At 41.8% G+C, this 125,695-nt stretch overlaps 6 protein-coding genes and 3 long non-coding RNA genes across 14 annotated transcripts in view; 5 read left to right on the plus strand and 4 right to left on the minus strand.

Moving 5' to 3' along the window:
• On the plus strand, positions 1-4,718 carry LOC117466040 (uncharacterized). Its single transcript, XR_004554234.2, has 3 exons — positions 1-77; positions 188-248; positions 3,609-4,718. It is a non-coding gene; the product is annotated as an uncharacterized lncRNA (long non-coding RNA).
• Positions 4,719-9,686: 4,968 nt separating this feature from the next.
• Positions 9,687-14,100, minus strand: LOC117465941 (prolactin-releasing peptide-like). Its single transcript, XM_034109053.1, has 3 exons — positions 13,951-14,100; positions 11,861-12,022; positions 9,687-9,993 (listed from the first exon to the last, which is right to left on the minus strand). Exons 2-3 carry the CDS (start codon positions 11,994-11,996, stop codon positions 9,803-9,805), a joined length of 327 nt encoding a protein of 108 aa, XP_033964944.1. The 5' UTR covers positions 11,997-12,022; positions 13,951-14,100; the 3' UTR covers positions 9,687-9,802.
• A 6,765-nt stretch (positions 14,101-20,865) lies between these two features.
• LOC139435889 (uncharacterized) lies at positions 20,866-22,262 on the minus strand. The gene is made up of 2 exons (XR_011645096.1): positions 21,697-22,262; positions 20,866-21,183 (listed from the first exon to the last, which is right to left on the minus strand). It is a non-coding gene; the product is annotated as an uncharacterized lncRNA (long non-coding RNA).
• A 504-nt stretch (positions 22,263-22,766) lies between these two features.
• shrprbck1r (sharpin and rbck1 related) lies at positions 22,767-54,218 on the plus strand. Its single transcript, XM_034108716.2, has 14 exons — positions 22,767-23,636; positions 31,381-31,555; positions 35,096-35,173; positions 35,404-35,545; positions 36,007-36,097; positions 37,206-37,545; positions 40,012-40,112; positions 41,718-41,888; positions 44,215-44,375; positions 48,034-48,145; positions 48,960-49,139; positions 49,642-49,740; positions 52,284-52,427; positions 52,773-54,218. The coding sequence occupies exons 1-14, from the start codon at positions 23,346-23,348 to the stop codon at positions 52,851-52,853; spliced, it is 2,166 nt and encodes a 721-aa protein (XP_033964607.1). The 5' UTR covers positions 22,767-23,345; the 3' UTR covers positions 52,854-54,218.
• Positions 25,724-27,391, minus strand: LOC139435870 (uncharacterized). Its single transcript, XR_011645076.1, has 4 exons — positions 27,127-27,391; positions 26,687-26,850; positions 26,407-26,514; positions 25,724-25,849 (listed from the first exon to the last, which is right to left on the minus strand). It is a non-coding gene; the product is annotated as an uncharacterized lncRNA (long non-coding RNA).
• A 953-nt stretch (positions 54,219-55,171) lies between the features above and the next one.
• On the plus strand, positions 55,172-85,759 carry oplah (5-oxoprolinase, ATP-hydrolysing). 3 transcript variants are annotated; one of them, XM_034108927.1, is made up of 27 exons: positions 55,172-55,348; positions 59,755-59,961; positions 60,949-61,140; positions 62,146-62,260; positions 62,970-63,093; positions 63,856-64,051; positions 65,692-65,857; positions 66,148-66,286; positions 67,531-67,598; positions 67,987-68,162; positions 68,256-68,372; positions 68,718-68,830; positions 69,376-69,546; positions 70,610-70,747; positions 70,892-71,030; positions 71,169-71,281; positions 72,360-72,511; positions 72,965-73,227; positions 74,042-74,216; positions 74,847-75,031; positions 76,491-76,637; positions 78,776-78,910; positions 80,820-80,969; positions 82,453-82,610; positions 82,784-82,944; positions 83,603-83,700; positions 85,071-85,759. In XM_034108927.1, the coding sequence occupies exons 2-27, from the start codon at positions 59,791-59,793 to the stop codon at positions 85,221-85,223; spliced, it is 3,915 nt and encodes a 1,304-aa protein (XP_033964818.1). In that variant the 5' UTR covers positions 55,172-55,348; positions 59,755-59,790; the 3' UTR covers positions 85,224-85,759. The 3 variants fall into 3 exon arrangements, with proteins under 3 accessions (XP_033964818.1, XP_033964817.1, XP_033964819.1); XM_034108926.1 differs by having other exon boundaries at positions 55,172-55,335; XM_034108928.1 differs by having other exon boundaries at positions 55,172-55,335; positions 59,772-59,961.
• Positions 85,760-88,171: 2,412 nt separating this feature from the next.
• foxh1 (forkhead box H1) lies at positions 88,172-94,068 on the minus strand. 2 transcript variants are annotated; one of them, XM_034108918.1, is made up of 4 exons: positions 93,932-94,068; positions 91,479-92,060; positions 90,728-90,832; positions 88,172-89,978 (listed from the first exon to the last, which is right to left on the minus strand). In XM_034108918.1, the coding sequence occupies exons 2-4, from the start codon at positions 91,947-91,949 to the stop codon at positions 89,019-89,021; spliced, it is 1,536 nt and encodes a 511-aa protein (XP_033964809.1). In that variant the 5' UTR covers positions 91,950-92,060; positions 93,932-94,068; the 3' UTR covers positions 88,172-89,018. The 2 variants fall into 2 exon arrangements, with proteins under 2 accessions (XP_033964809.1, XP_033964808.1); XM_034108917.1 differs by having other exon boundaries at positions 91,479-92,064.
• A 2,768-nt stretch (positions 94,069-96,836) lies between these two features.
• On the plus strand, positions 96,837-116,700 carry ppp1r16a (protein phosphatase 1, regulatory subunit 16A). Of its 3 annotated transcripts, none has more exons than XM_034108276.1 (11): positions 96,837-96,936; positions 106,638-107,611; positions 107,763-107,833; positions 109,832-109,977; positions 110,408-110,511; positions 110,746-110,870; positions 113,590-113,715; positions 113,800-113,875; positions 114,088-114,217; positions 114,316-114,478; positions 115,002-116,700. In XM_034108276.1, exons 2-11 carry the CDS (start codon positions 107,365-107,367, stop codon positions 115,515-115,517), a joined length of 1,704 nt encoding a protein of 567 aa, XP_033964167.1. In that variant the 5' UTR covers positions 96,837-96,936; positions 106,638-107,364; the 3' UTR covers positions 115,518-116,700. The 3 variants fall into 3 exon arrangements, with proteins under 3 accessions (XP_033964167.1, XP_033964169.1, XP_033964168.1); XM_034108278.1 differs by having other exon boundaries at positions 107,205-107,611; XM_034108277.1 differs by lacking the exon at positions 96,837-96,936 and adding an exon at positions 97,000-97,075.
• A 2,718-nt stretch (positions 116,701-119,418) lies between these two features.
• LOC117465937 (alanine aminotransferase 2-like) overlaps positions 119,419-125,695 on the plus strand; it is a 20,627-nt gene continuing 14,350 nt past the window's right edge. Inside the window, exons 1-2 of the mRNA XM_034109044.2 lie at positions 119,419-119,529; positions 119,870-120,029. Of these exons, the coding sequence (XP_033964935.1) occupies positions 119,889-120,029 (141 nt within the window). The 5' untranslated portion in view covers positions 119,419-119,529; positions 119,870-119,888. The remainder of the gene's footprint in view (positions 119,530-119,869; positions 120,030-125,695) is intronic.

The following is a 125,695-nucleotide window of genomic DNA, read 5'->3' on the forward strand; positions in this document are numbered from 1 at the left end:
GGATATCCGCTCTGAAAACAGCTGGGTTGAATGTGAATGTCTGCAATCATTTCTCCAAGTTCAAGCCAAAGGCCAAGGTAACTCGAGTGACTCTCCAACACAGAAACATGTTCTATATCTCCATGGTCTTAACATGTTATCATAAAGTATTTGGATGAGGTGTATAATACCAGTACTCTGATTACAGCCTCAAACCCTGGACTCATCACGCCATCAGAGGAGGAAGCTCCCTGCCCCCCCACTGAAAGGTACCTAACAAGGTTTACTTTGCACAGTACATACATATAAAAACTATTTGCATGCATACATTCATGACCGAAAGAACGAGATCGCGGATACAAGCGGCCGAGATGGGTTTCCTCCGCCGGGTGGCTGGTGTCTCCCTTAGAGATAAGGTGAGAAGTTCGGTCATCCGGGAGGGACTCGGAGTTGAGCCGCTCCTCCTTCGCGTCGAAAGAAGCCAGTTGAGGTGGTTCGGGCACCTAGTTAGGATGCCTCCTGGGCGCCTCCCTAGGGAGGTGTTCCAGGCACGTCCAGCTGGGAAGAGACCAAGGGGTAGACCTAGGACCAGGTGGAGGGATTATATCTCTTCGCTGGCCTGGGAGCGCCTTGGGACCCCCCAGTCAGAGCTGGTTGATGTCGCCAGGGAAAAGAAAGTTTGGGGCTCTCTGCTGGAACTGCTACCCCCGCGACCCGACCACGGATAAGCGGGAGAAGATGGATGGATGGGACATTCATTCGGTAACATGTGAACAATAAGATAACATATATAACTGTGACAAATCTAAACCTATATTGAAATATAATTATGTGTTGAGCTGTGTTGTAACTGAAGGTGATTAAATGCCTGATTCCTCAGTTGCAAACCAAAAAGCTTAATTGCTCTCCTCTGGCCCGCAGGCTGCACAGTAACAAGAGATCTTCTATTCACTGCATCAAAGCCATCTAAAAGATCCCCTTTAATCAGCCAATACCTCAGGATTGCTTCGTCTTGCCCCCTGTGGTGTTGCACTGCACATCACCAACTCATCCTCATTTGAGCTCACCCTCGAAACTGAAGCCATAGGAGAGACGGTTGTCTCCACCTGGTGAGCTTTGGAAGACTCACTTTGGTCTTCCCTGGTGCAGTCCTTCTTCAGCATGTTGATATGACACACTCTGGGAGGACGTCTGCGGTCAGGTGTTTGAATGACGTAGTTTGTTTCACCGTGTTTCTTATCTACAACATAAGGACCTGCACATGTTGTAGACAGAGCAGAACCAGGTACAGGCAATAGAACCAACACCTTGTCACCTGGCTGAAACAAGCGCGCTACCGCCGTCTGGTCGTAGCGTTTCTTCATGTTCCCCTGGGTAGAGGTCAGAGCTTCCCTAGCCAAGGAGCAAGCACGATGTAGACGATCCTTAAGTTTGGCGACATACTCCGGGATCTCTCGCAGAATCTCATTCTACCCTCCTCCGTCACTGCTGCATTTCTTACGTCCGGTTCTTTGTTCTGAACCTAGTTACCTAACAGCCGATTAAAGACCAGCAGCGTATGTGTTTATGTGTCGCTGCACAACGGTAGCAAAAATCACCTACCTGTCAACTGTGAGATTAACTGGCAGCTTTCTCACCCATCGATTGCTTGGTGAGAGTAACGTCTTCAGAGAACACTCAACAAATGATTCCTGCTTTTTAAATGTGAATGTTCTTGTTTTTGTACTCCTCTATTTGCATGCATACATTTGGAAACATCTAGTACTATATTGAAATAAGCATACCTTTTCTGGAGTACTTTTCAGAGCTGTGTTGACTAAATGGTTGAATACGTTTACTGCGTTGATGTTCTGTCTTCTGTCCTGTGAACCCTCCACCAGTCATGGATAGATAATGCAAAATGTTTCTTCGACGATGCTAACTCACACATCATCATTGCAAAGTCTCCTAAACACAAACACGCTCAGTGTGTGTGAAACAGCTGCAGATGGGGAGTGAAACGAAAGGCACTTTATTCATCTTTACATTTTACGCTTTGTCATCGGCGGCTGAAAGGATGTGAATACGTCTGCTCGAATGGGACTAAGGAACTGAAAAGCTCCATTAGATGTAAGGCTGTTGTATCAACCTACAAGAAGTCGGTTCCCTTTTTCATATCAGTGAATGGCCTTTTTCTGTTCGTCTGTCTCGATTTTCCCTTTAGCAGAATCCGCACAATAGCTCTGATTCAGGGTGGCTTTTTCAGCACATCTCCAAAGCCAGAAAGCACGCTGGACAATGGGGCGAAATCAGTGACCGAGACATGTAATCATATCGCTGGTTCCAGCTTAACGTGTGCTTTTAGTCTGGCCATCAAACACTAAATGTATCATTGATAAAGACTGTCGTGACTTTTAGACACAAGTCTGATGTGTTCATCTGAATCATAGTTATTAATAGTATAACACAATTGGACCCCGTTATATATTTGGTCGAGTCGTTTACTTCTTTCAGTAAACCTAGAGAAATCTGTAGTTGTATTTACGTTTCATTTGGTCTTTGGTAACGGCCCGTCCACACAGCGGCGTGCGCTGACGCTTGCCGGCGGGCGTGTCTGACACTCGACCAACAACCAATCACATGAATCTCCCGCCCCTGACACACAAGCAGCGGTTTGATTGGCTAGAGCTTGTACTGGCATATGATTCGATTGGCTGACGCTTCTGCCGAGGCGTCAAAAGTTGAACATTGCTCAACTTTTGCAACGCTCCCCGCCAGCTACGCTCCACGTCGCTTCCCACAATGCAGTTTGGCTAAAAGTGACGTCACCCCATTCAAAGTGAATGGGCGGAAGCGTTGGAAGCTTCAACGCACGCCGCCGTGTGGACGGGCCGTAAAAGCAGTGTATCCTTTTGAAGATTTGACAGCGTTACAGTTGTCTGCGAGATTATGAATTTGAACCCACATTTGTTTACAATAAAACGTATAGATTTTAGTCCTTTTTAAATATACATTTTAACCCAATAAAGCTTTTTTATTCGATGTCTGGATCTTAAGCGATAAATAAGATGAGAAACGTTATTGTTATCTCGCAGCCTACATCTTCTGTCTGCCAAACTGCCTTGGAGAAACACACATTTTAAACATTAAACTGCTTTATTCAGTATGCAAACAGTTTAAATCGCCGGCTGTGTGTGTTTTGGGAAAGGAGGAGGCCTTTACGGGTAATTCGGCTTTAGATCAAAATGTCCTGGACTATGAACATTAAAGAAAACCCTATCCGAGTGAAGCTGACGGCAATGACTGCAATGGATGCCACCAAACTCACAAGCAGGAAGTACCAAGGATTCAAGGCTTGTATTGTCATGTGTGCAGAGCTGCAGCGTAGTTATGACAACGAAAATCTTAGGTCCCAGGCTCCTCCAACAGTGCGACACAACAACACAGATAATAGTGCAAGTATACCAAATGAAATAGAATATAGTAGAAATACTGCAGAATATTCTTTGGAATATTGATATATGTGTATATAAGTTGCAAACAGATGAATATTATGGATGTTCTCTCAAAGGTTCAGGTGTTTAACAGTCTTATCGTCATTGGGAGTACCATATTGTATATTAAATGCAGTTTTTTATTTTTTATTTCAGAGAAGTTGGAGCCAGAGCAACAGGTGAAAGTGTTTCGGCCGTAGTGACAGTCAGCAGCACAAGGAGTCCCTCAGGGCGGTTTCAGAGCCCCAGGGACGGGCCCCTCTCATCCAGTGCCTTGACCCAGTGCCCGCCTCCAGGCCAATCAGGGGCCAACACCTGCCCTGTGACCCTAAAAGCACTCTGTCGGTACCCTGTCAGTCAACAACCGGCAAAAGAGACAACTGTCGTCTTTTCCATGAATCGTCCATTTCTTCACTTCGTAACATAAAGCAAGGATAACTCGACAGTCTGCCTTAAATATCTGCAAACAATCCTCATGGCCCTACAGAAAAATAACATCTGTACAGACAAGAATAACTCTCATTCCCCTTTTCTATCTGTTTGCAAGAGTATTGTGATTTACTGTTCAATGAAGACGTGGAAAAATCAAGTGAAACTTTCTGTGATCCAGTGTTTTATACTGCATCCTCTTTCTCAACAGGTGACATGTCAAACTCTAAGCCCCCCCTCAGAGCTTTATGGATGATTTCCACACACAGCTATCAGATGGTAATCCTCATCGGGGAATGATTGTAACACCTTTGATATGTTAACCATTTTAATAATTCATGCACTTGCCAGAAACTAAGGGTTAAGACACACAAGGTATCAAGGCCACGACTGTTTTCGTCCTTCCTTCCTAACTAGAGGGCTAAAAAGGAAAAACAAAGCACATTTGAGAAATCATTTATCCCTTCTTTACGGCCTCAAATAAAGTAGCTACATGATTGGTTTTGGGAAATAACGTTTTGACTAGATTTACAGACAAAGATCAAAACTACAGTGTGTACAGTTCATATGAAGCCTGTTAGCTTAGCTTAGCATAAAGACTCTAGCTTGCTAGCTTGACTTCACAAAGGTTATGATATTACAACCCAGTCTCACGGCATTTCGTGTTCACCATCACGATTATATATACGATATATATATATACGATCAATCTATTGATTCGTATTCACCAACACGATTTCCCCCTTTTTTTCGTGTTGCACAGCACGATTTTAAAAGCAATGTATTTCTACTGCCTGCAGCACGTCTTTTTCTCTGGTCGGGTCGTGGAAGACCGGAAGCTGTGTGGTTCATAAAAACGTGTTCTTACTCAATATCAAGCCACAATTATTGCTTTTATTTTAAATCGTATAATTTCGGACTTTTGTTTCCGTCTGTGAGGAAAATAAATGGGGCTCAGAGCCTCAGGATACTGAAATCTGTATCTTTAAATATTTATTTCCTTCTAATTTGTTATTCTTTTCAAAATAACACACTGTTATTTACTCACCAATAACACTCAATTATCCTTGCTTTTATTTATTGGTTTAATTCCATAATCTTGGGCTTTTTTGGCGTCCGTCAGGAACTGAATTTCAAAATAAAAATAGCCGGAAACAGACGTAGGCCTATAAGGGACATTTCGAGCATCATTGCGATTGTCAACATTTCTGAGTTTAGGATGGCCGAAGACACTACACTACCCATAATCCCCAGCTATCGTTTAGGACTACAGTTCCCGTAAGGTTACGCCGAGCGTCAAACAGCTGTGTGAAATGGAACGAAACCACGCCAGACTATCCAAAACTGGAATCGAACGCCCCCCCAGAACTACACACTACACTATTGTGTTTCGCAAAATGTTCTATGGGACGTCTCTACTGAACGTTTTCGTTTTTCCCACAATTAGAAGTTGCCAGTATTAAACACATTGGTGTTATCAAATGTAAAACATATAATTAATAAATGGATAAAAATCGCTGTCCATAATGCGCAGCATCAATATATAGCATTAATATACCCACATGACAGCTCATTGGTACTTTGTAATTCTACTCCACTACAATTCAGAGGTTAACCTGGTATTTTTACTCCACTGCATTTATTTGAGTTACTTTGCAGATTCTGATTAATTATGTGAAATATAAACAACCCTTAAATCAGACTTTAGTTACACCCGAGTAAAATGCAGGGAAGGTGATTGTCAAGTGCCAACAATCAGGAGAGATATTTGATAGTTGGTGCTTGAGAAGACTAAACATGTATCTGCAATTGACATTAATGGAAACGAGTAATAAAGTATATTCATTACTCGTTATTCTCTACTAATAGTTAATTAAAGACTGTATATTATGGCTATTTTGCACATCCCTTTCAAGATTTTAAAGGTTTATTGACATATCATACACAACTACGGTGTAGTTATGCAATGAATGAAAAACTTGGGTCACAGGTCCCTCAACAGTGCAGTACAAGACATCTATCAACATGTGTGTACCTCTACCATTAAACTGTCATATTCTGCACATTTCTTATTCTATCTACATACATAAGAGTATAATCCATATGTATAATATCAGTTAAAATAAGTGCTTCAACATAGTTAACATTGCAGGAAAGCAATATATTAGACGTTAAGTACTTTGTCAGGCTTAATATTTATCTGTAGATAGATACCCCCAACGATTTTTTCTTATTTAAAAGAAGACTTTAATCTGTTATTTAATGTTTAAATAAAGGTTAATTCGTTTTTCTGTTTTGCACCTCCTCCTATTAATATCTGTGTACATCCTGCACTGTTTTATTGTAGAGATCACTTATAGTATCTTCTTGATTTTTTATATTCTATATTTCTATATGTATACTTTCCCCCTATGAAAGTATGTACTCTTCATATTTTTTAAAGCAAATATAACACATAAAAACAATAATTCAATAACGTGCTTTAACCACTAGGCGGTGCACACAAGGTACACACAGCCATAATAACTTTGTATTATTAGTGTAGGACACTTATGTATGTACAACATCTGAAGATGTGTAGTTTTATTCATGCTTTCACATAATTTTACAGCATATTGCTATACTATTTCAGACTCAGTATTTACATTCAAAGAAAATCAGTAATATCTTTAAAAACTACAGTCCTTTTCTATGAGCTGTGCACCGTTAGCACCGTTAGCATTTTTCGATGCCTGTAGTGTAGACGGGGCGGTAAATATAACCTTTTTATGAATTAGATCAAATGTAAAAGTCAGCCGAATTAGTGTTGATACTGCAAGGAGACGTATTGTGTGAAGAGAAAGAAAGATGTTGTTTAATTGTTGATATATTTATGATCCACGTCAAGTATTCAGTTTCGGCGGCATTTCTTCCAGTTTTTCCAAAGGTCTTCTCATCAGGGCTCTCTAAATAAAGAACTACGGCAGATCTGTAATATGTAATGCAGCCGAACCGTGTATTACAATGCCGTTATGTGATGACTTTCAAAGAGAAAAGCAAGAGCACTCGAAATTAAGTATTCTTTTATACTTTTAAAATGTTTTCCGGATTTCATATCATATAAACACCAAATCCCAGCATGCATTGTGGCTAAAACATCCAATCAGCGAGCTTAAACCATAGCTGAGGATCTTGGGTAATCGCTCGAAATGCCTACGTCTGTTTCCGGTTATTTTTATTTTGAAATATAGTTCTTGACGGACGCCAAAAGAGCCAGAGATTATGGAATTAAACCAATAAATAAAAGCAAGGATAATTGTGTGTTATTGGTGAGTAAATAACAGTGTGTTATTTTGAAAGAATAACAAATTAGAAGGAAAAAAAGATAGAGATAGAGAATACAGATTTCAGTATCCTGAGGCTCTGAGCCCCATTTATTTTCCTCACAGACGGCAACAAAAGTTCGAAATTATACGATTTAAAATAAAAGCAATAATTGTGGCTTGATATTGAGTAAGAACATGTTTTTATGAACCACACAGCTTCCGGTCTTCCTCGACCTGACCGGAGAAAAAGACGTGCTGCAGCCTGCAGGCACGAAACACGTTACCAGTAGAAATACATTGCTTTTAAAATCATGTGACATGAAAAAAAGGGGCAAATCGTGATGGTGAACACGAATCAATAGATTAAAAATCGTGTTGGTGAACACGAAATTCCGTGAGACTGGGTTGGATATTAGCAGCACTAAAGTTCACCTTTACATACATATACATATAGAGATTTATATTTTTGTTTTAACTGTACAAAAGATAGACATATATTGTTCCGTCAGACAGAGCCAGTCTAAATGTTTCTCCTGAATTTCAGTCTTTAAGCTAAGCTAAGCTAACCAGCTAATTAGCTTCATAACAAGGCTACAGACACGCGATTCTCATCAAATGAAAAAGTGTATTTCCCATATTGTCCAACTATTCTTCAAATACATGTCGAGGAAGTGCTTTCCCAAGTATTATTAACGCCAAGTAGAAACAGACACAGCCTTAATGTGAGAGCGATGGGCTTTTACATTGAAACGAGTGAAACTAATGTCTGAATGTCAGACCAACTCAGCTCAGGTCTGACATTCAGGTTTGCCAGCTTTCCCCCTGTTCAGTATTCTTCAACCCAAAGTCATTTTCTTTGTTTACTTTCAAACGTTGTGGCCTTTTTTTTTTTTTTAAACAAAAAGGTATTTTCATGTTTTCACCTTTCGCTGTGTCATGTCCAGACTTTTGTGTTGCATTCATTCAATCTTGCAAAGATTTTCTACATAATGAAGTCACATGGGCTATAACACAAATGCCATGAAACCATGAATTTGTTACAAGCAATTTATTTTTGTACTTACTGAACGTTTTTATGCAACATCACTGATATAAGTACTATTGCACATCGAAGGCTTTATTCTCTCCTCAAAGGAGCCCTCCTCAGTCGGTTCACTCTCATGACTCAAAGTGCTTTCAGCGTACGCCTGCATTTACCATTTGATATTCTGCCAGTAGTGACGATGGTAAATGGTGCAACAACACAGGTGTCAACAGGCATCTTTGGAGCGGCTAGTACACACTGATTCACACTGTATTTGTACTCCTCAAACACTAGATTTGAGAATACTGCCTTTCAGTTTTTTTCTTTCCTCTGTGACCACTTGCGTTAGTCGGGTTCTCAGTTCGCCATGCATACGGTTGTCAACGTTTGAGTTGTTTTTGCTGATGGACTGCTTGAACTGAAAAAGGTGTGATGCTCCTCTGAATGAATGCTCTGCCCCTCGTCATCCCAGCCTTTCACTTCTCGGGTTTTGCACATCGATCCTGTACTTTTGTCAATCTTGTTCTCCGGAGGTGTCGATGTATAAAAGCATGTTTCTGGTTTTATCGAAATTTGATGTGAAAATGTCCCATGAGAAGCACAGCCACAAGGGTCCAATCATCAGTGTCCTGTATTTTTCTAATGTAAAAAATCATATTATCTCATCACAGAATTTATTAATATATGTATATGTGTGAAAAGATGGATATGATATAGAATAATATGTGTATTGCCCAATCATAGTTGACCAATCTTTCAGTGTTGTGTGCAAGAGACTGTGTATATTGTCCTGAGGGCGGGTTCACGCAGGAAGTCGAATTTACTGTCACGGTGTCTCGGGATAAATGATGATTCCCTCAGAGCTGCAGACAGATCTCACGTTAACCCCAGTGAGATGTAGGACTCTCACTTTATGTGCAATCGTTCGATGCGCTCCATATGACATGTTGGAGGAAATGTTATCAAGCAAAAAATACAGATTCTCTATGTGCAGACAAACATGTATTATGAAATGAATAAAATTTGCAAACTTAAAAAGATGTCGAAATCGTTGTTGTGCAAATACAGGACGGTGGTAACACTTTATAATAACCAATACTATTAATGGTGTCCACAGTTGTTTTACTTAATGAAATAATATTGTTTTCTTATAAGTGATTTTATATATTATATTAAGTATTTTAAATGAAAACCAAATGATTTGCAAACCTTAAGGGAAATTGTTTGTAAAACTTCTATTAAACATTATATAGATAGATGAACCAAAAACATATTTGTAACCGTTGATAAAGTATTCAATATATATCACATATATAACTGTTGTGTTAATAAAACCAAACATATAGCAATCCTATTCATTAGTAAACAGGATTATTATCCAACAGTTATAAGTGAAATTCCTTATTTTTAACGCCTGTTTTTATATATGTTATCGTGAAGGCAAAGTGACGCACAGATATAATCACAACATCCTCGTTTATTAATCAATATAGATGCATTTTTATGTACAGATACGAAGGATCATCCAGAGAGAGACACGGGTACGAGTGAGAGCAGTGTTTGAGCTCGGATACAAAATGAAGCGTTCTGTGTCAGGGTAACCAGTCCCTGTCTTCCTCCTCCAGACTCTCTCTGTTCCTGAGGCTGTGCAGCAGCAGCAGAGATAACGTCCTGAGGCCCGGCGTCGCCCCCCCGCTGCCCTGCAGGCCGCTGTGCCGCTTCCCAAAGCGCCCGATGGGTCTCACCCCGCGGCCCACGTACCAGAAGGGGTCGATCTCTGGACCTGGAGGACACACAGGAACAGAGGGGTCAGCAGAGTAAGGTGCAATACTAAGAGAGTACACTAGGGGGGGAAGTATAGAGACTAAGGGCTCTACTTTCTGTGCAATTACACACACTCTTTACCTTCGCACACATTCACACACAACCCTCCCTTTGTGTCCTTTCTTCTTATGTTATATCTGGTCAGCTTTACTTCTTATGTTTTATCTTGTTCTGTATTTATTTTAATATTGTTGTTGTGTTTTCTGTAGAATACTTTGGGCTGCTTTGCGCTATACAAATAAAGTGTATTATTATTATATATCCTTTCTTCACAATACGTACTTCAGTTCTACTTCTATACAATCAATATTTCCGGCTGAAGCATTATCATTTTCATCCTCTTATTAAATGATCTATGAATCAAATAGAGAAGATTGCTGAAATACAAGTTTAAAAACATTACCGCCGGTCAACAGTATGATTATAATACACTTTAAAGTCAACGAATCAATGTTGTAACCTAAAAGACTAATCCATACAATCTATCTTTAATCTTTAATTGTCTATATAGGGTCTTTCTTCTCTAAATGCACAGTATATAAAATAAATAATATAATAACAATGACACATACACCCTTTAACCGCTATGTAATCTAAAGTAGATCATTCAACATATAGTAAAACAATATAACAGGAATTATCGTGCAGTATTTTGTAAATTGTGACAAAATAATACACCAAGTAGATCACATGAAAAACAAGTGTTCCACAAATTAATGGAGTTTCTAATTTTGAGCTGAATAAAATCTGTGCGCATATCTCCTTAAACTATATGTTGAATTAATTCATTAGAAGGCATTGTGTTGTCCAAACTACTCATACAAATAGATTAGGGCACATGTGTCAAACTCAAGGCCCGGGGGCCAAATCCGGGCCCTTGGTGGTTTTAATTTCGGCCCGCAGGATAATTTCTAATTCCTATTAGATCTGGCCCGCCGGTATATTGCACCTTCACTCCATCCCGAGGGTCTCCTCCGCTCAGAGCCTGAGCCCAAACATTGATGACCTTATATATATATATATATATATAAAAATTGTATTCATTGGGATAAACCCCTTGAGATGCACCATCTCGTTTTCAAGGGGGTCGCGAACTTGCACCCGAGATGAGATGCCAAGTATCTGAGCTAGCATCACAGAGCAGCACACCGAGTTCAATGGATGCTTCCTTCTGCACTTTCTCTCTCTCGACAGCAGGGCATGTTGGGTTTCTCTCTGAGGGAAATAGTTTTGTTGAAGCTGTTGTTGGCCTGTGGGGAAATGTACTCATAAGAAATGACTCTGGAGAAGCTGCAGATAGAGCCATAAGAAATTAATGCAACTTAATGTTTAATGTTGTTTTTATAGGCAATCATTGAAGCTTTGTTAGTTCCAGGTTTAATATGAGCAATAAGTTCATTTCAATACGTTCTGCAATAAACATTGAACCAGTCCGGCCCTCCACTAGCACCCGTTTTTTTATTTTGGCCCACTGTGTATTTGAGTTTGACACCCCTTCGTGTATTACAGCAGCATCATAAAGTCTAAACATAAATAGAATAGTTATAGTTAGTTAATTTAAATCTTTTAAAAGTCAATTGAGACAAAAATAATACACTTAGTTAATAAAAAGAAATGACTAGTGTACCACAAATAGTGGATTTAGATATTGCTCACAGTGTTGAACAATGTACATTTCAAAAGTACAGAAAAACTAATTTGATAGGAAGAAAGATATATTTTCAGTCGTCTTCAAAAGGTCACTGAAGACAACCAAAAGCAGACCATAAACACACACCTCCACCTTTCGAGTCTCTGCAGGTAATAGAAAACAAACAAAGTCTTACTTCTGTTGTCGACATTGTGCACGAGGGGGAAGTCGTGCTCCAGCGTGGAGCTGTGAGCGCGGCTGAAGCTGCAGGAGAGGAGCAGCAGAGAGAGAGCTGCAGGCAGCCAGTCGTCAGCTGATCTCCCAGGATGCATCAGGAGGAGGAGGAGTGATGAAGGCACTGCAGAGAGACGCTGGTTAGTGAAGCAAACACCTTTAAATACACACTGAAAACAAGAAGGACTAGTATGTATTCCACTGGATGAGCTCATGTCGCTTAATCTACTTATTACTGCTTTTTGTAATTTGCACTATTTTCTTGAACGCCTCTCTTCATGTTTTAAGCATTTTGTATGTCCTATTTATTTCCAACAACTTTGGTGTCGCTATCTTGCGCATGACAGCAAAGCTTTTGAATATTACATCCTACAAAGCGTTAGAGAAGCTGTGCCTCTTTGTCTGACAGATAGAAGCAGCACTAAAGCGCGCGGTAAGAGACGCTGGTCAGTGAAGCACACTCGCCTTTTATCAGACACTGAAAACAAGAAGGACTAGTATTTCTTTCACTGTAAGAATTCATTCAGTTTAGTCTACTTGTTACTGCTTTGTAATGATTGTACCTTGTCCCCTCACTGTCACCATTTGATGTGTTTTGTATATTGAATGGTGCACAGCTGGGACTTAAGATGTTGCTATTTTGCATGTGACAATAAAGCTTTCCAGTCTTACATCTATGTTCAAAAGAGCCCTACGTATCCCGTTAGAGTTCAAACATAGATTTATATCAGGTAAAGTCGTTTAAAACGCGCTTTTCATTTGAATAGAGAAGCTGTACCTCTCGGTGTAATTGATAAGAACAGCATTAAAGAGCGCGGAGAGACGCTGGTCAGGGAAGCACACTCGCCTTTTATCAGACACTGAAAACAAGAAGCACTAGTATTTATTTCACTGTAAGAATTCACTTATCTTAGTCTACTTATTTCTGCTTTTAACTCGCTCGTTTTGTAATGTCCTTGTTCTATTTCGTGTCTTCCCTTCATGTTTTAAGCGTATTGTATGTCCTTTTTACGCTGTTGCTGTCTTGCACATGACAGTAAAGCTTTTGAACATTACATCCTGATGAAAGCTCGAACAAAGACTACAGTTAGATATCAAAAACAATCATTTAAAATGCACTTTCAAATGTAATAGAGAAGCTGTGCCTCTTTGTGTGACAGATAGAAGCAGCACTGAAGAGCGCGGAGAGACGCTGGTCAGTGAAGCACACTCGCCTTTTATTAGACACTGAAAACAAGAAGGACTAGTATTTATTTCACTGGATGAATTCATTTATCGTAGTTTACTTATTTCTGCTTTTAACTCGCTCGTTTTGTAATGTCCTCGTTCTATTTCCTGTCTTTTCTTCATGTTTGAAGCATTTCCTTTTTATTGGCAAAAACACACCTTTTATTAGACACAAAAAAGACTAGTATTTATTCCACTGTACAGGATTTAATTTCTACTCTATTTGATATGTGCATAGTCTACTTATTCCTGCAATCATTGTTTCACAAGCACTATTTTCTTGCACTATTTCACGTCTTAAGTAAATACTGTGTTCCACCGTTTGAAGAGTCTACGCTGGAGCTTTTGTGCATGCGAGAAAAAAAGCCTTTGAACCTTTGTAAGAGAGAGTCCAAAGAAACATAAGCTCTTACAATCTGACATCAAAAGTAACTGTGCGGTTAGATTATTAAAAGGTCTACATTTCAATCTAATATAAAAGCTGTACCTCTTTATGTAATAGATACACTAAGCACACAACATTCATACAGTAAGATTTTAATGAATTTAAAAAACATTATAGTGAACATTATAAACTCTATCAATATTATATGATAAGTAAAGATGCATAATCACCTCGAGGAGTATCTCTACTTTTTCTACTATCATTGTATTTCTTACTGAGCGATGAGTGAGGGTTTGAATTCCCTATGTTCAGTAAATCATTTTAATTTCTTCCAAAAATGGTTAAAAATGAACATTAAGACCATCAAATAATAGATAATAACGTATGTCGTCCTCATTCTCTTGCATGTTAAATAAATAAATAAATATATTGTCTCTTACCCTGGACTGTGGAGGCAGGCGGAGGTCAGCTGGCGGAGGTCTGCAGTCGTTGTTGTTGAGCAGGTGTTCTCCACCTTTTATACCCACGCTGCTCCTGTTGTTGTTGGATGATGAATCAAGAACATCCGTCACACACCACGACCCCCCTCCCTCCCCTCCTCCCACTCTGTACACTCCCCCTCCTCTCTCGGAGACAGCAGGTCTGTTTCCTGGTGCTTTCCTGACGTTCCTCACGCAGCAGAGCGGTCCATCAGGGAGTCCGTGACATGTGGACAACTTTAAATTAGTCCCCCTCGTGAAGGAGGTCTGTCAGACAGAGACTGGGACTGGTGGGAGGTTTTCATCGACCACCTTCATCACAGCTATTGCAACCCCCCCCCCCCCCCCCGCCCCCCTCGATTCCTGTCACCGGAAGTTTCTCCTTTGAAATAAACTGTAAAGATTATGAAAGCAAAAACTGAACCTGTAAAACAATGTCTTTTATCAAAAACAAGGTAAAAGCGTTTGTGTTTCACTGAGGACAGTGACAGAGAAAGATTTAAATGGCGTTTGTGTTGCAGCTGGAAATCAGTGACAGTTAAAGCCACTTTCAAACTGATTCAGGAAGCAATTCATTACATACATGTCGCTTTTATCAAAAGCAACTAACATGCATTCAACACTGTGGACAATCCCCACACGAGCAATTAGGGTGAAGTGTCTTTCTCAGGGACACAACGACATGCTGACTGCAGTGGGGTTTGAACCTGTGACCCCCTGATCCCAACACCAACGCACAACCCACTGCACCACACGCAATAAGAGGTGGAACTACTGTAGTCTCAATTCATATGTCAAGCATACTGATAGATCCTAGGTGAGAACTCAAGGCGTGGATACCTCCTCTCACTCGTGTGTCCAGGTGTAAAGTCCCCTCGGGTCGACAGAGGTCTCGATGCTTTGTGACGGAGCTGCTCAAAGAAGAAACCTGAAGATAAAATACGTTTTCTTTCTGCGCTTTTGGGGGATTTATTTGCTTATTTGCAAAATGAAGTTTACGGATCCTGAAGCACATGTTCAACCTTTTTGGTTTGGTAAACAAGTGAATATTTGTTTGCATTGGAGCGCTCGCCAGACAAAGCAAAATGTCAAAGATGTTTTATTATTTTTGGTTATTTTTTTAAACCAATTGATTAATCAAGGAAACAATCCAGTGATTGATGTGAATATGAATGAATAGTCGCAGCTCGACTGGAGATACCTGTGACTTTTTAACATGACAGTGACAACCTGCATCGTGCTTCAACGAACATTTGTTCTCCAAATGGAACATTCCGTGTTAAAATAAACTTTTGCCATGTACGATAATCAAACTCTAATAACGCATAGTGCAATTATATGATTGTCCTGCGTAGCATGTGACGGTGGTGTGTGTGTGTGTGTGTGTGTGTGTGTGTGTGTGTGTGTGTGTGTGTGTGTGTGTGTGTGTGTGTGTGTGTGTGTGTGTGTGTGTGTGTGTGTGTGTGTGTGTGTGTGTGTGTGTGTGTGTGTGTGTGTGTGTGTGTGTGTGTGTGTGTGTGTGTGTGTGTGTGTGTGTGTGTGTGAGAGCACCCTCCAGCAGCGCTCTGGTCTCCTCCACATTAGGGAGAACATAATGTAGTCATGGTCTGAGATCAGATGTTCGGAGACACAGCCTGCCTGTGGGAGAGCAATAATGAGCAGAGGAATACCTGCGGAAGTGTAATCACACCCAACACGGACGCATCCTCCTCTAACGGAGCGAACGAGGCTGAGGTATGACAGCGAGCCTTGATTTGAAAACCAGAGGAAGAGATACATATAGTTAACATGTTTTAACCCTCCTATTGTCCTTTGTCCCCCCCCCCTTACTTTGGTGTTCGCGGTAACATTTCTCCGGTCCTGTTTTAACTGCTATCACATGAACACAAAAGCCATTAATCATCACCACATTTCATTTAACACCCTTTCAAACTGTACATATTGTATCAGAGTACTGGTATACACGAACAACTGCAGTAAATACACAAAGAATAGACACTGAACATGTGTTGTGTGTGCCAGGTGTGATCCATGTGGGGGGATGGGCACATAAGAGCGGGACGTGTGTGTGTGTGTGTGTGTGTGTGTGTGTGTGTGTGTGTGTGTGTGTGTGTGTGTGTGTGTGTGTGTGTGTGTGTGTGTGTGTGTGTGTGTGTGTGTGTGTGTGTGTGTGTGTGTGTGTGTGTGTGTGTGTGTTGACTAAATCATCCAGCATGCAATGGAAGTGGTGATCAGAAATGTATATGTTCAAATGTCTGCTGTGAAGGATATCATGAAGCCTAAATGCAATCGAATGTAAAACAAAAAAGTAATGACTGATGAAAGTAATAAATCGGTCAGATTTGCCCCGAGGACAACAGGAGGGCTAAGAGGATGAAGGCCACATGTAAAAACAATACTTTGAGCTCTTTGTCTGGCGGTACAGAGTCAATGTGCAGTCGCCCTAAATCTCCTCCTAAAATGAAATCATTTCATTTGACATATGGCCTTGAATAAGCAATGATTATTCAAGGCCATATGTCAAATAAAAAGATTAAACTCAAGAAATCACCATATTTGATGTATTGTCTGCTCCATCATTCCCCAGTAGTCTTCCTTCCACCTGTCTCACCTGCTAACCACACCCACGTGTTTGCTCACTCTCTTTCTCTTCTGCTCCCATTAGCTTCACTGCCAGTATTTAAACCCTCAGACACACACCCGTTGCCAGATCCTGCTTTGCCTTCATGTCTTTCACGCGTTTGTTATCAGATTGCTTACCCGGTTCTGACCCTGCCTGTCCCCGACCTGCCTGCTCCCTGACCCTGCCTGTACCTACGCTGACCGCCTCGCCTGCTCCCTGACCCTGCCTGTACCTACGCTGACCGCCTCGCCTGCTCCCTGACCCTGCCTGTACCTACGCTGACCGCCTCGCCTGCTCCCTGACCCTGCCTGTACCTACGCTGACCGCCTCGCCTGCTCCCTGACCCTCGGCCCGGCCCTGACTCCCCTTCTGCCCGCTGTCCTCTGGTTCGTTTGCCTGCACATCATCCGGTATCCCTCCGCTCTGGTATTATTACCAACAAAGTACATTACCAATACTCCGTGGTTTCTCAAGTGCTGCATTTGGGTCCTTCATCAGATTGTGACATTTATTAAGAATACACTTTGGTCCACATTATCCAACATGTTGCCTTCAAGATTGTCTTTTGCATAATGATACCTCAGAAATGTTTTTGAGTTTAGTTGAACTCTGACAGAACAAATGTGTTTTTCTCCATGGTCTTCCCTAAAAACAATAGGAATAAGAATATGGTTATATTCATCCTAAACCTGTGTTTATGGTTCTTGAATAATCTGTTATAAATTCACCATATTTGATAAAGAAAAACACATGCTTTCCCATATGTTGGTTTTTAATATTATATCGCCACCTCAGAAATGTGTTAAGGTAAAGCCACTTAATGTCTCAGAATTCTAATTCAAAGAAATACCTTTTACAATTTCCACATGTGGCGCTGATCCTCTTCCGTGAAAACAAACTCAATTGTGATATTGTTTGTATCCTGTGCATATGGCTGCTTAAACCCCCTGCTCTAATGCCACTGAATCATTGTTTTTCATTTTAAAATAAACCTCAACGTTGTCCACATTTCAAGATTTGCCCTTTTTGTAATAACGCCGCCTCCGACGTGTCCCCATGTCGTCACGCTCTCATCAGAACAGCTTGAAAGGCTTCGTGCTCTCAGAGGATCATCGTCGCCTCACAGCAGGGGGCAGCGACACTCTCCTGCTTCATTACACTTTGTGAACAAAAAGGAATTGTGACTGATACATCTATAAAAAGCAACTGAGTGAAGGTGTTTCATTTGTAACAAGAAAAACCTCCAAAGATGCTTCCTTATCTTGGAGGACAGGGCCGTGATGAATGAGGCATTGATTGAGAAAAGCCCTGCTGGCAGAATGATTAACATCTTATTCCGGCCGAGCTGTGAGGTCTAAATCATTCCCCGTACGTGCTACAGTATATTTTGTTATCTATCTCGTAAAAACCCACAGAGTGTGTGGGATGAGACGTTCACTGACCATGTTTGGGTGACCCTCTTTCTTCAAAAAAGGCTTGGGAAGTCAGCCAGCAGGGACGTCTCTTTTAGGGTCTTTCCTGTTGGCAAAGGATTTCATTTAGAACAAAAATAAAAAGCATTTAGATTGCATGTTTACTAGTTTTTAGTAATTGTGTTTTTAATCGTAGTATTGTAGCTGCTTTGACACCTGCATTTCCCTACAGGTACATATACAGGTTTGTTTTGTGTTTTTTAGGGTTGATAAGTATTCATTAAATCTCCTGTGTGTATAAATAATTGAATGATGGACCAAAATCCACTAAGAAAGTGATTGATGGCCTAGTGTTTCTCAAACTTTTTCATACCAAGGACCACTTAACCAATTAAAAAACACTCGCGGACCACCTAACTCCACACATATCCAAAAACACATCGTTTTTCTAGAACAGTTTACAAATAGCCTGAAATATGTGGCAAAATGTGTGATGAAGGTGTTGCGCTGGGCTATATCATGCAATTGAAAGTGAAACTTAACCTTGCTCCATTGCGGAGATATTCCCGCGAGAGTGCGGAAAACTTAAATAGATTAATTAATTTAAAATGTGAAATGTTACCAATATACTCACGGACCACTAGGGGGCGCTCACGGGCCACCAGTGGTCCGCGGACCACACTTTGAGAAGCACTGGCCTAATGGACACCAGCCTCCGAAGCTGTGGATTGTGGGTTCGAGTCTCACCCAAGCGGCAAACTCTGGGGTAGAGCCGGGAAGCCAATACGGAAGTGCCACACACTGCAGTTCATATATTGGCCGATAGGCGATGGCAATTTCCATAGACCCCCATGTTAAAATGCCCAACTTTACAGCAGAGAAAAACATGTTTCTACCCCTGGCTCCATACATTTTATTATCGATATAGTTAGATTCCACCTGCATGATTATGGATCTGTGAGTGAATTGTTTTCTAACGCGACCCTTTTATTTATATTAGGTCTTAAAGTTTTTGCATTAATTAGGGCGTGGTCACATTGAGTGACGGCTCTGTCAAGTGCCTGCCGCTGTTAGCTTCTTGTCTCTCTGCTAGCTGCTCCGTGAAGCTACAGGGACTCTGCCTGCTCAGCTCATCCAGGAAACACAACTTGTAGCCGGCCGTGGCTGTTTGTTCTTCATGCTTATATATCGGACTATTGTGACTCGCTCTGCGGTTAAAACAGACGGTGCATGAATGCGGTAAGTGAAATTCGAGTCCTTTATTTATGTGTTAATGATTTTAATCAGCTACGTAATGAATGGTAAGGCTTGGGTTAGCATGTAAGCTAGTGGTAGCTACATCGGTGCTAACGATGCTAATCGTAGCCTCCAAGTTAAAATCATAGACTGTATATATAAAGGTTAAAACGAAATAGACAAGTGTTAAGCGTTGAGTGGGATAATACTGTTGAACAAACGGCTTCTGTTTGAGGTTGATAAAATAAGGTTACATCCTTGTAACTTAAGAGATATTTTATTATGTAGGAGGAACTGTATGCATCTAAGGTTAATTTAAATTGGCTATGCTCAAGTATGTAGACAAGCTAATGTCATGTATGTGAAATCAACCTCACAATAAGATGTGTGTATATTACAATTATTAATGTCATATTTCAAGATGATTACTTAGATATTACAATATGGTTGATTGAGCTGGAGTTCATTATCGAGCTTACACGTTAGTCACAGTCATCTGAAGAACGAACCCAAACCTTGTTGTTTTTATTAATTGCATTACCAAATTGGTATCAAATAAACAGTAAGCATTGGTAACACAACTTCCAAAGTTACAGTAAAATAAAAAGGACCCTGACTCGGACAATACACAATCCAACATGATTCAGAAGAGAATCAGTTATATTGTTTGTACACATGGTACTTTACATATATATCTGTTTGTTTAAAGTGTCCAGGTGATGCAGACAGGCTGGACCAGAGTGAGAGACAGAACTGGACTCCTCACAGCAGTGAACTTCAGCTCAGGTACAAAGACTCTTTTTTCATACTGTACAAAGAATCAAGAAAGATATTGGTTTAAATGAATGAAGTATTGACTTTAATACACTGATATACATTCCATTAAACAATACTAAATACTAGATCACCTACACATCAGTTAAGTTGAGGGTTTTTTCCATGCAAAAAGTTACATTTTAGATATTTAGCAATATGACTTTGTCAGCTTTCTAATTTAATGTATTGAAGGCAAAGATATTTAACACATAGTGAGAACTGCTACTATTTATCTCTCAATATTGTCTGTAAAAACGTGGTAAAAGTTATTCTTTCAGTGAGACAACAGAGCAAGCTTCTACAGTTGCACTACGTTTTGTAACAGTTAAATATTATTTTGATAATAACATATATTTTAATGTTGATGAACTTCATAGTGTTCATTCATAATCTGATTGCTCACTGTTAAAAAAAAACAAAAAACCATTACAAAATAATGATATCTACAGCCCCTAAACACACAAACACAACGCTTTCATAAATAACACACTTGTTCTGCAATAATATGTTTTATGTTTCCTGTCATTTTTGTTAGGAAAGGACATGCCTGAAAGACACGACATTTTCTCCTTCTCTGAGGGTCAAGAAGAGCATCCAAGAGGAACATTAAAAGCTGATGTTATGAGACACTCCATCAGCTGATTATTTCTATTTGCCTCACTTTATGAGCTTCACATCACTTGTGCCTTGTACCGCAGAGTTTGCAACATCACAAATAAATGGGGCCAATCTTCAGTCAGATGTGAATGTGTAATCTAACATTTTCAGTAAGAATAATGGACGAAAGGATGCAAATACAAATACAATTTATTGAAATGTGAACCAAAAGTTAATCAAATGTTTTAAATAAAAAGCACATATGGACAGAAGGTGTAAACCTATTACATTTATAAGTAAACACATTTAGTCAAATAAAGTGACAGACTAGGCCTGTGCAGGTGGTATCAGCTTTGCCCAGCATGGGCTCCTCCATCAGCCCTGGTCCTCCTCGCTGAGGAAAGACCCTTAGTCCTCTCCACACCAACAGACTGGACGTCCATCACACGGAGGTTTCTCCCTGAAGTCTCTGCAGCTCTCTGGACACCATGCTGTCTCAATCCGTCCACACTGAATATGAGAGGGAGAAAATGAAAATAATAAATGCTTTAGACAATAAGAAACATAAAGTTGACTGTTGAGTTGCTCAGTTTTTTTAGATTGTCAATACTATTACTGTATAACTAATATATCAGGTTAAGGGGCACATTCAAATAAAGATTGGTCTTTAAATACATGTTGTCTTTTGAATTGTTTGTCTAAAGTCAAGGATCTAGAACTGGTACTTAGTTTTAATGATACAGTCTGGTTATTATGCTGTTTGGAGGAGGCCTCACAGGTAAGAGCACTAACTAGCTACCATCACATGTACCTTAGCTTGACTTAAACGTATAATTAAGTGATATCAAAATACAAATAACTAATGTCATGCAAACATATTAATATTTGCTTGATTCCAGAGTTGAATTTAGCACAATTGCATACAAACGTTAAGGGGTTTTAAGATTCTGAAGTATTATGCTAAAAACTCAATAACTTAGATTATTATTTATAGTTTTGCTGAATAGTTTCATGGCCGCTTACCTTAGAAACGTAAAATGCGACGGCAGTGTGCAGATGGGGAGCATGTTAGCTTAGCTTGGTAGCTTCAGCTAGCTCTGGAACTTCCAGCTGGGTGGCAGCAGGTCCCGCCTCGGCTCCGCCTCTTTGCCCTTATTTGGAGAAGGCGGGAGTTGAACACTGACGTCACTGTTGAGCCGTTAGTGGCCGACTCCGCCTACTAAGGGCTTCACGGCAACTCTGCAGAATCATATGGGTGACGTCACGGACCCTACGTCCATTTATATATACAGACTATGGTCTCACCTCATAACTGTTACGAAAATAAAAACACAACTTAATAAATGACTCAATGACTTTCCAATCACACCTGAATATAATGCAGCCATCATTAATGTTGTCCGGAACGACAACCGGCCACAGGTCAAAAGGTCGCTTGTGAATACGGCCATGTTAACGACAGAATGAAACGACACCATGGCTTTCTGTCACTTGTTCAAAGATAGTGAAACCGAGTGAAAGAGGATCTCTCACTGCACACAGGTCTGCTACTTTAACTAGTACTGTGCATTAACGTGCAGGTGAGAAGACCCTGCTCCGACCTGGATCAACGTACTAGTAAATTACAGTTATTTAAATAACTGTTAATTGCAAATCACTTAATAATAAAGTATAGCTTTTTTAAATGTATTGAATATGTAGGACACATTAGAGTATAGGAATACTCATGTATACAACACACGTCATTCAAAACATAATATAAATATCAAATTTCAGCTAAATCTTTATGTAGGGAAGTGAGAAGACTTTGGCTTTGCTGCCCTCTTGTGGTAAAATATGTACACAACAACATACCTGCCTAAAATTAACGTTTTAATGCAAATTAATGCTAATTTAAACCACTTTATCACTACAATGTGGAAGTCAATATTGTACCTTTTTACTATATATGTGTTAGTGTTATTCAGCCTACTAGTTTGTTGCAGGTAAATATTAATAAATGCAAAATATTAATCAACTAATAAGCTATGATGTAATATTATGGTTTAAAACACCTTGGAAGTATAAAAAGTAATTAGCTCCACCTTTAACTGCTGCAAAATTAAAATGATATACACGCTTATGCATCACTTACTATAAATAAGTGGGGGGAATGGCCATTCTGCATAATGAATAGTAAGTATTTTAATTATATTTTGATGCTAATTATTTTGCACTAACTTGTGTTTTTCTTGCAGAGTATTTCTACAATGTGGTAGAAGTAGGTATTACTCCTTGTATTTAAATATCTGAGCACTTCTTCCACCTGTGATCAGGGTCACGCCCTCGTGAATATTACAAGAGTTGACGTCAGCCCACGACGCATGCGCAATGGGAAGTGAAAGCCTTTACGCACAAACACCAGCGGTGTGAGTGAAACTACTGTTGATAATCTCCATGTTTACAGGTGTAGAATACCCCGAGAAATACTGTTAAAGCGAAACGAAACACTAAATAAAGGCGAAAGGAAGGAAGAGAAACCTTTGAGCTTCGGAAGGAACAGCTGACAGAGAGACGTCACGGACACTTTGCTTCCTGTTGTGAGTGTGGATATGAAATGTTGACAAAAATGTCGTTAAAAGGGCAACCATCGACAGGCTGAACCACCCGGACCCTGTGTGTCAACAGCCAGGATGTCTCTGACTTCAGGCGGTTGGGCACCAGGTTTTACGCAGGACCAACAGACCCAGGGCCAGACCCCCGCCCTCCAGGGTCTCCATGCCGGGGCCCAGCACCCTCAGCCCGGTTGCCACACCGTCCTCGCGTCGGTCCGGGTGTCGGTGTGTCACTCCGGGATCCGGCCCCTATGTCTCCCCGGGGCGGGAGACATGTCTCTCCGCCTGCAGCTCAGCATGGACCCGGGGAAGTCCGGGGAATTCCGGCTGTCGCTCCAGCAGGAGAGCGGGGGGGTCGGCCGCAGCGTGGTGAGTTCAGGGACAGAATGTAACACTATACACTCAAGTAAGGTACAGTTTTGAAGTCCTTGTACTTTACTTCAGCATTGAAATGTAATCCTACCTTTTTACTTCTACTCCACTACTTCTCTCAGAGGTCAATATTGTGTTTTTTATACTACATGTTAAGTTTATTTAGATTAGATGATATGTACTTTATTGATATGTGGAAATTGGAGATTCTGCATAATAAGTACTTTTATTTGTGTTACTCTGAACCAGTGGCGGCCGGCCCATAGGGGCGCCGCCCCACCTCTTGCCAGATACAAAATAAAAAAATATTAAATAAAAAAAAATAACTTTAAAAAAATATATATATTTTATATTTTAATTTGTAATGAACAAGGTAAATATCATACAATTAGTATCACAAAAATGTATAATCTACAATACAATCTCGTTTAAAATTGTGTTACGATGTCTAAAGTTACTGATAAGTCACCTGTTTCCTGCCTGGCCTTGCCCATGGCATTAGTTTATCATTACGGGGCAGAGCCCCCGAGCGAAACAGCAGCAACCATAGACATATAAAGAGTAGACGCCGCATCGACCGCTGCTGCCTATTGGCGCTGACGAGCCGTGGGGCCGCCATCTTGGACCGGTCACCCGCTCCACTCAGTGTAATCTGTCTGGCAGGCGCAATGAAGCGCATTTTATCAATCATAACTCGCTGAATACAAAACTCATTTTCACGGGGGGGGGGGGGGGGGGGGTTTCTGCAAACGTCATATATGTAGGCATGATACCGGACACATGATTCGGCGTATTTTAATATTCATAGTAGGTTTAACAGCAATAGAATATTCTGGTATTTGATAGCCTATGTTATGTATGATAGGTATTTTGCAAAAGACACACGATATATAATATATACACACACACACATAAAAAAACACTAATGGTCTATATATGATAGAGAAGCATATTGTGTAGGCCTATACTCAGCTATTTTAATAAGTTGAAAAATGAAGAAACAATAATACATTATACATAGACAGAAGTTATACATCAGTAAAAATGAATATCTATGTCATAAAAAATGAAAATGTACTTCTACATCTATATAAAAAATGTAAATGTTCAAGTTAAACACAAGAACATGACACCACCCCGTCCAAACCATATTTACACAAAGTTGCTCATGACACCCGAATGCCCCGTGCATGCGGCTCCTCCAAAGCATGACTGAGAACCTCTTTCTCATATCTTTGTCTTTGGGAAACCATCAAAATAAAAACGGGAGATTTGAGAGTCAACACAAAAACATTTTAAGAAGGAGGTCAAGCTTATTTTCTTCCTTCTCCTTCCTAGATAGATTAGATTTTAGATTTAGATTAGGACCCTTTGTGTTTCAGGTGACAAAGACTTCGTCAGGTAATATGCAATGGGAGCCTTCCAATGTCCGTGTAGGCCAACCACCATGAACACAAGAGCCTCAGTAGCAGCATCGGTCTCATTGTTTCATCACCCATGTCTACAAAAGCAGACATTGACTGGTTATGTGGATTATATTGCACATGTTTTCTGATGGCCATGTCATCCAACATGAGTGAAACACATCCATATTTAGCCTGGTCGTCCTGGCATCTTCTCTCCAGCATATCCAGCATCATCTTGTTCAGGCCAGGCTTGCCATCCACCGAACACAGCCACCTGTAAAAAAATTGAGAAGTAGCTATTTAACGTACTTGCAACCGTAATTTCCAAAAATGAAATTGAACAACATTAAGACTACCTTTTTGTTGTAGTCTCTCTGAGGTATTTGTATGCCTTTGGATCATGTAGATGGAGTGTGAGGGCACATTCTCTGTGGTCCTTGGAGTACTCATGGCCCTGCTTTGCCTTCAAGTCTATTTGAAGATCTGAAATTGTATGAGAAAAAATTAATAAGTCCCCTTCATATAATAACAAAGGAGTTTAATAAAGAGTGTAAGAGTAAGATGTACATGAATTTCAAAGTGCTAATTTAATTTTACCTGAGTAGAAATCAAGCCTCTTTGAGTTCTTCATTAATGAGGTTCTTTTCCCTCAAATCCCCCAAAAGAGTCCTCACTGTGGTCTCTGCCCTCTTTTCTCTAGCCATGGCATTCTTCCTCTCTCGCTCGAGACTCCACTCTTGCTAAAGCTTCATTGAGTCTGGCCTTAAGAGCAGTAGGAGAAGCAGGCGAGACATCGCTATGATCCTATAAGAGGGATGAACATGGTTTGAGTGATGTTTCACTTCACACACATCACTTTGACACAACTAGAGTATGGCCCACATTCTTTCTTATAGTCATCACCTGTCAAAGCCACTGCCAGCATCGTGTGTGTGTGTGTGTGTGTGTGTGTGTGTGTGTGTGTGTGTGTGTGTGTGTGTGTGTGTGTGTGTGTGTGTGTGTGTGTGTGTGTGTGTGTGTGTGTGTGTGTGTGTGTGTGTGTGTGTGTGTGTGTGTGTGTGTGTGTGTGTGTGTGTGTGTGTGTGTGTGTGTGTGTGTGTGTGTGTGTGTGTGTGTGTGTGTGTGTGTGTGTGTGTGTGTGTGTGTGTGTGTGTGTGTGTGTGTGTGTGTGTGTGTGTGTGTGTGTGTGTGTGTGTGTGTGTGTGTGTGTGTGTGTGTGCCAGGAATGCATGTTCAACATGTCTTCAATTGTGTGTGTATGTGTTTATTTGTGAGTGTGTTTAATATGAGTGGCAGCAAACAAGAGAGATTTTACTTTGTCTAGGACCATTATGAATGATGTTGAAAATAGAAATACTCACATCATTAGGCTGAGGTTGTGAGGTTGAAGCTTCTGGGTCGTCCTGAGGGGCCACAGACAGGCTCTCTTCAGCTTTTCTGGAAGGAGACGTAGTCCTGCCCTTTTCTGGCTAAAATGAAAAAGCAGAATACTTGAAACACACACACACACACACACACACACACACACACACACACACACACACACACACACACACACACACACACACACACCCTGCCCTGTTATTGATAATAGAATATTTACATTTATGAATGCTAATAACCGTATGATGATACACCTACTCTTTGGAGGTGAACCGGGAAGCTGAAGATGGAGGGAATAACACCATCTCTGAGTCGGACAATCTGTCCAATCTGTCCAAATCACGGATGACTCGCTTGCAGTGAACCCTTCCCTCCTCAAAGCAACTTCCCACTTCTTTCTCATATCTTTGTCTTTGGGAAACCTTCAAAATAAAAACGGGAGATTTGAGAGTCAACACAAAAACATTTTAAGAAGGAGGTCAAGCTTATTTTCTTCCTTCTTCTTCCTAGATAGATTAGATTAGATTTTACTTTATTCATCCCACAACGGGGAAATTCACTTGTTACAGCAGCGATTTATAAAGTCTCAGTTGGCCATGAACATAATGTTTGCTGGCTACGATTTCGCTGGCGGACATCAATACAGTACAATAATATTATATTTACAAAATACAACCAATTATAATGTTGAATCTTACTTGTGAAAAGTAATCCCCCGACCCCTGTTCGCAATCGTCCGCCGATTTGCACAGCAATATGCTGCTCTGGCATCTTGAAACCTCTGCTGTCTATGGGTAGAATGTCTGTACAATATGGGTAGGATGACCGGTCCAAGATGGCGGCCGTATTTCTTGCGCCCCAGCAGCCAATGCGGCGTCTACTCTTTATATGTCTATGGCAGCAACCAGCAGGTTGCAAAAGTCTCAATAGTAAACTGTGCCGCCGAAACATAATTTCAGCCAATCAGCGCCGTCAAATATTTTGGTCACGTGGGCGCTCACGTTAGCGCCCATGTTGCTTACGTGCGTTGACGTGAGGAGTTATTTTTTAGACTCGTGAGTAACCAAGGTGACGCAGTATTTGGATGAGAATGGTGTGCAGGTGGAGTCGCCGTCACCTCGGTCCGCCAAAGAGCTACTCTCCAATCCTTTTGAAAGGAGAAGTTTGGGAGATAAATTGATACTTAAAGACCTTGGACCGGACCAACCCGATTTGTATATATCACAGCAAGCTCGTGAAAAAGACAACGTATCAACAAGGCTTCTCACATGGCTAGCTGGATGCAAACAGGTAAATGCTATCTTTTGTTTCACATGCTTGCTCTTCAAACAGCCGGGGACAGATACGATCTGTTCAGAAACTAGACAAAAGTTAAACAAGTACAAACCACAGACTGCCTGTGTCATGGAGAATACAGTCGCTGGTTTATTTACGTCTGTAGGCCGTTGTTATGACTGGACGATCGGAGCATATATAGCGTTAGCTTAGCCAAGCTCCATTCAGGGAACAAGCATTCTAAAAGGTTTTTCGCCTGCCGTCTGTCTGCAGACTTGTCAAAGCATTAATTCATGGTTTTTACTAACCGGTATTAGTGTGTTGTTACGTCGGCATCATTTTGAAACGTGTATTATAATTAAATCACGGTCAAATATGTTACTCTTGTTGTAGCTGTAGCTCCCGAGCGGGTCTTGTTTGAATGATGCGAGTAAACACAGCTGACAGCTGCGGTGAAACTCGAGCGACTAGAGCGATGCGATAGGAGCGTTTAGAGCGAAGCGAATATTCGCATCGCGTCCGGTCTGAACGCAGCATTAAAGCGAGCTCCGCGCTGCACTGGAAACGCGCCATTACATCACCAGAGGTCCTAATTTAAGGGGTCATTTCTCCCAAAAAAATGTTTTTACTCACTCTATCAACAGCCCCACCAAAAATATTTTCCACCAGCCGCCACTGCTCTGAACTACATAGCCAACTACAAAAGTGTAAACATCTAACACATTGAATTCAGGACTTACCTAAGAGTATTTCTACATTTACAGTGTGAGAAAAAGTTTTTAGAGAGTACTTGTCCATGGACAAGTGAGTTTGGCAATTTACTTGTCCGAATACATTTTTCACTTGTCCGGAATGGACAAAATTTGGGGCCACTGGAATCTTCTTCATCGCCATCGTATTTTACATTTTCCCACGTTTTTTACGACACCGCTAATGTAAGTGAGCGGTAAGCTTTTACTGCATCACACATAGGGTTGGGTATCGTTTGAATTTTAACGATTCTGGTTCTGCTTTTCGATTCCGGTTATTTTCGGCTCTCGATTCCGGTTCTTTGAGAGGGTAAAAATAAGTCCCATGACAAACTGGGAGAAAAATATATTTATGAAAACATTAAGTCAAATCTGTATTCCTATTTACAAATCACTTCATACTGTTTAATTTCTTTAATCTCTGCATTGTTTAGTTATTTCCAGTGGCGACTGGTCATTAGGGGCTGACCTAGTGTCAGCAGAAAGTATTAAAATAATGATTACAACAAAATGCAAAAAATAAATTAAAATATATATAAAATATATTTTAAGATCATGTTTAATCATCTGATTCGTCTGTACATTGCTGTTTTAGTATGTGTTCTTCTAATTAGTGTTTACAGTGTGTGCCTATTGAGCTGTTTAGAGCCATGTGGGACAAAACCCGATCCTGCCCCTCCCTCTCACTGTCTAAGTGAACGGTGACTGCAAAAACTACACTGCGCATGCTCAGAGTATTTTCCTATTTAATGTGTGTGGCAAAAAATAATGACCATAGGGGCATAGAGCTGCCATCCCCACCTTACGTCAACTCACATAATTCAGAGCTGATTGGCTGTAAGTACGTGTGCCGCGAAAAGTGTGGTGTGTGAAGAGCAGGTGAAGAGGAGGAGAGAGACGCATCCTAAAACCAGGAAGTAAGCTGCGCATGGCTTCCCTCCACAAAAAAGCAATGAGATGTCTCCATAGGATTTTAGAAAATAGCTCAAAATAAGATCTGTGGGAAACGTACCTGTTCGATACATGCAAGTTTTGTTCAGCCGGATAATATCCACATGTCTACCCTACTTTTATAATTTTATAATCATAAATCCATCATTTAGATTTATGATAGACTTTTGAAACTACAAGAAGATAAGGAGGACTTTTACAAAAAAGTAATAGAGATTTTTGTCCAGAAGGATAGGCAAATGGACTTCATCTTCAAGTCAAGGTAAGACCACAATTGTATTGAAAATGGGATCTTACTAAGAGAGAACAATTCAATATTTAAATGATAAAATTACATTTTTTGGGTATCCTTCTGTTGAACTGTCTGTTTAAAATTAATTGAAGCATCAGACTAAAAAGGCTTTTGAAAAGAATATTATATTTTGATTTAGGTCAAAATATAATGTTTGTAAACCTGAAGAGTCAGTGCCAATGCCTCACCAGCCATGAACCTCACTGCAGAAGCTTATATATAGACATCTACGTTTTTTGTGCCCCACCACTTTTGTACATATAGAAACGCCACTGGTTATTTCTAAGTGGTGCAGTTTGAGAATGTACAATTGGCCCAGTCTCCTCTGATGTTACACTGCAACCTGCCTGTGAGACAGAGTCCAACCACACATCTCCAACACATCGGTCTAATAATAATAATAATACATTATATTTATAGCCTACAGTATAGGCCTAGCGCTTTTCTACAACTCAAAGACGCTTGCACGCTTACACATGTCCTGCAATACACATGCTGCAGCTGCCCAGCTGCTCACTGTTTGTAAAAGTAAATAAATAGTATTTTCATTTCAATAATGTACTTTCTATACCCTGCTTCATAAACAATACTGACATCCCTGTGCTCCTCCGAGTCTGGGGGTCCAAGGATGTGAGGACAGCACGAGGACACAGACAGGGAGGCTGCTTTACTTCATAAAGGAAATGGTGGTCAATATTAACAACACAGGAGCTAAAACGCTTAATAACCTTCATTACGTGTTAGAGAAAGAACATAAGAAAGTTTGACAAAGATGAGGCTGTTAAACGGGCAGCGGATCCGCTGTGTGTAGAAAGAGAGAGAGAGAGACGCTGAGCTGCACCGTGCAGCGATCAGCTGATACGGAGCATAGAGAGAGAGAAAGAGAGCTGCGGTCCGCGGGGCTCGGCCTCGCCTCCTGTCCTCACAACTCTTATTAATCCCGGTACGGACAATGGTTATTTGTTCCTACTCGGAGTCGGAACCAAGTTTTGCTCCCCAACCCTGCCACTGTGCTACACTTCCCGCCCGCCCCCGTCTAACTGTACAGAAAGCGGCGAGATGCATTTCCTTAGGAATCGACAAGCAGAACCGAAACTAACACTTCTAAACGAACAATGGCGGACACGTACAATTTGCGAATGAGTTCTGCCTTTTGTAAACTGAATTTATCTATAATTTGTCAATAAATCAGGGCGAAAACCGTCACTTGTCCGCCGGACAAGTCAATTGAAAGATCTACTTGTCCGATATTGTAAATAACACGTCCCGGACGGTGGGACGTGTACTTTTTCGCACACTGATTTAGGCTTTAGTACTTTTGGTAAAACATCCCACAAATATGGTGAAATAAAACCAAATGTTGATGGGAACTGTCTAAGGCTGTAGTTTCCAACATGATTTGGCTTGTTTACAAAACCTAAATATTGTGGTAGATTTGATTCAGCACATTTATTTATAAGATATTTGCAACATACACATGACTTAAACAACAATGGTGTTATGTTTCCCTCTATTAGAAAGGCCCTCAGCATGGCATAACATCCTATTTCAGTTACATATATTCAGAGTAACATGCATAGCCTCAACATAATTGCCACTCTTTGAACCTTGGGGATTCATTAACCTTCCCAAATGGTTCCTACCTCATCTCGTCTCAGTCTTGCTTTCCTTTCTTCACTTCCCAGACCATCACAGAGTTTGATCTGAGGAGCGTGAACTATGAGGTGAAGTCACCAAAGTGCCACGAGCTGAGTCTGGCGGCGCCTCCTCACGACCGCATCAGCTTCAACTTCCGCTGCGAGGTGGAGGCGCAGGAGTGGGCCACGGTGGTGCTGTCATCACTGAGGGAGACGCAGAGAGGTCAGTGTCCTTCCTGCCAAATTCTGCTCCTTAGATCACAACCCAGAGATGGCAAAAGTACACACATCCTTTACTCAAGCAGAAGTACAGATACTCGTATATTTAAAAATACTCTGGTACAAGTAGAAGTACTCACTAAACTTCTTGACTCAAGTCAAAGTAAAGAGGCTTTGAAAGGTACTTAAGTAAAAAGTACCCATAGCTAGCAGCTGTTTTAAAGAGTACCTGACCTCCCTTTATATCAATAGAACATAGAACAAAGGCAACATGACAACGTTTCCATTGGTGGAAGTAGAAAGTACAGGTATTTGAGTTCAACATGTAAGAAGTAGAAAGTACAGGTATTTGAGTTCAACATGTAAGAAGTAGAAAGTACAGGTATTTGAGTTCAACATGTGAGAAGTAGAAAGTACAGGTATTTGAGTTCAACATGTAAGAAGCAGAAAGTACAGGTATTTGAGTTCAACATGTAAGAAGTAGAAAGTACAGGTATTTGAGTTCAACATGTAAGAAGTAGAAAGTACAGGTATTTGAGTTCAACATGTAAGAAGTAGAAAGTACAGGTATTTGAGTTCAACATGTGAGAAGTAGAAAGTACAGGTATTTGAGTTCAACATGTAAGAAGTAGAAAGTACAGGTATTTGTGTTCAACATGTAAGAAGTAGAAAGTACAGGTATTTGAGTTCAACATGTAAGAAGTAGAAAGTACAGGTATTCGTGTTCAACATGTAAGAAGTAGAAAGTACAGGTATTTGTGTTCAACATGTAAGAAGTAGAAAGTACAGGTATTTGAGTTCAACATGTAAGAAGTAGAAAGTACAGGTATTTGAGTTCAACATGTAAGAAGTAGAAAGTACAGGTATTTGAGTTCAACATGTAAGAAGTAGAAAGTACAGGTATTTGTGTTCAACATGTAAGAAGTAGAAAGTACAGGTATTTGAGTTCAACATGTAAGAAGTAGAAAGTACAGGTATTTGAGTTCAACATGTGAGAAGTAGAAAGTACAGGTATTTGTGTTCAACATGTAAGAAGTAGAAAGTACAGGTATTTGTGTTCAACATGTAAGAAGTAGAAAGTACAGGTATTTGTGTTCAACATGTAAGAAGTAGAAAGTACAGGTATTTGGGTTCAACATGTGAGAAGTAGAAAGTACAGGTATTTGAGTTCAACATGTGAGAAGTAGAAAGTACAGGTATTTGGGTTCAACATGTGAGAAGTAGAAAGTACAGGTATTTGAGTTCAACATGTAAGAAGTAGAAAGTACAGGTATTTGGGTTCAACATGTAAGAAGTAGAAAGTACAGGTATTTGAGTTCAACATGTAAGAAGTAGAAAGTACAGGTATTTGAGTTCAACATGTGAGAAGTAGAAAGTACAGGTATTTGTGTTCAACATGTGAGAAGTAGAAAGTACAGGTATTTGAGTTCAACATGTGAGAAGTAGAAAGTACCGGTATTTGGGTTCAACATGTGAGAAGTAGAAAGTACAGGTATTTGGGTTCAACATGTAAGAAGTAGAAAGTACAGGTATTTGAGTTCAACATGTAAGAAGTAGAAAGTACAGGTATTTGAGTTCAACATGTGAGAAGTAGAAAGTACAGGTATTTGAGTTCAACATGTAAGAAGTAGAAAGTACAGGTATTTGAGTTCAACATGTAAGAAGTAGAAAGTACAGGTATTTGTGTTCAACATGTGAGAAGTAGAAAGTACAGGTATTTGTGTTCAACATGTAAGAAGTAGAAAGTACAGGTATTTGGGTTCAACATGTAAGAAGTAGAAAGTACAGGTATTTGTGTTCAACATATAAGAAGTAGAAAGTACAGGTATTTGTGTTCAACATGTAAGAAGTAAAAAGTACAGGTATTTGGGTTCAACATGTGAGAAGTAGAAAGTACAGGTATTTGTGTTCAACATGTAAGAAGTAGAAAGTACAGGTATTTGGGTTTAACATGTAAGAAGTCAAAGTAAAAAGTCGTCAGAAAAATAAGTAGTGGAGTAAAGTACTGATTCCAGAGAAATGTACTTAAAGGTCCCATGTCATGCTTTTCTGGTTATTACCCGTCCCCTTGTGTCAGGAAGGTGTTTCTGCATGTGACCGGTCTGCAGTCACAAACCCTCAAAGTGCACCCTGTAGCGAGTAAAACTCTAACACAGAAAAGACCTGTCTGTGCTGCCCCAGAACGCCTCGTTGGACATTTCTCTTTTTCTTCCTGGGTACAGTGACGTGCCCATACCCAAATGGACCAATCCGTGGAGCCGTTACATTTGGACCAATTCGCGGACATCCTCACACACACACACACACACACACACACACACACACACACACACACACACACACACACACACACACACACACACACACACACACACACACACACACACACACACTCAATCTTTTCTCAGCTGCAGCTGTTGTCTGTGATTCGGAGTAATGCTGTTGCCCTTTAGCTAAATACTTCATGCTAATTCGGCGTGATGAATCCAGCTGGTTATATCATTATTTATTTGAACAAAAGAGCTTTTCTCTACAGTCCATCTCAACCACTGTAAACAAGCTCCATATTGTGGTTTCACGGGGAATATCAATTAGTTGCTCTGTGCTGAATCACAAACACGCCCCTTGTTTACTCAATTACATTCATGGCAAAGTAAAAAAAGAAAGGTGTAAGAAAGTTAATGGAATGATAAACCTGAGCCACGGATAAATATTAAATTCATTATCCGTGGCTGCATCACAAACTCATGCCCATACATTACATTAACTTGGCATTTAAATAACCTTAATAAATAACATCAGACATAAATATTTACCGTGTTATTGACTATGTTGCTGACTGTTCTAATAAAATATGTTAAAAACCTTTACTGTGTAGATCAGGGGTGTCAAACTCAAGGCCCGGGGGCCAAATCCGGCCCGCGACTTCATTTCATGCGGCCCCACAAGAGCTTGCAAAGAATATAATATGTTTATGATACAGTTAGATGACGATTTACAGAAGCACGTTGCCCGTAAACTACATGTCCCAGAATGCACCACAAATTAGACTTTTTTTCTAAGAATTTGACTTTTTTTTTTTAAATGTCACTTCTGTTTTTTGATTATTATTTTTTTCAGCTTTTCTTTTTAAATCATTTGGTGACATTCTCACTGAAGAGAATTGCAATTATTTGCCCTAGGCTTCTGATTTCAGACGTAGTTAATCATGAAGTTACGACCCTATCAGATAATAATCCAATGCAGAGGCAATAATGTAAAATAAATAATACATTATTTTATATTTATATATAAGTTACAACCGGCCCTTTGAGTGCAGCCATAATGCTGATGTGGCCCGCGATTAAATTGAGTTTGACACCCCTGATGAAGAGTCTGGTTAATAAGTGCCTTTTTCATATTTATGTAAGAAAACGATGTAATCTTTGTTACAAATTGACAGCAGAAGAGATGTTTCTGTAGAATCTGAATCAGTTGATTAGTGCGTCTTTTTGATGTGTCTTTTATCCATTTGTTTATCTAAATCTCTTCTTCTCATTGGCAGTCGCCCCTCAACACTACAGTCCACCGCGCCCCCCCGATGCGCTCCAACTTGAAAAAACAACAGCCTTGCAACGAACAGGTGTGAACTCTTAATTAATATAAAGTATTATCTGATTGATTTCTTTTAGATGTAACTAATTCCCTGATTCCCTCACTCCTTTCATTCATTCATTGAATCAGCCCTCTAGTGGCTGTTTGGAGGTATGGGAACATCCTCTGCACACTGTGTTCACCTGTGGGGTTGTGTGTGCTTCGTTCTGCATGCGTGTGTGTGCGTGCGTGTGTGTGTGTGTGTGTATCCATCTGTAGAGGACACCTGCCTAGAGCTGACTCGAGCCATAGAGGCAGGCGACATGCAGTCTGCGTCGCTCTGCGCTGCGACGCTCGCCCGACAACACGCCGCACTGAAGATCCAGCCGACCCCCCGAGACGCTGAGGACAATGAAGTCAAGTAGGTTAATGGATAATAATGTTATTATCACATGACACCAACACAACCGAACATTCCCCAACATTAGACTTATGGCAGATTGCAAGATAATGCTGAAAATAAATCATAACAAATCAAAAGTGTGCCGTTAGCAGAACGTTAGATTTGACAAAATACAATAAAAGCACATCCACGAACAGCTTACTCCACATAGATGAACCTTATTCAACACGTCCTCACCTCAGTTGAGTCGTTTCACTTTAACCTTCCATAGCTCAATGTCATATTTAAAGATGTTATATCCTGAGATGTGTATATCTCAGTTTTGTTTATCTTCTACTCTTTTTCATTTTCAAATCTCGTGCACTGCCTTGTTTTAACCGGCTGCTGTGACGAAAAACATTGCCCGAATTGGGATCGATAAATTATCTTTATCTTTAGGAAGAGTTTGTCTAACTGTGTGCGTCTCTTTTATCCGACAGCTTGGTCGTTGCCGTTGAGGATTCTTCTTCGTCGTGTTGCGTCACCGTGAAGGTTTTCCCACACATGACGACGGCTGCACTGAAACAGCAGGTTAGTCTGAGAGATGCTTCTGTTCTTTATTAGTCCATCCATCCATCCATCCATCCATCTTCTGGGGCGGTGGTGGCGAAGTCGATAGGGACTCGGGACTCGGCTTGGCAACTGGTCACCAGTTCAAGTCCCGGCGAGACCAAGTGCTACCGAGGTGTCCCTGAGCAAGGCACCGTTCCCCACACTGCTCCCCGGGCGCCGTTCAAAATGGCAGCACACTGCTCCTAACACTAGGATGGGTCAAATGCAGAGAAATAATTTCCCCACGAGGGATTAATAAAAGTCCATCCATCCATCCCTCTTCTCCCGCTTATCCGTGGTCGGGTCTCGGGTAGCAGTTCCAGCAGAGAGCCCCAAACGTTCCTCTCCCCTCATCAACCAGCTCTGACTGGGGGGTCCCAAGGCGCTCCCAGGCCAGCGAAGAGATATAATCCCTCCACCTGGTCCTAGGTCTACCCCTCGGTCTCTTCCCAGCTGGACGAGCCTGGAACACCTTATTAGTGTCCTGAAATAATCATGTCCAGTTGATTTGATTTATTTAGTAATGGCGTCTTATTCCCTTTGAGCATGTGACGGCGTGGTCTGTCAGAAGCCGTCACAATTAGACTTTTTATCCACTTTAAGACACATTTTTCACCGTTTCGATCTTGGTCGTTTTTAGCTCGATATTGTGACCTAGGAAGGATGTTAGTCATTGGATGATGGGATCTTAAGCTATCTTGCCTGCAGCCAAACAGCTCGACATAACACTGCTTCATTCCCTGTTTGTGTTAAATCACAAGACTGTTGGTTTTGGAGAGGAAGTTATCCGTGGATAATTCTGCTCGGGTTAAAAACTTCCTGAACAAATCCTAGCTAGAGGATGCCAACTGCAATCCACACAATGAAGCAGTCATCACATACAGAGCATCAGCTAGTTCCTGAGCAATGTCCTTCACATGCTGATATCCAAGAGAGGGAGTCACACAGTCACAAGATGGAGGAACAGAAAGCAGTATTAAATGTTTAATGAGAAACCACGGCATAACATGACATATTGAGCTTTCACAGAATCACAAATTAATTAAAAACAGGCTCAAATGTCTTCCCCGCTGTTCTTCCTCCCCAGATGTTCCTGGAGTACGGCTTCCACCCTCGGGTGCAGCGCTGGGTGATCGGTCAGTGTCTGTGCAGCGACCAGCGCTCCCTGGCCTCGTACGGGGTCCGTCAGAACGACGACTCGGCCTTCCTGTTCCTCCTGTCCGCCCGACACGCTCGCCTCTCCCTCCAGGCCCTGCAGCAGGACCAGGAGAGTGCTCTGCTCCTCACCCCTCCCTCTCTGCCTCTCCTCAGCCCCCCCTCTCTGCCTCCCCCCACCCACCCGCTGAACGCTACCTCTGCTAACGGCCCCTCCTCTCTGGACCGGAGGCCGTACACCACCCTGCCTGCGAAGCTCCACAGCAGCACGGGTGAGGGAGGGCGTTTGTGAGGGTTATCAGATTAGATTTTGTAATAAGAGATAAGAGATAAGATAGTGCTTTATTGATCCTAACCAGAGGTGATTTGTTATATAGAGTTATTGCAGTAGGCAGGAATGTTTTCCTGTATCTGCATTTCCTGTATATTACTTCTAAATGTCAAGAGCCGCGTTCACACTGCGGTACTTTTCCCACAAAGGTTCATGCGAACTTAGTTCATGATCGCGTTCACACCAAAAAGAGCCGGTACTAAAAGTAGTTCATGCGAACCTTTTTACCCCCTCGAAAGTCCCTGCTAGAGAGCAGGGACTTTCGAGCGGCTCTTTTGTGGAGATGGGTCTGTCTGCAGACCGCAACAAGGAGGCGTTTCCTATAGGGGCGTTTCCTATAGGGGCGTTTCCTATAGGGGCGTTTCCTAACTTTTTTTATCCAGCTGCTTTTATAAATCCTCGCAGAAGAAGTCATTGTTCTAGTGATGGGAATTCCGGCTCTTCTTGCTGAGCCGGATCATTTGGCTCACCAAGAAGAGCCGGCTCTTTCGGCTCCCAAAGGGCTCTTCAGTTTACCACATATTATACCTTCTAATTAAATCAAATGTAGCGCTGTTTTGACTAATTATTTATATGTGTACACATATATCACTTAAATTATTCAAGACATCCTTTGTACTAAAGTATTCAAAAGTAAAAATTACATGTTTAATATAAATTATTTGCTGTGGCCAATTGTTTTCATTGCATTTACAGACCTGTGTAACTCTCTGATACCACCCAATGAATGCATTGACTTGCTTGTAGAACCACGCTACACAAAACAGATGGCAACACCTATAAAAACTATTTAAAAAAGGGGCTACTGTATCAACCTATATAAAGTATATACATATAGTTTTTCTCCCTGCAGGAGAGGGGAGCGTGCTTTGAGATCAACTGCTAGGCTGCAGCGGGGAGAAGAGGGGGACAAAAAGTAGGAAGAGAAGTAATGGGTCAGAAACCCTCCTTTTTACGCAGCGGTCCAGACATAGACATCATAGCTACGGCGACATATATTCAGTTGCCAGTTACTTTTGGCATTAGGGCAGGGATATCTTTCAAGGTTTGACATAATGAATTGTGCTACTTTTAAAGCAAGCAACGATGTTTTCAAATCTGTAATCAAAAAGCTCCTCAAAAACACTATAGAAGCAGTTCCTGCCGTTGTTACGTTAGTTCAAACAGTAACAACGGACTACTTTTCTTAGCGGATGCATGTCAATTTAAATCAATACAAAAAACTATTTTTTAAATCAATAAAATCTTTTTCTAAATCCATAAAAGCATTTCAATTATTATTGGGAGTCATGTCGTTACTTTGTTGAGAATGTGTAATAAGCGGGATAATGTCCACATTGCACATCGCATAATGTGCCTTCATGCCGATCTAGATCCCTCCGCCAAAACAAAACAAAAAACGTCTCGTTCGCGGGCGAGAGCCGGCTCCCGTCGTTCACTATAGGAAACGCCTCCTTGCTGCGGTCTGCAGACAGACTCTATTGCTTTTGTGAGAAAAGAGCTATATTCCTGATTGGCTGGGCGGATTGCAAACCACGCCCCGTAAAACTCCCAAAAAGTTTTGTGAAGCCGCCATTTTATTATCCTCGCATTAGCATTATTAGCATTAGCATTAGCCCAGCGCAGAAACGCAGAGAGACTAACTTATGGCAACACAAAATAAAACATGGGAGCGGTGGAGATGAGGAGGTGTCGGCGTTCTGGCGATTTACTCGGAAGGCTTCAGTAGAAGCTGCTGGGAGTCCCAGCAGCTTCTACTGAAGCCTTCCCCAACTCCGGGGACTTCCGGCCGGGGACTTTGGGCGGCAGTATACGCCGTGAAGTGGTTTGCGGTCTGCCAGTAAACCCAAAGCAGAAGAAGAAGAAGTGACGTCAGCGGCTTCATTTGCCTAATCCTCCCTCAGGGACTTTCTCCGGTGTGAACGCGAACTGTACTTAGTTCATGCGAACTAAAGAGTTCGCATGAACTAAGTTCGCATGAACCTTTGTGGGAAAAGTACCGCAGTGTGAACGCGGCTAAGGGCCCACATGATACAGCTCTTAGTTCAGTGTTTAGTTTACTATAATACGCTTTGAATCATTAACTATTTTAGCAGTAGGTAGAAAAAGGGACCTGAAGCGCTTCATAATATACTGTAAGAAAAATCTGAAACACAGTTGAATAAAGAACTTTACATTGAAAACGACAGGGTTTAAATGTAATGCAACGACCCATATGCTTCTCTAGCATGGCCTTATAGCACGGCCTAATCTGTGGTATAAAAAGAAAAGTGCAATTCTGCTAAAACTGAATGTAAAGAGATCACTGCTCTGCTAGGTGTCGGCTCAAGCCCTACACCACTAAAGTATAACCATGCACACATATGAACATTCCTGGTTGCTGATTGGATGCTTTGCTCTGTCTCAGGTGGGTCCGAGAGAGGGAACATCCGTGAGATCAGAGATCTAGCCAACATGGAGATGCCTCAACTCAACAGAGCTCTGACGCCCAACACGGCCTCCACACAGGTACGAGAGCCGTCATGCTTTAATAACAACAGCACCTTATTATTTACACACTTTTAGACATGCTCAATGTTTGATCAAATATGTCATTTAAAGTAGGTAGCTACGTTTCTCACATGTTCTTTCTCTTAAGAGCAGGGAGAGCATATCTACGCCCTGATGGCAACAGATGAAATTACCGTACTTTTCGGACTATAAACCGCGACTTTTTCCCCCATTTTTTGTGTACAGCTAACGGCCACTAGGGAGCCTCCTAAATCTATGGATTGTAAAGGTAAAATTAACCACCTTTAACCAGGGGCGGACTGGCCATCGGGAATACCGGGAGTTGCCTAAATCCTACCGGCCCACATTTGTAAGTGTTCCGGCCCAGCCCAGTGGGGTGTGGCCAGGGTTGGGTTGTAACGGAATACATGTAACGGCGTTACGTAATCAGAATACAAAAATCTGTATTCAGCTCGTGTTACATTTGAAAAAACGAGTAATCTGATTACAGTTACTTTCGTAAACCTGAAGTGAATACATTTTGGATTACTTATTGGAATTATTGGTGGAAAGATTTCCTCACAACATGTAATATTCATTACTAAAGGTACAGCCTTGTCTGGTTTCTTGCTCAAGGGCACCACGGCAGGGCAGGAGGTGAACTGGGACCTCTCCAAGTAGAAGTCCACACTCCAAATAGGTTTGGTCGGGGACTTGAACCGGCGACCCTACGGCTCACAGTCCAAGCCCCTACTGACTGCCATAGATTTAGTCCCTAATTTTGCTCTCAAAATGGACCAGATTGATGCATTTAACTTCGACATTTAAAAAAGAGGGTCCATCACCTGCCCACACCCCCTGTTAAATTGTCTCACCCACATTGAGGATGCTTCGTACGTCGCCCATGTTTTATTCCATTTGTCAAGTCAGGCAAATTGGGTCCAAATGTTATTGCATCAATGATCTGTTAACATTAAAATCACTAAATATATGCCGTAACTATTTTTGCTCTAGGCAACTCAAGGGCTCAGGTAATGTGATGACTATATGAATAATTGTCCAAAATAACATTAAAGGCATAGGGTTTTTTGTTAAGTAACATACTTTCGTCGCTGGCCGGCCGATACATGCCGCGCATTAAGTGGGCCTGTCTGTCAATTAATCCCCGGGCCACTTTTTCCCCCCAGTCCGCCCCTGCCTTTAACTCTATGGGCTCTATGACCGGTCCGCGGTCCAGCTGGAGGCCGGAAAGACAGGTAGCGCGCCAAAGTGAAAGTGGAACGGAGAGACAGAACGAGAGCAAGACAGACGGACAATTTAGCTGCTGCGGCTTCTATGCAGGTGCGCTTTATAGTCCGAAAAGTACGGTAATCTCCAGGTCATGTTCTTGCACATGAATTTCATCTGTTGCCAAATTCTTGATTATTTATTTGCTTCTTTATTGTGATGCTATGAACTATCTATCTTGTAAATTGGAATGCTCCACATCCAGGCTCCTGGGTGTATCTGTGTGCTTTCTTTCCGCGTCTTCCTGCCTGTCAGTGTACATGACACAAGCTGCTCATAACCAATTGCCCCCTGCAGGATTAATAGAGTTGTTGGTTGGTTGGTCCCACCCCTCAGGGTTGGGCGTGTCCGTCCTGCACCTACATCAACAAACCCACGCGTCCGGGCTGCGAGATCTGCAGCACCAACCGCCCTGAGAGATACGTGGTTCCGGGGGGGTACCGGCCCGACGACCTGGAGCTCAGACGCATCCAGCAGGAGAAGGAGGCGGTCAGACAGTACCAGCAGGTAGAAGCTCACTAACACCTGAACACTCAGTCGGACACACACAGTACACAGCTTCATCCACCCATATGAGCTGAGAGTAAAACCTTGGTTTGATGGCGGCATTCAGTCTGAACCCGGTATTTGTGCAGTGTCAGATAAAAAAACGACACTTATAGAAAATAGATGTTATTTCCAAAATGCACAACATCTATTAAAATATCTGTATTTACTGTATGATAACATATACCTCCACCTATTTCATTTATTGATCAATTGGTGGGGATGTCAAAGTGTTGTAAATCTCAAATGGCCCACATTCAACTTAAGAGTGGAAATAAAAGAGCCATGTGCTTTTAATTCAAGCACATAGATATAGAAATAGACGTTGGCATGAGGATTTCTTATGTGGTCGAATAGTAAATGTCTGATTAGTCAAAAGAGACGATGGTTCAGTCTATGAATGAGACGAATTTAAACATATAATATATTTAGACGTATTGTATCTGAAATGCAGCAATCTAACGGCACCAAAAAGTACATTTATAAAAATGTATTTACATAAATTGTAGTTTAGCTCTTACACTGAATTATCTTAGTTGCAATTTTAGAATGAAGGAATAACACGGGTACAGCCCTTAAAGCAACTCAGGGCTCCACGTTGGACCAAATGCTAAGCAGGGGGAAAGTCTGAAATTGATTCAAGTTCAAATTTGCCGGCCCCTCAGTTTTACTCTCTTCTGTCTCTGTTTTTTTAAAGGAGAAAGGGAGAAGAGAGGTGCTGAGGAGTGCTGAGGCTCAAAACAACTCACTCCTGGACCAGGACTACTGACCACACACACACACACACACACACACACACACACACACACACACACACACACACACACACACACACACACACACACACACACACGTTTAGATATGTCTCATTGACAGCCTGAACCATCGTCTCAGCAGAATATACTATTAGAAAGCACATGACCCTTTATTGCCACTCTGAAGTTGAATGTGGGTCATTTGAGATTTACAAGACTTTTATATATCCCTATCGACCTAATACCGGTCGAATAGGAGGTGGTATATGTTATCCTACATACAACAAATCAAATATTGCAATTTTAGAGTTTTAAAAAGCCTGGGAAAGATGGATTTATTTGTATCATAATGAAATAAATCACTTAGTCTGACTCTCTTGTGAAACCCTGGGTGAAGCCCTCGTATATCTGGTCATTGGTACCGCCTGCTGGACATATAAAGGGGCGATAAAGGTTGTGAAAGACTTGTACTTATATTAAGCTGGATAACCATGATCAGCATCAGGTGTTTTTTTAATGCATTTTAATAAGAGTCTGCCACTAAATTGAATGTATCCGCCTGATTGCTATTTTTGCACTGTATATTGTGAATCACATTGAAATAAAATGTTTATACACAATGTTTGCGTCTTACTATCAGGGTTCTTACGGTCATTAGAAACCTGGAAAAGTCATGGAAATTCAAAATGCTAATTCCAGGCGCTGGAAAAGTTATGGAAATGTAACTAATGTTGCATCAAATATAATTAATATTTTATCTAATCGCCGAAATAGTAATAATGATAATAAATGCTGTATAGTAATGAAACGTAAAATGGCATTTAACTGATGAGGTATTTTGCTGGTGAGAGATTTTAGTTGCTTTAGTAGAAGCTAGTAAGCCTACTATTGGATTTGTTTTAGATAGGCACGACATGTATCAGACCTTATTTTCCTGTTCCATGTTAAAATAAACCATTTTCAGTGGTACCGCTGAGAAAGACTAATTGTTTTGGTCATGGAAAATTAGGTAACGGTCATGGAGAAGTCATTGAAAATCATTGGTGAAAAAGTGTATGAACCCTGTACTATACTTCTTACACATTAGAACAATCTCCCTCGTCCCCGGCTCGAGCTTCAGCCTCAGGATCCGTGTGTCTGTGATCCTCTCCAGAAGGGAAGGAGTCATCACATACAGAGCATCAGCTAGTTCCTGAGCAGTGTCCTTCACATGCTGATATCCAAGAGAGGGAGTCACACAGTCACAAGATGGAGGAGTAGAAAGCAGTATTCAATGTTTACTTCAGATTAGCTCCACGTCAGAAATGAGCATGCTTGATGTCTCTCTCCATAGAGGCTGAGTCATCATGTTCATCACATAGCTATCATCTGCCTCAAGCAGTCCTGATGCTCTTCCAGGTCATCACACATCCTGTCATGTTCACAGCTACAGTTGGGATACCTTTGTTATCACGCTACTCTCATGTTGGAAGAGTACGTTCAATATTTTCCCAGCATACATTCAGTGCATTGCCATGTTTATTTAACCCCAGGCCCGGGAAGCGGAGCGCAGAGAGAACTTCGCCCGGCTGGTGCTGCTGGACGGACAGGAGCTGCTGCCGAACCCCGAGCCCGTGGACTGCAGGATCTGCTATGTGGACCTGGAGAGAGGGGAGGGGGTCCTGCTGAGGGAGTGTCTGCACTGCTTCTGCAGGTACTCAGAGAACATGTGTTATAACAGGTGGAAAGGCAGAGGTGGGAAGTAGTGGAGTACAAATACTTTGTTACTGTACTTAAGTAAATTTTTCTGGTATCAGTACTTTATTCCACTACTTATTTTTCTGACGACTTTTTACTTTGACTTCTTAGATGTTGAACACAAATACCTGTACTTTCTACTTCTTACATGTGGACACCAAAATTCATGTACTTTTACTTCTCAATGTGAAAACTGTACTTTCACTTCTTACATTTTGAACATCAAATACCTGTACTGTTCTACTTCTCACATGTGAACTCACAACTACCTGTAACTTTCTACTTCTCACATGTTGAACCTTCAAAAGACCTGTACTTTTCTACTTCTCATCATGTTGAACACAAATACCTGTACTTTCTACTTCTCACATGTTGAACACTCAACTACCTGTTACTTTCTACTTCTCACCTTTTGAACTCAAAATACCTGTACTATTCTACTTCTTACATGTTGAACTCAAATACCTGTACCTTCTACTTCTCACATGTTGAACATCAAATACCTGTACTTTCTACTTCTTACATGTTGAACTCACAATACCTGTACTCTCTACTGCGTCACATGTTGAACATCAACTACCTGTACTTTCTACTTCCTACATGTTGAACACAAATACCTGTACTTTCTACTTCTTACATGTTGAACTCAAATACCTGTACTTTCTACTTCTTACATGTTGAACACAAATACCTGTACTTTCTACTTCTTACATGTTGAACCTCAAATACCTGTACTTTCTACTTCTTACATGTTGAACACAAATACCTGTACTTTCTACTTCTTACATGTTGAACTCAAATACCTGTACTTTCTACTTCTCACATGTTGAACACAAATACCTGTACTTTCTACTTCTTACATGTTGAACTCAAATACCTGTACTTTCTACTTCTTACATGTTGAACACAAATACCTGTACTTTCTACTTCTTACATGTTGAACACAAATACCTGTACTTTCTACTTCTTACATGTTGAACTCAAATACCTGTACTTTCTACTTCTCACATGTTGAACCCAAATACCTGTACTTTCTACTTCTTACATGTTGAACTCAAATACCTGTACTTTCTACTTCTTACATGTTGAACACAAATACCTGTACTTTCTACTTCTCACATGTTGAACTCAAATACCTGTACTTTCTACTTCTCTCATGTTGAACACAAATACCTGTACTTTCTACTTCTCACATGTTGAACACAAATACCTGTACTTTCTACTTCTTACATTTTGAACTCAAATACCTGTACTTTCTACTTCTTACATGTTGAACTCAAATACCTGTACTTTCTACTTCTCACATGTTGAACACAAATACCTGTACTTTCTACTTCTTACATGTTGAACTCAAATACCTGTACTTTCTACTTCTTACATGTTGAACACAATACCTGTACTTTCTACTTCTTACATGTTGAACACAAATACCTGTACTTTCTACTTCTTACATGTTGAACTCAAATACCTGTACTTTCTACTTCTTACATGTTGAACACAAATACCTGTACTTTCTACTTCTTACATGTTGAACTCAAATACCTGTACTTTCTACTTCTTACATGTTGAACACAAATACCTGTACTTTCTACTTCTTACATGTTGAACTCAAATACCTGTACTTTCTACTTCTCACATGTTGAACACAAATACCTGTACTTTCTACTTCTTACATTTTGAACTCAAATACCTGTACTTTCTACTTCTTACATGTTGAACACAAATACCTGTACTTTCTACTTCTTACATGTTGAACTCAAATACCTGTACTTTCTACTTCTTACATGTTGAACACAAATACCTGTACTTTCTACTTCTTACATGTTGAACACAAATACCTGTACTTTCTACTTCTTACATGTTGAACTCAAATACCTGTACTTTCTACTTCTCACATGTTGAACCCAAATACCTGTACTTTCTACTTCTTACATGTTGAACACAAATACCTGTACTTTCTACTTCTTACATGTTGAACTCAAATACCTGTACTTTCTACTTCTTACATGTTGAACACAAATACCTGTACTTTCTACTTCTTACATGTTGAACTCAAATACCTGTACTTTCTACTTCTTACATGTTGAACTCAAATACCTGTACTTTCTACTTCTTACATGTTGAACTCAAATACCTGTACTTTCTACTTCTTACATGTTGAACACAATATCTGTACTTTCTACTTCTTACATGTTGAACACAAATACCTGTACTTTCTACTTCTTACATGTTGAACTCAAATACCTGTACTTTCTACTTCTTACATGTTGAACACAAATACCTGTACTTTCTACTTCTTACATGTTGAACACAAATACCTGTACTTTCTACTTCTTACATGTTGAACTCAAATACCTGTACTTTCTACTTCTCACATGTTGAACCCAAATACCTGTACTTTCTACTTCTTACATGTTGAACACAAATACCTGTACTTTCTACTTCTTACATGTTGAACTCAAATACCTGTACTTTCTACTTCTTACATGTTGAACACAAATACCTGTACTTTCTACTTCTTACATGTTGAACTCAAATACCTGTACTTTCTACTTCTCACATGTTGAACCCAAATACCTGTACTTTCTACTTCTTACATGTTGAACACAATACCTGTACTTTCTACTTCTTACATGTTGAACTCAAATACCTGTACTTTCTACTTCTTACATGTTGAACACAAATACCTGTACTTTCTACTTCTTACATGTTGAACTCAAATACCTGTACTTTCTACTTCTTACATGTTGAACTCAAATACCTGTACTTTCTACTTCTTACATGTTGAACACAAATATCTGTACTTTCTACTTCTTACATGTTGAACACAAATACCTGTACTTTCTACTTCTTACATGTTGAACTCAAATACCTGTACTTTCTACTTCTTACATGTTGAACTCAAATACCTGTACTTTCTACTTCTTACATGTTGAACTCAAATACCTGTACTTTCTACTTCTCACATGTTGAACTCAAATACCTGTACTTTCTACTTCTTACATGTTGAACTCAAATACCTGTACTTTCTACTTCTTACATGTTGAACACAAATACCTGTACTTTCTACTTCTTACATGTTGAACTCAAATACCTGTACTTTCTACTTCTCACATGCTGAACCCAAATACCTGTACTTTCTACTTCTTACATGTTGAACACAAATACCTGTACTTTCTACTTCTTACATGTTGAACTCAAATACCTGTACTTTCTACTTCTTACATGTTGAACCCAAATACCTGTACTTTCTACTTCTTACATGTTGAACTCAAATACCTGTACTTTCTACTTCTTACATGTTGAACACAAATACCTGTACTTTCTACTTCTTACATGTTGAACTCAAATACCTGTACTTTCTACTTCTCACATGTTGAACTCAAATACCTGTACTTTCTACTTCTCACATGTTGAACTCAAATACCTGTACTTTCTACTTCTTACATGTTGAACTCAAATACCTGTACTTTCTACTTCTTACATGTTGAACACAAATACCTGTACTTTCTACTTCTTACATGTTGAACTCAAATACCTGTACTTTCTACTTCTTACATGTGTTTGGTGGCGTGATCATTATTTATTTATTATTATCCGATGTGTGTCTCCAGAGAGTGCCTGCGTTCAGTCATCATGCTGAGTGAGGAGCCGGAGGTGGCGTGTCCCTACAGAGACGACACGTACTCCTGTACCTGCTCCCTGCAGGAGAGGGAGATCAGAGCCGTGAGTCACACCAACACACGGTTTCATCGCCCACATATTTACAACTGGCCTTTTTCCCTGAAGTAGCTTCCTTCTGCGCAAAGAGAACAGAGCGGTGTTGAGTTAGTCCATCAGGGAAAGTAGCAGTAACATCAAGAATCTGGGTGTCCATTAGTCACTACAAGAAGAATGCACACCTCTTGATGCTGCTGCAGTTTTTATTGAGACACTATATTTGAGCATGCTGCAAACATGGCTACAGATTTTCCATCTTGTTTTCCATCAACTATCGGAGTTACGCCTGTTTTGTGTTGATTTCCAGTCAAGTTTTGAATATTTAAAGTGCTTTGTGCTGGAGCTACTGCTCTGTGTTCTGCCCAGACTTTGACCTCTCCTCGTGAGGAAAGACTTCAGCGGCTTCAGCTTATATGAAGCTACAGTTTCTCAACCTCCCCAGCTTCTAGATGTAAAAACATTAACTATAATCCAAACAGAAAAGCTGAAGGAATGTAACAGTTTAAATGCCTTTGTGCGCAGAACAAGATGTGTGGAAGAACAATGGGTCAATGGAGACCACAGAATCCTGAAATCCAGAATCCTGTTAGCAGTATTATTAGTATCAAATCAAAATGTATTATAGCCCCAAATCATAAGAAATGCCTCAAAGGGCTGTACGAAGCAAACAAAAGCAAAACAATTATAAAAGAATTATACATCAACATAAGTATTGCCATGTGATAAAAGCATGTGACTGAAGTGATGGTGAACGGAAACTAGGTGGTGGAAATTAGTATGAACTCGTCCTTCATAAGTTACATCCCTTCCTCGTCCTCAGTTGGTGCCGGCAGAGGAGTACGAGCGCTGGCTGCAGAGAGGACTGTCGGTGGCAGAGTCTCGGTGCGAGGGCAGCTACCACTGCGCCACCCCCGACTGCGCAGGCTGGTGTGTGTACGAGGACACGGTCAACGTCTTCCACTGCCCCGTCTGCACCAAGCACAACTGCCTCATCTGCAAGGTAGGACATATCAACAGTGTATACACACACATGACACAGCATTGGATCATTGGGGCAATGTTTAAGATGACTGCTTCAAAGTAGAACAACAGCTACACTTTGTTACATATATATATTGTTGAGTTTGATACTCACATTATTTCCAACCATTTTCAAACCCAGAGCAATCCGTAAATGTAATCAAGGTAAGATTGCGTTTTATTTTGTTAGTTGTGATGGTGTCATGTTTTGATTAGGAGACCCCTAGTGGTAGCCAATGGTATATTCTGTGTTGTGATGATAGAAATAGTAGAAAGATTGCACTGTGCTCTAACAAATTAGTCGGAGCTAATTGATAACAACAAGCGCTTTGAAGGAACTTATTGAGACTCGCATGTTTCTAATTGGACTGATCCCCTCAGGCGTACTGCTGTTTAGAGACAGAAATGTTTCTATTTGTATGCATTAAACTTCCACTGAGGTTATATTTAGCTCCGTGTTTCTATGTCCCGTCTCTCCTCAGTCTATCCACGAGGGAATGAACTGTAAGCAATACCAGGACGACCTCGCAGCGCGCGCTATAAATGACTCTGCAGCCAGGAGGACGACACACCTGCTGAAGGCAAGCTGCGTTCACTTGTGTTTATCTGTGAAGCGCTTTGAGTCATTGAAAAAGCGCTATAATAAATGTAAGGAATTATTATTATTAACTGTGAAGTGAAAGAAAACCCTCCTCTCAGCCGTCTATTTCACTGGTTTTAATGAATGCACTGGTGCAAAAACCAATCTGGGATAAAATCACGTTTCATGCGGATCAGCAGAGGTGGGAAGTAGAGGAGTACAAATACTTTGTTGCTGTACTTAAGTAAATGTTTCTGGTATCAGTACTTTACTCCACTACTTACTTTTCTGACGACTTTTACTTTCACTTCTCACATTTTGAACACAAATACCTGTACTTTCTACTTCTTTCATTTTGAACACAAATACCTGTACTTTCTACTTCTTACATGTTGAACACAAATACCTGTACTTTCTACTTCTCACATGTTGAACCCAAATACCTGTACTTTCTACTTCTCACATGTTGAACTCAAATACCTGTACTTTCTACTTCTTTCATTTTGAACACAAATACCTGTACTTTCTACTTCTTACATGTTGAACCCAAATACCTGTACTTTCTACTTCTTACATGTTGAACTCAAATACCTGTACTTTCTACTTCTTACATGTTGAACTCAAATACCTGTACTTTCTACTTCTCACATGTTGAACTCAAATACCTGTACTTTCTACTTCTCTCATGTTGAACTCAAATACCTGTACTTTCTACTTCTTACATGTTGAACTCAAATACCTGTACTTTCTACTTCTCACATGTTGAACTCAAATACCTGTACTTTCTACTTCTCACATGTTGAACTCAAATACCTGTACTTTCTACTTCTTACATGTTGAACTCAAATACCTGTACTTTCTACTTCTCTCATGTTGAACTCAAATACCTGTACTTTCTACTTCTTACATGTTGAACACAAATACCTGTACTTTCTACTTCTCACATGTTGAACCCAAATACCTGTACTTTCTACTTCTCACATGTTGAACTCAAATACCTGTACTTTCTACTTCTCACATGTTGAACTCAAATACCTGTACTTTCTACTTCTCACATGTTGAACTCAAATACCTGTACTTTCTACTTCTTTCATTTTGAACACAAATACCTGTACTTTCTACTTCTTACATGTTGAACACAAATACCTGTACTTTCTACTTCTCACATGTTGAACCCAAATACCTGTACTTTCTACTTCTCACATGTTGAACTCAAATACCTGTACTTTCTACTTCTTTCATTTTGAACACAAATACCTGTACTTTCTACTTCTTACATGTTGAACCCAAATACCTGTACTTTCTACTTCTTACATGTTGAACTCAAATACCTGTACTTTCTACTTCTTACATGTTGAACTCAAATACCTGTACTTTCTACTTCTCACATGTTGAACTCAAATACCTGTACTTTCTACTTCTCTCATGTTGAACTCAAATACCTGTACTTTCTACTTCTTACATGTTGAACTCAAATACCTGTACTTTCTACTTCTCACATGTTGAACTCAAATACCTGTACTTTCTACTTCTCACATGTTGAACTCAAATACCTGTACTTTCTACTTCTTACATGTTGAACTCAAATACCTGTACTTTCTACTTCTTACATGTTGAACTCAAATACCTGTACTTTCTACTTCTCACATGTTGAACTCAAATACCTGTACTTTCTACTTCTTACATGTTGAACACAAATACCTGTACTTTCTACTTCTTACATGTTGAACTCAAATACCTGTACTTTCTACTTCTTACATGTTGAACTCAAATACCTGTACTTTCTACTTCTCACATGTTGAACTCAAATACCTGTACTTTCTACTTCTCACATGTTGAACTCAAATACCTGTACTTTCTACTTCTCACATGTTGAACTCAAATACCTGTACTTTCTACTTCTCACATGTTGAACTCAAATACCTGTACTTTCTACTTCTCTCATGTTGAACTCAAATACCTGTACTTTCTACTTCTTACATGTTGAACTCAAATACCTGTACTTTCTACTTCTTACATGTTGAACTCAAATACCTGTACTTTCTACTTCTTACATGTTGAACTCAAATACCTGTACTTTCTACTTCTCTCATTTCCCAAACAGCTGGTTCCTTTAGTCTGAATGTGTGTTGGTGCGTGATCATTATTCTTTAGAGTCATTGCGTGCCTATTGGTTGGAACACGATCCGTGTATCCATCACTTCCTGGTCTTCTCTAAAGAAGAGGGACCAATGGAAACGTTGCCATGTTGCCGTTGTTCAGCATGGAAACATTCATTAGCTAACAATGACATTATTGTTCTATTGATATAAAGGGAGGTCAGGTACTCTTTAAAGCAGCTGCTAGTTATGGGTACTTTTTACTGAAGTACACTTCAAAGCCTCTTTACTTTCACTTGAGTAAAGAAGATTAGTCAGTACTTCTACTTGTACCAGAGTATTTTTAAACACGAGTATCTGTACTTCTACTTGAGTAAAGGATGTGTGTACTTTAGCCATCTCTGCATATCAGAAACTGTCACTCACACCTCTCTGTCTCAAACAGACCCTGGTGCAGTCAGGCGAGGCCATGCACTGTCCGCAGTGTGGCATCATCGTGCAGAAGAGGGATGGATGTGATTGGCTGCGCTGCACCGTCTGTCACTCTGAGATCTGCTGGGTGACCAGAGGGCCTCGCTGGGGGCCGGGGGTAAGAAACCCTTCCTTTCCTCATTGCATCTCTCTTTTGTAATAAGATACGATACGATACGATAATACTTTATTGTTCAGATCAAGTCTTAAATTTGACTTGCATCACAGCAGCTCCATGCGTAACATCAACAGACAAATATCAAGGCACAATACATGAAAAACAAACAACAGACATTTAACATAATGGCAGGATCACTGAGAGAAAACATGTTCAACTACCCTTTATGTAGAAACCCAAACACCCTGGAACAATGATCCAAATACAAATCTGCCAAAACTTGGTGGTTAAAAAGGGTTTTATTTGAAAGCTAAGTCACCTCTGATTCTGATCCTTTTCTTAAAGGGTCCTGGAGACACCAGCGGGGGATGCCGCTGCAACGTCGACAATCAGAAATGTCATCCCAAATGTCAGAACTGCCACTGAGAAACCTGAGAGGTCAGATTATAAAATGTACTGAGATATACACCTTTAAATAAAGCATTCTCGAAAATAGAGAAAAGAGGATTAAGCTTAAACGAAAAGTGTATTCAAGCAGGTTCCTCGTATTATAACTGGACACCATTTCTAACCACTTTTCAGTGCCACTAGAATAACTTATTTTTTTAATTAAGCCTTTTAAGTTATACGTTGATATATATATTTTAAAAAGATCACTTCTGACTTTGAAATGTTTGCACTGCAAGTGAAGCAATGTGTCCTTTTCTGTTTTGGAAGCAGTTGCCATGCATTACATTAAAGGGACGGTTTGGATTTAAGTGGCGTTGTCTGTTGGTGCTTCTCCATATTAACTTTAGTCGAGAAAAAGACTGATGTTGATTTTTCTTTTTTTGCAAGTTTATTTATATAGCACTTTTCAACACTAGGCAATTCAAAGTGCTTACAACAAATGAAAGACATTAAGCATTAAAAAGAAAAGCTAATAAAATAAACATTAAAATAAAAAATACATGGATAAAAGTTACAGTGCAGTTGGTTCATAATTTAGCAGGAGGTCAGAAATGTATTTTGGGCCTAAGCCATTCAGTAAAATATGTTTTTTTTCCAGCAGTTCATGACTTAGCTTCCTGTTTGTACTCCTGTCTGTTACCCAAACTGCATGCTGTCAGAAATACACTGACTGTGGATAAGTACTTCATAAGACCCACATAAAAACATCCAAACTAAACTGAAACTAAACTGTGGCCTTATTCTTGTGCACAAAAGCTGTTGCAGGTTAATTCTGAGGACGTTTTCTGACTAAATCTGTCTTGTGTCCTTGACGTGCAATTTTCTCCATAGAGGTATTCAAACAAAGTTAATAGAGTTATATATTGTTACATTGTTTGAGTCTGACTGCATGTGTCCTTTGTCACCAAAGAAGTTTGAAATGTGTTTGATTGTGAATGTTTGAGTGGAAGCAGGCTGTTTTGGTGCTGAGGTACTGAGTGTTATATGCTGATATTATTACTAAATAGAAGTTAATAGTCCGATTTATTGCAATACTTGAACACATTTCTGAGAAGGCACATTTATTCGTTTTGTCCGGACGCTTAATAGGTCGGCTGCATGTTAGCCAGCACACTTACAGCTTTATTAAACGTTTACAAGCTTTGTACCCATGGTAGTATTTTGAATACTTTCTGTTTCATCTTTGCATGTTGTTCTGATTGAATCCTCACCTCCACTACATTACTGCCCCTCACTGACGAGCCACGAGAAGTCTCCACTGTTACCTGTGTTCAAACATCAGCTCTGTGTCGCTGGTGTTCACTTGTGCCTTAATTATCAATAAATACACTTCAAAACTCACATGTCTTTGTTCTTTATTCACTCCAATAATAATACCTTTAATGAAACAAATTAGTTAAAGGATTGTTTTATCTATAAGTCCTAACCAAATCTGTGTACTACCTGTTTAAATAAATGTTGAAAATATTAAAGTTAAAAATAGAAAGGTATTTATTAACAATTGGACATACAGTAGTATGTCAAAATGCAAATGCTAACTTAATGATTGCATACTAATGTAAACTTTATTCAACTAAAACATACATCATTTTGAAAATTGTACTATTGTGTAATAATAATTTCCCATATGGGCTTCCAAATAATTTGACAGTTGGAAGTTTAGATATTTCTATTTTCTTCAAGCTATGATTTACTATCAACAGAACATTTTTGTTTGCTGTTTCTCCGTTTCTGAGAGCTTGCTTTAGTTTTATTTTAAATAATATATTCCTGTTTTTATATATTTTTTCTACAGACCCCGTAAATCTAGTTCTGGTGTTATTCTGGAAGACAATTTATTAGTAATAATTTAAGCATATGACATATTTTAACCCGTTCCCTTTTCCTAATTGTTTACCTCTAATTTGCTTCAACTTTTAGATTTATAATTTCTTGTAAATTTACTTTTTGAATTGTATTGATGTTCAGGTGACTAAAGTGGTGCAGTCAGTCTTGAATGATGGCATTATTTTGTGTTTTATCACGTTTTATATACTGGATTTTGTAATGTATTGTTTAATTGGAGAGGACCACTTTATACATTATCACTCACTATCACATCTGTACTTCCAGTAAACCACCAGCAGGTGTCAGTGTCGCTGTGTGGACACTTGGACAAGGTGCATGCGTGGTGTCAGATGTGATGGATTCAGAATAACATGGAGTATGATGAAACATTTTAATTTAGAGTTTAGCTTCATATTTTAGGACAGCATAAAAACAGGTCAATGGGTCCTCGTCACTGTCACCGGGGCCTCTCAGGGGGGCGGGGTTTAACCCTCAAGCAGCAGCAGCAGCAGCAGCAGCAGCAGCCTTGTGTTTCCTGTCCTTCAAACAACGTCAGTGCAGAGGGGAGGAACATTTGATAATTACCGGATTATCACAGATTACCACCGGACAGAGCAGCAGCGGCGGACCGGTGAGTGAACACGGTAAACAAACACCGACACTTTGTGCACACATTTAGCGTCGATTCTGAGTCCTGCAAGCAATCCTACTGCACAAAGACTGAAGGGTCTGCAGGCACAGCTGCAGACAGTCAAAAACTCATTTATATTGCATTATCCTCTATTAATAATAATAATAATAAATGATATTTATATAGCGCCTTTCAAGGGACGCAAGGTCTGTCTCTAATGTCTCTCTAACGATAACAGTCCAAACCAAACAGCTGCAGAATCAGTAGCGAGTTTATGGCTGTTTTATCTCACTTTATATGGGGGCAGTCTCATTGATATTCCTGCAGGGATCCTCTCTGTTTGGCTGTGACTGAATACTCCTTTAAAATTACATAATCTGCATTTGTAAAAGAAAATGCACTATATATATGTAATAGCATGGTTCAACTCACAAGTCAGACATGGTTTGTTAAAGGTCATGCAGAAAACTTGTAATTGTCACAAACGAGCTAAAATTACCAGACATACTAGTACATTTACTCAAGTAGCCTACTGCATGTGTACTTTACTTCAGTAGTTGGGTCATTCTACAGAAAAGGTGGAAGTGCTGTCACTTACTTTTGCAGACACCAAAATACATGACGTTGACCTAATACTCACATTCATTATATATGTTGAATAAATAGAGATTGTCTTTGCAATGGTACTAAATAAAAAATGGTTTTATACGTAAATTGCAATTTATTTAAAATGTCAAGTTCAAGGAACTGCCTTGTCACTTTGATCATACATGGAAGTGGAGCCTATAGTTTTAATTTAAAAGATTTTTCTTTCAATAAATAAATCTAATTTATATTTACATAACATTACAAGCATTAAATATAACACTGAAATGGTAAAAAAAAAAACACAAATTATTATTAATAATATCAAACAAATGTCAGTCACCCAAAATGACGTCATTGGTGTTGCTGCCATGGTTACTGCTACACAAAACGCTTTTATTTATACCGTCTCTGAAGTGCCTCCTGTAACAAGAGATCATTTGAGGCCGTGCACAAAGACATAAGTCAGATACGTCTTACTTTGTTTGTTAAAGGTGTCATTTTATCTTCACATTTTACATGCGTCTTTCAAGTCTGTCATAGTGTTACTCATTGCATACCCTAGGGGTGAACATTTGAATGGGAACATGTATTGAAGAGTTAAACGATTTTGATATTGACTGAAGCCACATTTGGTCTGACACATTGCAGCCATTTTGTTAAAATGGCTGCAATGTGTTTCTCCAAATTGCCACTGGTGTTACTCTTCTTCCTGGTAACATGTAACACGGCACCAGTGACATTCCTATACAAATAAGCTTTGTATAAAAATATAAAAATACTGTAAGCTCTACTTGTTGTGGATTCATCAAGTTAAGAGTTAGTTATTGCTATTTAACAGGTTTTAGATGTTTCTAGAAGGAATATATTTCAGCACATTTGTATCACCCAGATTCCACCTTTTCTGTAGAATGACCCAGTTCTGTTTTCTGCTACTTTAAAGGCTACTTCTACCTCCTTCATATTAATACAAAATGCTATCAACCAATTTAATGTAGTTTATAATGTAATTACCCAGTAGTATACATTAATAAATGTAGCTCTACTTAGACCAGCTGCAAGATTTTATTGATGAACATCATGCATTAATATTTATGGACAAATTCTGCATATAAAGTACTTTTCTTAAAGTATATTTTGATGCTTTTGGGGCAGTGGTGGACGAAGTCGATAAGGGCTTGGCTTGGCAACTGGAAGGTCACCAGTTCAAGTCCCGGCAAGACCAAGTGCTACCTAGGTGTCCCTGAGCAAGGCACCGTTCCCCACACTGCTCCCGGGCGCCGTTCAAAATGGCAGCCCACTGCTCCTAACACTAGGATGAGTCAAATGCAGAGAAACAATTTCCCCACGAGGGATTAATAAAAGTCCATCTTAAACTTTTGCACTTTTACATTTTTGTGAATGCAATACTTATACTTGTAGTTTTTTCCGCTGTGGTTTTACTGCTTTTAGTCAAATATCACATCTGTTGAGAGTAAGATAAGCATGAAGTGTGAAGTTAAGATGCACAGGAGTGCGTGAAACGTTTTGATGAGTGAGGAATGTCTGTAGTCAGCAAAATGTTAAACCAAACCTGGAGATCAGAGAGAGAGGGGGGGGTCTGACTTACATAAGCGTGGTGGGGGTTGATAAGAAATGTGAGTGTGTATTTAGTTTGGATGGACCCCATTCCCTCCAGCTTTGTTAAGGCCTGCCTTCCTACTCTCTCTTCACTCATCACTACAGCAATCAACTCCTCCCTGTCTTCTGGCACCATCCCACCATCCCTCAAAATAGCTGCTATCACCCCTATTCTGAAAAAACCCGGACTAAACCCTGACAACCCTAATAACGTCAGACCAATCTCGAACCTACCCTTTCTGTCAAAAGTTCTGGAACGCGCTGTAGCGTCACAACTTAAGCATCATCTTCCTGGCTCACCTGTGGAGTAACTACAAGGCTAGAAGCATACACAAACTAAAAGTTGCATACAACGATGCTTTACGGTTGCTGCTGAGGGTACCGAGATGGCACAGTGCCAGCCAGCTGTTTGTTAACTTGGGGGTACCTACTTGTCAAGCCCTTTTAAGAAAGTTAATGTACAGATTCACGTGTCGCCTGGAAGACTCGGACAATCATGTTATCTCGATTTTAATTAACCCTCTGAAGAGTTCTACCCGGTTCTCTTCCATGATTTGGAGACACTGGCGCAACAGCCTCTACAGACGGTGAGCATGTGTGGCTTGCTGTGATTGGACTGATTTTATGTTTTTATCTGTTTGTTTTTATCTGTTTTGTATTTAGCTTTTTATCTTATTTATTGATGTGTGTTTTGTCTTTTTGTGATATGGACCTTGAGTCTGAATAAAGATTGGATTTTGCTAATAACCTCTATGAAACTTTTCAATCCGGATTCCGCTCAAACCACAGTACCGAAACCGCACTCCTCAAAATTACAAATGACCTTCTCCTCTCCTCCGATGCTGGTAACCTCAACATCCTCATCCTCCTTGACCTCAGCGCTGCCTTCGACACCATCAATCACTCCATCCTCCTCACCCGTCTTGAAACCACCTTCAACATCACCGGCACTGCCCTCTCTTGGTTCACTTCATACCTCTCTGACAGAAACCAGTTCATCTACATCAATAACTGCAAATCCCCCACCGCTCCTCTGCCCCAAGGTGTCCCTCAAGGTTCAGTTCTCGGCCCCCTCCTCTTCATCCTTTACCTGCTTCCCCTTGGTCACATAATCCGCCGTCATGGACTTCAATCCCACTGCTTTGCCGACGACATCCAGCTTCTCATCTCCACCAAGTCCATCTCCACTGCTACCCACTCCATCCTGACAAACTGCATCACTGAAATAAAATCCTGGCTCCAACTTAACTACCTGAAACTCAACTGCGATAAATCTGAAATAATAATCATTGGACAAAACAAGCTCACCACACCTATCCATAACTTCGCCCTCAACATAGACGGCTTCCCAGTTCAAACCTCCCCTCACATCCGGAACCTAGGCATCATATTTGACCAAACCCTCTCCTACAACAAATACATCAAACAGATCACAAAGACAGCCTTCTTCCACCTCAAAAACATCGCCCGTCTACGTCCATCCCTCTCTCCCACTGCTGCCGAAACCCTCATCCACGCCTTCATCACCTCCCGTCTGGACTATTGCAACAGCCTCCTCTACGGTTCACCTGCAAAAATCCTCAAAAAACTTCAATATATCCAGAACTCCGCCGCCCGTCTACTCACCCACACCCGAATCGGTGAACACATTACACCCATCCTCATCAAGCTCCACTGGCTCCCCATCCCCCAGAGGATTGAGTATAAGATCCTCCTGATGACGTACAAAGCCCTCCATCACCTGGCCCCATCCCACCTGACTGACCTCCTCCACAGACACACTCCCACTCGCTCCCTCCGCTCTGCTACCGCCAACCTCCTGTCCCTCCCCACCCGGACCAACCTCAAGTCCTGGGGCGGCAGAGCCTTCTCCGTTGCTGCACCCCCCCTCTGGAACTCACTACCCCAATCCATCAGAGATTCTTCCTCCCTCACAGCATTCACAACATCACTCAAAACCCACCTGTTCAACACTGCATTCAACCACTGACCCCCCCCCCTATTTTCTGTTTTGTTTATCTCTTTTTGTATTTCTTTGTCATCTATTTTTTTTCTTAATTCTCTGTCAAAGCGTCTTTGAGTTTCATGAAAAGCGCTATAAAAGTCCCATGTATTATTATTATTATTATTATTATTAGTGAACGAGCATGTGTGTGTTATCGGCGCGGTGATACAGAGGATATAACTCACCTCACTCTCCTCCTGTGACTGCAGATTATCTCTCTCGGCAGCTCTTCTTCTCTCTTCACCATGGCTGAGACTCAGGGGAAATTCGACTTCGCCATCGACCGGGGGGGCACCTTCACCGATGTGTTTGCCCGTCTGCCCGATGGGAGCGAGAGAGTCCTGAAGCTGCTGTCCCGGGACCCCCAGAACTACAAAGACGCCCCAACAGAGGGGATCCGCAGGGTCCTGGAGGAGGTAACAGGACATTATTCGTACCATAAGCAAGCATTTTCTAGTTAATATTCCACTTGAGTTTTGGAGAATTACCGAACACTCAAAGACCAATGTAGCTGTCTTAACTTGGAGCTCCTTAAACGTTCCTTTTGATTCTCTGGAATCCTCATTAAATGTGATCTAAGATTTGCATTGTCAGAACTACACTATGCACAAATGCCAATAAAAGCCTTGACTCTAAATGTAATGAGTCTGGTTCAAGTTCCATAGCTCACCTCTTCGGAAGCCATTTTTACCAATACGTGTACCTGTTTTAATTGCAAAGACAAAGAGAATTTATTTTTTAGCTAGCAATTGTTTTAATAATAAAAGATAATTCAGTATAACACGTCAGAAACTAGTGAAAGACGCCCATGTCAAGTACAAGGTGACGTCTCTAAATGTTTCATTTCGTCAGGGCAAAACCCAGATACATCTACTTTTACATGATAGTAATAAATAATAATAATAATAATACATACAATACAAAAAAACTATGTAGATATGTAGACCTGGGTATCGTCGGCGTAACAGTGGAAATGAACATTATGATGACGGAGGATAGTGCCAAGGGGGAGTAGGTAGATAATAAACAGGAGTGGACCCAATACTGACCCCTGAGGAACACCATGTAGTACATTTGTGTGCAGATTTTCCCTGTTTGCTGACATTGCATGAAAATTACTTTTACAAATAATCAGAATAATTGGCGATTAGGGCGCCAAACTAATCAATTAGTTGCAATTAGTTCAAGCACAGGAAAATGTTAGTAACTTTGCGAGTGTAAAGCAGGAGCTGAAAAAAGAGCAAGCATAACAAAATATAAAAGCACCCATGCACAATATGTGTTTCCAAAGGCAATGTGGTGGATGAATGAATGCTGCACAGATCCATGTAGCTTTTATAGTATTGCTCATTAAATCAACACAAAATCAAAAACGACGTGAACCATGATATATTTTTGTACAGGAAACGGGGCGGATGTTCCCCCGCGAGCAGCCGGTGGACACCTCTCTGATTGGCTGGATCCGGATGGGCACCACGGTGGCGACCAACGCTCTGCTGGAGAGAGAGGGGGAGCGCACGGCTCTGATGGTCACACAGGGCTTCAAAGACCTGCTGCACATCGGCACTCAGGCCAGACCCAAGCTGTTCGATCTGGTGTGTAATGCTTGATGTTCTTAACACGTGAATATTTATACGAAAAGGTTTCAAACTAAATTGTAAAGTCATGAGTCCCTGAGCAAAGACACTTAAAAGGCCTTAGCACTGTTGTTTTGTCCCTTTTCGTTGTTTTAAGCTTGTCTTGTTGTCGTTTTTCACTTTCTGGTCATTGTGTCTCATATTTTTTGGTTTTGTGTTTCATTATTAGTGTCTTTGCTCTCATTACTTCCCTCCTTGTGGTTTTTATGCGTCATATTTGTTGTTTTGTGCCTCTTTTCATAATAATTGTGATCATTATGCACATTTTTTGTGGTTTTATGACTCTTTTAGTCATTTTAAGACTTTGTGGACATTTTGCATCTCCATGATAAGTGTCTTGACATTTTGCAGGTGATTTCAAGGTTTGGGCCTCTGGGTCTGTGCCTAGTCGGCCCATGTATCTTCCATATGTAAAGCGAGTCCAGACATGCTTATACAACATGCTAACTGAAAAGGCCACAGCTGAATTACTTGTATTCTAAATAGACAGCGTATCCGACCACAGTTCCTAAATCATCATCATGATGTTTTTTACCGTTCTGAAAGTGTTGTTCATGAATACCCCGGGTCCAGGTCGCTGTAACATACAAGGTTTAGACATTATTTTACGTAACGGAACACGGGGCAGTTTTTGGAGTTTGTCCCCTGACCCGTTGTACCATGAATGGTTTAAATGGTCACTTATCTATGGAGCTAATGCAGAACAGTTATGCATGTTGAAATATGGCCTCATCCTTATCTATAGGGCTCTGACATGAGCTGTTGGTCAAACTTTCCTCAAGACCGGCTTTTAAATGACTTCCTGTGTGTGTGTGTGTGTGTGTGTGTGTGTGTGTGTGTGTGTGTGTGTGTGTGTGTGTGTGTGTGTGTGTGTGTGTGCGTGCGTGCGTGCGTGCGTGCGTGGTGTGTGTGTGCATGTGTGCGTGTGTGTGTGTGTGTGTGTGTGTGTGTGTGTGTGTGTAGGAGGTGGCAGTTCCTGATGTGCTGTATGAAGAAGTCATAGAAGTGGCCGAGCGGGTTGTTCTCGTGCAAGATGGCTGCCAGCTGCCCAGGAAAGGCCCCAGGCGTCTTGTCACAGGTGTGAAACTCAAACCATTGTACCACCAATACACTTCACATTATGTCCGTCGTGACTTCAGTGGTGGGAGGAATACATTATATGTATTGTAAGTGTAGGAAAGTCAGCTCACACACACACACACACACACACACACACACACACACACACACACACACACACACACACACACACACACACACACCGCTGGATACTTAGTGACTCATTTCTTCACATACCAACTTATGTGTATTTACAAAAACTTTCCAAACAGCTATTTTCTATGGCATACTCATATTTATTCCTAGAATTTAAAAACGGCCCATAATATATTCCTATTAATTCTTTATTATGTCTTTATGAAACGGTCTTATTTATACCTTATCTATAGTGTATTTATTTTTCTACACTGCTGTTTGTAATGTGTATACTGCCTTATACAGATGTACAGATTTATATCATACTAAACATCCCTCTGCACTTCTGGTTAGAGGCTCACTGCTTGTGCAAGGACAATAGGCTGAATGTAATCTCAATCAATCTTCTGTCACATGCACGATGGCATTGTTTGATAGCATCATTTTAATTGCCCTGCTGTGTGTGTGTGTGTGTGTGTGTGTGTGTGTGTGTGTGTGTGTGTGTGTGTGTGTGTGTGTGTGTGTGTGTGTGTGTGTGTGTGTGTGTGTGTGTGTGTGTGTGTGTGTGTGTGTGTGTGTGTGTGTTCCCTCAGGCAGCACAGGAGACTCTCTGGAGGTGTGGAGGGAGCTGGATCTGGATCTGGTGGAGAAGGACCTGAAGGGGGTTTTGTCCCGGGGGATCACCAGCCTCGCTGTCCTCCTGCTGCACTCCTACACGTCAGTACATCTAGTCCTTCTACCTTTTAAGGATTGTCCCCGCCCATCTCTCCTTCTCTTATAGAAGTCATTTGTCTGTTCCCCCTGTCACTGTCACTGGTGAACAGCTCCCACCCTCTCTGTGGGGATAGTGGTATGTATGTCAGAGGTGTCGGGTGTCTGATAGCCTGGTTCCACTGTTACTGTATGGGTCCCCATGAGCTGCACTGGGGGAAAGTGTATGTTTAACTTTAAGAGGTGCATCTATTTCCTAATTTTTGAAAGTCTAAACCTGCCGTTTCCAACTTTTCTTTCCTTCTCAGAACTATACATTCCATAATAAAACATTTAGTATTTCTTAGCTTACATGTTCTGCTAAATTGCCAAAGCTACAGGACCTTCACTCGCTCAAAATAAAAGTTCTCCAAGTAACTGGAAATTAAAAACGTGCATTATATTAAAGTGTATCCCACTTTATCGAACATGTTTTAATTTACTGGAAAGAAGCGGATGCATCAGATCTATAGAACAACACACCTAATACAATTTACATCAAAACTCGCACACCAAGGACATGATGTTATATAATACTAGTGTGAGATAAATAACTATCTATTCCCATGTTCTCCTTGAATCCATTCACACTTCTACCTCCACTTGCTTTCACATATCTCAGCTTTAAAAGATAAAGGCAAGCTTTAGAGGAGCGGTTTTAATTACATAAGACTTTTATGTTTGCTTTACATTCCTGCCTCGCCTCATTCCTCTGCCTCTCTCCTTCAGATGGTCGGATCACGAGAAAGCCGTCGGCGCTCTGGCTCTCCGTCTGGGCTTCTCTCAGGTGTCTCTGTCCAGCCAGGTGATGCCCATGGTGCGGGCGGTGCCTCGCGGATACACCGTCTGCGCAGATGCATACCTCACTCCCAAAATACATCAGTACTTAAAGGGCTTCACCTCTGGGTTCAAGGGGGGCCTCAAGGTGTGTTTTCCACTAGACCCACGTAAAGGTCACCTATTATGCAAAATCCACTTGTCCATGTCTCTTCTACTTCAACACGTGTCCCCTCTGTGTGAAGAGACTCTCAACGTTTCAGGAAAAAAAATTCTCTCACTTTTTGTCCTGATCAAATGCCAAAAAAAAAGACAAATGAGCTGATCAGATTTTGGCCACTTTATGATGTCATAACGATGATTTGTCTTGTGTAACCATTAGCCAATCAGCAACAAGGTAACCCCCCCCCCCCCACCTTATCACCTGAATCTCCTCCTAGAGCACCATTGAGTTCTTTGTAACCAAATGTCTCTCAGAGGGGCGTGGGGCAGAGTTCCCGTTAGAATATTTGTTCGCCGGTCAACATGTCCGTTAAAGTTTAAATCTTCCGGGCAAAATTAGAAAAGTTCCAGTCAAAGGTCTTCTTTGTTATTTATTGAGCTTTAAAACAAATTGATATGATTCAATATTAAACAAACTAATTATAGTAGATTAACTACATTATTCAAAAGTGAACAGTAACTTATAATAACACAGGAATAATAAACGGAGCGCTCTCCCCCTCTCCTGACAGCCCGTCAGTATCTAGTAATGAGTGACCCGACAGTAAAACTAAACACATCTATAACTAGTTTAGGTAGTTTGAGAGGTCATTAAAATAGCTACGTGTGATATTGTAACCTGAAGTGTGTTTTGTTCCGCTCACCGCTGCAGATGATCATGCAGAGCTGCGTGTCGAGTCTCGACTCGTCAGCAGCAGCTGATCTCTCTCTCCCGTCAGATTAGACTCGCGTTTATGTCCATATCGATCAGATCCAGCTAGTTCTAGCTAATGATATGACTACCTACTTATCAAAAGACACCTAAACAATAAGTGTCGCTATGCAACCGGGTGAGGCCACAAAGTATAGCGCAGCATTATGCGTCTGTTTACATGCCCACCGGAACCCCGAGGCATTACCAACAGATCAACGCACAATCAACCCACACAGGACATCTCTCTCTCCACATTAAGTGTTAGACATTAGAGTTGACTATTCTTGTCTGTCACATACTCTTTTGTCTGTCTCATAAATGGTGCAAGTTGCGCAACTGATGCGGTATTGCGCTAAACGGAAATTATTTTGACCGGACACTTTGACCGGAGAGATTTAGATTTGCCGGTCTTCAGCATATTTTACCGGTCATAGTCCGGTAATTACCGGCTAACGGGAACTCTGGCGTGGGGAGGGGCTCCTTATTTCCATCTAAAGTAACAGACAGAGAATCAGCACTTTGGAAACAGGGCTGAAACAGAGGGGATTATGGGTAATGCTGCAATGATCTGTTTGGTGTTTCAGCCAATCAGAGACATGTTCTGTATATATCTGAGACCTGTGATATACTGATGAAAAACAGTATAATAGGCGACCTTTAAGACTTCATATATGTTTTGATATTAGATTTTCCTTTTCCTATTAGCAATCATTTGAATACGACTCTGCTAGGTCACACCAGGCAGCAGTGACGTCCGTTTTAATCTGCAGGTGGCGCTTCTGTTTTTGAAGTTTCGACATGTTTTTGATATGCTGAGCTTCATCCAAACAGCAATATGATCTCCTCCATCTCCACCGTCCCTCTGTCCTCAGGATGTGGACGTCCTGTTCATGCAGTCGGACGGTGGGCTGACTCCCATGGATCAGTTCTGCGGGTCGCGGGCCGTCCTCTCCGGCCCCGCGGGGGGGGTGGTGGGATACGCCATCACTTCATACAACCAGATGGAGAAGAAAGCTGTGATTGGCTTTGACATGGGAGGTGAGTAGGGGCAATGCTGCATAATGAAGAACAGTGGAGCTGCAGAGAAGCGGAGGGATATTGTTAGTGTACATTTATTGCAGGCAAACACACTATGTGAGGAACTTCCTGCTGTTGTGTTGTAGTTTTAAACGCCTTTAAACATTGTTATTACATGTGACCTGTTTTATTATCCTGTGCATAGATTATTTACAGATTAAAGAAAATGGGAATAAACGGGAGGGATGCTAAGTGTTAGCTTTCCATGCTACTTGTCTTCCTGATTTCTTCCATCTTATTGCACTCTCCAGGAACATCCACTGATGTAAGTCGCTACGCGGGTCAGTATGAACACGTGTTCGAAGCGACGACTGCCGGAGTCACCCTGCAGGCCCCGCAGCTGGACATCAACACTGTAGCTGCAGGAGGAGGGTCCCGCCTCTTCTTCAGGTCGGTCACTAGCTCCGAACAACAGGGAAATGACCACTGTGAGGAAGGGGGAGAGCAGACTCAAAGGTTTAGCAATGCACTATGATAGGTGATAGGTTTAGCTCGATCACTGATTGAGAGGAGAGAGAGTAGTAAGCTGGGAATATGTGAATGAATGACTAAAGACGGTCTTCCTGGTTGAACTTGCGCTAAGCTTCATTTCAATCAGGAGAGACGGTGTTGATGTAACGATATATATGTATTGCCGGGGAATACACAGATGCACGTAATGGTGTTTGGCGAGTAGACCCCGCTGGGCTTAAACCTGGGGGTCGACTTCAAATCTGATTGTATAAAGTGCTAGGATAGAATGACCTCAGTTCTTACTAGAACAAAGTGGCACAGGCATGAACGACTGTAGGCCCTTTTGTCCAAAGTACTTAAGCTTTGAGATTTTGAGTACTCTTGTCGTTTTTTAAAGCAGATAAGGCCATGTTATCATTACTTGTCAGATGCTTTTATCCAAAGCGACTTACATACTCAATACTGACATGCTGACTGCAGTGGGGTTTGAACCTGTGACCGCCTGATCCGAACACCAAGGCTCTATCCACTGCGCCACACGCCTATCACACATTCACAATACTCTTTCTTCCTCTCTGCATCCAGTTGGATCCAGATTTGTACAATGTCTGCCCCTTTGGGTTTCATGGCCTCTCTCCTTTCTGTTGTTTAGAGTATAGGTGAGGTCCTGATAATTTATTCCGGTAAATTACTCTGACCTACTAATTGACCTGACAGAAGTTATTGAGTCTATGTAAGTTTACTGCTTGGCTCAGATCCACCAACGTCAGCAATATCTCACCTCTAGTAACTCCCCGAAGAACCAGGTTCAATTAACTGCTGTTTCTATTCAGACAACTCTTTTTAATCTGTTTAAGCGATAACATAACCACCCTTTTGAGGCCTCAATGTGTTTCTCCTTAAATCCGGAGCCCCCCTCCCTGCTGTGAGAGGAGAGGAAAGAAACTGCCTACTCTCTTATCAGAGAGTAGGGCATAAATCGTTATAGGTCTTACACTCAACTTAACAAACCACTTTGTTTTGTTTATGCTGTAAATATAGAAAAACCTAAAATATGAAGCATTTTCATTGTGGGTTATACAAGAATATAATTGATTATATTTGATTATAACTAACTTTCGTTTTAAGTATTTACTTCATACTATGAAGCTCTCAACACTGTTGTCCCTCCTTCCTCTCAGATCAGGGATGTTTGTGGTTGGACCAGAGTCTGCAGGAGCTCATCCAGGACCCGCCTGCTACAGAAAAGGTAACTCACTGTAGTGCTTCCTCCCTTGTAATCTGTTTTACAAACTATACATGTCCTTCCGTCATTAAATCCATCAGTGTGACATAAATCCACACAGAGCTTCTCCTTCTGTCTCCTCGTGTCCTCCTCCCTCCTCCTTCTGTGGATGTATAATCTGGTTTAGGAAGCCTGGACATTGGCACAGGTCAGATGATATAACTGAAGCTGGATCTCCTAGTGCTCAGTTGGAAATGTGCTGTGTGCCAACAAAAATAAACACGACTTCAAATCTAATGTTCCCTGTCGGGCAGAACATTTCTCACAGACTTACATATGTTAAAATACAAGACTGAAATACCCGCTTTGAACCGCATTCAGTTTACATGTATTCCCTTTATTGTGTTCCTAGGCGGCCCTCTGACTGTGACCGATGCTAACTTAGCTCTGGGTCGACTCCTCCCGTCCTTCTTCCCAAAGATCTTCGGGCCGGGGGAGAATGAGGCGCTGTCTTCAGAGGAAACCATGAAGCATTTCCATCGTCTGAGCAAGGAGATCAACTCCTTCCTGTCCTCTAAGCAATCACAGGCACTAAAAACTACGGATATAGTTCTAAATAAGTCTATAAGGGAGTATCACTGATGAGGCTGTAATGTGGTTTTGTTGTGTTTTTATTCGCAGGTTATTACAAATGGAGCCAACGGCAGCGGGCCAGAGATGAGTGTGGAGGAGGTTGCGATGGGATTCATCCGTGTTGCTAATGAGGCCATGTGCCGGCCAATCAGAGCGCTGACACAGGTATGCTTTGGGTTTTAACTCCAGATAATTGTTTGGTTGGTAAATGTGTCAAATCGGGCTGTCACCATCCCAGTGGTTTCAGATTTCATTTACTTTTTGCATTTTAATTGTGGATGAATTTAAATAGATTTCAGGGTAATCTTTGTTTCTTTCATTTTGCATATCTCGTGCTTTGTTGTGTTTTCACTTTAACATTTCTACCTTGTGTGTATATATTTTTTTTTCTTTATAATCCCTAAAATAAAATCAATCAATACTGGTACAACACACATACCTGTAGTGCAAATGATTTTAATTATGATTTGTCTTCATTCTTTTCTCTTTCCTTACACCCATACCTCCCAGGCTAAAGGCCATGACACCTCTCAGCATGTGTTGGCGTGTTTCGGGGGGGCAGGTGGGCAACATGCCTGTGCCATCGCCCGCGCCCTGGGGATGAAGACTGTCTTCATACACAAGTAAGGGAGAGTGTGTGTGTGTGTGTGTGTGTGTGTGTGTGTGTGTGTGTGTGTGTGTGTGTGTGTGTGTGTGTGTGTGTGTGTGTGTGTGTGTGTGTGTGTGTGTGTGTGTGTGTGTGTGTGTGTGTGTGTGTGTGTGTGTGTGGTCTAGCATTACTATACTTGTGGGGACCTAAATCTGTTTACATAGTCACGTGTGGGGACTGGCTTCCCTTATGGGGACAAAATGGAGGTCCCCATGAGGGGGATCATTAATTTTAGGGTGAAGACTTGGTTAGGGTTAGGGTTAGGCATGTGTTGGTTCTGGTTAAGGTTAGGATAAGTCTCCAGGAAATGCATGTAAGTCACTGTAATGTCCCCTGAAGTGATGTATACATGGTGTGTGTGTGTGTGTGTGTGTGTGTGTGTGTGTGTGTGTGTGTGTGTGTGTGTGTGTGTGTGTGTGTGTGTGTGTGTGTGTGTGTGTGTGTGTGTGTGTGTGTGTGTGTGTGTGTGTGTGTGTGTGTGTGTGTGTGTGTGTGTGTGTGTGTGTGTGTGTGTCACAGATACAGCGGCGTGCTGTCGGCCTACGGCCTGGCTCTGGCTGACGTGGTGGAGGAGGAGCAGGAGCCGTGTTCCCTGCAGTACGAGCAGCAGGCCTTCAGGGATCTGAACCGGAGGGTGGAGCAGCTCTCAGAGCGCTGCCGAGAGACGCTGTGTGCGCGAGGATTCAGCAGGTCAGCAGGTCACTGCGGGGTGATCAGGTTAAACTAGACCCTCTACAGAATCAGAAAACATGTATTCGTCCCACAGAGGGGAAAAGTACATTGCTACAGCAGAAAAGAGCCAAAGACAGCTTCAGGTTACCTAAGAAGCATGCGTAAAAAAATATTAAAGATAAAAAAAATGATGATAAAAAAATACACAATATACAAAATACACATCCTGTAACAGTTCTGAGGATTTAGTAGGTGTGTTAGTCGAGTCGTTTTCACTGTTATACTCACTAAACAAGTAATGAAACCAAGATGGAGGTGTGTGTGTGTGTGTATTGCAGTTGTGGAATAAATCTAAGTAAAAGTACACAGAATTTTCTCAATTTTAAATGTTGAGGTATATATATTGTGCAAGATTGATATCATCATAATAATCGTCAGAAGCACAGTCAATACTTTTACTTTCTTATACAAAACTTTACTTAAAGGGGACCTATCATGCAAAATGCACTTTTGTACGTCTTTTATACATGAATATGTGTCCCCGGTGTGTTAGAAAACACAACCCTCTCTCTTTTCCTCCGTACCCAAATCTCTAAAAACGGAGCTGCAACGGATCCTGATCCAGACTGATCCAGATTTGAAATTGTTCTGACGTCAGAAACGGGGAGCTCCGCCTATATGGGCAACTCTCCACCTATCAGGAGGAGACAGCCACGGCCATTGCCGCTCGAAAGCACTGGAGACGCTGTAGTACATATGCCAGGCCTGTAGGTGGCGCTGTAGTCTGCCACAAAAGCAGCGAAGAAGACTTCTCACAGAATCAGCCCTTTCAAAAACAGGGCTGAAAAAGAGCAAATAGAGCGAAATGAGGCTTGGCTAAAATGCATGATCTGTTTGGTATTTTGAACAAAAAACTTCACCGACATGTTTTATAGGTATGGCCCTACAATATATTATTCAAATATAGCATGATAGGTCCACTTTAAGAACGGTTTAGGATGCAGGACAGTGTTGTATTAGTACTTTAAATTCAGTGCAGGCTCTGAATACGTCCTCTCCTTCTGTTTCTTGTCGTCTTCAGCAGTCAGATATCGCTGGAAGTCTTCCTCCACCTGCGATATAAAGGCACAGACTGCGCCCTCATGGTCACCGCTGACGGTCACCCCGCTAACGCTCAGTCCTGTGCAGCCGGAGACTTCCGCAGCGCCTTCACCAAGCGGTCAGATTTGTCTCTACACATTTATTCAACAGGTTTACCCGTTGCCTCTTACACATTTCACCCTTTGTATCGGTTTGAAATCCTCTTGTTCACATTGTATAAACAGTCGAGTTCATTCCTGCCGCTGCCTTTTCTCTTCTTTAGTTATCTGAAGGAGTTTGGATTCACCATCCCGGACAGACCCATCATGGTGGATGACATCAGAGTGAGGGGTTGTGGGAAATCTGGGATCAAATCTGTGTATAAAACCAAGACGGGGCGCGGACAGGCCAACCCAGTCACGGTACACACACTCTTATAAATACATACAACTCAAATACACAGAAAAACGTCCTAACGTGAAAAAGTGACAAAAGAAAGCAAGTTTATATCGGTTTTAAATCCTCCCTTTTTAAATGTATTATTCTGTTCTTCCGTGTAGATGACCAAGTGTTACTTTGAGGAAGGGTACCTGGACACAGGTGTGTATCTGTGGGAGGAGCTGCCGTCCGGTCACAGCATCAAGGGGCCGGCCATCATCATCGACAAAAACAGGCAGGTGTTATAACAGCTGTGAAAATAAAAAATCACCCATCACCGGCTTGAGCTTCAATAATCAGGATACATGTATTTATTATCCTTGCAAGAATGGAAGTAGTCAACAGACTGGAACATTTGAATAGATAAACATTGACTGAGTCATTTTGCAGTCCCAATAATTGTCATTAAGTGAAGGGAAACTTCTGTGTAGCAGCAATGCAGTCACCGACTCAGGAAGGAGACACGGTGGAGCAGGAGCTTTGATGTCAAAGCACTGGAGGTTTATTTGGAGTTACGGCCGGAGAATTCACATCACAAGTCACAGCAGTCACGGTCTGACTGCACGGGTGGTTGCCACGCCAACTCTGGAGCGCCTCTCTCTCGTTAGCCCATTGAGCTGGTTTCAGAGAGAGTCGTCAACATGTTTTGATAAGATAGCTTTAGACAGTTAGGCACACTGAGTCACTTGCATCCGTCACTTATGGCCTCGAAGATGTCATACCGTGGAGTACGCAAACAACAAAGAAGGAAGTGTCCCAGTGCACCCACAACAACAGACCATCTGTGACCGAGTGTTGCCCGGTCACAGAATGGGAACGATAACATTATGGCTCAAGCAGCCTATGTCCTTAACGGAGATAACAGACGGGTTGGTCCTGTTCGTCATATCTAGGTGTCTAGGTCAATAACTTCCCTAACAGACGTGATATTTTTCCACATACTGAGATACTTCCACTTGAGCCTACTTTTGAGCTAACAGTGGTTTCTTTAAAATACATGAATGGTAAATGGACTGTACTTATATAGCGCTTTATCCAGTCTTTAAGACCCCTCAAAGCGCTTTACATACTACATGTCATTCACCCATTCACACAGAGCAGTGCACCTTACTCTAGGAACTAACATTCACACACCGTTGGCCATCGGGAGCAACTCAGGGTTAAGTATCTCGCCCAAGGATACATCGACACGTTGGCTGCACGGGCTGGGATCGAACCCACAACCTTCTGGTTGAAAGACGACCGCACTCCCTCGCAGCCACAGTCGAATGCCTGTTTTGCCTGAATATGTGTTCTGCTCTTTCCTCCATCAGCACCATCCTGGTGGAGCCGTGCTGTGAGGCCCGTCTGACAGCAGGGGGCGATGTGTGCATGACGGTGGGCTCGGACCCTCACTGCGCTCTGGGCACGGAGCTCAACACCGTGCAGCTCTCCATCTTCTCTCACCGCTTCATGAGCATCGCAGGTACACATCACAGGGGAGGAGGGGGGGTCAAGTGGAGGAGGGGGGGTCAAGTGGAGGAGGGGGGGTCACGTGGAGGAGGGGGTAGTAACATGTTGAGTATCATTTTCTTATCAGCTCAGTCAACTTTATTGTCAATCCTTCAGTTTGTGTGTACAGACGGAGAGATCGAAATACCGTTTCCCACAATCCCGAATACAAAAATACAAATATGTATAAAATATGTATATCCTATATATACACAATCAACAGACACATTAAGACATAAATAAAAGCACAACAATCAATATATGAAAAATAACAGTCACTTCAATATCTTTGAGAATGTACATTAGTGCAAGTTAGTCCATAGCAGCGTAAAAAGTGTCTGGTGCCGGATTTGAGTGTGTGAGTGTGTGTGGTGGTAAAGTCCAGACACTCAGACCCAGCTTGTGTTCCTCCTCTGTTCCTCTACAGAACAAATGGGTAGGGTTCTCCAAAGAACCTCCATCTCCACCAACATCAAGGAACGCCTGGACTTCTCCTGTGCCGTGTTCGGACCTGACGGAGGTTTGGTGTCCAACGCGCCCCACATCCCCGTGCACCTGGGGGCCATGCAGGAGACCGTCCAGTTCCAGATCAGGTCTCTGGGGAACACTTTGAGAGAAGGCGATGTGATCCTGAGTAACCACCCGTGTGCGGGGGGGAGCCACCTCCCCGACCTCACAGTCATCACACCGGTAAGTCCTCCGGCTGTGTGTCTGATTGATCTCCTCATAATGGTGTGACTGGTGAAGCCACACACAGTCTCTCATCTTATTCTCCTTCTACGGCCGCACGTGTTTGTCATGCTACTAGTCTGGCAGCGTTGACACGAAACACACACAAATATGCTACAAGAATCCAAAAATGTAATAGATAAACAGTTAAAGTAGTCAGCTAAAAGTGAGCTAAAATGTATGGATATTCTTTGTTGTACCTTAACAATACAACTAATGCTATAAATACTTACTCAGCGGGGTAATGTTGGCATTGGGACGTCACACAGTCAACATTTCTCTGAATTTTCTAGTTACATTTTCTTCTCACTTGATGATGTACAATATCTGTTTTCATTTTGTATCACTGCCAAATGTTATTCCATATTGTATTCCATTCTATTTCTATGTAAATACTGCTATATTTTACTATTTTTTTAATAATTTATTTTCTTAAAATAGTTCTCTATCTGTGTTTTTATTTTTTGTTTTACTTTCAAATCAAAGTCAAGACAGAGAGATCGAAATACCGTTTCCTACAATCCCGAATATAAAAACAAATGTATATAAAAATATAAAAATATGTGTGCAAATATGTATAGATATACACAGACATAGACACATTTTTACATGTGCACACATTAAGACCTAAATAAAAGCACGACAGTCACTTCAATATCTTTGGAACGTCTTTTTATGTATGCACCACGACACCAAGTCAAATTCCTCATACGTGTCAACCTACCTGGGGATAAACCTGTTTCTGATTCTAAATACCCCTTCTCTCCTGCTCCAGGTGTTCAGGAAGGGGGTGAGCAGTCCTGTGTTCTTCGTGGCCAGCAGGGGGCACCATGCTGACATCGGAGGCATCACTCCAGGCTCCATGCCCCCCCACTCCACCTCCCTTCAGCAGGAGGGGGCCGTCTTCATCTCCTTTAAACTGGTCACTGGTGGGGTCTTCCAGGAAGAGGGTAAGAGAGGAGGAGGGGAACAGAGAGAGGTCAGAGCTGGGTCTTGACCCCAACACGACAGGAGTAACAGCAGGAGGAGAAGAGATGTACTGCTGGAGACAAGGGACACTATATGTGTAACATGTTCACCAGTTTCCTCGTCTTGTTATCTATCAAAGCCGAATCCATTGAAAAACACAGAGGTCTGCTGCAGCCTCGACCGACACAGTCACACAATAACACAAACATTTTTTCATGGTCTTGCAATCTTCTCCAAAATTGGGACTTGCCTCATAAATGATGCTAAAAAAAATACACGGTAAGAAGAGGCCGGTTTGGAAAACAAACCAAATGCAATCATGGATGCTATGAATTTAGTCATTTCTAACATCAAACATGTATTTAACCCTCTGAGGTTACTTCTCGAAAGACGTACTGCGTGCTTTGGGAAATAGTCAGCTGCAACCTTGAGTGCATGTCAAGTTTAATGGGCTACAACATAAGAAACTACCAGAATGGTCCGGTTGAGGGAGCTTGGATATCCACACAAATCATTTTAAGTTATGTTCTTTAACATTTACATTTGTTTCTTTAATAATACATCCAGTAATGTTGTTTTCTGTCCGTCTCATTCCCCTCTGTCTCGATCAGCTGTAACTGAAGCTCTGATGGCTCCGGCCCAGTACCCAGAATCCTCTGGGACTCGTAATCTCCATGACAACCTGTCAGACCTGCGGGCACAGGTGGCAGCCAATCGGAGAGGCAGCCAGCTGGTGGGGGAGTTGATTGACAGCTATGGGTTAGCGGTGGTTCAGGCCTACATGGGATACATCCAGGTAACTGTGACGGAAACACTGTTGGAGAGCGGTGCAGGAATGAGTCAGCATGTTACCACTGTCGCCAAGTCAACTTGTTGTACTTAACGTGCTTTGGATAGATGCCTTAAATAAGGGTTGTGGTTAACACAAGCAAGAGATTTAACAAGGGCCCACATGAGACGGATACAAAGTCATCACACCCATCATTAGCCGCATTTAGCTGTCCCTTTATAGTCAGCTTTTTACTTACAAAATCTTAAAATGGTGTTAATATGTGGAGATTAGCGTGCGGGTATCATAAACAAGATTATGTTCTGCGATAATCCAAAATCAAGTGGAGAAATCCCATCGCTTTTCGTTGAGGGACTCTGGGATGCTAATTTACGATCGGCCTACACAAGTCCACACCACTGATCCACTCTGCTGAGCACAGTAGAAATAGTGACTTTAGTGGTGCAGGAAGGAAACCGGGATATGAGTCGGCATTTCACCAATTCCTGTCCCCGGTTTTCTGAATTAGTTTTGGTTGTTAGCCTGAAATAAGGTCTGTGGTTAACGCAAGTTTAAGATATTTGTGTTCTACGACATAGAAAACGCCAGTAAATACCACACTGGTGGATTTAAAAACAGCTGTTACTAACAAACGTGACGACTAACCGTCATCACGCCCAACATTTGCCGCTATATAACATGTGCAATATTATTATTATTATTATTATTATTAATAATGTGCTATGATAACGTGCAATTATGCATCTGCCACTACGATTTTTTGCACTACTCAATACTGGTAATATTTACACTAATTATGTGACCGTCTTTGTTTCCTGTAGATATTGAATTGAATCTTTTTGTTGCACTGTTAGTGTACAGTTTTACTATTATGCTGCTGTGGTTATTGTATTTTTGTAATTCTGGCTCAACAATTTCCTTAGGGATGAGTAAAGTCTTATCTTATCTTGAGCTTAGCGGTGGTCCACGCTGATAGCCTGACGTTAGCTTTGTACTTCAATAATCAAGTGGTGTTTATATGGATATGGAAAGCTCTTTGTGGAGAGAGCCTTTACGATGCTAACTTCCAGGTCAGCCTTCAAGAATACCTCATCCCTGCACCACTCTTTAGTGAACAATAATAATAATAATAATACATTTTATTTTTAGGTGCCTTTCATGACACCCAAGGACAAAAAAAAATAAAATAAAATAAAATAAATAAAATAAAAGCTAAGAGGCAACAGAACAAGATAAAAACACAAACAGGAAATCATGGAGGAGACAGTCAAGTGGACACAAATGAAACATATAATGGGGGCACTACAGTGAGTAAGCAGATTTGAACAGGTGGGTTTTTAATTGGGATTTGAATATGGTGGTTGTGTCTGACTGTCGGATGTGCGGGGGGAGGGAGTTCCAGAGTAGTAGTAGTAGTGTGTGCTGCTGGTGTTGTACCTCTACATGCTTCCTGTTGATGTTTCAGAGTAATGCAGAGCTGGCGGTGAGGGACATGCTCAGAGACTTTGCTCGGCGCCGCCGGCAAGAAACGGGCTCCTTAGATGTGGAGGCGGAGGATTTCATGGACGACGGGACAGCGATCAGACTGAGAGTTCAGATCAATGAGACAGAGGTGAGCAGGGAGCATCGTCTCATGGTCATCTGAAACACGTGCTCAGTGAGCAGAGGTGGGAGGCAGTGGAGAACAAATACTTTGTTACTGTACCTAAGTACATCTTTCTGGTATCAGTACTTTACTCCACTACTTATTTTTCTGACGACTTTTGACTTTCACTTCTTACATGTTGAACCCAAATACCTGTACTTTCTACTTCTTACATGTTGAACCCAAATACCTGTACTTTCTACTTCTTACATGTTGAACCCAAATACCTGTACTTTCTACTTCTTACATGTTGAACCCAAATACCTGTACTTTCTACTTCTTACATGTTGAACACAAATACCTGTACTTTCTACTTCTTACATGTTGAACCCAAATACCTGTACTTTCTACTTCTTACATGTTGAACACAAATACCTGTACTTTCTACTTCTCACATGTTGAACTCAAATACCTGTACTTTCTACTTCTTACATGTTGAACTCAAATACCTGTACTTTCTACTTCTTACATGTTGAACTCAAATACCTGTACTTTCTACTTCTCACATGTTGAACACAAATACCTGTACTTTCTACTTCTCACATGTTGAACTCAAATACCTGTACTTTCTACTTCTCTCATGTTGAACTCAAATACCTGTACTTTCTACTTCTCACATGTTGAACTCAAATACCTGTACTTTCTACTTCTCACATGTTGAACACAAATACCTGTACTTTCTACTTCTCACATGTTGAACTCAAATACCTGTACTTTCTACTTCTCTCATGTTGAACTCAAATACCTGTACTTTCTACTTCTCACATGTTGAACTCAAATACCTGTACTTTCTACTTCTTACATGTTGAACTCAAATACCTGTACTTTCTACTTCTTACATGTTGAACTCAAATACCTGTACTTTCTACTTCTTACATGTTGAACTCAAATACCTGTACTTTCTACTTCTTACATGTTGAACTCAAATACCTGTACTTTCTACTTCTTACATGTTGAACACAAATACCTGTACTTTCTACTTCTTACATGTTGAACCCAAATACCTGTACTTTCTACTTCTTACATGTTGAACTCAAATACCTGTACTTTCTACTTCTTACATGTTGAACTCAAATACCTGTACTTTCTACTTCTTACATGTTGAACTCAAATACCTGTACTTTCTACTTCTTACATGTTGAACTCAAATACCTGTACTTTCTACTTCTTACATGTTGAACTCAAATACCTGTACTTTCTACTTCTTACATGTTGAACACAAATACCTGTACTTTCTACTTCTTACATGTTGAACCCAAATACCTGTACTTTCTACTTCTTACATGTTGAACTCAAATACCTGTACTTTCTACTTCTTACATGTTGAACTCAAATACCTGTACTTTCTACTTCTTACATGTTGAACTCAAATACCTGTACTTTCTACTTCTTACATGTTGAACTCAAATACCTGTACTTTCTACTTCTTACATGTTGAACTCAAATACCTGTACTTTCTACTTCTCAAATGTTGAACTCAAATACCTGTACTTTCTACTTCTTACATGTTGAACTCAAATACCTGTACTTTCTACTTCTTACATGTTGAACTCAAATACCTGTACTTTCTACTTCTCTCATGTTGAACACTAATACCTGTACTTTCTACTTCTTACATGTTGAACTCAAATACTTGTACTTTCTACTTCTCTCATTTCCCAAACAGCTGGTTCCTTTAGTCTGAATGTGTGTTGGTGCGTGATCATTATTCTCTAGAGTCACTGCGTGCCTATTGATTGGAACACGATCCGTGTATCCATCACTTCCTGGTCTTCTCTAAAGAAGAGGGACCAATGGAAACGTTGTCATGTAGCCGTTGTTCAGCATGGAAACATTCATTAGCTAACAATGACATTATTGTTCTATTAATATAAAGGGAGGTCAGGTACTCTTTAAAACAGCTGCTAGTTATGGCTACTTTTTACTGAAGCACACTTCAAAGCCTCTTTACTTTCACTTGAGTAAAGAAGTTTAGTCAGTACTTCTACTTTCACCAGAGTATTTTGAAACACGAGTATCTGTACTTCTACTTGAGTAAAGGATGTGTGGACTTTAGCCATCTCTGACACTGACCATTTCTCCCCCCCCCCCCCTCCCCCCCACAGGGCAGTGCGGTGTTTGACTTCACGGGGACGGGGACCGAGGTTTGGGGGAACTGCAACGCCCCCCGCGCCATCACCCTCTCCGCCCTCATCTACTGCCTGCGCTGCATGGTGGGCCAGGACATCCCCCTCAACCAGGTACGGTTTAGGCCCAACATATATTTCTGACCTGCTGCTGAACTATGAACCATCCAGAACCTCCATGTCGTATTAAAGGACGTATGGCTGTGGCGCCGTGGGCCGTGCTAATCACGTGACCTTTCTTTGAAATACTTTGAGGTTTTGGAAGGTTGTTTTGTTTCTGTTTTTCACACGTTGGATCAATTGGACGTCTCACAGACTGAGTAGTTCGGACATTAGTGTTCTCACATCAACCTCCTCTGGATACGATGCTTTCAGGGATACAGAGCATGTGTGAAAAGGGTTTGATTGTTATCTCGTCACTGAGGACCAAATGTTCTGTTGGCTTAATCAGCTGAATCTAATGTGTTTTAATAAAACGGGAATCAGTGAACAAATAAAGTAAAATAAAATAAATCTCTCAGGTCGTCAGGGACTGGTCAGCTTTCTGTCCCCAGAGTCAGAACTAAACATGGAGAAGCAGCGTTCAGTTATTATGCTCCAGACATCTGGAACAGACTCCCAGAAACCTGCCGGTCCGCTGCAACTCTGACTACTTTTAAATCCAGCAAGAAGACTTTTCTTTTTGTCGCTGCTTTTAATTGAACTATTCACATCTTAAACTGTAACTTTTATCCATGTACCTTTTTGTTATTCATGTTTTATTATCTTTGCTTTTAAATGAGTGTTTTTAAATGCCATTTCATAATATGTCTCTTAATGCTCTTAAAGGTGGGGTAGGTAAGTTTCAGAAACCGGCTCGAAATACATTTTTTGTTATATTCCATGGAATGCTCTGAACATCCCGATAGCAATGAATATCTGAAGTGCTTTGACAAAAAATCCATAAACAAATGTCATCTGTGGAAGCCGTGGTACTGTAAAAAGTACAGCCGCCCTGTCTGTCAGCCTTCCATCTCGTGCACGCACAAATGTATCTCGTGCCCTCATTGGTCGTGCCGTCATTGGTCGTGCCGTCATTGGTCGTGCCGTCATTGGGCGTGCCGTCATTGGTCGTGCCGTCATTGGTCGTGCCGTCATTGGTCGTGCCGTCATTGGGCGTGCCGTCATTGGGCGTGCCGTCATTGGGCGTGCCGTCATTGGGCGTGCCGTCATTGGTCGTGCCGTCATTGGTCGTGCCGTCATTGGGCGTGCCGTCATTGGTCGTGCCGTCATTGGGCGTGCCGTCATTGGGCGTGCCGTCATTGGGCGTGCCGTCATTGGTCGTGCCGTCATTGGGCGTGCCGTCATTGGTCGTGCCGTCATTGGGCGTGCCGTCATTGGTCGTGCCGTCATTGGGCGTGCCGTCATTGGTCGTGCCGTCATTGGGCGTGCCGTCATTGGTCGTGCCGTCATTGGGCGTGCCGTCATTGGGCGTGCATTGCAGCAGTACTTCAATGACTCGCCAGCAACAGGCGGCCACTTCCACCAGTCTGCTGACGTCATGTGCGCGTTCGTGTGTGTTGGAGGAGGTGCTCTGTGAGGAAGTCTGAAGGAAGGGGCGGATTCTTTTCGGCTGTGTACTTTCAAATTTTAGTGCATTCGAGCCGGTTTCTGAAACTTACCTACCCCACCTTTAATGTCTTTCATTTTTGTAAAGCACTTTGAATTGCCTCGTGTTGAAAGGTGCTCTATAAATAAACTTGCCTTGCCTTGCTTTACGGGGGGTTATTCTCAGACACCTGTGTGGGATTTTAAAGGTTCAATATGTAATGCCATGGCCGCTTGTTCAACAGAAATAGGGAACAGTCTTTTACCTCCACCTATACAAAAACATTCCACTGAAATTGTCCCTTTGTGCGTCGGACTCTAGTTTATATAAATAAACAAGAAAAAAACAGAAATCTGAAAGTTTGCTGACGCAGCTTGAAGTATAATGACTTCCATATAGTTTCTGTTATTGAATTGGGGTTCTTTACATATTCAGGGCTGTCTAGCTCCGATCAAAGTGGTCATTCCCCCCGGCTCGATCCTCCAGCCTTCCCAGAATGCAGCAGTGGTCGGAGGAAACGTGCTCACATCCCAGAGAGTGGTGGACGTCATCTTCAGGGCGTTTGAGGTGTGCGCCGCTTCCCAGGTGAGAGAGACGGCATTCGTGCAAAATCCTCTTCTTCATGTCTCTTCTACATCAACATGTGTCCCCTCTTCTTCATGTCTCTTCTTCATCAACATGTGTCCCCTCTTCTCCATGTCTCTTCTACATCAACATGTGTCCCCTCTTCTTCATGTCTCCTCTACATCAACATGTGTCCCCTCTTCTTCATGTCTCTTCTACATCAACATGTGTCCCCTCTTCTTCATGTCTCTTCTTCATCAACATGTGTCCCCTCTTCTTCATGTCTCTTCTTCATCAACATGTGTCCCCTCTTCTTCATGTCTCTTCTTCATCAACATGTGTCCCCTCTTCTTCATGTCTCTTCTACATCAACATGTGTCCCCTCTTCTTCATGTCTCTTCTACATCAACATGTGTCCCCTCTTCTTCATGTCTCTTCTTCATCAACATGTGTCCCCTCTTCTTCCTGTCTCTTCTACATCAACATGTGTCCCCTCTTCTTCACGTCTCTTCTACATCAACATGTGTCCCCTCTTCTTCATGTCTCTTCTACATCAACATGTGTCCCCTCTTCTTCATGTCTCTTCTACATCAACATGTGTCCCCTCTTCTTCATGTCTCTTCTACATCAACATGTGTCCCCTCTTCTTCATGTCTCTTCTACATCAACATGTGTCCCCTCTTCTTCACGTCTCTTCTACATCAACATGTGTCCCCTCTTCTTCATGTCTCTTCTACATCAACATGTGTCCCCTCTTCTTCATGTCTCTTCTACATCAACATGTGTCCCCTCTTCTTCATGTCTCTTCTACATCAACATGTGTCCCCTCTTCTACATGTCTCTTCTACATCAACATGTGTCCCCTCTTCTTCATGTCTCTTCTACATCAACATGTGTCCCCTCTTCTTCATGTCTCTTCTATATCAACATGTGTCCCCTCTTCTTCATGTCTCTTCTACATCAACATGTGTCCCCTCTTCTTCATGTCTCTTCTACATCAACATGTGTCCCCTCTGTGGAAAGAGACTCTGAAAGTTTCAGGAACAAAGATTCTCTCTCTTTTTGATCCATTTATATAAAAACCTGTCTGAAAATGAGCTGATCAGATTTTGGCCACTTTGTGATGTCATAACGATGTGTTGTCTTGTGTAACCATTAGCCAATCAGCACCAAGGTAACCCCCCCCCCCCCCCCCCTTATCACCTGGATCTCCTCCTAGAGCACCATTGTGTTCTTTGTAACCAAATGTCTCTCAAAGGGGCGTGGGGAGGGGCTCCTTATTTTCATCTAAAGTAACAGACTTAATCAGCACTTTTGAAACAGGGCTGAAACAGAGGGGATTATGGGTAATGCTGCAATGATCTGTTTGGTGTTTCAACCAATCAGAGACAGGCTCTGTATATATCTGAGACCTGTGACATATTGATGAAAAACCGTATAATTGGCGACCTTTAAAACTCTTTTGAACTTCCCAAACTTTTCTTTTCCCTCCTCCTCCCCTCAGGGCTGCATGAACAACATTTCCTTCGGCAGTGAGAGCGTTGGTTACTATGAGACGGTTGCCGGGGGGGCGGGGGCGGGGCCAGGCTGGAGGGGGCGGAGCGGCGTTCACAGTCACATGACCAACACCCGCATCACGGACCCCGAGATCCTGGAGAAGAGGTGAGACATGAGCTCAAGTATTTTGTTAGAAAAGTCTCCCTCGTCCCCGGCTTGAGCTTCAGCCTCAGGACCCGTGTATCTGTGATATCACGCTACTCTCATGTTGGAAGAGGACATTCAGTATTTTCCCGACACCAAGTATGAATATTGACCCACGTGTTGCTGCTCTTCAGATATCCCGTCATCTTAGAGCACTTTTCTCTGCGGCCCGGCTCAGGAGGAGCAGGGAAATACTGCGGGGGAGACGGGGTGGTGCGGAAACTTCTGTTCAGGAACCAGGTGGTGCTGTCGGTGCTGACGGAGAGGAGGTCCACCCGGCCGTACGGCCTGCAGGGTAACCTCAGAATCACAATACCTTTATTCGTCCCACAGAGGGGGCATTTACGTTGTTACAGCAGAAAAGAGCCACAGACAGCTCAGGGTTACCTCAGAAGCATGCGTAAAAAGATATTAAAGATACAAAAATTATAATAAGAATTACACAATATACAAAATACACATCCTGTAACAACCTCTTCAACCTGAACCAGCAGACATGTTATACACCGCAATAAACCGTATTGAATTTTGTCTTAATTTACATTATTTTATTTAATATTCTGTACTTGTACATATCATTCTATTTACATGTATAGACTTGTATCTTTTTTTTAAATTATTATTTATTCTACAATTTCAATAATTAGACAGTTTATACATCTAACAAACAAACACAATGTGGCAGAAAGCAGTTTATACAGAGGTAGCCCTCCCGTCATCCTGTTGCAGGATAAAGTCAATAAAGGATAATTAAATACTCACACAGATAAGCTACATTCTATATATACATACATTCCTACAAGTCCATGTTCAGATAACAAGACAGTTTCATTTCTCACCCTATATTTATAATTATGATAATAGTCATTATAATATATGCATATGACAATTTTTAATTTGCATTGAAAGGTATTTGCTCTGTCTCTCTCTAACTCTCTCTCTCTGCGGCTCAGGGGGCGAGGACGGTTCCTCCGGGTTGAACCTCCTGCACAGAGCCGACGGACGAGTCCTCAACCTGGGAGGCAAGACCAGCGTCAGCCTGCAGCCCGGGGTGAGACTAAGACTGACCGTTTGTAATGATTTCTAATAGTTTCTTTTATCGCATACAGACTGGTTAATGTGCCATCTGATTTGTTTTTACAGCTGGATGTGTCTGCCTGTATTGTCTGTGTTGTATCTGTTGTTCTTGCTGCCCTTCTTGGCCAGGTCAATACATTGTAATCTCAATGAGACTTTTTACCTGGTTAAATAAAGGATATATATATAGACTGTGCATGTGTGAAAGAAACAGTATTTCCAAATGTCATAGTGAAATGAACGTTGTTATGTTGCATGGAAAACATATTCTTCATTCCTGTGTATTCATGTTACTTCCATGGCAATGATCCTTTTTCATATTTATATTTAACGCAAACATTTCAACCATTGTGCTTCACTTTTCAAATGTGTCAAAAGCTGCCATAAAAATACATGTCATTACTTTCCACTTTCACTCTCAACCAATATTAGTCCCGATCTGCCAAATATCTGCCGAAAAACGACTAAATACTTCCACGATCGTAACTCTTTAAATGCCAGTGTGTTTACATTATGCCACTGTTTGAGCAACATAATTAAATGATTTTCTGTATGCTCAATTTTTGAAGGATGTCTGGATAATATCTATGATTAGCAACAACATTTATTTGAATGCATTATTCTTTTTGTGCAGGAACGCCGACAAATAGCGTGTTTTTGGACCATAGGGTAAACACAGAATGAAGCACATAAGAAAGCTGTTGTGAACTAGCTTGAAAATGTAGTTCATTTACATTTCAAAAATGGTCAAAGCGTAAACTGACAACATGTATATTTTCTACTTTCTTGTTTATTTCTTACCTTTTAATTTGTATTGTACAACGCCATGTCTTTTATGCTGCTGCAACTCAAACATTTCCCAAATTGAGATCAATAAAGTACTTCTTATTTGATCTTATCTTAAAGGAGGGGTAGGTAAGTTTGAGAAACCGGCTCAAGATACACTTTTTGTTATATTCCATGGAATGCTCTTAACGTCCCGATAGCAATGAATATCTGAAGTGCTTTGACAAAAAAATCCATAAAATAATTTCACCTGTGGAAGCCGTGGCGCTGTAAAAAGCTCGACCAATCATCTGAGCCGGCCCGGCTAAAGTAACTGGATGGCCTACCTGCCTGTCAGCCTTCCATCTGTGCACAAATTTATCTGTGCCCTCATTGGTCATGTGCGCGTTCGTGTGTGTTGGAGGAGGGGCTCTGTGAGGAAGTCTGAAGGAAGTGGCAGATTTTTTTCGGTTGTGTATTTTCAAATTCTATCGCACTCGAGCCGGTTTCTCCAAAATGACCTACCCCACCTTTAACTATAAGCAGTCAGAGTAACCTTCTCTCTGTCTCCCCCTACAGGACATGTTCTGCCTCTACACCCCCGGAGGAGGAGGGTATGGAAGAGAGGGGGACACGAACGGAAACCCCCAAACGAAGCGCCGGCGCCTCGACGACTCTTTCCCCGAGAGAGGCAGCGTCTTCGAGTACCGGATGGCCCAAGAGGGAGTGTGAAGAGGAGTCAGAAAGAGAGGAAGGGTTAACAGAGAGAAGAAGAAGAGGTGGGAAATCACAGAAACAGAGAGGGGCTTTTTGTCGATCAAAGCAATAAACTGTGAGACAGAGAAAGGCACACAGTAACGCTAAAAAGGGGACATGTGTCAAGCAACAGATTTATTTTGGTAGCATAAAATAACCTCAGGCACAAAACTCTTTTCTTTTCTTTTCAATAATACTGTTTTGTAGAATCTGTTTATAGAAATATACATTTAATTGTTTATATAACATACTGTATTCAACAGACAATAGGGATGTGTTGACTTTAGATGTAACAACCGCTTGTTAGTTTAATATGTACACATCTTTTTACAGTCCCATTGCGATGCAACACATCCCAGTGTACATTAGCCAGGTAAGGGAAAGCATAGTGTGTTTTAATACTGAAATGAACTGAAGTTAATTGAAGTAAATCATATGAAGCAGCTGCTAATCTGCGTTGAACTGGAACATCAAAGTCCTAATGTAGTGTCAAATAAACCCCATTTCTACTATTAGATCGTCCTCTTTGTATTCCTGTTAGAGAAAACCCTACGTGTTTCAATGTAAGACGATGAATGCGTTTGTAGGAATTGTGTGAAATGGTTGCAAAGATTAATTTACATTGTGAAACGTGTGCAGTATGGAAGTAGGTATTGGGATTTTTTCATTGTTATAAGAGTTAACATTAATGTACTGCTGCTTAAATATAATATATCATTTGCATTAAAAGGATAACGGTAAAGTTGAGAACATAATACAAATGTAAAAGGAAGGAAAACATCAGAAAAGCCTAGTATGAATGTGCAAATACTTATACTGTATATACACACAAATAAGTACATCAGATTTCACTACATATCATACATAATTCACTTTAACAATAATATCCCTTTTACTATAGACAATTCTAAAAAAGGGTGTGGCAACGCAGAATACTTCCAGCCAGGCAATCAGACCATTAAACAACACAATGTCAGCCATGCATGTCAATTCATGAGGAGCTGTTGAGATGCATTCGAGAATGGCCCGTGTGTGTGTTTTTGGGGGAAGGGGACATGTCCCTGTTTAAGTGGCGTCCCCTCCTCCCCTCTGTGGGTGAGGAATGATGAGGGAGGAGAGGAGGAAGGATGGTGAGGGAGTGCAGGCATGAGCAGGCGGCTGATAAAGAGATAGCAGGGAACAGCAGGAGGCTGACGGCTGGACTGTGTGTGTGTGTGTGTGTGTGTGTGTGTGTGTGTGTGTGTGTGTGTGTGTGTGTGTGTGTGTGGTGTGTGTGTGTGTGTGTGTGTGTGTGTGTGTGTGTGTGTGTGTGTGTGTGTGTGTGTCATGGGCTGTGGATCAAAGATTGTTGTTTATAGATCACAATTCCTGTGGTAAAACAGTCAAACTGAGAGGATTTCTAACTCGCCCCCTGCTGCTATCTGGCACTATCTCTCTATCTCTCCACTTCAGTTACTGGAAGAAAATAGCTTTGGGTTTTGGAGACTGAAGAGAAAGAAAGCGTGACTCAAGAGAAAGTCCTTAGGTGTGAAGTTAAATAGACAGAGTTGTGTAAATGCTTTGAGAACCTGTAGAGGCAACCCGAACAACCACTCTATCTTAAACGGGTCATTCGTAAAGCCTTGCGTTCATACATCGACTAAATAACTAATTGAGATAAATGACTTCATTTCAACTTAGTCAAAATAAACGGTACAAAAAGAGAGCTAACGATAATGAATTATTTCTTGACAAAGATAGCTATAAGATAAATGGGGTTGGAGTTTACCATAATGCACTACAAATTATGAATAGATGAGATAGTAAACAGAAGATGGTGGATAAATGCTTGAATAATAAGTTGAAATATTTAGTCGAATTAATCAGGTCTGATAGTTGAAGGTGATGTATACAAAATTGAAATAGTTGAGAACATAGTTTGAACAGTGGTTTAAATAATTAACTATTAAAGGTGGGGTAGGTAAGAATGGAGAAAGCAGCTCGAGTGTGCTAGAATTTAAAAATATACAACCAAAAAAAAATCTGCCACTTCCTTCCAGAGCCCCTCCTCCAACACACACGACCGCGCACATGACCAATGAGGCACGAGATAAATTTGTGCCCAGATGGAAGGCTGACAGGCAGGTAGGCCGTCCAGTTACTTTAGCCGGCTCAGATGATTGGTCGAGCTTTTTACAGAACCACAGCTTCTACAGATGATATTCTTTATGGATTTTTTGTCAAAGCACTTCAGATATACATTGCTATCGGGACGTTAAGAGCATTCCATGGAATATAACAAGTGTATCTCGAGCCGGTTTAAATAGTTAAATAGTAAATAGTTGACAACATAGTTTGAATAGTGGTTTAAATAATGAACTATTAAATGGTCAAATTAGGAAGCTACGTGTATGGCTCAATAATTAAAACATTAGCTACAAATGTCTAAATAGTTAAAAAACAAATCGATTGAATAAAGTAATTGTATGCAGCTAACGGCTATTGATTGATCTGCTTGAGTAGTCTCTTAATTGGTTTATCAAATGGCAGAAGATTCCGAAGGATATTCGCTTTGATATCAAACTGAAAAAGATAGTTAATATTTGAGCTTCATAAAAAAGCATTTTCTTATACTTTTGCATGAACAATTGCTTTAAAATGAGTTGCTCCATCGTTGCAGCGAAGAACCAAAGCCAATAATCATTGAATATTAAAGATCGAGACTTAAAGAGACTGCCATTAGTGAAATGGTGCAACACTGCTAGAGTCCAGCTGTCAGCAAATAAACCGAGCCGCCCTAAACGGCATCTGAACCAACGTGCTGAAACTAACACATAAATGATAAAGTCAATCCAACATGGACGCCGTAGAGACCGAGCTGCAGTTTGACTTTAGTCATTGCCACAAACGACACTGAGCAGCAGAGTTAAAATAAACAGCATTTTATTGCGTACCCTGTTCCACTCCACTTCCTCCTTATAATACGTTGAGCTGTTTTCCCTTCAGCTCATACTGTACAAACCTTTAACAAGACCACAGGAAAAACGGCTATAAAAACAGAACATTCAGCCGTCGAGGGAGGCACATATTTACAAGCAATTCCATTTGGAAGACGATCATCATGACATTGAAATAGTGCAAAGAACAGGCAGTGCAAAGTCCACAGGACACCTGAGGGAGAGACTGGAGGTCGTGTCGTGTTTGTCCTCGCAGTATTTTCACAGAATGACTACAATTTAAAATGTTGTCAATTTTGTCGGTTAAGATTGTTTTTGTAAACCAATCAAACTCAAATGGAATAAGACAATTATACGGCCGAACTGAGACGGTCCAGACGAGGACAAACATCTTGGTAATCTGAACAAGTGAGTGTTCGCACCCTGACAAAACAGTTATTTCAAACTTTTGACTTTAAATTCAAGATTAGATCCAGCAGCGTCGAGGTAGACAACATACACAAGTAATTCATGTATAAAAAAAAAATCATGCCAATAAAAAAACAATGCAACTTAGATTGGTATTGCAGTGAGTCTGAGGTAGATCTGTTCGGTTGTATAGCTGTTTGTGGCACAAAGAAACCACGTAATACTCCACACACTGACGAACAATAAGGAGAAATAGCAACATAAAAAAATAAAACGCAGACTTTTAATCCATTTAAAAACACGAGGTAGCTCATATGTCAACATGTCTTGTCCTGGAGGTGATTGATGCTGATTCAGGAGAGTTTGCATCAGAAGTGTATTTCCTGTGTGGTTTATCTTCCAGTCCTGCACCAATAGTCAGTTCCAGTCAGTACTGAGGGTACCTGTTCAGGTGGGGGCCGCTCTGCAGGGTGTACTGACTGGGGGGTTGGTGGTGTGAGTTCTGATTGGTCGGCACCAACACGTCAAACACACTCTTATTGGGCGGCACTGATTGCAACATGTGGTCCAGGTCCATAAGGAGGGGGGCGGTTTGGGCAGAAACCCTTCCACTGGGGAGTAAAGGCCAGTAGGCGTGCCCTAAAAAGTGACCCGGGGCTACAGGAGAGCTGCCATAGCCGTATAGAGGAAGTCCGCCATGCAGGGGCATCAGAGGGCCTCCGTTGAACCGCATGCTGGGGGGGGCCACGGCATTAGGGGGGGCATATTTAGCGTAGGACGTAGGGAGTTCCCATGGGGGTGCAGAGGTGTCTCGTCGAGCTGATTTGTGCACAGGGGGTCTGTAGTCCTCGTACCCGTCGGACCCGGCCTCTCCGTCCAAAGGAACACGTTTCCCAGACAACCCTTTCCAGTCCTCATCCGACGAGGAGGTGGAGGCGGGGCTGGCGGAGGACGCCGAGGCGCTGCGGGCGGAGGAGGCGTAGCGAGGGCGAGGGGATCGAGGGCGCTCCCCCCTCCCCCAGCAGTCCCTGGAGGACACGTCCACATCGGAGGCGCTCGGGGGACGCAGGCTGTGCAGCAGAGAGTCGATGGCGAAGGACGAGTCCAGTTTAGGGCGGAACAGATCTTCCTGAGGTGGGGAGGGGTTTCTCGAGCGCACAATGGGGAGGTGGGTGACGGGTGGAAGTGGAGGAGGAGGAGCTGCAGGAGGCTCAGATTCAACCTTGTGCCCCTGCAGGATGTAGGGGGCGAGGTCCTGGGCGAAGATGGTCTCATCCTGCCGAGACACCGCCGTGTTCTGCCTCTTCAGGAGCTCCAGAGGGACCCGGCTCAGCTCCACGGCCCAGAAGTTACCTTTTCCCTGAGGCTTCCCGGGGTCTTTCAGCACCTACAGGTGGAGAGGGGGGGAGACAGTGAGATGAGCACTTGGCCTGAAGACCTAGTCGGACCGGACGGACCCAGTTTTACTGTTAACCATCACAATAACAGAGGATAGGCCCAACACTGGTTACAAGGTTCAATCAAAAACCCCTCGAGCATATTTCTAGAAGAGATAGTGCGATGCAAATGTTAAAAGGCCAGTTCAATCAAACATATTATCCCTTTTATATGTAATGCTACTCGTGAATTTAGATTGTTTTGGTGCAAGTTACAGATTGTTGGTGATTTCAGCTGAAAAATACGTCAAACAATGGAACTAGAAAGTACAGCTTGAAACCTGCAACCACGTCTCATGACTTCAAAATGAAACAGATCTTGTTTCAATCCGTTCCCTACTCTAGGAACTATTTTCTTTCTACCAAACTACAGCTGCATCACTGCACAGGAGGAGAGATGTGAAGAGGCTCACAGGCAGTCGTGCTTTTGGTATCAAGTAAATAGTTCAAAGATGAAACCGTTTAAAACAAAGTCTGTGGATCATCTTCAGTATGTGGACCATGCTTTTCTGAAAAGGCACGTTGTGTGTGAGTTCTATACGTGTATGGTTAAGCACAGTTTGAACTAGTTTCACAGATTTGAGAAAAAGCAGACAAGTCGTATTAGAACACTCAAAATCTCACACCAAAACAATCTGGATGGATTGAAATGTGTATTTTTAATTTAACAAGGGTTCAATCGTGTGATAATTTCAACAACCTTCACAAAGCAGTCATAGGAGGAGAGGTTGTGGCGCACAGAGTCCCGCCAGCCCTTATAGTTTCCTTTGAAGAATGGGAAGAGGGTGCTGATCTCCTTCAGGATCTGGAAACAACACAAAACATCAGAATGGCCGCCTGGAGAAGAAGCTTCATTTCACTTTGGGTATGCAATGATATGTAAACACATTGATGTGGTGACTTCAGAGTTGATAAGTTACTTTAACTGACTTGCATTAAGTTAATGCTTCAGTTTAAAGCTGTTAATTAATAAAAGCCAGGAGGTAGAAATCACTATAATAATGAAAGTTGTATTGGCAAAACTTTATTAGTTTAACAACGGAAATGTGGCTTTACAATGCAAGTGATATCACCATGTTATCCCTTCTCTGATACAGATCAGTGTCTGGTTTCACTGCAGTCCCGCCTTATCAAATCAAATCAGGAATGGTCAGGGTGCCGGTCACTGAAGTGTCACCAACAGGCTGCTGTTTAGTGTCACTCTAGAAACCCATTATCAGTTTGTGTTATTGATATATTTAGTAGAAAGTGAAAGTAATTCTCTGATTATTGTTAGTCTCCTGCTAGAATGTCACTACAGAGTCATTCCTGTGAGATATACTGCTGGTTTAAAGTAAACATCATGAGTAGCACTGTGCGTAAAAACTCCCCATGTGCCATTTTTTACCAAAATAGCTCAAATAGCGAACGGGATTCAAGCATTTACGAAATTAAACTAAGTGTAATCTTACCTCAGATAACGTAAGCTTCCTCTCCGGCGACCTTTGGATGACCATAGCAATCATAGCGAGGTAGGAGTACGGAGGCTTTGGATACCGCTGATAGTTCTTCTTCTTCGCCCCGCTGGTGCTGCTCGTCTCCCGGTTACCGTTCCACGTCTCCTGGGAAATAGTCTCCCGTTTAAAGTTGGCATCTTGTTGATTCGGGTAATCAGAGCCCGGCGGTGCGGGTGTATCCATGAAGGCTGTGGTGCTGGTGATGTGTTCAGGACGCGCGGTGGGTTTCTCCAGGCGCTGCTGAGGCACCATGTGAGCCAGGTGGTGAGGCCAATGCTGGGCTGCAGAGCTCCGCGCTACTCCGCTGTGAGGAGGACAACTGTGCTGCGCATCTCTGTGGAAGTCAAGGTGATGGTCGTGATGCTCTCCATAGTGGGACAGGGCGGCTGGTGCCGAGATGGTCGGCTCCGGCCAGTGCTTTGTCATGCTGATGCACAGCCGGGGGGTGAAGACCGGCCCGCACGTTTGGACAGGAGCTCGGGGGGGAGGGAGGTCAAAGAGTCGGTCCTTAACTTCTGGCAGACTGCCGGCTCCAGGCTGACTATTTGAAGAGCAAACAATTAACAGTTTCATGTAAATCCCGCTGCGTAATCGAGAGGAGAATGACGCGTTATCTGAGAGCAGAATGAGTGATCGCGCCGGGGGGCTGGGGAGGGTCTGTGTACGAGGAGGGGCGACAGAAAGACAGTAAACCTGTAAATAACCCTTATGATAATATCAACATGCCACTTACAACCCAGGGATTCAGTTTGCTTTGGAATCAGGAGATTTACGCGCCAAGGCCTAAAAGTATTACGTGCGTATTTGGAGGAGGCAACTTCAAACAAACAATTACATTGACTTATAACAATTCCAAAGATAAGGGCATCAGAATCAGAAACGGGTTTATTACCAGCTAGGTTCACACGTACGGGGAATTTGACTTGATGGCATGGTGCATATCAAATATCAAACAAAAAATCTAAAAAAAAAGTACACAGATAGCGAACTATATCAAGAACACTGTAAACAATATGTATATAGATAGATAGCAATACAATAAAAATAAAACAGTATCATTATTTGAATAACTCAATTACATCTGCAGAACATGTCATCTACATATAATGGCTGTATTAAAAATACTTTTCTCGAGAGTCGGGACACTTCGCTCAGAGGCGAAAGCTAAAGCGTGTGGGGGGTGGGGTACAAGAAAGAGGGGTAATTTCGATTGAAGCTTACATGCAATCAACAATTTTTGGTGAGCAATATACATAACGAATGGCTAATATACAAACACTAAAACATTAAGATTATGGTGATTTACATGATTGAGAATCATCCATTTTAAAAAGGGCACAGCCAATAACTAGTCTCTGAAATTCTTGAGTCAATGATATTGTGAGGGAAAGAATGAAAGTTAATTTAAAAAAAAAGGAAACAAAGGTCATGCTTTTATTGAAGGAGTTGAGCCTTATTCCAAGCGAAATGTAAACTCCTCAACAAGCTATCACATTTCGGAAGAAAATGTTCCAATTTGCATCTGCCTCAGAATATATAATTTGGAGACATTTTGGTGAGTGCGCAACATTTGGGGGTGTTTTACGCACAGTAGGGTCTCCTTGTGACTATGCAAGCCGCCATTCAGCGTTGAAAGACTAAGTTTCGGGAATGCATGTCCTTTGTTCATATTAACGTAGTGCTAATGTGCAGACGCTTTCTTCCCAGCAAGACAGTGAAAACAAGTTGGATTAGAAGGAACCCCCACCGGCAGGCTGAAGACGGGTCCTTCCCCGAGAAGCTGCTTAGCATGTGAGGAATTACGGGGGCCATTCAACACCATTTGTGGGTTTTCTGGCGATTACAAGCTGCTAAGTGTCGTTGTTGGGCAGGACATTCACACCTCAAACATGGAGCCATCAAGTTCTCCTGAGCTCAAGATGTCTCGCAAACAAAAACCCAATGTAAGAATCAACAACAAACATTGCTTTTGTACATCTTGTATTTATAGTTTGTATTCATGCAGTCAATTTAAATGGCGGATATATTACAATGTGATAAGATAGTGAAAGCTCTCGTGAAAAAAGTGATTTTGCCACCAAGATTTGTCAGAAAGACAGAGGAACTAAAGAGTTGTCAGTTTAAGCTGATATCAAACAAGAAAAGCTGTGCTGCCAAATCCATAATTAAGTGACAATGAACCCACATTTTGACATGAAGTGAAGCCTGCGTGTAAAATGCAAAATCACCCTGAATTTAAAATGCTACTGGGCGTTTACCTTTTACACAAAGTGGCATCTAGCCTCTCCATAATTTAACTTTTAGATTCAAACTCTTTATTGGGCATAAAGTAAGAAGCCGATATCATTGAAGTTGTCCTGCGCAGAAGCCTCAATTGGAGCAATGATTCCCCTGAGAGACAAACTCACCTTGTTGAGCTTGATTTTTGCAGTAAAACTCAAAATGTTTTCCAGGTCAGATTGCTTCCGAGCAAACCTCCTTCACCTGCTGCAGTTTGCATCAGTGGTTTTCTTCTCTGGCTGACACGCACTCTGCATGCTCAGAAAGTGTGTCTCCCTCTAGTGGTTTCACCCGAAATGTGTCCCATACAAGAAGAAGAATATAATAGTTATTTGTATTTCGATAGCGCTTTTCTTGAACCCAAAGACGCTTTACATTTTGGAGGGAGGGTAGACAAACAAAACAAAAACAAAGCCAAAAAGAATATTAGTAAGAATTAGGACATTTATCAAACAGATTTTCACCATCTTAACGCGGATCAAATAACCATGAAAAGCACAATGTCCATTAATGTATTGGCATGCCCGAAACTCTGCACCTAAACTAAATATGAAAGACGAATCAAGAGAAATTGGAATTCTTAGATGAGCAATTCAGGATTTGAAATAAATTGTTCATTTTTGGATTCAAAACTATTAAAATCTATTGATCTGAAAACGTATCCCAACTTTAAGTATCACTGACTTCCAGAGCCATTTGAGTTTCATATCAATGCAGTTTCTTTTTTGAGGTCAGATAAAGTAAACATGTACGGACAAACCCCTCACACACTTGTATTTTTATAAACAAGTGCTCGTGCAAAACGCGGTCATTTAAATACCACCTGTGTATGTGTCTTCCTGTCTACCGGAGGGCCAGTTAATAGGGTTTGCCCGGATTAGTGAGCCCCGCATGAGAAGAATGGAAAAGCATATGAATAGGAGAGCATGCAGCACAGGGCTGTTCACATGGGCTGATTGTGTCCAGACAAATCCCTCCTAAGCTGCCCTGCGACTCATCCTGAAACCGAGACGAGACCTTAGTCCTTTGTGACGGACACAGAAAGTGAGAGGAAGTTTGCATTGTGCCGTCACTGCTTCATTACTGCAAGAGTAGACTTTAGTATCTCACTCATTTGACAACAAACAACAAGCATACACTGCACCAGATTCAAGCTGTTGAGTAGCAGATCGGCCATCAGTGTTGTGCAGGTTTAAGGGAAATAATATACATTAAAATACTTATTAAAAACCTACATCAGAGTTCAGTTTTTTAAAGAAGAATTGACAGAGAAAAAAAACACTTCTTCTTTGTGTTTAATTGTTTTAATTTTTAATCTGCTGTTTTACAGGACAGGGGGAATGCTTCTTTTGAGATTCACTGTACATCTCCAAATCTTTTTCTGCAACCAAAGTGTATTGGATGTACTTAAGAGTGTGGAAAAGTGGCATTATTTTACAAATTAAACAGCAATATCATACATGGTCAAAACAATGCTCTAACTTCACTTTTTGACTAAAGAACCAACACTCAAATTAAGCGTTAACAAGATGTATTGTTCATAGTGTTTTCATGTATGTATTGTATCTGGATAAACCACAGAACAAAATCAACATTTCTCCAACGGACTATTTCTTTAGAAAAAACAAGTTCTAGTAAATTAAATTCTGTAGATAACCCTTGACACGGTTTTTGTTGAAAGCTTATAGTATAGCTCTTATGTCACTTTTGAATGCTGTAGGCATTATATCCTCTTGCAGGGAATGCAGACGTCTTGAAGAAGGATGTCTTAAAATCTGGGCACTTAAAACCAACACAATAATGCACATGTTGGTCAACATTTTTTCCATGTTTGACTTTTTGTTGTTGTCACAACAGAGGATTTACAGTAGCTCATGTTCCCAATCTGATTCTTTATTGCGTCTCTGCGGAGTCACTTTCTGCGATGGTGATCAGTTCACAGCAGGGGTCAGCAGATCACCACTGGGTTTCTGTTATATTATCAGCCGGTTCCTTTTTATATAGAAAACCAGTCAGACAACTTTAAGGTTGTTGGCTTTCTTCAATTGATATGTAATTATGGTTTGTTAAAGGATCATGTGTTCAGGCTTGTGCTGTCAAGAGGGCAAACACACCCTAGTTTGTTGTGAAATAGAGGAAGTGCATTCATGTTTTACAAAGCATAAGCACACTATGTGTACTATGCTGTATAACCTACACTTATGCTCTCAAACACACCCCTTTATATTCGGCTTAATAAAGAAGGCGAGGGGCGTTTGCACTGTGCACTTACTTGTAAGAATTAGGATAAAGGTCAGTGTTGTAACATAACACCATTTTCACAATTTTATATAGCATTTTCCTTAAGATTTATCAGAAATATTTTACGTGAATTCAATTTAATTTGTACCCCTTATTTCTTAAGTCTTTGCTCCATTTCGTTGACTTGCTGTTCTTATCTGTGCCTGATTAAGACATTATTTAAAAATTGTTATGGATATCTGCAGGAAAATTGTGTAAAGTTAATGTTGCCCCAATTTTAAAATATATATATCTATATATATATATATAGATATATACATCGACATTAAAAAAAAGCATTTTAAGTATGTGCATTATACTACAATATATAAAAGCAATGGAAATTGAAAAATAAAGTTTACAAAATGATGTGTAGATAATAATAATGTAAATCAAGATTCATGATTAAATGTGTTCAAATGTTCAAATAGTATAAATATATTGATTGGACTGTACAGTACAGTTATAAATAAATGAATACATACGTAATTGCAGGGTCAATGCAAAAGTAAAGATTATTGCCCAATATTATTGTACTAATGATGAATACAAATCCGATCTTTTATAATGATGTTTATGTTTTTATATTGTATTTATATAGGCCTATTATCTTACTTATAGAACTTGTAATTGTATACCTTTTAATTTAATTGTATTCCAATCTCTCCACAAATTCTCTGATGTGTGTGTGTTTAATAAATGAGAATAAAGTCCTCCAGGCTGTGGCGCCCCCCGGCGGAGGGATACCCGGGAGGAGAGCGCGCAGGTCCGGTTGTTATGGTGAAGCATTCCCCCTGAGGGCTGGAGCAGCAGCTGAGTCAGTTTCACAGGAGACACCACTCACAGTCAACAGGTAGGATCCACTTTATGTAATATCATTTCCCATCGATATACCTCTCAACTGTTCTCACTTCAACTTGTGTTCGCCAAAGTTAGTCGGTTTCTTTGACGCACCTTGCAATGCACCGCTGTGTGCGTCGTGTTTCGGAAAGGTGAGCTAACCTGAGGCTAAAGTGATGTTAGCATGACAACAGAGCTAGCCGACTTTAATGCTACTTTAACAGTGTTTTCACCATGTTTAGTCATATAAAGTCACTACGTTAGGATACACCCTCCTGTGTTTACTTGTATCCGCGCTGGAGTCGATAAATGAACTGGGTAGCTTTCTTCATTAACCGCTTGTTACCTGTCGAGTTAGCCACCTGTTGAGCCCCGACATGAAGGTAAAGAGCTAATCTGCAGCCACCGTTAATCCTGCACAGTGACAACAAGTAAACACTGGTGCTGTTGCTTTCAAAGCTTTTTATAGCCAATGAAAGTGAGTATAAATTAATACTTATCTGGTAGATTTCTGATTCATATTGGCCTATATTATATCACAGCTTTATGACAGGGCGGTAAGTGCAAAGTCTATACTATCACGTGCATGGGCTGGCATACATCTACACGTTGACTGTTATAGCACAAGCTGCAGCTCATAGTTCAGTCAAATGGCTCCTATGTCATGCGGGGCTGCAGTCCTGCTGTTATAGTGATTTATATACAAAAGTAATGGGGGGGGGGATGTTATATACTTTAGGGGAATTTCTTATCAACTCATCAGGATATCCCTTTTAATTATCATGCCTTAGCGGATGTGCACTCGTCTGTTAAAATCATGGAACTTACAAAAGGGTAATTAAATGTTTCCATATCTACATTGAATATTATCACTTTTCCATAGATAACAGTTTGAAGGACATCAGCGGTATCCTCCTTGGTTAAATATACGTCCAAATATCTTAACAATTGAAGTTGTTTAGCTCGTAAGCTATATTTAGCAGGATCTGTTGCACCAAATTAGTTTTGTATACTACACACACACGTTGGTTGCAAGAAAGTGAACACTACCGGAGATAATTAAAATAAAAAAGCGTTTGATGGGGAGTTTTATGATTTTGTGTCCCATGAGTTGGATTTACTGCTTTTCTGTGCCATGTATGACAGTAAACTCAACATGTTGGGTGACATAATGGATTCCAACAAAAATGCAGATTAATGATAACTTTTTGCAGGATATTCTATAGTTCACTGCCCATTTAACTTAAACACAACATCACTGACTTATTAACCTAAAAAAACAGTCATTTATTCTTTGTCTAACCTAACTCACAAGTATTCAGACGTGTGGCCAAAGTACTTCTTCAATAGCATGTCCGTGGAATGCAATGTATGGGCAAATATTTCACAGTATAGGGCAGGATTAGCAGCTAGGCCCCTTGACACACAGCACGCACACACGCACACGCACACACACACATACCATGTATACATCACTTCAGGGGACATTACATTGACTTACATGCATTTCCTGGAGACTTATCCTAACCTTAACCATAACCAACACATGCCTAACCCTAATCCTAACCAAGTCTTCACCCTAAAATTAATGATTCCCTTATGGGGACCTCCATTTTGTCCCCATAAGGGAGGCCAGTCCCCACACGTGACTATGTAAACAGATTTAGGTCCCCACAAGTATAGTAATGCTAGCACACACACACACACACACACACACACACACACACACACACACACACACACACACACACACACACACACACACACACACACACACACACACACACACACACACACACACACACACACACACACACCACACACACACACACACACACACACACACACACACACACACACACACACACACACACACACACACACACACACACACACACACACACACACACACAAAAAAAAGAGATTATTTCATACTTTCACTACAGTGGACTTTAACCTCTTTGATCTTGAGTACAGAGTGTGCATCCTCCAGTACTGGCACACCAGGTTATCTCGACTTCAAAAAGCACTTGAGAAGATACTGTAGCGCCCGGTGTGTCACTAGTGAATCATTAGAAGTGTTTTTCTCGTCCTAATATAGTGATTTTCTTCAAGACAAGTTGAATGACCCCTGCAGTTATTTAAAGGTCAAACTCTGTTGCATTTCTATTCTCTCGTACATTATTTCCTTCTCATATTTCTCCGCATTTTCGTACTGAGGCAATTCTTTAGTACCACGTGTGTGTGTTTGAATCTGCACATACATCATCTCAGACTCTTGTCCCAGGAGTTTCTCCTCCTCCTCCTCCTCCTCCTCCTCCTCCTCCTCCTCCTCCTCCTCCTCCTCCTCCTCTATCTCCTTCACACTATTTCCTCCACATCCTTTGGCCCTCTCATTCTATATCCTGTTCTCCAGAAAAAGCAGCAACTCTTTGTCTGCATTTCTCCTCGATACCTCCATAAAGCATGCTCACACACTCTCTCCTTCCTCTGTGGCATTGCCGAGTGATTATATGGAGCAAACCATTGCACATGACGGGACTTAACGTGTGCAACCCCCTCCCCATTTAGTTTGGCACTCATTGACCCGCAGTCTTTTCCCCGAGGGCTGCAACTCAAGCTATTCTGTTCTGAATACATTGTTCAACGGTTTCTGTTGTTAAATGTTCAAGTTAAGAGACGCCCCTCGCCCACAGACCAAGGTGGATTCTTCAAAGGCTTTGACCCATCAGAGGGAATAGGAAATAGGAAGAGTAGTTTCCCTTTTTATGGCAACCGTCATTTGATAGTGTGTAATATTCATATAGTGCTATCGCTTTTACGAATTCATGCACTTAAAAAAACCAAAACGTAGTTCCACATATCTGCTAAAATTATCTCCAGAGCTGAAATCCCCAATTCTGACAGTTTATTTGACCATAAAGGATTCTTTTATAAACACTCAGAAGAAGTTGATTTTCTGGAAATGCGGCAAGCTTGCTGTTGTGGAAGCAAAGTACAGGAATGAGCAGGTAGGAGACTATCGTGTCCTTGGGCAAGACACTTCACCTGAACTTGCTCCTGTGGGTATTGTCCACAGTACATGACCATTGCATGTATGATATGTGTAATGTGTATTTGTGAAGCGCTTTGAGCATCTGGAAAAGCGCTATAATAAATGTAAGGAATTATTATTATTATTACTATGCAGGGGGACCTTGTGATTAACTTTTTAGAGCTTGGTTTTCCCTTTTTATGATGTTCCTCTAAAGAAATCCGTCCGATGTATGATGCAGACGTTTAGACGTTCTTCAGAAATCAGGCAAAGGGATTCCATTCCAAGTGTTTTAAGCATCCTTTCATGATTATCGGAGAAATACTTTTGGGAATGATTGAGGCCGGGATGATATTTGTATTTGCACCGCAGCGGATGGAACCCCTCTGAATATGACGCAGGCATGTTGACTTGGCATTGGTTCAGAGGGTAGCTCGCGGGATGCTTCCCGAATGATCGCGCTGCATCGACTCAGCTTTGTGTGTTTCAGTCAACAGCTGAGCAATGTCATTCCTTTGTATCCAGATTGAATTCTGAGCAGAGTTGTAGCTCGGTATCGGTACTACTAAGTTCAGTCACAAGCTTTTACACTGAGGTACCGCCCACCTGATGAATGCATGTGCGTGTGTGTTCATACTGCTCTATTCATTGCAGCGGTTGAATGAAGGTTCTGTTCCTCTCAGCCTTTCCTGGTCGGTCATTAGGTGGAAAAATCCGACACCTGTCATATTGATGTAGGGATATTTTTCAAAAACACACACCGTTTAGTTGTGAACACTGCGAGTGATCTCACCTGGTCTTCCCCCGTCCGCCTGGCCTCGCCCTGACTCAGGATCACAAGGCTCTTACACATTCTGCATTTGAGCTGGGGCTTATTTTATACGGGACTAAATGAACTGAAGCTCGTTACATGCTAGCTTAGCATCCAGTGTCCCAGCCACCCTGTGAGTGGGCAGACCTTTAGGAGTGTGCACGGAGAGATGAGGTGAGATCACAACATTGGAGAAATATTGAGAAGAAATGGCTGATCCTCTGTCTTGAGTTGATTTAATCAGTTTCACTCAAAGCTACCATGTGTTATAGTTAAGTATGGGCATGTAGATGTATGCATTATGTCAGTTGGTTTGTTAATGATAAAGTTGTAGGTGTAGAATGAGCTTCAGAGTGGAAAGTAACAATGATGCCATTTAGAGCATAATTGGAGGATTTCTTGGGATACTTTGGAGAGCGGTTTTGGGCAGGATAATCATGTATTTTTTCCAGAACTTGAAGTAACCATTTGTTCTCATTATGTTTATACATACATGTGGGAGGTCAGTGAGGTTGTTAGTAATGATTGTGCAGCTGCTGTTGCTCTCTTGGTGTAAAACAGCTTTTTGTCACATCCAAACTGGTGTGGAAAGCAAAGACAGTGTGCGTCTTATTCCAGGTTTGTAAAGGAGCAATATGATATATTCATGATGGACATGACGGATTGTTTCTGTGTTCTTAGTCACGCACATCGTACTGTCTGAGCCTCGGCTTCATTCCCTCGATACCTGCACTGATTGGCTTTGGCCGAGATGTGTGTTTTCTGGCTCGCTCTGCCAAGACAGATCATCAGCCCAGTGTTTCCCCTACCGTTGTCTTGGAGGAGCGCGTTAAAAAAAACAATTAATATATATATATTACACGAAATTGCAACTAATCTATATCTACTGTTCACATTGAACATGTGCTCTTTTATTAAATAAACTAAACGCTTTAATTTTAAGTTGTGAGTTTAGTGTTATTGACCCTGAGAAACACTGATGCATTAATCAATAACAATAATCCACGGCTCCTCTCTGCTCCAGAGGATTTATAAAATACATATCCCAATGCCTAGGTCTATTGTAATGAAAGACACAATCAAAGGCAGACGCTTGAGTGTGGCTGAGATTTAGATTAACATTGGAGCAAAGCTAGGTCAAAGGACGGATCGAAAATACCTTCTTTGGGATTTTGCTGTCTTTATCCTGATGCTTTCAACATGGGCCGGAAATGTGGACGTTTTGTCTTTATGACTCTATTTTGAAGGAACACTTAAATATCTCTGTCCTGACATTACACAAAGTAGTAGCATTGTGATTCACCTCCTACATAAGCCCTTCCCGATGTCAGATGGTGTATTTCTGTGTGTCTGTGCAGTACTAAGTGGCCTTGAGTCAGGTGAGTCACTGTGCTCGGGTCAGGGTGGAAGCACTGTAAACCGGTTTAATTGTTATGGTCACAGGAACCGTGGTTGGCACTACATTAATACAACATGGAGACAATTGGACTAGTCTCAAAGCTACTTAACACGGTGAGATTATTTTGGATTAATAAAGCAAACTTTCATCACTTCTTACAGTACAAATCCAAATCAGGCGAAGCAGGTCAGTGTAAGGCCGTCAAACTAAAAGCCCAACGCGGGCAACGGGTGAATTGAGTGGATGTGTGTGTCGTTTTTTCACCACTCCTTTCCACGAGTCATCTGAAATGTGAGTCAAATCCTGTCGTATGAGAATGTATTCTTTAGTTTCTTTTGTGAGCCACACGACGCCAACATTGGGATCTATATTCCACTGATCTTTTAGATTGTGTATGGCAGGGATCACCAACTGCATTTGTCCAAGGGCCAAAATTATTCCTAGAGACACTTTCGGGGGCCAGCGATTTTTATATATAGCCCTACATTTTGAAGTTGTTGACTGGGGTGGGGGGGGGGTGCTAGTGGAGCACGCTCTTGTACTGTCAAGGAGCGCATAAAGCAGACTCTTCACGCTGATAGAGGCGAAGTCCCTCCCCTTCCGGTGGGACTCATGGGACCTTATTTCGGAAAAAGTATTTTGTATTGAAGTCAATGGAGAGAGAGAGAGATTATCTTTCGATCCCGTTTGAATTGTGCCACGAATGACACACATGATGTTTGTCAATCTTAAATAATAATTTCCGTGTCAAAAAAGTCACAGTTTGTCGTAAAACTGTTGAAATATAAGACTATGAAAAATACGCAACTAGAAAGACTACAAATCCCAGAGTCGCGTAAGTAATGTCATAACTGTTTTCCTCCACTAAGAGATGGCTAAGATCAGCGCCATATAGATATAATCTATCTAAGATAACTTTAACAAGATGCCTGTGTGCTTAGTACCAGGTTGTTATCATACCAGCAATGGGTCTTGCTCGTTCTTTCGCTTCCCATCTGATGAAAGGACCAGGAGTGGCTGGATCAAGTTAGCTACCTAGCTAGTAGCTAGCACGTTTGTTAGCATTACAGCCTTGTCATTTTTATTAGCCTTAACATGAAGTAACATTAAGCAACCCAACATGTTAAACAGTAAGAGTAGTATATTTCGTGAACCCTTTGAAGAGTACTGTCACCGGTGTGATCATTCTATAACACACAACTTAAGCCCGGGGGAGAAATGCTAACGCTACATTAGCATCGCCGATCTTTTCTACTTCATGCTATCTGCACAAATGGTTGACATTAAACATGAAAAAGACCAGGCAGTTCAGAGAGAAAGGAAGGCAGGCAGCTTTGCATGACATTCTTCTGGACGTGGTGATGGTGAGGGTAGTCAATCCTGTTGTTGACAATACAGTAGTGACGGCCATCCTGGTGACGTGTGTTGTTGTGAGAGTCTGCGAGACCAGAGATGTAGTTCATTGACTGTTTCACACAAACAAATGTGTTACTTCACAGTTTTACGACACATTTTTTTTTTTTACTTGCAAAATTATCTTTTAAATTGACAAACATCCTATGTGTAATTCGTGGCACAATTCAAACGGAGCTCATCTGGAAGGGGAGGGACTTCGCCACTCTATAGAGGCGAAGTCCCTCCCCTTACGGTGGGACTCATGGGACCTTATTTCGGAAAAAGTATGTATTGAAGTCAATGGAGAGAGAAAGATTATCTTTCGATCCCGTTTGAATTGTGCCACGAATTACACATATGATGTTTGTCAATTTAACAAATAATTTCCTTGTCAAAAAAAGTCACAGTTTGTCGTAAAACTGTTGAAATATAAGACTATGAAAAATACGCAACTAGAAAGACTACAAATCCCAGAGTCCCGGTCCCGCATGCTGGCTCTCAGGAAGCGACTCACTCCCCTTGTGTGTGCACAGCTCTCAACACGCCCAGACTTTGGAGTGATTTTCACCTCGTTACTTTCCGCCTCGTTCTGAAAGAAAGAAGTGAAATGTTCCAACGTGACGGCCGTCTGGGTGTGTGGTGCGAGACGGGAGATGTAGTTCGTTGAGCGGTTTCACACAAACAAAGTGTTACTTCATAGTTTTACGGCACATTTTAATTTTTTTGACTCGTAAAATTATCTTTTAAAATGACAAACATCATGTGTGTAATTCGTGGCACAACTCAAACGGGATCGAAAGATAATCTTTCTCTCTCCATTGACTTCAATGCATAACTTTTCCGAAATAAAGTCCCATGGAGCTCACCCGGAAGGGGAGGGACTTCGCTTTCACTTCTTCTTCAGGACAGGGAAGGCTACGCAGTACGCAGGCTTCTGTCCCGCAGCTGCTGCCTCTCTGTTGGACTCCGGTACGGCACATTACTCACGAGACGTTGTAAAAAAAAAAAAATGAGTCGGGGGCAAACGCACGGCCCGTCCACACGGCGGCGTGCGTTCAATCGGGCCGCCTGTTGATGGTCCCTGGTGTATGGTATTATCCCGCTAACACAGCCGTTACTATCCTGCAGAGATGTTCCCTAGTCCTCTAATCCTTTCTCCTCCTTAAAGCTCGAAAAACGCTACAGACGGTGTCCCTTCTTCCGTTTGTTAGCTGTGATTAAGAACAATGACCCAAAATAAGCTCTGCTGCTAACTACACGTAGCCCTTCCTTAAGACAAGGCACGTTTATTTATATAGCACTTTTCAACACAAGGCAATTCAAAGTCTCTTTACAAAAAACGAAAGACATTAAGAAAATGGCATTTAAAATCAGTCAGTAAAAAGAAAAGCTAATAAAATAAACATTAAAAGAAAAAATACATGGATAAAACTTAAGGGTTTGTTAGTTTCCTGTTGACCTTTAACCCAACGTGGGCTTGTCCCTTTAGGAGGCGGACGGGGTAAAGAAAGAGAGAAGTGCATAATTGGCATTATAAACAAGCCTAACATTCATCATTCATGAGGTTTGATCCCGTGCGTAACAAGTCCGTGTCCGTGGGTGTGTTGTCTGAATGAATTATGCGTGCAGTCTATGGGGAGTTAAGCTTATTACCTCAATCTAAGGAAATCCTTGTATTGTATCTTGTGACAAAGGGTGAGAGGTGAGATGTCCTAAGAATAGAAGAACGGCAGAGCAAAGGAACACATGACAAACGTCTGTCCGCCTTTAAACAGGAACTATTTGAGTGGCTAGGAAGTCGTCTTAACGGAAACAGTGACTGTAGGTCTCTCTCTAAATATATAAACACCTTATATAATTATGTCCAGATTCAACCCTCCATAATTCAGACTGTGCACACAACATGCTAGTGATGCTGCAGGGACTACATGTTTGTCCTTCCCTAATAGTATAGTCATATATTATAGTACTGCTTTTTAATAATTGCGTTGTATATAAATTATAATCCAGTTTCTTTCTAGGTTGGGAGAATGACTTTTGACCCGGTGTTTATTTTCCGAGCAGTACACTTACGTATTTCCTGATGATGCTTTAGCTCATTGTCAGAATTCATGCCATTAATTCAGAAATCTGAGTTGTTATAATTCAACTTAAAACCCTCTAAATGTCTCTTACCAGTTTGTCATGCATTTCTTTATTAAAACACCAAATGTATTTTTTTTTTTTTTCAAAAATACAATTATTTATATATAGCGTTATGGCAATCAACAACAATTATACATCAATTTTTTAATACCAATTGACAGCACTTCTTTCACCTCATTTGGATATCAATTGGAGGCGTGTGGTGCAGTGGGTTGTGCGTTTGTGTTGGGATCAGGGGGTCACAGGTTCAAACCCCGCTGCAGTCAGCATGTCGTTGTGTCCCGGAGACACTTCACCCCAAACTGCTCCTGTGGGGATCGCCCACAGTGTTGAGAATGTAAGTCGCTTTGGAGAAAAGCATCTAACAAGAGACGTGTCATGTAATGTTTTAAATCAACTAGTTAGTTTAACTTTAACCTGGTTATTATGAATGCCTCGTGGTGCGTGTCTCCGTGGCCCAGGACGGGTGTCTTGTCAGTCGCTCTCTATCTCGCTGAGTGCGTCTAGTTGACCTTCCTCCCAGCGCTCACAGGCCAGGCCTAAATTATAAATGAATAGCCTGGAAAGAGGGTGTGTGTGTGTGTGTGTGAGCCGCGTAACTCATCTGGGAAGCTAAAGAAAAGTAATGAGTGCGGTCACCTGAGTTATAACTCCACGCTCACATCTGATCTTTTTACCTGCTTCTCGACCACGTTCCCCTCTCGGTTTTTGCTCCACGTTTATGCTAATGGCGGCGTCGTGTGTATCGGGCTGCAGGGTGTGTCAATCATTAATGAAAAGCGTCCCACCGTCTCAGGTTTCCTCCGGGAGAGGAGAGTCGCTGGAAGGAGCTCGGGGGTTAAAGATAACGGGATGAGGAGAGCCGTGTGCAAACGTTATACTGTAACGCAGCACTCGCAATTATTGTTTCTCCTCTCTCCCGCTCTCCAGGCAGACAATGACGCTGAGGGAGGAATCGTTGAAACCTCGCCTGAATCCCTGAAGAGAAAACGTACACAACAACAAGTTGGAAAAGTCTCCACTCACGCCCACGGGACACTGCCACAGCATTAGCTGAAGTTGGACTTAAATCATAGCTTAAGCTCCTCAGTTCTTCCGGTTTTGTGGATTTGTTGTTCGTCATATTCTCACTATGGATTCTCAAACACTTGGATCAATATCTTGGACACAGTCACCCTCACTTTGGAGTAAAAGCTCAAATAAGGCATCTATTCCTTTGTAGCAACATCTCCTCTCTCCATCCTTCCCTTCAGTGGCCAAGTTCCCCACAGTTGCTATGGACGCGAGGACTGACGGTTGCTTACCGCCCAAATCCTGGATGTTTCTCTTTGATTTTCCAAGGCACGATAAGAGTTATGTGAAAGATGAGGAAGAGACATTACCACGACATGTTGCTTCCTTCTGAAATCGGGGAGATATCTTCCGCCTGATTGCACAACATAAGTCGTTTCATCACACTCTGGATATTCGTGAAATTCGCTCCTTATTTTTTTACAGATAAGCTGCGGTTTCTGTCTCCCACTGGCCCTAACGTAGGCCCGGTTGGCCTTACAGAAGGGCCTCCTTAAGGGGCAAGACGTAGGTAAAGGTTTCACATCCTTTTGGACTAAGAGAACCCAAGGGGAGAAGACACCGGGACAGTTTGTGGTGGCGTGGCATGGCAGCAGAGCACGGGGAGCTGCTCAGTGAGATGGCCACAGTCGGGCGCCTGGGAGCCACCGAGCGCCTGAAACACGCCCAGAAGCGTCGCGTCCAGCAGCTGAAGGGATGGGCGCAGATGGAGAAGGACTCGACGCGAGGGTCGAGAGCCAAAGCGGATAAGAAGAAGGCGCGCACGATAAAAGTCACGTTCCCCCAGTCCATCACGCTGCTGGATGCTGCTGCACGCAACGACGTGGAGGAGGGTCGGTACCAACACACACTCAGAGAGACATAGCATGCTCGAAGCTTAAAGAACACAATACATTGAATTAAAAGTAAAGCTTGAATATGTGAGGAAAGTCAAGAACACTCGGAAGATGCCAATACATGTCCTATGACCCCTTTGTCTTTCAGTGAGGGAGCTGCTAAACAACGGCGTCAGCCCAGATCTGGTCAACGAGGATGGACTGACAGCCCTACATCAGGTACACACACACACACACACACACACACACACACACACACACACACACGTTTACACCTAGTTGTGTCACCTGTGCAGGGGGAAGGACATGATCCCTCACTGGCCTCCCGCCTGCAAACACTACCAACTCCACCATCGTCCCGCCCCTCAAACACAGACTGCTCTGTCATAGCGTGGCATCAGCCATCGATGACCAAGGTGCTTCAACCAGCACAGACTCCATAGACTATAGGGGTGTTGAAAATAATCGTTTCTACGATGCATTACGATGCGGACGTGGACGATTCGGTCTCGATGCAGTGACGGAAGATAATCGGTTATAGCGTAGTAACGTTGCTTCCTGATTTTCCGGCCGCGGCTTTACAATAACGTTTTTTTTTCTGTCACTTTAATATCAAATCGGTCGGTGACGCAGAGATCAGGGAACATACGTGACAGCGGCACCGAACACGGAGCAGTCTGCTTTATCCACCAACACAAGAACACCAGTCCAGAACCCACAGCAGAAGGACCCGCTCTGAATCACTCCGTGTCGCTGCGGCTCAGAGACACAGGGAGGGATTTATGTTTTTCAAAAATAATCGCGTTACAATCATGTCAGGTTTTTGGTGGATTTAATGAAGTCTTGGATTGCAAAGTATGAATGTCCTCGAGCAATTTTCAGTTGATAAATACGTGTGTGAAGTTTGTGAAGGCAGGAGGAAAAAAGCTTCTGCGATCACAGTCTCCTCTCCGTTCCTCCAAGCCCCGCCCCCTCGCTGAAAATAATGAGTGACAGGCTGATGGTGACCCGATAGAAACTTTGTTATTCACTTAATCACTGAGATATAATGATAACAGTAAAACAGAGAATGTGAGTGTGCACCCACATGCAGTATTTTAGTTTGTATATGCTGTTGTAAAGACTCCTGTTGTCTGCTGTGTTCAGACTCAGACTGTGTGTGATGCCTCATTCAGGACATTCAGTGTCCTTTCTTAACAGAAGACCGTGGCTAGAAGCTGCAGCTCGACTGCAGAAGCATTAGCTTTTTGTTTTTGAGGATGGAACAACTTCACACACGGAGGCTAGACCTATACAATTCATTTATTTTGGTTTATAAATTAATGTCAAGACATTTATGTTGTTGATTTCTGAAGCACTTTCTAAATAATAAAGAGAGTTCATATGTATTTACTGCATGTATGCATTGATGAAAAATAAGCCATGTGCAGTAATATAGAAAATTGAGGATGCAACGCATTGGTATGAACCGTGATGCACCGGGATATCGAACCGAATCGAATCGTTGACAGGATAATCGTAATCGAATCGTGAGACCAGTGCACGGCCCTAATAGACTATCTTGCATATTATTCTTGATTTTTACCCTTTTTTAGGATTGATGTATGCTCTTCAGTTGGGTGACTGCTATCCGTTGTGTTATAGTGATACTTTTAAGCAGAGATGTTAGGAGGAGATTCTTTACATTAAAACCTGTGGAGCTCAAATTAGCGATGATTCGTTCTCGATGATGTTACCTACTTTTACACCGTGTGTGTGTTTTTTTTTTTTTTGTCTGAACCATAACCTATCCTCAGTCAGTTTACAAAAACACACTCTTATTCATTTCACCATTGTAGTGTAATCATGTGTTTTTGAAGGCTTACATTCCTGTCCTGAACGTAGCGGTCAGATTGAGAAGTACCATCATTAGCGTCCTGTGTTTAGTTTGTCAGGACCTTGAAACACATACTTTAAAATCTCTCAGAAACCTTCTCTCCCTTCTTGTTTTGCTCTAAACGCATTCTGCCATAAATTCAAGAGGGTGGTCTTTCACAGAGAACTCTTCATAAAGCCTCTGCTCTTCCCCTCGGAAGACGTCCGTGTCTACAGAGCAGAGGGCTGGGCCCGCATGCACATTTGACTCAAGCAAGTGTATTAGTTCCATAAATAATAATGCATAGATATCCCTTCCTCCAACACTTTGCTGTCTGTGTATTCGGATGTGTTTTCCCTCAGTGCTGCATAGACGACTTTGTGGAGATCGTGCAGTGCCTGCTGGACGCGGGCGGCTGTGTGAATGCGTGTGACAGTGAGCTGTGGACGCCGCTGCACGCTGCTGCCACCTGTGGACACACCGGCCTGGTGCAGCTGCTCATCCAGGCGTGAGTTCCCCCATCAACATCAACCCCACATTTCAGCTTCTTTCACACCATTCAAAACGACTGTCCTGCTGTCAGCGCGGTGAACAAAGATCTAAGCAAATAAGCACACATTTAAAAGGGAAATGCCTCATTTGCATATTTAAACGGGAAGGTTTTCAAAACGTAATGTCCCCAAACTGATATATTATTGAGTTTTCCAACAACTATATTAGGATAAATTCTGCTTTAATTATACAATTTCTAGTCCAGAATATAAACAGACTTCTTTGCGAGGGACTGATCTCCATAAACGATGCAAACATGGCTGCACTTTGACTTTCAAAACACTTGGCATGTGTAGGAATGTTCGTGAGTACATCTGGGTATGTCACAGTGTGGCACTAATCCTTTACATATGGGTGTTGTTGTGTGTGTGTGTGTGTGTGTGTAGTGGGGCTGACCTGCTGGCTGTCAATGCAGATGGCAACATGCCCTATGACCTCTGTGAGGATGAGGCCACGCTCGAGCTGCTGGAGATGGTCATGGCTGAACAGGGTCAGTAAAGTAAATCTGTTTTTGCACTCTCACGCATTCGTGCCGTTTGCAATAACATTTATAAAAAACAAAATGGATTCTTTCTCTTAAAAATGTTCCAACAAGATGACACATCTTCCTTATGTGTCGCTCCCATTGAGAACCAGTTAGCGCTCGATAATAAACACGCTGTTAATGTGTGTATGCTAACATGAATCATTTTGTGTGTGTGTGTGTGTGTGTGTGTGTGTGTAGGGATAACTCAGGACCGCATAGATGACTGCCGGGGGGCTAAAGAGAAAGCCATGCTGGCTGACATCCAGGCTCTGGTTCAGAACGGAGTGGACTTAAACGCACAGGATGCTAACGGAACAACCCTGGTGAGTCAGAGCGACATTAGAAATTAGGCCAGGGATTTTTATCGGGCTGTGCCATTTAGTTTGAAAGCTATCCATATGTTTTAGTGTTATAGAACTAGGTGAATGAGTGAAATATGTATTCCCCCCTGGGGGAAATAGCTTTGTAAGGAGAGCACGAGAGAATGTCCAAAGAGTGGCCTCATTAGTTTACAGTTGAGGCTGCGGAGGACTATATCCACCTTGTGTTGTGAGTCCAAAGGCAAACCGTGAAAACACAAACATAGCTTTCCCGACGTGCTTTAGTTCATCGAGGCCAGGGATGGGCAAATGGCATTGCCACTGTATGTACTAGGCAGTGCCGATTTTTGGCGGTCGCCTAGGGGGCGCCAGATCTGGGGGGAAAAAAACATTTTTGACCGTTGGCGCTCATCCTAATTTTTGGCCTTGATGTAACAACATTCATGATTAAGTAAATGTAACACCTTTTTCATCCCGGTTGCACTTTTCATTTGCCCTGTACGATGGGCAAATGAAAAGTGAGTGATGAAAGTGGGGGGTGTTGTTGGCTTATCAGGCGCCCGCAGCTCACAGCCAGAGAGAGGGAGAGAGGGAGAGAGAGAGGGAGAGAGAGAGGGCTCACCGGTACCGGCGCTGTTGTTATTAGAATCTGGTGCTAGCTACGCTAACGCATATAAGAAGTAGATGTTTCTACAACCCGGGTGGAGGAGAGCTCTCCTGTCTGACTGAGAGGCTCCGTGAGGTAAAGGACTCAGTGTTTAGATTGTTCATTTTAGTCTAAGTCATCTCAGTGGGTCTCAAACGTTTTGACTAAATTATGTAAAAACATATTTCCAAGGCACTCCTTTATAATTATTAGGATAAATAAAAACAGGTTTGAAATCATTCCAATGTATACTATAGGACAGTAAACCAAAAATATCGTTTAAAGCTGGAGAGATACAAAAATATGCATAAATAAATGTTAACTAGGTAAAATAAGAGATGCATGAACAAAAAAAATTAAATACATTACATGTATTTGTTATTGGCTACGGTAGGTTATTGGTTATGTTCACATACTTATTTGATTATTAAAATGTAAACTGATCTTGTTCATATGGGTGTTTTTAGAGTTGTACCCCCTAGATCAGGTCTCGAGTAATTGTGTGCTCAAAGTGCACCAGATTGAAGCATTTTACTTTAAAATGTTCAAACAAATCATAAAATACTGAATACATTTGAAGCCATTTTGACGTATATGACCTATGTCAATAAGTTTCTGTTTTTCTAGTGTATTCGTCTTTTGTAGAGATTTTTCATTTATTCTTTATATATGAAAATCTCTCCGAGGGCAGCAAATTGTCTAGAACCGGTCCTGGTGCTAGGCCTCAAGAGCCTTTCTTGTGCTGGCAGACACATAGGTACAAATTGGCGGGGCACACTTCGCACGTGCACACACGAAAAAATTCCCCGCACTCCGCGCTCACATTATGCTGGGCCCACGTGCCTTAGCTGCTATGACTCATCCTAGGGGAAACACTGCGCCTGTAATTATGCCTTTACAAACTTAAAGGTTGTTTTTATCATCTGAATTTGGCGAAACAAGTTTAATATTCTAAAAACCAAGACTTTGTTTATTTGAAATCAGATGAAAACAAACTGTCACGGACCCTGCCGTGTTATCTATGATACTATACGCCTTTCATTCATAATGTCAGCGGAGGGGGGGGGAGCGGCGCTGAGGAACAGCAGAGTGCGGGCTGACAGGTGTCTGTGTGGACACTCCCCTTATTGTGTCTTAGGTTCAAGTTAGACGACTAATGTCTGGGGTAGTGTTCATGACTTCATGTGTATGTCCTCTTAATGGTTCATCTCAATACACACACATTTTCCGTGCTTTCCAATAGTTTAAAATAGTTTTATTCCACTGTTTAATAACCTGTTCAATACAAACATGCCACTTGTAAACATTAAATAACATTTCTGTGGACTGATATTTGCTTAGTGGCTTATTGGAGGATGTTCCCTGAGAGATTGTAAAATGTCAATGAAGACTTAATTTGTTAATAATTACATACAATACATGGTGTGTGTGTGTGTGTGTGTGTGTGTGTGTGTGTGTGTGTGTGTGTGTGTGTGTGTGTGTGTGTGTGTGTGTGTGTGTGTGTGTGTGTGTGTGTGTGTGTGTGTGTGTGTGTGTGTGTGTGTGTGTGTGTGTGTGTGTGTGTGTGTGTGTGTGTGTGTGTGTGTGTGTGTGTGTGTGTGTGTGTGTGTGTGTGTGTGTGTGTGTGTGTGTGTGTGTGTGTGTGTGTGTGTGTGTGTGTGTGTGTGTGTGTGTGTGTGTGTGTGTGTGTGTGTGTGTGTGTGTGTGTGTGTGTGTGTGTGTGTGTGTGTGTGTGTGTGTGTGTGTGTGTGTGTGTGGTGAATCTGCGGCCCCCTGGTGGACAGTACATATATTATGTGGCCCCCACCACCATCCAAGCTGCCCATCCCTGATCTAGGCTGTGCTTTTAGTTTCTCTGAAGTGCTCCCTCTCAAGGTTACAATTCAATATCGAAACAGGTTCCTATTATTAGTCACGGATGTGTGAACAGAGAAGTTCTAAATCAGCAGAACAAAGGAAATGTGTGTTGTAGCTTTTTCTGAATGCATTTGGTCGTTTTATTTTACATCAGGTTTTTTTTCGGCCATAGAAATCTAGACTGTAAGTGCTTCTACGTTAAACGGACCTCTCTTCCAGCTCCACATAGCGTCGGCTAACGGCTACGTGTCCGTGGCGGAGCTGCTGGTGGAGCACAGAGCTCAGATGGAGGCGAGGGACTCTGACGGCTGGACGCCGCTCCACGCCGCCTCCTGCTGGGGACAAGTGAGTGCTGCGTCACACGTCAGAGGATACAACCCTTCCACTTTTCTTAAATGAACCATTTCTATGTTTCTATGTGATGCATAGATCCAGATGGTGGAACTGTTGGTGGCACATGGAGCCAGTTTAAATACAAAGTCTGTGCTGGACGAGACGCCTCTGGGTAAGATCAGTTATGCTTCATAGCAAAATAATAATTGCGCAAAAAAGCCACGACAGCTTTCCTCTGCAGTTACTTAAAAAGCAACAATCACGCTGCGAGAATTTCGTATAAACTGCCTGTGCTAAAATAGGAACTAGTTATCCTGATGCATGTTGATTCTTGTTGGCATCTTTCCTTCCATGTGTCTAACCTTTGCTTTACTGGCGTTTCAGATGTGTGTATGGATGAAGAGGTCAGAGCCAAACTGATGGACCTGAAACACAAACACGAAGCCATCATGAAGAGCCAGGACCGGCAGAAAGGAACGCTGCAGAGACGAGCCTCGAGCACCGGCAGCAGAGGGTGAGAGGGAGCATGACAGACCAGAGGGGGGAGAAAGGTCACATGAAGTTGGAGCAGTTAAACCTACATGTCCCCCTCTCTCTCGTTTGTCTGTACAGCAAGGTGGTACGTCGCGTCAGCGTGAACGAGCGCTCCAGTCTGTACCGGCGCGAGCACCACAAAGAGGCCATGGTGTGGCAGGAGCGCGGCCGACAGCCGGAGTCTCAGGACGAGGACGAGGACAGGCAGACGGACAACGAGCTGCACCGGCACGCCACCATGGTGAGCGAGAGGCAGGCTGACGTGACGCTGAGGAGGCCTGTGTCCTGGGTTCAGTCTAACGTGTGCACCGCTAGATGAAGCCGATTAAACTTCTTAACACGCTGGTTGTAACTGTTAGGAAAAAGAAACATAATGATACATTTTATTTATAAAGGCGGCTCTCAAGGTCGCCGTACAAGGTACACAAAACTAAAACAAAACAAGTGCGAAAAAACACGACAATTTAGTCAATCACTAATGTCTTGTCTAGTTCTTACTGTTTATTCTTACATGTTCAAAGAGTTCTAGCATGGGGGTATGACGACTATCAAACTCCGGTTCAGGGGTGAAAGTGTTCTTGTTTTCTTCACTTAAGGACACTAAGGTAGATAAAGTATTAAACTAAACAAGTAAAGAGGACCAGTGTTCACAATGCTGACAATTTGGGCGACATGTGTCTGTGTTCGTTGTCTCATGGTTGCTGGCTCACTTGTGCACAACTAGTTGAAGCTGATTGTCTTCCATGTTCTCTCTGCTGCTCCAGGTCGCCGGTGTCGGAGCCACGTCCCGCCTGGAGGAGCTGGACTCTGCAGACAGGAGCGCTGTGTCCAGCCTGGGTAACGGAGGGACGTCTTTGTCTCCGGCGTCCTCTGTCCCCGGAGAGGTGTGGAGCGGAGGAGGTCTGATGGACCGCAGCGCCTCCTACCAGCTCAGCCCCTCGGAGGGGGAGGGGGAGGGGGAGGGGGCGGACAGTATGACTCGGGAGAAATCTCACCAAACGCTGGCCGACCTGAAGCGCCAGCGAGCCGCCGCCAAGCTCAACAAGTACCCAGCCCCTCAACCCCCGCTGCCCCCTGCCCTGGAGGAGGAGCCTGCCGCGGAGCTGACCCCGCCTCAGGCACAGCGCGAGGTCCAGACCGCCCCCCCCCCTGCAGAGGAGCTCGCCTCCCCCAGCCAGGTGTACTTCACCCCCGCCAGCGGAGACCCTCCCCTTCTGAAACTCAGAGCGCCTGAGGAGGAGCAGTCTAACAATAAGGAGCCCTGCTGTGGACTCATGTAGACACACACACACACACACACACACACACACACACACACACACACACACACACACACACACACACTCTACCTGCAGAGTAAATAAGCCGGCGTTATACACTCCAAAGTGGCAAAGAAGCTTTCAGAACAGACAAAGAAATCCTTAAAGACTGAGTTAAGGCCACATGCCAATGAGGGTTTGATCCACGCAGCATCTCAGTGGCTGAGGGGCAACCCTTGTGCTTACTTCCCATTTGCTTATCGTCTTTTAACACGATACACACCCTCCACTAAAGGTCCTCACATTCCCCGTGGCTCCCTCCGGATGTCAGGTGTACGCGAGACACTGAAAGAAAAACGACGGATCCCAGTTTTTCAATCACAGCTTAATAATTGCTTTATTCTGCCTTTTGTTTATTACTTTATTTATAGTTTACCACACAATTACTGTCGATTAACATTTCAGATGAATGAAATTCAGTTCAAGATTATTTGTTTCAAATTAAGATGTTTTCTTTTCTGAGTCTGCGATGGGTGATCCACATTTCCATTACGAGCCAGAGATTGCTCTGTGCATGAGAGATTGCTTTGTCGTGATAGTTTCAGTATACGGTATAGCTCGTCTAAATGTTCATTTCCAGAAAGATGAAGACATTTCCTGATTGTTTTTTTGTGTTACTTTTCCAGTGCACAGAAAAGCCTACATGTGTAACGGTGCGATTCGTAATTGAAATGTTTTTATTTAAAATAATTAGCGATCATAAATGCTTATATTGAAATCAGTGGATCCATCATAATCACTTCTATTTTTCTACCCTCTGAATGGAATCACATTATTTATTATCTAATACTGAATACGGCTGACGGTGTACACTTCCATTTTTTCTTTTTTTAAAGATAAAAGTTTGAAAGCATTTATCAGAGAAATTATATATAATTTAAGTTGTCAAACCAAGTGAACTTGTCCTTTATTTCACAGGTTGGTGCCTTCCTTAGGTGGCAGATTTGATTTAGGTTTGCAATGCTTGCACAAAGTCCCACATAGAGTCGATGAGCAGTGGGATCAAAGGATCTGTCCGGTCTGTCTCCTACGTGACGTGCGGTCGGTCAATGCACTCATTTCTGTGTTGCAATTCAGTTTTGCTCGTGATTTTTACTGAGCCCTGTTTAGAAAAAAAACTACATTAAAAAAAAGTTTTCATTAATGTTTTTGTCTTTTCTGCAAGAGGTCATTTTAATACATCTTGGTTTATGTGTCCGTCTGGTTTGGATATACACGTTTGTGAAGAAACATGACGGTGCAACCTACGTTTTGGGGACCTTTACACATTACGCTTAATTTAACTTGGTGTTAAACTCAAACACACAGTGGGCCAAAATAAAAAAAATGGGTACTAGTCGAGGGCCGGACTGGTTCAATGTTTATTGCAGAACGTATTGAAATGAACTTATTGCACATATTAAACCTGGAACCAACAAAGCTTAAATTACTGCCTTTAAAAACAACATTAAATAATCAGTTGCATTCATTTCTCATGGCTCTATCTGCAGCTTCTCCAGAGTCATTTCTTCGGAGTACATTTTCCCACAGGCCAACAACAGCTTCAACAAAACTATTCCCCTCAAAGAGAAACCAAACATGCCCTGCTGTCGTGAGAGAGGAAGTGCAGAAGGAAGCATCCATTAAACTCAGTGTGCTGCTCTGTGATGCTAGTTCAGATACTTGGCATCTCATCTCGGGTGCAAGGTCATCAATGTTTGGGCTCAGGCTCTGAGCTGAGGAGACCCTCAGGATGGAGTGAAGGTGTGAGAGCAATATACCAGATCTAACGGTAATTAAACATTATCCTGCGGGCCGAAATTAAATCCACCAAGGGCCTGATTTGGCCCCCGGACCTTGAGTTTGACACGTGTGTTGAGGGAGCTGACTGGCTTGTTGACATGAAGTGAGCGATGTCTCCCTCTCGTGGTGAAAATGTAAAAGTGTTATGCACAAAGACTTGTCCTCTTACATCATGTGGTCACTCACTTTCAGCTCATCTCGAATGTCGCGCTCCGCCCTGATCCACCTGCGAAGGAAGCACATGATGTACGCAATAAACCCTTCCCTACACTTAAAAGTATCGCATGTACACAGGGGCGCTGCCAGGGATTTTGGGCCCCAGATATCACATTGGTTACTTCAACATTTTTTTCTTAATGTTCTAAAATAGTTTGGGCCCCAGTCAGTGCCTGTGGAGGCGTGTGGCTCTGTGGGGTGTCCGTAGGTGTTCGGATCAGGGGGTCACAGGTTCAAACCCCCCTGCAGTCAGTGTCCCTGAGACACTTCACCCCAAATTGCTCTTGTGGGGATTGTCCACAGTATTGAGTATGTAAGTCACGTTGGATAAAAGCGTCTAACAAGTAACATGTAATGTCAGTCACGGGCCCTTAGAATCGTCCTAACTTGGCGCCCCTGCATGTACATAGAACTTTTGGGACTCTTGTCGTCAAGAAGTTAGTTTCCCTTTTAAGAATCTCTCCCCCCCCCCCCCCCCCCACTGTGCAGCACATGTTGTATGTGGCCTTGGTAACAGCTGTGCATGACGTGTGTTCAATATGCCCCCCTGCTTATATTCAGAGATGTTTTAACTTTGAGGGCTGTGAGCGACTAACGGAGAGTTGTTTGAACGTTTTATTTATTATACGATGTCGATGCGTCCTTCAAATTAAGGTGTGGTTTGAAATGGAACAGTGTCAGGTGATGCTGCCAAAATACGCACTGCTCGGGAAGACTGCAGGGACATCACATGTTGGGATATCAAATGTCTTTCCAAGACCTTTCCAGGACATCTCTGGGGGTTCCTCTGTCTCTCACTCACAGCTTATTCTGCGCCTCTCTTTCTGTTGCACTAACAAAGTTTTTTTTTGGCACAACAGCTTCTATCTGCTTTGAAATCCTTGCCTTGCCTGCATTCCTAACTCTTACTCCCTTTTGTTGTTGACCAAATTCCAAGTCTCATTACCCCCACATTCGTCCAAAACATGTCCTCAAGTCTCATTTAAAAAGTATGTGTGGGTGTGAGCTACTGGAAAGTCTGCTTTTGTCCACTTATTAACAATGTTGCAACTTGCAGAAAATAACCTTTGCATTGTAAGAGCCTTTCTCAAAACTCCTTGTTCCTAATGCAGAGCACATGATGGATTAAAGGAACCCTGAGAAAAGCATGCTGCCCCTTAATTCCTTGCAACACACCCAAGCATTTATGTAAGATACACACCCAACTTAATTTCCTCAAACACTCGTTTTACTACATTACCATAATGTGGTTTGTCTGCCTTAAAGAGACAAACAACTTGTTTAGGTTTCGAACGCAGCCCTGCTTTTATATTGTCCCTTTGGTACAGAATGATAGACTCTTAAATTACAATTCATGGGTGACCCAATAATTAATTGTCCAAATGACTATGCATATCTATCATTTTAATGTATACTTTTACTATAATTTCACAAATCAGACTTTAGTTACACCTGGAGTAAATTCACAAGCTAACACCTTAATGCATCAATAATTATAATCAAAACATATCATTATATATATAATTCTCAATTGGAGCGATCTGCACAATGACTACTTTAACTTTTGGTAGCCTACTTTAAGTTTATTTTGATGATAGTACTTTTCTACTTTTACTTTTGAATGCAGGACTTTTACTTGTACCAGCGTATTCCTACTCTCTGGTACCGAGTACTTCTTACACCTCTGCCTTTAAGAGAACAGGGTGTTGAAGAAGTGGGATATCTACATTGCTGTACGTGAAGGGCCCCTGGTTGTTATATATTTCCTCCGGCACGTAAATGCGTCCTTATGGCACGCTGACTTGTGAGGGGAAGTTGGAGAAGGAACCAGCCAACCACGAGCGAAGGCGTGTCTCGCGGGTGGGAATATGAACTCGAGAGGCTCAACTGTTATTCGGAGCTCGAGGAGTGCGTGTGGAGATAAACAACACGAGGCGAGCACTCAGAGCTCCCCGCGGAACAACTGGCAGAGCTGGTGAGTTCTTTTGCTCAAGTACTGCACTTAAGTACAATTGTGAGGTACCTTTTTTGAGTATTACCATGTAATGCTACTTCTACTCCAAAAGGGACATAGTGTAATACTTCACTACATTTCTTAAACAGCTACTTTTAACGAAATGCATCTCTAACAATTTAACTATTGGACTCTTTAAATCACAAAAGAAACAAACTATTTGAATAATGTACTTTTACAAAAGGAGAATGTGAATACTTCTTCCAGCTCTGAGGGTAACTCCTGACGCCCTTTAACTGCCCGTGTACAGTCACAGCTGTTCACTGTGCACTGTGTGTCTAACACTCTTTCTCTGTTCCAGATACCCAGACAGAAGCAACATGTCACAGCAGGCGATGAACGGGTTGGGGGGCAAGGTGCTGACCCTGGAGAACATGAACCCCAACGTGAGGAAGGTGGAGTACGCGGTGCGAGGAGCCATCGTGCAGCGCGCGTTGCAGATAGAGAAGGAGCTGAAAGAGGTGAAGACTGGTGGAGTTTAGCGAGATAATGCACAGAGGTGGGGGTAGGACTATTGTTGCACAACATTGAAATACTCAAGTAAAGTACTAGTATCTCAAAAGTGTACTTGATTACAGTGCTTGAGTAAATGAACATAGTATAGGCTACACCACTGTTGATCATGCACAAGGGATGTTTTTATTATTATAACAGTCGTGCTGACGCGGGAAGTTTATAGAGCGGTTATTATTCATTTCCTTGATATGACGCGGAAGTTGACGCTTTTATGGGGAACATTTGGTTTTATTGTGTTTCACATACAAGCATATAGTACACTCCAAATGTTGAGAATTTAAATAACGTGTTTGTGGGATAGAAGAATATGTGAAAAGCTGTTGAACCACCTGGAAATTGACATAAGCCAAAAGCCAAATACTAGTCTGTTTTTCTTTTGGAAATGAGTTTGACGAGCAAAAACAAGTTATTTCCCTGCTTTTTTTCATCACAATAATATTATTACTGTATTTTCCCAAACTATTTTTTTATCAATCAAACCTTGAGTGGCTCTCAGTGTATTTTGGCACCTGAAGACAAGTTATTTACCATGCTCTTTTCCCTCAATATATATGGCAACAAAAAACAAAGAGGGAGGAAAGACAAGGCTATAAATCTGACTACTGACATGCGAGCATTTGACAGCGTGTGCTGAGAGAGTGGAGGCAGGAAGTAGAAGTTGGGTCATTCTACAGAAAAGGTGGAATCTGGGTGATACAAATCTGCTGAAATATATTCCTTCTAAAAACATCTAAAACCTGTTAAATAGCAATAACTAACTCTTAACTTGATGAATCCACAACAAGTAGAGCTTAAAGTATTGTTATACTTTATACAAAGCTTATTTGTGTAGGAATGTCACTGGTGTTACTGTTACCAGGAAGAAGAGTAACACCGTCTTTGTGCACTGCCTCAAATGATCTCTTGATACAGGAGGCACTTCAGAGACGGTACATCACTTCAAAATAAAAGCGTTTTGTGTAGCAGTAACCATGGCAGTAACACCAATGACGTCATTTTGGGTGACTGATATTTATTTGATATTATTAATAATAATTAGCGTTTTTTTTTACCATTTATATTTAATGCTTGTAATGTTATGTAAATATAAATTAGATTTATTTATTGAAAGAAAAATCTTTTAAATTAAAACTATAGGCTCCACTTCCATGTATGATCAAAGTGACAAGGCAGTTCCTTGAACTTGACATTTTAAATAAATTGCAATTTACGTATAAAACCATTTTTTATTTAGTACCATTGCAAAGACAATCTCTATTTATTCAACATATATAATGAATGTGAGTATTAGGTCAACGTCATGTATTTTGGTGTCTGCTAAAGTAAGTGACAGCACTTCCACCTTTTCTGTAGAATGACCCAGGTAGTTTTAAAAGCCCCTGCATGACAGCTTGCTATGTTCTGCGCAGCACTCCTCACATTACATCCTACAGTGGGCATTTGGATCCAGCATGCATTCCTCAGCACGTCAAACAAGGAGCGACGCAGCCCTCTGTAGTCATGTCCTTTTTATTATCGAGCCACATCCTGGAGGGAGGTACTAAGTGTTTGCATTTCAGTGGTAAAGAGAGAGGATGTGTATGGGAGAAGGTTAGGTAACACTTTATTTTGATAGTCCATATCTAACACTCTATAAGTCATCAGTTGACATTTAGTAGCATGTCAACAGCGTATTAACCAATATTCAACCTTACTATCTGTATATTGTGTCAACATCTTCAAAATTGACAATCAACTACTCAAAATCAATCTGTCAGTTGAAAGTCAACAGGGTCATGTGACTATCTGTTGATAATCTGTTGAGAGTCAAGATGTCAACTAAAGATTACATTAAGCATTAGTTGGTGATCAACAGATAAGCAACTTTAGAGTTTAGTTGACTATCTGTTGATCGTCAACTAATCTAGAGTTGACTATCAGTATACTTTTAGTAGGCATTCTCCACTAAGCGTTTGTAGGCATGTGTTAGGACTCTCCAATTAAAGTGAAACCCAGTTGAGAACAGTAGAACGTCTATAGCCTATCAACAGAACACACATTCATCCACTAATGATCTGCACCAGACATGGGAATAAAGCGAAATGTTTTGCACAACTGATCACAAACTTTATTTATTCATTATGTATGTAATGTTTGAGTTAGAAACACCTGTTCCTGTTTGACTAATATATAAGAAATACAGAAGCCGAATGCATTCACTTGAGAAAAAAAGGTTTTTCACAAGAACTCACAATCTACAGAGAGTAAGGTTGAATATCGGTTAATAAGCTGTTGCAAAAAACATGTTGACAGTCAACAGACACTTTGTAAAATCTATAGATCAGCACTTGAGATGTAGCTTATGTTCCACTGGCAGTTAGTGACATGCATGCTACCTGTCTGTTGAAACAGTGTTGGTGAATGTCAACTGATGACTTGTAGAGTGTTAACTATGGACTATCAAAATAAAGTGTTACCGACGGTTATTACGTAAGATGAGAGGCGACATTCTCTTTCCTCTTTTGTGTCTCTGGGTTTGCTCACCTCCCTCCTCCTCACTGGGGGGGGGGGGGTCATTGGACAGAGCTGCAGCTGTGAGGCCCCGCGGCGTCACAGGCCTTTCTCTGCGAGGACCTCCAGAGCAAGCAGCCCAGTTTCTGCTCAAAGTGCTCCAGTTCCTGGGAATGCACTTGTTTAGCCTCCAGGGAGGAAAGGAGCGCTGGAGCAGCTAGAAAGCTCTCCTGCAGCACCATCGGTTGCCTACGAATTGTACAGATTTTATTTCAGACATGTGTTACTCTTGCAGGAATAAAAAAGGGCGTTAAATGAAAGTGAAATCCAGGAGTTTTCCTGCAGGTCAGGAGGTGTGCATCCGATGTCCAATCAGCTGGGAGTGTGTGCTTCCTGTCAGACCTGTGACTGGAACACTTCTCCTGATGGCTCGGCAGGTTTTATGCAAGTGTGTGTTGATGACCCGTATGCACCCTGAACCCAGACATCGAGCTTTGGTCTAAAGTCCGCACTGTCAAGGACAACAGAGCAAGAGACCAGGGAGGAGACCTTTTTAAATGTAGTTATAATTTGTGTAATCACAAAAGTATTTCTCTTTCTTTCTTTTTCTTTGTGTGGAAAAACATTGGCAGGAGTTGCGTGTTTAGCGAGGCTGCTGGCCTTGAGGGTCTCTTGTCTCTCTCTCTCTCTCTCTCTCTCTCTCTCTCTCTCTCTCTCTCTCTTGTCTCTCTCTCTCTTGTCTCTCTCTCTCTCTCTCTCTCTCTCTCTCTCTCTCTCTCGTCTCTCTCTCTCTTGTCTCTCTCTCTCTCTCTCTCTCTCTCTCGTCTCTCTCTCTCTCTTGTCTCTCTCTCTCTCTCTCTCTTGTCTCTCTCTCTCTCTCTCTCTCTCTCTCTCTCTCTCGTCTCTCTCTCTCTTGTCTGTCTCTCTCTCTCTCTCTCTGGGCTCCGATTTCACTGTCTGATGAGAAGCATGGTTTTGAATTTCTCTCTCAATGTAAATAAGCGAACATTTTAGTTTGTTTGTTGAAATTCTAAATAAAAGTGTTTTCAAAAATAAAAAAAATCTCTTCTCTCTCTCTTGTCTCTCTCTCTTCTCTCTCTCTCTCTTGTGTCTCTCTCTTCTCTCTCTCTCTCTCTCTCTCTTGTGTCTCTCTCTTCTCTCTCTCTCTTGTCTCTCTCTCTTCTCTATCTTGTCTCTCTCTTCTCTCTCTCTCTTCTCTCTCTTGTCCCTCTCTTGTCTCCCTCTATTGTCTCTCTCTCTTGTCTCTCTCTCTTGTCTCTCTCTCTTCTCTCTCTCGTCTCTCTCTCTTCTCTCTCTCTTGTCTCTCTCTCTCGTCTCTCTGGGCTCCGGCCTGTGTAATCAGTGCCTGGCGCAGCGAGGGAGAATCAGTGCTGGGCTCCTCTCTTTCCCCGAGAACAGCAGCGTCTTTGTTGCTCCAGGACTGCAAAGGAAACGTGCTGCATCCAGTTACTCACATTTCAAGCAGGCCCATGAACCCAGAGAACCTGGTGTGCTTTGCTCCCGCTGTCATGTAAGGTCATAGAAACGCTAACACTGACTTAATCAAACGGAAAGCGCTACATGTACCCTTGGATGCCTTGATAAGTGCATAGTGAAATGCAAGGGCCAACTATATTTAGAAAAGAGATGCAACCTTTTCATTTTTGTTGCCAATTGATGTGCAGCTCTGTCTGTAGCTGTGTGTGGGTTTAGTCAAATGATATGAGTCACTAGTTGGATAACCACTGGGACATGTGTGCACTCACTCACCAGACAGGTTGCAACACGTTTGATTAGATATATATTGCAGGGCAATTGTGCAAACATTTCTTAATCTAATCAGATTTTCTGTTTCATTATACATTGAGTGTCACGTCAGCCTGCAGTCAAATGTAATGCCTCTTCATTTAATGACATTATTCTGAATGCACAAACTATAAAGCCATAAAACTCAAGATTATCATGATTTCTATGTAATCCTCATTGCCCAACACTGGTATGAAGAAACATTGGACAATCTATTGTTACATTGATTACGTCATCTGATAAACAGCTGCAGCATGTTGTGGCCCACAGACTTACAGGCACCAAACTAAAGATTAAATGTCCACTTAAGTCAAAGAGATCAATATGAAGGACTCTGAGTCGATCCGAGTTGATAGAAGAAGGAAATGGTTCAGACGAGGAGGGACATGTAATGAAAACTTTTGGATTAAGGCAGCAGTTCTTGAGTGAAACCAGAACCAGAAGGTGTGTGTGTGTGTGTGTGTGTGTGTGTGTGTGTGTGTGTGTGTGTGTGTGTGTGTGTGTGTGTGTGTGTGTGTGTGTGTGTGTGTGTGTGTGTGTGTGTGTGTGTGTGTGTGTGTGTGTGTGTGTGTGTGTGTGTGTGTGTGTGTGGTCTAGCACTTGTGGGGACCTAAATCTGTTTACATAGTCACGTGTGGGGACTGGCTTCCCTCATGGGGACAAATTGGAGGTCCCCATAAGGGGGGTCATTAATTTTAGGGTGAATACTTGGTTAGGGTTAGGCATGTGCTGGTTATGGTTAAGGTTAGGATAAGTCTCCAGGAAATGCATGTAAGTCAATGTAATGTCCCTTGAAGTGATGTGTGTGTGTGTGTGTGTGTGTGTGTGTGTGTGTGTGTGTGTGTGTGTGTGTGTGTGTGTGTGTGTGTGTGTGTGTGTGTGTGTGTGTGTGTGTGTGTGTGTGTGTGTGTGTGTGTGTGTGTGTGTGTGTGTGTGTGTGTGTGTGTGTGCAGAAACAAAATGTGCTACTCAGAGCCAGAGCTGGGTACAACACACGTGATTATATTAGTATTTCATTTTCCTACCACCAAAGCCCTAAACAAATGTTCCTCATCGGGATACCTTTTTGAATTTCAAATACAGGAGTTGTAAGAAATCTGAATCAACACGGATTAATCACTTTTGTATTCTTGGTTAGGTCATGTAAACAAGGGTGTGCGGGATATGCAAACAACATGCTCTCTCTATTTGACTCTGGGCATAAGAAGGGAATACCTTGCTTTGTTTAGGGAGGTTTCTCCATGCTGCGGCTGGAAGCAGTCGTTTTTGAGGGTTTCCCATCCCATTCATTCTGTAAATGTCTTAACATTTTAAA

The sequence above is a fragment of the Pseudochaenichthys georgianus genome, chromosome 20 (genome assembly GCF_902827115.2).
Source record: "Pseudochaenichthys georgianus chromosome 20, fPseGeo1.2, whole genome shotgun sequence".
Classification (NCBI taxonomy): Eukaryota; Metazoa; Chordata; class Actinopteri; order Perciformes; family Channichthyidae; genus Pseudochaenichthys; species Pseudochaenichthys georgianus.

What these genes read in the sequence shown, in the direction of transcription:
- LOC117465941 (XM_034109053.1), bottom strand. Translation starts at nt 11,996, where the DNA reads ATGCATCCTGGGAGATCAGCTGACGACTGGCTGCCTGCAGCTCTCTCT. An exon ending in GCACAATGTCGACAACAGAA is followed by an intron (nt 9,994 to 11,860) that starts GTAAGACTTTGT and finishes TGTGTCCTCCAG; the next exon opens with GTCCAGAGATCGACCCCTTC.
- shrprbck1r (XM_034108716.2), top strand. Translation starts at nt 23,346, where the DNA reads ATGTCTCTGACTTCAGGCGGTTGGGCACCAGGTTTTACGCAGGACCAA. An exon ending in ACTGAGGGAGACGCAGAGAG is followed by an intron (nt 31,556 to 35,095) that starts GTCAGTGTCCTT and finishes TCTCATTGGCAG; the next exon opens with TCGCCCCTCAACACTACAGT. An exon ending in TGTCTGCACTGCTTCTGCAG is followed by an intron (nt 44,376 to 48,033) that starts GTACTCAGAGAA and finishes GTGTGTCTCCAG; the next exon opens with AGAGTGCCTGCGTTCAGTCA.
- oplah (XM_034108927.1), top strand. Translation starts at nt 59,791, where the DNA reads ATGGCTGAGACTCAGGGGAAATTCGACTTCGCCATCGACCGGGGGGGC. An exon ending in GGTTCAAGGGGGGCCTCAAG is followed by an intron (nt 64,052 to 65,691) that starts GTGTGTTTTCCA and finishes CTCTGTCCTCAG; the next exon opens with GATGTGGACGTCCTGTTCAT. An exon ending in CGCAGCGCCTTCACCAAGCG is followed by an intron (nt 70,748 to 70,891) that starts GTCAGATTTGTC and finishes TCTCTTCTTTAG; the next exon opens with TTATCTGAAGGAGTTTGGAT.
- foxh1 (XM_034108918.1), bottom strand. Translation starts at nt 91,949, where the DNA reads ATGACAAAGCACTGGCCGGAGCCGACCATCTCGGCACCAGCCGCCCTG. An exon ending in GGAAGCTTACGTTATCTGAG is followed by an intron (nt 90,833 to 91,478) that starts GTAAGATTACAC and finishes TGTTGTTTCCAG; the next exon opens with ATCCTGAAGGAGATCAGCAC. An exon ending in CCTATGACTGCTTTGTGAAG is followed by an intron (nt 89,979 to 90,727) that starts GTTGTTGAAATT and finishes CTCCACCTGTAG; the next exon opens with GTGCTGAAAGACCCCGGGAA.
- ppp1r16a (XM_034108276.1), top strand. Translation starts at nt 107,365, where the DNA reads ATGGCAGCAGAGCACGGGGAGCTGCTCAGTGAGATGGCCACAGTCGGG. An exon ending in GACTGACAGCCCTACATCAG is followed by an intron (nt 107,834 to 109,831) that starts GTACACACACAC and finishes GTTTTCCCTCAG; the next exon opens with TGCTGCATAGACGACTTTGT. An exon ending in GATGGTCATGGCTGAACAGG is followed by an intron (nt 110,512 to 110,745) that starts GTCAGTAAAGTA and finishes GTGTGTGTGTAG; the next exon opens with GGATAACTCAGGACCGCATA.